Source organism: Jaculus jaculus, chromosome 7 (assembly GCF_020740685.1).
Source record: "Jaculus jaculus isolate mJacJac1 chromosome 7, mJacJac1.mat.Y.cur, whole genome shotgun sequence".
Classification (NCBI taxonomy): Eukaryota; Metazoa; Chordata; class Mammalia; order Rodentia; family Dipodidae; genus Jaculus; species Jaculus jaculus.
This window is the reverse complement of record NC_059108.1, coordinates 1405828-1545647: the sequence shown is the minus strand read 5'-3', so window position 1 is coordinate 1545647 and position 139820 is coordinate 1405828. Positions and strand designations below refer to the sequence as shown.

At 49.8% G+C, this 139820-nt stretch overlaps 7 protein-coding genes and 1 long non-coding RNA gene across 13 annotated transcripts; 1 reads left to right on the top strand and 7 right to left on the bottom strand.

Moving 5' to 3' along the window:
- Window positions 1-31296: 31296 nt before the first annotated feature.
- On the bottom strand, window positions 31297-32271 carry LOC101610041 (free fatty acid receptor 3). The gene has a single exon (XM_004659919.1). The coding sequence runs from the start codon at window positions 32269-32271 to the stop codon at window positions 31297-31299; it is 975 nt and encodes a 324-aa protein (XP_004659976.1).
- Window positions 32272-37129: 4858 nt separating this feature from the next.
- Window positions 37130-38032, bottom strand: Ffar1 (free fatty acid receptor 1). Its single transcript, XM_004659918.1, has one exon. The coding sequence runs from the start codon at window positions 38030-38032 to the stop codon at window positions 37130-37132; it is 903 nt and encodes a 300-aa protein (XP_004659975.1).
- Window positions 38033-46141: 8109 nt separating this feature from the next.
- Cd22 (CD22 molecule) lies at window positions 46142-67184 on the bottom strand. Its single transcript, XM_004659799.2, has 14 exons — window positions 67159-67184; window positions 61489-61546; window positions 60894-61271; window positions 59768-60055; window positions 58064-58330; window positions 57662-57925; window positions 54904-55161; window positions 54217-54480; window positions 53873-54136; window positions 48260-48356; window positions 48058-48133; window positions 47646-47764; window positions 47145-47229; window positions 46142-46573 (listed from the first exon to the last, which is right to left on the bottom strand). The coding sequence occupies exons 2-14, from the start codon at window positions 61523-61525 to the stop codon at window positions 46442-46444; spliced, it is 2529 nt and encodes an 842-aa protein (XP_004659856.2). The 5' UTR covers window positions 61526-61546; window positions 67159-67184; the 3' UTR covers window positions 46142-46441.
- An 11749-nt stretch (window positions 67185-78933) lies between these two features.
- On the bottom strand, window positions 78934-94705 carry Mag (myelin associated glycoprotein). Its single transcript, XM_004659916.2, has 11 exons — window positions 94680-94705; window positions 92731-92789; window positions 92280-92352; window positions 91765-92133; window positions 89825-90121; window positions 89310-89567; window positions 86400-86660; window positions 81623-81910; window positions 80695-80791; window positions 80252-80351; window positions 78934-79292 (listed from the first exon to the last, which is right to left on the bottom strand). Exons 3-11 carry the CDS (start codon window positions 92323-92325, stop codon window positions 79128-79130), a joined length of 1881 nt encoding a protein of 626 aa, XP_004659973.1. The 5' UTR covers window positions 92326-92352; window positions 92731-92789; window positions 94680-94705; the 3' UTR covers window positions 78934-79127.
- An 8592-nt stretch (window positions 94706-103297) lies between these two features.
- Window positions 103298-104898, bottom strand: LOC101617318 (hepcidin antimicrobial peptide). The gene is made up of 3 exons (XM_004659798.2): window positions 104478-104898; window positions 103534-103593; window positions 103298-103451 (listed from the first exon to the last, which is right to left on the bottom strand). Exons 1-3 carry the CDS (start codon window positions 104565-104567, stop codon window positions 103347-103349), a joined length of 255 nt encoding a protein of 84 aa, XP_004659855.1. The 5' UTR covers window positions 104568-104898; the 3' UTR covers window positions 103298-103346.
- Window positions 104899-107123: 2225 nt separating this feature from the next.
- On the bottom strand, window positions 107124-117667 carry Usf2 (upstream transcription factor 2, c-fos interacting). 3 transcript variants are annotated; one of them, XM_004659914.2, is made up of 10 exons: window positions 117598-117667; window positions 117276-117322; window positions 117048-117166; window positions 116670-116870; window positions 116170-116320; window positions 115985-116072; window positions 115663-115721; window positions 108188-108282; window positions 107891-108019; window positions 107124-107798 (listed from the first exon to the last, which is right to left on the bottom strand). In XM_004659914.2, exons 1-10 carry the CDS (start codon window positions 117660-117662, stop codon window positions 107709-107711), a joined length of 1044 nt encoding a protein of 347 aa, XP_004659971.1. In that variant the 5' UTR covers window positions 117663-117667; the 3' UTR covers window positions 107124-107708. The 3 variants fall into 3 exon arrangements, with proteins under 3 accessions (XP_004659971.1, XP_045010324.1, XP_004659972.1); XM_045154389.1 differs by having other exon boundaries at window positions 116751-116870; XM_004659915.2 differs by lacking the exon at window positions 116670-116870.
- Window positions 117668-118662: 995 nt separating this feature from the next.
- On the bottom strand, window positions 118663-135076 carry Lsr (lipolysis stimulated lipoprotein receptor). 4 transcript variants are annotated; one of them, XM_045155224.1, is made up of 10 exons: window positions 134624-135076; window positions 133283-133627; window positions 126678-126797; window positions 122659-122715; window positions 121957-122103; window positions 120076-120240; window positions 119883-119942; window positions 119658-119786; window positions 118886-119514; window positions 118663-118797 (listed from the first exon to the last, which is right to left on the bottom strand). In XM_045155224.1, the coding sequence occupies exons 1-10, from the start codon at window positions 134721-134723 to the stop codon at window positions 118762-118764; spliced, it is 1788 nt and encodes a 595-aa protein (XP_045011159.1). In that variant the 5' UTR covers window positions 134724-135076; the 3' UTR covers window positions 118663-118761. The 4 variants fall into 4 exon arrangements, with proteins under 4 accessions (XP_045011159.1, XP_045011157.1, XP_045011161.1 ...); XM_045155222.1 differs by having other exon boundaries at window positions 119658-119789; window positions 134624-135075; XM_045155226.1 differs by lacking the exon at window positions 122659-122715 and having other exon boundaries at window positions 134624-135075.
- Window positions 134443-136297, top strand: LOC123462236. The gene is made up of 3 exons (XR_006638167.1): window positions 134443-134634; window positions 134868-135017; window positions 135151-136297. It is a non-coding gene; the product is annotated as an uncharacterized LOC123462236 (long non-coding RNA).
- Window positions 136298-139820: the final 3523 nt, after the last annotated feature.

Here is a 139820-nt window from a genome sequence, read left to right as displayed (position 1 = left end):
GGACCCAGAGTTTGAGACCAGCCCGAGTTATACAAGAGGCTGCCTCTTAGATTGGATCATCCCTGAAGTTACGCAACAAATCCCAGGGCGGCCTTTGTCTTCACGGTGAGTCCAGAACGGAGCTGGAGCTGCGGCCATCCCAGCCATGCTTCAGGCCTGTTCATGCCACCCATCCACGCGTCCGCTTCCCCAGGCCGGCCTCCCTGCTGACTCTTCCTGCTTGCACGACGCCTCGGCCTTCCCCTTCCCTTTCTGGATGAGAAGAAGCCGCACAAGATTCTGAGACGGCGAGATGCAGCCTGCCTGAAACGTTGCTGCTTCTGTTTGCTGCTCCCTCCTCAGGGAGGGCCTGGCGCTGCCTTCGGGGGTCGGCCAGCCACGTCTGCTCGCGCTCGCCCCACACTTCCCTGGGGTGCCACACACCAGGTTCACGTATGGGTTCCTTATGCCTCTTGACTGGTAACACTTGCATTCTGTTTCTATTTAATTTTTATCATTTCTGTAGCTGTTCATGGCTTTCTGGATTTGAGTGTCTACCACGGAATTCCTGTCAAGAAATTATTTGGGCCAGAAATGCTTCATTCATTACCTGAGCTCCCCTTCACCCAGTTTCCCACTGTTGGCTTCACAGAAGGTGTCATGGCTCACGCATATTACCCACGAGCCTCCATTCTGTTTGTTCGTTTGGTTGGTTTTTCGAGGTGGGGTCTTGCTCTAGCCCAGGCTGACCTGGAATTCACTAGGAAGTCTCAGGGTGGCCTCGAACTCATGGCGATCCTCCCACCTCTGCCTCCCGAGTGCTGGGAGTAAAGGCGTGCGCCACCATGCCCAGCTAAGAGTCTCCATTTCTGGAACAGAGGTCAGGCCACAGCGGTTCCCATGACCTTTACACCCTCGCGGTCCCCACTTTGCACCCTGGCCACCGCTCTGGCCCGCGAGCTTGCCGCGTCCCGGGTGCCCGGTGCGGGTGGGAAGCGTGGGAAGCAGGAAGCGGGTGGGGCGGGGCTGCGGGCGGAAGAGGAGCTGAGACAGCGCTCTTCCCGCCTGGCCCCCCAGACCTCCCCTTCTTCCCCCTTTTACACAGCTTCTGTCAGGAAAGACACAGGAACACACGATTGCACGACAAGACCCTACCCCTGTCTAGCGCAAATCTCCTGCCCACAGCCCCCGAGGCACCGTTTCGAAGACAGGTTCCACACGGGTTGGAGACTCTTGGTTTTTGTTTTAGTTTTGTTTTTTTTTTTTTTTCTGGGTCTCAAACCCAGGGCCTCCTGCATGCTATGAAATCTCCAGCCTCTGAGCGATGCCCTCAGCCTGAAGACTACTAGGAAACTTTTATACAGGCCAACCTTTGTTCCAGCCCTGGCTGACTCACTCTCCGTAAGAGCAGAAGCCAGGTCTATTGCCTCCATGCGTGTAATGCTATCTGTAACAATGCTGAGGCAGGAGGATTGAAAGCTTGAGGCAGGCTAGGAAACTTAACATGTCCCTGTCTCAGAAGGGGAGGAGAACCTGGGGAGATGGTAGTAGGCAAAATGCTTGCTTCACAGATATGAGTACCTGGGTTCACATTCCTGGCACTCACATAAAAATGGAAGGCATAGTAGTGCACGCCTGAAATCCCAGCTTTGGGGTGACAGAGAAAGGAGGAGCCCCCAGGCTCTCTGCCAGCCGAGGCTAATAGTGAGATCCAGGCCAATGAGAGACCTTATCTCAAAAAGAGGTGAATGGGGCTGGTTAAGTGCTTGCCTGTGAAGCCTAAAGACCCTGGTTCGAGGCTCAATTCTCCAGGACCCACATTAGCCAGATGCACAAGGGGGCGCCCGTGTCTGGAGTTCGTTTGCAGTGGCTTGGAGGCCCTGGCATGACTATTCTCTTTCCCTCTCTCTATCTGCCTCATTCTCTCTCTGACTGTCACTCTCAAATAAATAGATAAAAATTTAAAAAAAGAGGTGGATGGTTAGCCCTCCCTCTACCTTTCCTTTACTCAATCTCTCTGCGGAGGGTCCTACACTCCACAGTCCATAGCCCTTATCCCCAGCATGAGATGCAGGAACCCATCACTCTTAAGTCATCAGCATTGTCTGGGAACTTACATCAAATGAAAGTTTCAGCTTACTGGCCTCTGCTACTGAGTTTTCTTCCAACTCACAGAGACTTAATAGGATGGTATTGTATATATGTAGGTAGAAGAACAGATTAATTGGGGTAAAAAGGCCTAAGTGAGGTCAGGGGAAGAGATTGAGTCAAAGAAAGGTGGAGGGAGGGCTAATCAAAATCTAAGAGAATATAAATAAATCATACGGACACCTACTTTTTTGGACAATGGAATACTCAGGAGCCATAGATTGTTACTAGAAAATTTTCGGTGCCAGGGATGGGATACTTCCAGTAAGTTGTTGGCCAGGGAAGTCCCTGATGCCTCCAAAACATTATAGGCCATTGACAAGGCCCTTGGTTTCCCACCAGGAATAGATGGTAAGACCCTATTGCTGAAGACTCCACATACTTGGGCTGCAAGATCACTGAGAAATCCTGCTGGAGCTGAGATGAAAACTTCCTCCATGTAGAGCAGCTGACAGAAAGCTGAAAAAACCAACAACTGCATGTAGTTCAATGGGAGAGAGAGAAAAATCACCAGTGAAGATACTCAACAGTGGCTACTGCAAGCCTTATGTTTGGCCAGTGTTGCAGTCCAGTTCGCATTGCTGGTAGAAATCACCCAACCAAGAGCAGCTTCTGGGAAAAAGAGATGTATTTTGGCTCACAGGCTCAAGGGGAAGCTCCACAATGGCAGGGGAAAACGATGGCATGAGCAGAGGGTGGACATCACCCCCTGGCCAACATAAGGTGGACCACAGCAACAGGAGGGTGTGCCAAACACTGGCAAAGGGAAACTGGCTTTAATTCCCATAAGCTGGCCCCCAACAATATACTCCCTCCAGGAGGTGTTAATTCCCAAATCTCCATCAGCTGGGAACCTAGCATTCAGAACACCTAAGTTTATGGGGGACACCTGAATCAAACCACCACATTCCGTCCCTGGCCTCCATAAACTGATAATCATACATGATGTAAAATGCAATGCATTAATCTCATTTAAAAAGTCCCCATAGTTTTTATCAATCTCAAAGATGTTCATAACATCCCCATAGTCCAAGATCTCTTAACTGAGCCATAATACCAAAAAATAACCTCAAAAAAACCATAATGGCACAGAATAAATATTCACACTGCAAAAGATGGCATTCTAACCAGCAACAAGTCTCTGGCATTCCAATTCCGCCCCTCCAGCTAGGCATCTCCACTGGGTCTCCACTGTAATCCATGGTTCATCCTCATGGCCCCATGGGGTCTCTATGCAGGCAACCAGCAAACCTGCTTCACACTGCCCATGGCCATTTCCAAAACACAAGACCGTGTTGCAAACTCAATGACCCTCTTTCCAGCATTTCTTATTCTCCATGATACCACGTAGGGTGCCAATTTGTTAATCCAGGGGGTAACAAAGCAGACTTTGAAGAATAGGACACTCCTTGAGCACTCAGGCCCCTTCAAAAGAGTCTCCATTCTTCCTGTTACCCCAGCGCAGGTCAGCTAACCCAGTCTCAATGGTTGTAATCTTTCAGTTGCAGCTGAACGGGCAACAGTTCACCCAAAGATTTTTCTTTCTGTGCCATATCCCTCTGCACACACCAGTTCACTTCTACGCAAAGCAACCCTGCACAACTTCTCAGGATATGGGTATAAGAGCAAGCTCAGTCCAGGCAAAGGTCTTTCACACCCTCATAAGCCAAACTTCACGGTCCATAGTTCTTACTGCATTCAGGTCTTGCAGCTCAGACCAGAATAGTCCATCAGGCTGTACTTACAGCACTGCAAGGCATCTCTTAGGCCAAGATTTCAAATCCTTCCACATTCCTTTTGAAAATCAGCTCCAAAAGGCCAAAGCCACACAGTCAGGTGTCTAGCAGCAATCCCACTCCTTGGTACCACTTTAGTGTTGCAGCCCAGTTTGCATTGCTGGTAGAAATCACCCAACCAAGAGCAGCTTCTGGGAAAAAGAGATGTATTTTGGCTCACAGGCTCGAGGGGAAGCTCCACAATGGCAGGGGAAAACGATGGCATGAGCAGAGGGTGGACATCACCCCCTGGCCAACATAAGGTGGACCACAGCAACAGGAGGGTATGCCAAACACTGGCAAGGGGAAACTGGTTATAATACCCATAAGCTGGCGCCCAACAATACACTCCCTCCAGGAGGTGTTAATTCCCAAATTTCCATCAGCTGGGAACCTAGCATTCAGAACACCTAAGTTTGTGGGGAACACCTGAATCAAATCACCACAGCCAGCCAGGCCAAATGATCCAACAGGTGCAGTAGTGGCACATCTGTTATGGGAGAAACCCACCTCTCTCTAATTTGACTGGAGGCTCACTCCATAGGAGGGAAGACATCCCTGATACTGAAAACCTGCAACAGGGGTAGTCATGAGCCCTAGGGGTGTAACATCTGCTGCTGTCTGGCTAAATGTATATACTATGCTCACCAAACTGCCCAGTAAGCACTTCTCTTAATGTTCATACCCTTATATTAATGCTACTCTCACTTTTCGTTAGAGAAGCTTCTCTTTTCAGATGGCAGTGACCTTGGGAAGACTCAGAAGGCACCATGGTGCTGAGAAGTGACAGAGGAGTGCTTAGCACTGCAATATCTCTATCGCAACTTCCAAGGCTCAGGGTCCATTGCAAAAGAGATGGCAGAAAGAATATAAGGAAGGGTAGGACTCCTTACAATGTGCTCCTCCCAGAAATGGCCTGGATATCCATGTCCTCACAGTGCCTAACACTGCCTACACAAGGCCATCCTAATAGGAGGAAAAGATCATGACATCAAAATAAAAGAGAGACAGACTGAGAGGGGAAGGGGATATGATGGAGAATGGAGTTTCAAAGGGGAAAGTGGGGGTGGGAGGAGGGAAGGAATTACCATGGGATATTGTTTACAATCATGGAAGTTATCAAAATAAAAAGAAAAAATAACTTTGCCCCTGGTCTCAACCTGTTATAGGGAGAGGCTAGAGACAGATCCGGAGGGTGGCTGGCCTTATGTATTGTCATGGAGGAAGCGTGGTCAGGTATCTGTGATGGGTCACTTCATGTATCAACCTGAGTGGGCCAAGAGGGCCCAGTAGCTGGTAAACTATTATTTCTGACTGTGCCTATGAGGATATGTCCAGAGGAAACCAGTATTTGAATGTGGAGACTTGTTGTAGTTCCCTTCACATTGCTGCAAAAACACCCAACCAGAAACAGCTTATGGGAGGAAAGGGTTTATTTATTTCAGGATTACAAATTCCAGGGGAAACACCATCAGTGGAACAAGAAGCTGGCTCACTTCCAACCATCCAAGCAGACAGACACCACCAACAGGCAGCACCGCGCAACTGCCAGAGCTCAGACTGCCTTGGACACACCTAGGAGGGCTGGACTGCAAGACCCGCCCCAGGGACACACCCTCTTCCCCAGCAGGGCTCCGCCCACTGCACACTCAAGCTGCCAGCTCAGTGTTAGATAAAACACCTGCGTCTATGGGGTTACTCATTCACACCACCACAAGGCTGAATGAAGACCACCTTCACCAGAGCGAGTAGATACCATAACCCATGGAGGCCCCAAATTGAACAAAAGGCTGTAGGAAGGATACACTTTCTCCCTCTGAGCCAGGACATCCATCTTCTCTTGCTCATGTATGTCAGCTTCTCAGCACATCCAACAGACCCCTGTATTGCCAGAGAAAGAATTTGTCTCCTTCTTTGTTGTTGTTGAGGTAGGGTCTCATTGTAGCCCAGAATGACCTGGAAATTACTCTGTAGTCTCAGGCTGGCATCGAACTCACAGCCAAGGAACTCATGGTCAAGGAACTCACCATTCTTATTCCTTCACCTCCCCAGTACTGAGATTACAGGCATGCATCTTAGCAGCCTGCCTGAAGTTTATTACAAAACAAAAATGTAATCCCAAAAAGAAGGCAAATGGAAAGAAGAAGATAGTATTAAAAGACAAGGAAGAGCTGGGTGTGGTAGTGCACACCTTCGTTCCTAGCACTTGGGAGGCAGAGGTAGGAGGATTGCCATGAATTTAAGGCCACCCTGAGACTACATAGAGAATATAGTGAATTCCAGGTCAATTTGGGCTACAGTGAGACCCTACCTCAAAAACCAAAGCCAAAAACAAAACAACAACAAAAACCCAAAAAGTTAGGTGTCATAGCACACACCTTTAATCCCAGCACTCGTGAGACAGAGGTTGGAAGATAGCTGTGAGTTCCAGGCCAGCCTGAGATTACAAACTAAGTTTCAGGTCAGCCTGGGCTAGAATGAGACCCTACCTTGAAAACAAACAAATGAACAAGGCAAGACAAGAAATATAAGGACTTCAGAATTATATATATGTTTTCCTTTTCTTCTTTCTTAAATGGGTGTGTACACTTGTCCACAATATTTGGCTATGAGTAGTGTGCATGTATATTTCAGTATGTGTGAATCATCAATGGAAGTCTTTGAAATGAGATGATACTAATATATCTAAATATATTTGGAATTATTACGTGAATGCAAATGAACAAAATTATATTTCAAAAGACAAACATTGCCAAACTATCATACTGGATTGAAAAAAAAATCCAACCACACCACCTAAAAATGATATATCTAAAATATAAGAATGGGCTTAGGGTGTGGTTCAGCCCCTCACTGTGGATTCTAGACAAGTGCTCTACCTCTGAGCCACGCCCCCAGCCCCTCACTGTGGATTCTAGACAAGTGCTCTACCACTGAGCCACACCCCCATCTGTGGCATACTGGGCAGGAGCTTGAGACTTAAACAGAGGGCAAGCTGTGAATATAATTAAGCAGTCCTGATCACCTCCCATCATGGGCCCATCATTGTCTCCATTGAAGTCTCTCCTGCAAAGTGGTACTATTAGACAGCACTGTGTGAAATCTCTTCCAGGGAGAAAACATCCCTCTCTTGTTGGCATCAGGCTTCAGCCTTTTCCTTTCTCCAACATGGGATTCCTGGGGTCCACTGGGGTCTATTGTTTCAATATCATCTGATAGCTAAAGGGAGGAGACCCAGTGTCTCTAGAATTTCTTCTTCCTTCCTGGGGTGTCACACCTGCTTTCCATCATGGTACTCCAGTAGTGTCTCCACATTCCTGATGGCTGACTCTCCCTAGTTCATATAGTACCTCCTTGAAATTCAGAATGTAGTTTTGGCTGCACATGGTGGAACATGCCTGTAACCCCAGCACTTGGGAGGCTGAGGCAAGAGAATTAGGAGTTTGAGTTTAGCTTAGGCTACACAGAAATCCTGTCTCTAACAAAAAAGAAGGAGAAGATGAGAGAAGAAGGAGGAGGAGGAGGAAGAGGAAAGAAGGAGGAGGAAAAAGAAAGAAGAAGAAACAGGAAGGAAAGAAGAAAGGAAGGAAGGAGAAAGGGATAAAATCTTATAGTCACATGCCAGAAGAAAGCAACACAATCACCTTTGACCTCTGCCAAGTTAATTTGTGCCATTTGATTTGGCAACAGGAACTTACTGACAAAGTGAAGACACCTGAATACTGCTGCTCTCCAAATCCTAAAATTCTGGGTGGCACACCTCCCTCCCCACTGTCCCTGTCCCCAGGCATGCAAAGATGACCCCCCCAAGGCAGGAAGAAAGATGCAGAATCCTCTCTTGTGTCAGGGCTCAGGACGCTGGGCCATTTCTACACTCGGGGAGTCTCTTGGCAGGGCTGTGTGCCCGAGGTGCTGCTCAGGGACTCAGGACAGGGTGGAAGCCAGGCTAAGCTCTTCTGGCTTCTTTGAAGTGATCCAAGGGGTGAGGAGAGAACCTCTCACTGTGCTTCACCTCTATGGGACACCCAATACCCATGGAGTATGGGAAGAATGCTAGTGTGCCCGTAGCGCTTGTCCATGCAGGTAAGCAAACAGCATATCAGAACCTGTCCTTGTTGCCTTTGTTTGTATTTCCCTATCCCAGTTGTGAGCCTTGGTGCTCAGGTCCTAGGGTGACTTATATCTGCATGTGGAATGTCCCGACAGGCTCATGTATTTGTACACTTTGTTCCCAGCTGGTGGAACTATTTGGGGAGGTGGTGGCACCTTTGAGGAATGTGGCCTAGTCAGCAGAAATGGGTCAGTGAAGATTGGTCTTGAAGTTGATACCTGCCTCTTGTCCTATCGGGGCTCTCTCGTGGAGCTGCTCCACTGTGCCTCCCCACTGCATCAGCTACTTTTATTATTGCTGTGAACAAATAGCTGACAAATGACTTAAAGGAGGGAGGGCTTATTTCAGCTCACAGTTCAAGGAGGTTCAGCCCACCACAGCCTGGGAGGCCTGGTGATATGAGGATGAAGCTGGACACGTTTAATCCTCAGGCAGGGAGCTGAGGGCATCAGAGGCTGCTGCTGCTGAGTTTGCTCTCTCCTTTGTATTCAGTCTGAGACTTCAGCCTGGGGAATGGTGCCAGCCACAGTTAGGGTGGGTCCTCCCACCTCAGTTACTAATCTAGAAACTTCCTCACAGACAAGCCCAGAGATTTGCGTTCTCTAGATAAGTTTAGATCCAATCATGTTGCCAATCGTGATTAATTATCCTATCTTCCTTGTTAGACTGAAATCCCTGCAACTGTGAGCCAAAATAAACCTCCTCCCTTAAGTTGTTTCTGTCAGTTATTTGGTTACAGTGATGAGGAAAGTCACTAATGCAGTCCCCAAGGCAGAAGGGGAAATTCCAGCTGAGGTATTCGGCAGAATCACAGGCTTATTTCTTAGACATCATGGGAGTGCAGCATCACACACCGCAGGCACTCAGTGACAGCCCAGGTGACACCACACTGTCCTGGGAAACAACTCTGCAGTGTCATACCATCATGTCAACCTGTTCCCACTCATAGGATGCACTTGGCCCTTCTGTGCAGGTGCTGTTCTGGGTGGTGGGGTGTATGTAAGCAAGACGGGCCATAAGCAAGGAACCAGGTGGCTGAATGGGGAGGAGAGTGGGAGCTCTCAGGCTGTCAGAAAGGGCAGGGCTGCAGGAGATCTGAATGGAAGAGCAGGCATCAGGCATGAGACCAGCAAGATGCAAAGTCCTACAAGCGAGATGGACTTCCTGTGTTGAGGAGCCGGAAGGAGACCAGTGGGGCTAAGCTTAAGAGGCACGGTCAGCCGCTCAACCTCACCGCTGGAGAGAGAGTGCAACGAAGTGAGCTCGAAAGTGCTGACTCCATCTGGGAGCTTCCAGTCCTTTGATGAAGGTTGATTTTATCAACATCCTTCCACCTCATCTTCCCCTCTTGGTCTTGATAAGCCTTTTCAGGTTCTGTCCCTTCCTGATGTCCTGATAACAGAAAGCCGCACTGTCCTTCCTCTGCAGCACCCAGCAGTTACAGGTGGGACAAAGGTCAGAGCTAGGGCACAGAGACAGCAATGGGAACATTGTAAGATGACTGGAGCTGGTGTGGTGACACAGGCTGCCATCCCAGCACTCAGAGATTGAGGCGGAGGATTGAGAGCTCTGGAAGGAAGAAAGATAGGAAGGAATGGAAGGAGGAAGGGAGGGAGGGAACACAGAGGTCTCTGGATAGACATAAAGCCACATGCTTCAACAGGGAAAGCAAGGAGAGAAGATCCGAGACCCAGCCGGGGAAGTGTTGTAACTGCTCCCCGTGGCCTTGAAGCTGGGCTTCTGCGCAGCTGAGCCCTCTTCAGCTCATTGCTGCCCCCATGAACACCACAGTCTAGTATTTGGAAATGCCATCTACTGGGACACCGAAATGTCCAGGTTGCTGTCTGACACATGCTTGTTCAGGTCCTGACGTCCAATAATTTGAGGTGCGGCTCCAGATGACACAGACATGAATGTCCCGTCCTTCCAGTTTCTCGGGCACAAATCCCAAAGTCTCTGTTCACTCTTCTCTCTCTGTCATTCATTGCAACAGCAAATTCTCTCTGCTAGATCTTCAAAACATACCCCACATGTAGCCACTTCTGTCCATATCCAAGGTAAAGGTTGTGTCAGCACCTTTCACCTGTGCCTGTAGGGATTTCCTATAAGGTCCCTTGCTTCATGACTTTCCTGTTCAGTCCCTTCATCCCAAAACAGAACAAAACTTTACAAACATAAGTCCGGGCTGGAGAGATGGCTTAGTGGTTAAGTGCTTGCCTGTGAAGTTTAAGGACCCCAGTTCAAGGCTCGATTCTCCAGGACCTACCTTAGCCAGATGCACAAGGGGGCTCATGTGTCTGGGGTTCGTTTGCAGTAGCTGGAGGACCTGGCGTGCCCATTCTCTCTCTCTCTCTCTTTCTCTATCTGTCGCTCTCAGGTAAATAAATAAAAATAAACAAAAAAATTAAAAAAAAAACATAAGTCCATCATGCCCCTCTGGTCAAAGTTCTACACTAGGCCCCTGTCCCTCTCATCAGAGTGGCAGTCGTACAGTGAACACTCTTGTTGGGTGGACCTGCCAAATATTACATAGTAGAACATAAGTTCCACAAGCTCAGCCTTCAACCATCAGTCCTCTCTAACTTCAAATCTCTTTTTCCAGCACTGGATATTGAACTCAGGATTTACTATATACCACGTAGGAGCACTACCTCTGAGCCACGCCCCCAGTCCCTCACCGTGGATTCTAGACAAGTGCTCTACCACTGAGCCACTTCCCCAGCCCTCACTGTGGTTTCTAGACAAGTGCTCTACCTCTGAGCCATGCTTCCAGCCCCTCACTGTGGATTCTAGACAAGTGCTCTATCATTGAGCCATGTCTCCAGCCCCTCACTGTGGATTCTAGACAAGTGCTCTACCACTGAGCCACTTCCCCAGCCCCTCACTGTGGATTCTAGACAAGTGCTCTACCTCTGAGCCATGCCCCCAGCCCCTCACTGTGGATTCTAGACAAGTGCTCTACCTCTGAGCCATGCCCCCAGCCCCTCACTGTGGATTCTAGACAAGTGCTCTACCACTGAGCCACTTCCCCAGCCCCTCACTGTGGATTCTAGACAAGTGCTCTACCTCTGAGCCATGCTCCCAGCCCCTCACTGTGGATTCTAGACAAGTGCTCTACCTCTGAGCCATGCCCCCAGCTCCTCACTGTGGATTCTAGACAAGTGCTCTACCACTGAGCCACTTCCCCAGCCCCTCACTGTGGATTCTAGACAAGTGTTCTACCACTGAGCCACGCCCCCGCCCTCACTGTGGATTCTAGACAAGTGCTCTACCTCTGAGCCACTCCCCCAGACCCTCAGGGCATACTTCATCCTAGAGGTGAAGGCAGGCTGACAGGAGCAGCTTATGGGTGATAGTAGGATTTGTGGCTTCGTGACATCATGACCCACCAAGAAGCAGAGATAGGACAGGAAGCAAAGCCAGTTCATAACCTTCAAAGTCTCACCTCCAGTGACCCACATTTGCCTGCTGTGCCACCCATCCCAAGGTTCCAGAACTTTCCATAACAGTGCCATCTGCTAGGGACTGAGTGTTCAGACACAGAAGCCTGTGGGATACATTTCATAACCAAACTGTCACAGAAGGTATAAGGTGGAGATGCCCCAGTCAGGACAAGTCTTGAGTGAACCACAGGGTGCCCAAAGAGGCCAGAGATGCTTTGAGGGGACTAAATAAGAGCCAGGTTTCAGGAATGAGGTCAGGGCAGCTGGAAGGACCCAGATCATGTAAGGCCCTGTGGCTGTCTGTGGTCAGGATGCAGAATGACATCCGGGGTATGACGGGAAGCCCCTAGAGGATAGGAGTTTGATATGATCTGTTGAGTGGAAGAGAATTGTGGGAAGAGATGCCTGTAAAACTGCTCTAAGGGGCTGTGTGTAGGAAGAGACATGGTGTGAGGGAGGTGGGAAAGCTCACCTTTCCTTGCATATCCTTTGCTGCTGTGAAAATGTTCTGGGCTGGAGCTATAGCTAAATGGTATGTGTTTGCCTAGAATGCAAGAGGCCCTGATTTCAACCCCAGTATGGCAAAAACAAAAACAGTATGATAAAAACAGGGTGTGGTGGTGCACGCCTTTAATCCCAGCACTTGGGAGGCAGAAATAGAAGGATCTCCATGAGTTCGAGGCCACCCTGAGACTACACAGTGAGTTCCAGGTCAGCCTGAGCTAGAGTGAGACCCTACCCGCCCCCCCAAAAAAAACAGAGGTGATGGAGAGATGGCTCAGTGATTAAGGCATTTGTCTGCAAAGCCTAATGACCCAGGATTGATTCCTCAGTACCCATGTAAGGCCAGATGCACAAACTGGTGCATGCATCTGAAGTTCATTTGCAGTGGCTGGTGGCCCTGGTGTGCCCATTCTCCCTGTCTGTCTCTCTTCTGTCTCTCTCTGCTTGCAAATAAATAAATAAAAATACTTGAACATAAAAATTCTGAGGATACACATGTATGTATATAATCTTTCCCCCCAAAAAAGCCAAAAGCAAGCAAAAATACCCATAGCTAACATGTTCTGTGTTCCATCAATGCTATGTTACTCAGTGCATGAACTACAGATAAGTTATAGTCTGACAAGATAGTGGGTAGCAAAAAGCCAAACGTCACATGTTCTCTCTCACATGTGGATACTAGCAACAAATGATTGGACTTTTGTGTGAGTAGGAAGAAAACTCAGTAGCAGAGGCCAGTAAGCTAGAAAGGAGATATAAAGGGAATAGAAAGGAAGGGAGGGGGACTTAAGAAGATGGTATTGTATATATGTAGGTAGAAGAACAGATTAATGGGGGTGAAAAGTCCCAAGTGAGGTCAGGGGAAGCAATTGAGTAAAGGAAAGATGGAGGGAGGGCTAATCAAAATCTAAGAGGACATAAATAAATCATATGGAAATCTACTTTTTTGGACAATGGAACACTCAGGAGCCATAGATTGTTACTAGAAAATTTTCAGTGCCAGGGATGGGATAACTTCTAGTGAGTTGTTGGCCAGGGAGGCCCCTGGTGCCCCCAAAACATTACCGGCTATTGCTGAGGGCCTTAGTTTCCCACCAGGAATAGATGGTAAGACCCTATTACTGGAGACTCCACATACCTGGGCTGAAAAGTCACTGAGAAATCCTGCTGGAATTGAACTGATAACCTCCTCCATGTAGACCAGCTGACAGAAAACTGGAGAAGGCCATGCAGCATGCAGTTCGATGGGAGAGAGAGAAATCACCAGTGAAGATACTCAACAGGGGACACTACAAGCCTTATATTTGGTCATCCAGGCCAAATGAGCCAATGGGTGCAATAGCGGCACATCTGTCATGGTAGAAACCAACTGCCCTCTAATTGGACTAGAGGTCCGCTCCATGGGAGGGAATACATCCCTGATACTGAAAATCTACAACAGGGGTAGTCATGAGCCCCAGGGGTACAACATCTGCTGTTGTCTGGCTAAATGTATATACTATGCTCATCAAACTGCCCAGTAAGCACTTCCCTTAATGTTCATACCCATATATTAAAGCTACTGTTACTTTTTTGCTAGAGAACTTTCTCTTTTCAGATGGAAGTGACCTTGGGATGACTCAAAAGTCATCATGGTTCTGAAAAGAAGTGACAGAGGAGTGTTCAGCACTGCAATATCTCTATCACACCTTCCAAGGCTCAGAGGCCATTGCAGAAGAGGTGGAGAAAGAATGTAAGAGCCAAAGGAAGGGTAGGACTCCTTACAACGTGCTCCTCCAGATACAAAATGGCTTGGATATCCATGACCTCACATTGCCTGACACTACCTACACAAGATCACCATAATAGGAAGAAAAGATCATGACATTAAAATAAAAGAGACACTGATTGAGAGGGGGAGGGGATATGATGGAGACTGGAGGTTCAAAGGGGAAAGTTTGGGGAAGGGAGGGCATTACCATGGGATGTTGTTTATAGTCATGGAAGTTGTTAATTATAAATTTTTAAAAAAAAAAAAAAAAGATAGTGGGCAGCATGCAGAACACTGTCCAGCCATGGCCTTTTCTTCCGTCATGCTGTTGAGTGGATGAAGCCCATATAGGTGCATTTGAACACTAGAGTGTAGCCTCCAGCTCTCCACAGCTGCATTCCACACACGCCTGCCACATGGATGTCTCTATGCTGTTATATTTTTATCTTGGTTTTTGATTGCTATAGGGTGTGCACCCCTCAATTGCAGGCTTTCTTAGCCCATTATAGGGATGCTGGTCTTGTATCTGTGTGCAAGCTTTTAATTGCAGCAACCGAGGCCAACTCCGGCTTATTTAGGGACTTAATGATAAAATTAGGCTGCTGGAGATTTTCCAGGAAGATGGGAGAACGTGGTTTTGAGAACAGAACAGCTGAGCATCCAGGGTCAGGCTAAAGGCTACACCATGAATTCAGTCAGTGAGAACTTCCTCACACTTCTGCACTGAACAGGAAGCCCCAGGACCATGCTGTGTTCACCACCACAGGAAGCAAATCTTCCCTCTTCTTTCTTGGTACCTTGAGCCTCAGGTTCAGAGTTTGAGTGCTTGACTGGCTAGTGAAGGTGCTAGGAATGTGTGAAAACCAGGTCCCAGCATCATGGGCTTCTCCAGTGGGAGGTGGGCTCTGCTCCCACCTGGATGCACACCTGGACAATTCTCTAAGCACAAAACTCAGATGCTAGGTAGGAGAAATGTTGGCATAATGGAGTACCCATTCAGAAGTGTTACACCTAAATGATGAAGGTAAAAAGTCAGGTATTTTGAAAACTATAAGTTTTATAGTTTTAAAAAATATTTTATTCATTTACTTGAGAGAGAGTGTGTGAAAAAGATACATTGGGGTGGGGAGAGAGAGACAGAAAGAGAGACAGAGAGAATGGGTGCGCCAGGGCCTCCAGCTGCTGAAACGAACTCCAGACGCATGTGCTACCTTAAGCATCTGGCTTACATGGATCCTGGGTAATCAAACCTAGGTCCATTGGCTTTGCAAGCAAGCACCTTAACCACTACGCCATCTCTCTAGCCCAAGGTTTATAGTTTTAAAAGCTATAAACATCTTAGAGTTTTATAAACTATAAAGGTTTGGGGCTGAGGAGATGGCTCAATGGTTAAAAACACTTGCCACTTAAACATGTAGGCCTGAGACTGCCTGAGTTTGACTTTGTAGTACCCAAGGGAACAAACTTGGCATGGCCATGAAAGACTGTAATCCCAGGCCATGAGAGATGGAGATCTGACAATTACTGGGGCTCATTACAGAAAGACATCAGCTCCACATTTAGGGAGACACTCTGTGTCAAGGACCTACTCAGATGAGCAATAGAGAAGGACACCCAAAGTTCTCTTCTGGCCTCCAAACACATATGCCCATCTGCACACATGCACATGCACATATCACACATGACTCATCACACACACACACACACACACAATAAAGAAAACTATAAAAGTTGTGCCACATGCCTGTAATTCTAGCACTCAGGAAGTAGAGTCAGGGGGGGATCAGGAATTCAAGGTCATACCCAGACATACAGTGAGTTCAAGGCCAGCTTCAGCTGCATGAGATCCTGTCTCAAAAAAAAAATCAAGAACAAAATAGAGCTGTGGGCTTTGGATGTGGCTTAGCTGGTAAAGTGTTTGCCTAGTATGCATAAAGCCCTGGGTTTAACTCCCAAGAGACTGCAGAAATTGGATATTGTGGGGCACACTTGTAATCCCAGGAATTAAGAAGTGGAGCCAGGAAGATCAGAAGTTCACAGTTATCCTATGCTACATAGTGAATTCAAGGCGAGCTTTGGTTACTTGAAACACTGTCTCACACAAACAAAAGCGAGAGGGCTGGAGTGGCTTAAGGCACTTGCTTGCAAAGCCTGATGACCTGGGTTCGATCCCCCAGCACTCTCATGAAGCCAGATGCACAAAGTGGTGCATACTTTTGGAGTTCTGGAGGTCTCCTGGCATGCCCATACTAATCCTCTTTCCTGCTGTCTCAGCAATAAATAAAAAATATTTTTAAAAGAGTTGTATGGACATCATTTGTAAGCTTGACTAGACTAGGCAATAGAGAAATGACCACTGTCCCTAACAGGGTCTCTTAGAGGTTAGAACAGTACAGACCACTTACATTTTTTCAGTTTTCAGTCTATGAAAAGATAATGAAATGGCAAAATGATATTATCAAAACCACATAATCACTAACATGTTTATGTCATGGAAAGGCTGACATCCTCAGCATGAGCAAGAGAGGCATTGCATTGCTTCTAGTGTAGTTTAAGAATTTTGCTTGCTTTGTTTTTTGACAGCATAGAGTTGGAAATGGGCCATAGGCTTCAAGCTGGGTTCTGTCTGTGATCATGTTCAGTTCATTGGGTGATTGATCACTCCAGAGAAGTGACTATTAAGACCTGGGCCAGATGCCCACAGGCCGCTGTGATGGCCTGGCATGGGCAGGGGTCCCAGTGCCAAGAGCTACACTAGATACCGAGAGATGCTGAATGCTCAGGAGGCAAATTACTGTGGGAACCTCACTTTTTTTTAGAACAGACACTTTTGCTTCCCATGCCAGAGGTTTGAGAGCAGGTTAACCACCTCTGTTCTTCTCAGCAAATAGTATTTTGTACCTCATGGAAGTTTTTTTTTTTTTTTTTTTTTTTTTTTTTTTTTTTGAGGTAGTGTCTCATTCTAGCCCAGGCTGACCTGGAATTCACTATGTAGTCTCAGGGTGGCCTTGAACTCATGGTGATCTAGAGCCTTGTGCATGCAAGTAAGCAAGCGCTCTGCTGTTCAGCTACAACCCCGGCCCTTATTATGTAATTACACAATTAAAAGGCATGATAATGAAAACAGCAGCATTCATGATCCTGATTCTGACCAAGCTAGAATAGATAACAGTGTAAAGAGATTCAAGTTGCCTGAAGAATCACAGGTTTCTGAGACACAGGGGTACTTTTTTTCTTTTTCATTTTTCTAGGTAGGGTCTCACTCTAGCCCAGGCTGACCTGGAAATCGCTCTGTAGTCTCAGGGTGGCCTCGAACTCATGGCAATCCTCCTACCTCTGCCTCCAGAGTGCTGAGATTAAAGGTGTGCTCCACAAGCCCTGCCACGGGTACATTTTTGAATATACTCAGGCCCCTCAGTGCTCAGCCTAGTAGCTCAATGGTACAACACTTGTCTAGAATCCACCAGTGAGGGGCTGGAGATGTGGCTCAGAGGTAGAGTCCTTGCCTAGAATCCACCAGAAAGGGGCTGGGAGCGTGGCTCTGAGGTAGAGCACTTGTCTAGAATCCACAGTGAGGGGCTGGGGGCGTGGCTCAGTGCTAAGAGCATTGTCTAGAATCCACAGTGAGGGGCTGGGAGTGTGGCTCATTTCTATCTCCACCCAACAAAATATAAGCTACCAAAAATGATTTATTATTTTTTATTTATTATTATTTTGGAAACAGGGTTTCATGTATCCCAAGATCACCACTGACTATGTAGTGAAATCCTGATCCTCATGCCTCCACCTCAGGTGCTGGGATTACTGGAGTGAACCACCATGCCTGGTCTCTGTGGTGACAAGCATTGAACAGAGGGCTGTAACATGTTAGGAGAGTATTCTGCCTCTCTACCAAGAAAGCTCTTGAACAAAGCAGAAAGGCCTCTATCTTTCCGCACACATAATGTTTCAACAACCTCTTGCAAGTCAAATAAGAAAGAGGCCATGATAGGAAGAAATACAAATGACTGACATACATCATGCAATCATGCAAATAGTTTCTGCCTGAGCTTATTACTTTTGGTGCTGCAGATCAAATCCAGGCCTTGTGCATGCAAGGCAAGAATTTTACCATTAAGCTAAAGCCCTGCACCTAAACCTCACCCTTTTTTTTTTTTTCCCAAGGTAGGGTTTCTCTCTCTGGAGGCTGACCTGGAATTCACTATGGAGTCTCAGGGTGGCTTCAGATGAACTCATAGCAATCCTACCTCAGCCTCCCAAGTGCTGGGATTAAAGGCATGCTCCACCATGCCCAGCTTAAACTGTCTTTGTTTTTTGGGTTTTTTTTAAGGCAAATCGAACAGACTAGCCTTTTTTATGAGAGAAAGGAGAGAGTAAGAGCAAAACAGAGAGAGAATTGGCACACCAGGGCCTCCAGCCATTGCAAACAATCTTCAGATGTGTGTGTCCCTTTGTACATCTGGCTAATGTGGGTCCTGGGGAATTGAGCCTCGAACCAGGGTCCTTATGCTTCACAGGCAAGCGCTTAACTGCTAAGCCATCTCTCCAGCCCTGTCCGTGTTTTTTGAAGCAAGTTCTCACTCTACCCAGGCTTACCTAGAACTCACTCTGTAGCTCAAGTGGTCCTTAAACTCAAGGTGATCCTCCTATCTCAGACTCCTTCTCCCAAGTGCAGAATTAAAGGTGTAGGCTCCTCTGCCTGGCTCAACTAATTTTTTATTTCTTTTTAAAAATTATTTGAGAGAGAGAGAGAAGCAGATGGAGAGAATGGGCATGCCAGGGCTTCTAGCCACTGTGAATCAACTCCAGATGCATGTGCCACCTTGTGCATCTGGCTTACATGAGTACTAGGAAATCAAACCTGTGTATTTAGGCTTTATAGGCAAGCACTTTAACTACTATGCCATCTCTCCAGCCCCTAATTTTTTTTTTTATTTCTCTCTCTCTCTCTCTCTCTTTTGAGATAGGGCCTCACTCTAGCCTAGGCTGACCTGGAATTTCCTATGTAGTCTCAGGCTGGCCTTGAACTCACAGTGATCCTCCTACCTCTGCTTCCTGAGTGCTGAAATTAAAAGCATGCACCACCATGCCCAGCTTGCCACCAATTTTTTTTTTTTTTTTTGAGACAGGATCTTACCCTAGCCTAGGCTTACCTGGAACTCCCTTTGTAGTCCAGGCTGGCCTCAAACTCATGGTGATCCTTCTAACTCAGCCTTCCAAGTGCTGGGAATGAAGGTGGGTGCCACCATGTCCCTACTTCACCTTTCGTGAGGGAGGTTATAATTAAAATAATCTGTGTGATTTTATGTGCGAGCTTGGCTTGGCCACAATTTGATCAAACGTTCTGGATGTTTCTGGAAAGGTGCTTTAGGACAAGGTTAACATTCCAGCATGTAGACTCAGAGTGAAAAAGGTGCTCTGCACAGTAAAGGGAGGCCACATCCAAACAGTTGTAGACCTAAACTTAAAAAGGGGGGCTGAATAGATGGCTTAGTGGTTAAGCACTTGACTTCAAAGCCTAAGGACCCAGGTTCTATTCCCCAGAGCCCACATAAACCAGATGTACAAGGTGGTGCATGTGTCTGGAGTTTTTTTTTTTTGCAATAGCTGGAAACCCTGGCATGCCCATTCTCTCTATATATGTACCTGCCTCTTGCGCTCTCCCTCTCTCTCTCTCTCTCTCTCTCTCTCTCTCTGTCTGTCTTTCTCAACTAAACAAATAAAAGTATTTTTTAAAAAGGGCAGGCCATCCTCCATCCACAGCAGAGCACATTCAAACTCCACAGCCCTGGCTGGGCCTCATTTGCCTGCTGACTCGTCTTTAGACTCTAACTGCAAACGTACGCCCGCATAGACTCCTGATTCAGTGTAGAGCCCTGACCAAGTTACTAAATGTTCAATATCAATTTTTTAAGAGAATACTTAGCATATAACATTTTCTCTGGATGGCAGGGTTACAGGACCTTCTGTATACTGTTGGGGGTGGGGCTGATTCAGCCACAGAAGACCAGGGCACAGCAAACGTCAGGTATGTGTGGATGGACAGCGTTGGGCTCTGCAGCGCAACTTTTGGGTGATGCAGAAGTGTACACATGACTGTCAAAGGAAGTTACTCACAGCATTACTTAGAATCATGGAAAAATCAGAGAGAGTTTTTCTTAATCCAATCATCAAACACCAGTTCTCGGGACTCATTCTCAACTCACAGATGCATAGGCAGTCTCTGCACCTGTGGGCTCCACATCATGAGCTCCACTGGCTACAGATCACAAACATTTGAAAAGAGAGGTCTGTCAGTACTGAACGTGTGCAGACATTCCTCTTGTTATTACAGCAATACACTAGAACAATTATTTACACAGATTCTGCATTATATTCAGTCCTGTAAGTGACCTAGATACAATTGCAAACATGGGGCCATTTCACATGAGGGATGGAACATCTGAGGATCTGGTATCCATGGAGTCTTGGTATCCAGGCATGCTACCAGAAAGATCAGAGCTTCAAGGCCAGGCTAGGCTACCTAGTGAGGCTTTGTCTCGAGAATGAGGCAAAACAAAGCAAGGAAGGTGCTGGCACCAAACTCCCTTGGGTACCTCATGGCCCCAGTTGTCGACTTCAGCTTCAAGTATCACATTCTTATATAGAAGCTTCTGAGCTGGAAAGGCAGGGAATAGCCCTCAAAGATCTCTCTCTTTTATAAGATGAAAGGAAATCTTTCCCAAAGACCATCCATGCACAGAATTTTTCACCACGTGTTAGAGTTGGGTCATGTGCCTTTCCCAAGGCCAGTCACCAACACCCTTAAGACTGTCATACTCAGTGTCCACCATCACTTGACCCCTGGGGCTTCAGGATCTGCAAGAAAGAATGTTTGATTTGTTTGTCACCATCCCCCCCCACCCACCACACACTTTAAAAAAAAAGCATTTCAAGCTGAAGCAGGCTCGTTCTCTGAATGTCTGTTCCCTGATGGCTGATGACACCCTGTGGAGCCTTGAAGAGGAGAGGTCTGCCTGGAGAAGGCAAGTTTCTAAGAGCGGGCCTGTGAAGGTTATGCCTGCCTCCGGTGCATAGCTGCTCTCTGCCTCCTGGTCTCCATGTGTCAACGGTCTGCCTCGCTCTTCTACCGCCACAAACAGTAGCTACACCATGCCCACCCCACGTGCTGGACATAAATCTCTGAATCCCTGAGCCAACATGAACTTTTCCTCCTTTAACCTGTGTTTTGGTCACAGCGATACAGAAGTAATTAACACAACTTGCTTAAAGGCAGAAAAAATCAGTCACTTCCCAAAATATTGCAGTAGCCTATTTCCTCTCACAGTGTTTTCTCTCCCTGGCTTCATACTTCCATGGTGCAGACTCTGTGCAGACATCACCGGCCTCCATTCCCTCCATCCCATTCTGCCTGTAGAAGGTAGCCCTAGCCTCCATCTCCCAGAGCCCATACTCTGTGGTAATGCAGTGCTCTGCCTCCTGGGGATGATTTGCAGAACTAGCCTCAAAGGAAGCCCGCAGGGTTTTCACAAGCCTCTGAAGAGACCACAGCTACCTATGGCTCCTCAGTGCTTTACATTGTTTTTAAAAACCAGAGGAGTTGCATTGTGGGAAGAAAAAAGTCAGAAGTTGAGCATTCTCTCACTATTTCCTTCTCTTTGTTCCCCAATCCCAGGACTCTTACTTTCTACTTCTTTTTCTCCTTTTTTTTTCTCAGAATCTGTGGCCTGACGTGTCTTCTAAGAAGTTTCTTGCTCTAGCCCAGGCTGACCTGGAACTCACTCTGTAGTCTCGGGCTGGCCTAGAACTCATAGCAATTCTACCTCTGCCTCCCAAGTACTAGGATTAAAGGTGTGTACCACCATGCCCTGCCATTTCTACTTTTATTGTTACTCTGCCTTCTCTGTTAAGTTTGAGACAAGGTTTCACAACATAGCCCCTGCTAGCCTTGAACTTGAGCTCTCTTGCCTCAGCCCCTTAAGAGCTGGAATTACAGTGCCACCATGCCCAGCTGGTTTCTCTGTTGGATGATTTTTACAAGCAATCTTATAGACTCCTGGTCTTCTTTACTTCCCTACCTCCCCCACCCATTCTTCACCTCTCTTCCACATCCTCTGGCCAAGACTTTGCCTGTCCTTGCCACCTTCCAGGGATCCAGTAGAAGGGACTCACCTTGTATGAGTTACTTTTTTTGTTGCTGTGACAAAATGCCTGACAAAAGCAACTTAAAGAAGAAAGGGTTTAACCAGACATGGTGGCAAATGCCCTTAGTCCTAGCACTTGGGAGGTTGAGATAAGAGCATCACTGTGAGGCCAACCTGGACTACAGAGTGAGTTCAAGGATGGCCTGGGCTAGAGTGAGACTCTGCCTTAAAAAAAGAAAAAAGTTTTTTAAAAAATGAAGGAAGAGTTTATTTTGCCTCACCATTTTAAGGGTACAGCCCACCATGATGGGGAGTTAAGACAGTAGGACTGTAAGAAGTGGTCACCTGCTGTGCAAAGTCAGGAAGCAGAGAGAGAGAGGTGAGTGTTGGCCCCAGCCCAGGAGATGGTGCTGCCTACATTCAGGGTGGATCTTCCCTCCTCAATTAAAGCTTGCTAGAAACACCTCACAGTCATGCTCAGACTCATGTGTCTCCTAGGTAACTTCAAGCTCAGTCAAGTTGACAGTGAGGACTAAGCAGGACTAACCTCCTGTTCTGTGTCACAATTGTCCTGGCCCCAGCAGGCATAGGCACAGCCTGGGAGGCTGTTTGACCAGCTCTCCAAAGGCTGGAGCTCCTCAGCCAGTAACCCAGCCCACATAGGCAAAGGCATCAAGTTGTCCTCTCCACAGGCGGTCCTATCCTGCTCCACTTCCCACAACCCACCCCTGCTCCCCTCTGAGGCAGGTGAATTGAACACTCAGAGTTTGTTGAGCATACATCTTTGGCTTCTCTCCACCCACTTTCTTCTATTGAGCCATCTTTCTAGTATCTCAGTGACCTCTTGCATAGCCAGCTTGGGTTTCTGGTCACACTTGGTGACAAACATCCAAACATCTCCTCATCCTGCTATAGCCAGAGAAAAAGATTGGTCACGTCTCTCCTTCCTCCTGTCTTTCTGAATTATACTGCCTAGGGATTGGCAAAGGAGGAAAGACCCAGTTTTAGAATCCATTCAAAATGTGTTGTGGGGGGGACTGGAGAGCTGGCTTAGTGGTTAAGGCACTTGCCTGTGAAGCCTAAGGACACAGGTTCAATTCTCCAAGTCCCACATAAGCCAGATGCACAAGGTGGTACATGTGTCTGGAGTTCGTTTACAGTGGGTAGAGGCCCTGGCATGCCATTTTCTCTTTCTCTCTCTTTCCCCCTCTCTCTGTCTCTAATAAATAAATACAAATAAAATTAAAAATATGTTTGGGGACTGGAGAGATGGTTCAGTGGTTAAGGTACTTGCCTACAAAGCTTAAGGACCCAGGCTCAAGTCCCCAGTACCTACATAAAGCCAGATGCACAAAGTGGCACATATGCCTGGAGTTCATTTGCAGTGGCTAGAGGCCCTGGCATGTCTGTTCTCCCTCTCTTTCAAATAAATAGGTAATTAAAATATATTTTAAAAGGTATGTTTGGGGGCTGGAGAGATTGCTCAGTGGTTAAAGCTATTGCCTTCAGAGCCTAATGACCCAGGTTCAATTGCCTAATACCCACCTAAAGCCAGATGCACAAAGTGGTGCATGCATCTGGAATTCATTTGCAGTGGCTAGAAGCCCTGGGGTGCTCATTCTGTCTCTGTCTTCTCTTTCTCTCTCTCCCTTGCAAATAGATAAATTAATTAACTAAGTGTGTTTGGTTGAATAACAAAGTTACTGTCCAGAAACCTTGTTCTCTCAAGTCACAGGCAGTTGTGCAAGTGGCGGTTTGCCTAATGGCCCTCTCCCTGCCTTCTGGAAATCCCAGCCTTGGACACAGGAAGTAGTGTGAGGGCAACCCCCAGAACTTGAGGTAGGGACTTTTCACACACACCGCTCTGTCTTCATTCTCGTTTTGCGTTTTTCAAACCAACAGGCCGCAGCTGGCTTCTTGGGTGGACAGGTGTTGAGCTCTTTGCTCAGATCCTTGCTCAACTTTAAGCAACCACTGCTTCATGCTGCCGCATGCTGCCCTGGCCTCCGGTTTGCCAGCGACAGGCTCTCCTTTTGTGAGGGGCCCCTTGCTTCCCTGGAGCGTGCTCTCCCTTATTGCAGGAACAGAACAAATCTGGCCAGGCATGGGAGTACATGACTACAATCCCAGCACTTGGGAGGCAGAGCATGGAAAATCAAAGTGAGTCCCAGGCCAGCACTGGCTTCATGAGACTCTATCTCTCCAAACAAACAAACTAATTAACTGAAATAATCTTTTTTAATTAAGAAAGAGGGCTGAGGAAACAGCCCAGTTGATAAAGTGATTGCCTTGTAAGATAAGAAGGTGAGTTTAATCCCTTGTATCCATGTGAAATGCCAGGTATGTTGGCATGCGCCTGTCACCCTAGTGCAGGGGAGGTGGAGACGGGAGGATCTCGGGGCTCACTGGCCAGCCAGTCTACCTGAACTGATGAGCTCCAGGCCAATGGGAGAGCCTGTCTCAAAGGAGAATGATACCTGAGTATATCACCTGAGAAGTTCCTCTGGCCTTTATATGCACACACACATTAAAATAAATAAAGAAACAAATACTTTGAACATAACAACCTGGCTTTGTTGAGCTCCAGTTGCTCAAGAAGCATTTATCACCATACTGGATGAGTCCTGCTCTCTAATGTGTGTTTCCTCCTTGGCAGGAGAAATATTAGTGAAAATTAGTTCCTAAGAAATGAAATTAAAAAAAGAAAAGAAGTGAAACGAAATCACCTGACAATGACGTGTGTCCTTTTAAAAGGCCACAACAAGTTGGATGTGGTGACAGATGCCTGAAATTCCCACACTCAGAGGTTGAGGCAGGAGGGCCATGAGAATGAGGCCAGCCTGGGCTACAGAGGGAGACCCTTTCCCATGAAGACACAGACAAAATAAAGGGCCATGACACATCAATAGGTACCCAGTATGTTCGTTGCATTAACATTTCATGATCAGAGCCTACCCCAGCACTCAGGGGGCAGAAGTAGGAAGATCGCTGTGAGTTCAAGGTCACCCTGAGACTATATAGTGAATTCCAAGTCAGCCTAGGCTAAAGTGAAACTCTACCTCAAAAACAAAACAAAACAAAACAAAAAATGTCATGATCAGGGAAGAAAAGTTTTCAAGTAGGAAAATATATATATATATATATATATATACCCAGAATGGCTCCTTGAGGGGACAATGATGGCAGAAATTGGAGACGGTCTTAGCTTTTGTGTCCACAGTGAGTCAGGTGTCTAGTTTGTTGTAGTCAGAGTGTAGGCCTTTTGGGTCTTTGGGGATGTCAATCTGCTTTGATCCCTTTCGGTACCCCCCAGAACTTCAACCCTTCTACTCCCGCACCCACAGCAGACTCAGCATTTCTTGCCCGGCAAAGATTAAATACCCAACGTTCCATTACCCACAAATCTACTCTCATCACCCCCTCTCTGCTATCCTGGCTTCCCTGCCCACCTGCCACAGGAAAGCAGCCCTAGAATCCAGCCTCCATCCCCGAGAGCCTGCACTCAGCAGCCTTATATCTCTATGACAACAGACCTGCAGAAGCATTGATTTCGGTTCATGCTTTCAGCTGGCCTGGCCCAAGCACTAGGCTCCAAGCCCCTGGGCAGAATGTCATGGCATGCTGGGGCTGTTCTTCGCCTCTTGGTGAAGAGAGAAGGGGACGAGTGCTCAGCTGGCTTTCTTCTGGCTCCTTCTCTCATTCTGTTGGGGCTCCTAACCCATAGGATGGGGTCACCCACATTCTGGGTGGGTCTTCTCTGATCTCAACCAATCATCTCTGGAAATCCCCTCATAGACTCAACCAGAGATGTGACAAAACAACGTCCTAGGGGCTTAACATTCAGTCAGGTTGACAATGACAATGAAGCATCACAGGGCCCTACCCTCTGGCATGTAGAAGGTCATGGGGAATGCTCTCCACTTGACCACACCACTCTGATGACTCCTCCCCTCCCTATCCCCTTAGTCTATAGCTTGGGTAGACTGTGGTACAGTGATGCTGGGGGATGTGTAGGGCAGCAGAGCCTGTTAACCCCTGGGGCAGAATCACATCCTCATTTTTCATGAATTCCTTTAGAATTCCTCGTCTTTGGTTTTGTGCTATAGCTTTGTGACCAACTTTGGAGTCACAAATTCCTTTTAGAACTTTCCTTTCCTTTTAGAACTGTGTAAACCCATGTTTTCATTTACCTAGCAGCCATTGTGGAGGAATGCTGTAGGTCATGGGACAGCTGAAGGCAGCTCATGTCTTCATCTCCACAATCTCTCTCTCCTTCCACCCAAACCCAAGTTCTCTACCCATAGCCCATCCTCAGTCTCCTAGGAAGAAAGCAAGCATTTCATATTGGAATTGAAATTCCAAGTTTAGCCACTTGCACATCATAGGTAATCAATGAATTCTTTGGGGCTGGGAATGTAAGCTCAGCGTGTACAGTACTTCCCTACCATGCATGGCGCCCTGACTCCTATCCCTATAGCTGTCTAAACCAGATGTGGTAGCACACATCTGTGACCTCAGCACCAGGGAGGTAGAAGCAGGAGGATCAGGAATTTAAGGTCCTCCCTGGATATATGACAAGTTTGAGGTCAGCCCAGGGTTCACGAAACCCTATCTCAAAGAAAACAAAATAAATCAACAAATGATTTTGCCACAATGCTGCCTGGGTGCACACAGATGTCAGCATTTCTCTGGTTGCCTAGCAGAGCATGGACGTCCTAGCCAGTTGTTTTCTCCTGTTGGTGGAAAATGAAAATGTCCCTGGTGATCACATTGGAGTGAAAACAGCTTCTAAGTATACCCATCTGTCTTTGGGGTGGGGTCACCTGGTCAGCTGTGCTAATGGCCTTAGTTTATTTTTTGCAAGAGACTTCCTGTCCTGGGAGGAGAATGTAGTAACCCAACTGTTCTCTTGTTCTAGACCCTTTCATGGCCTGTTTGCATCTGTCCTGGGCACACCATGTCCCCTGCCTTCAGAAGATGTGGCCTGGTCACTGCAGACAATGCAAAGAACAGCAGAGTGGGTCAGGGCCTTGCTTTTTGTGGAGATGATTTCCAGTCCTCCATCAAGCTCAGACTAGCTCTAGGGCCCTGGCCTCAGGTATCGTGGTTCACCATCTCAGTCCCCAAGAGTTGTAGCTTGGCACGACCATTGCCATTGCAGAGCAGAGGTCACTGTGGTGTCCTTGGCCCACAGACATGGCACAAAATAAGCATAACAGTGCTGCAGCGGCTGTTCCGTGTGATGGTCAGAAACTGACAGCATCTTGTCCTAGGAGCAAGAGGGAAAGGTCAGCAGAGCCTGGCCTGAGAGCCCCCCACCCACCACTCTTTCCTGCCCTTCTCCAACAACCACACAGGGTCTTGGAAGATGCTAGAGTGTGCAGGAAGTGGCATGTTGGCTGAGGGTGTCACTCTGACGATGCAGCTTTTGGGAGCTGTCACATATGCTGGGTGGTACTTTTCACATGATGTGATTGTTTTCTAATCACCTATGTTCTTATGAGCAGCCCCAATAAACGTGTTGGCACACCATGGTGAATTTGCCTAGAGTCATGGCTTTGGTCTGTTAGTTCCCTACCCAGGGTGGCTTTACATGGATCCAGGAAAAGTCATGTGAAAATACATTACTTCTTTGGGGACATCCCCCATCTGTAAATGTTATAATAACAGTCCATACCAGGATAATATTGGGATAACAGACGATAATGCTCAGATTTGTGCTGAGCACAGAGGGGCACAGCTGTCATCCCAGTGCTGGAGAGGTGGAGGCAGGAGGATTATGGGCTGGAGGCCAGCCAGAGCTATATATAGTGAGTTCCAGGATTAGCCTGGACTACATAGGAGTCTCTCTCTCTCTCTCTCTCTCTTGTGTGTGTGGGTGTGGGTGTGTGTGTGTAAAAGGAAAGGAGCCCTTTACCCCAGAGTCTGGTTGAAGTCTCTAGACAGCTGAGAGGCAAGAATTCCAGCACTGTTAATAACACTTGCTGTGAATATTGCTGACATAGAATCAATATTCTATTTATATAGTGATGTTTCAAGTAGGAATGTAAAATAGCAATGAACCATGCTTAAGGCCTAAGCATATATGGTCTTACTGTTTCCCCAGATATAAATCTGAAATTTTCTGAGAACCTCACAAACAAAACCATAAATATTTGTCCACGGGAGGTACATCTTAACTACCTGTGAAATCCTGTGGCTATAATCCTTTCCAATGTACTTTAGGAACCACCCTATAGTCTCACTTAAATTACTTAGCAATTAATTGATTTTATTTTTATTTATTTTCTTTTTGTGGGAGAAAAGGCTTTATTTCGGCTTACAGACTAGAGGGGAAGCTACCTGATAGTAGGGGAAACGATGACATGAGCAGAGGGTGGACATCACCTCCTGGCCAACATCAGGTGGACAACAGCAACAGAAGAGTGTGCCAAACACTGGCAAGGGGAAGCTGGCTATAATACCCATAAGCCCACCCCCAACAATACATCATCTCCAGGAGGATCCAATTCCCAATTGCCACCAGCTGAGGACCTAACATTCCGAACACAGAACTGTATGATGGATACCTGAATCAAGCCACCACATTCTGCGCCTGGTCCCATAAACTGATACATGATGTCCAAACATCCCCATTGTCTAAGACATTTCAATTGAGCTATAATGCACAATAAAACTAAAAGCACAAGATAAACATTTACACTGAAAAAGATGGCACTGGGCATAGCAAAGAAACACTCAACCAATTCAAGATTTAAAACAAACAGGGCAAACATCAAACTCTGTAGCTCCAAGTCCAACAACTCCAACCAGTGACATTGCTAAGTAATTCTAAGCAGTGACAAGTCTCTGGAGTTCCAATTCTACCCCTCCAGCTAGGCTACTCAGTCCAGGGGAACATTGGGTGCTGGCAGCTCTCCTTGGCAGCTGTCTAATAGTCCTGGCATCTCCACTGGGTCTCTACTGCCACCCACAGTTCATCCTCATGGCCCCATCAGCTCTCCGTGCAGGTAATCCCACATGCCTGCTTCACACTGCCCATGGCCATTTCTAAAATACAAAACCGTGTTGCAAAGTCACTGACCCTCTCTTTCCTGCAGTTGTCATACTCTATAATACCACGTGGGCTGTCAGTTTGTTAATCCAGATGGGAATAAAGCAGACGTTGAAGAACAGAACACTCCTTCAGCATTCAGGTCCCTTCAAAAGAGTCTGCATTCTTCCTGTTGCCCCAATGCAAATCAGCTGGACCAATCTCAAAGGTTGTAATCTCTCATATAATTGCAGCTGAATGGGCAGAAGTTTCAGTCCAAAGATTTCTTTCTGTGCCATATCCCTCTGCTCATACCAGTCCATTTCTATACAATGCAACCCTGCACAAATTCTCAGGACAAAGGCATAACAGCAAGCATCTCACACAATCTGCCCCTAGCCCAGTCCAGGCAAAGCTCTTTCTCATCCTCATAAGCCAAACATCATAGTCCATAGTTCTTATTACATTCAGGTCTTTCAACTCTGACCAGAATAGTCCATCAAGTTGTACTTACAGCACTGCAAGGTGTCTCTTAGACCAAGGTTTCAAATCCTTCCACATTCCTCTCAAAAAAAAAAAAAAGAAAAGAAAAGAAAAGAAAAGAAAAGAAAAGAAAAGAAAATCATCTCTAAAAGGCCACATAGTCAGGTTTCTAGCAACAATGATTCCACTCTGACACCTATTTTACTGCTGCAGTCAGGTTTGCGTTGCAGACAGAAAACACTGACCATGAGCGGCTTGTGGGGGAAAAAGGGTTATTTTGGCTTATAGACTCGAGGAGAAGCTCCATGATGGCAGGAGAAAACAGTGGCATGCGCACAGGGTGGCCATCACCTCCTGGCCAACATCAGGTGAAAAACAGCAACAGGAGAGTGTACCCTGATTTTATTTTTTAAGACAGGATCTCATGTAGCCCAGGCTAGCCTGGAACTCCACATGCAGTCAAGGTTGGCCTTGAATCCCTAATGCTCCTCCCTCAACCTCTGGCATGTACTATCATGTCCAGTTTATACTGAGAATGGAATCATGAATGCTAGGCAAGCATGCTACCAACACAGCTACCTTCTCAGCCCCTTAGCAACACTTTGAGATTTAACTGCAGAACTCACCAAAATTATATATATAGTCACACCTAAGCTCCCCCTTCTCTTGAGAAGACCGCACTACACCATGGTATGTACCAGCCTTTCCCTGAGTACTTCTCTCTTAATGCCCATGCTTAATTCTACATTCAAACCTTTTCTTCATGAACTCCAACCCTGTTTCATACTAACTCACCCTGAAATTCTTTTTTAAAATATTTTTATTTATTCGACAGAGAAAGAGAGAGAGTGAGAGAATGGGCCTGCCAAGGCCTCCAACCACTGCAAACAAACTCCAGACATATGCCCCCCCATTGTGCACCTGGATAATGTGGGTCCTGGGGAAAGCAAACCTGGGTCCTTTTGGCTTTGCAGGCAAACAATGCCTCAACTGTTAAGCCGTGCCTCTGTCCCTCACCCTGAAATTATTTTCTGTGGCAGCATGAAGACTGTGGTTCGCCTGGAGTAGAAGCCCCCAGGCTGCTGCAGGCAGCAACAAGGAGCTGTGTCTGCTGCCAGCCCTCCACGCTAGCCGGCCCACCCTCTGCCGCCCAAGTGCTGGGGTTACATGCCCGACTGTTAAATAAAAATCCTTTTAAAAGACAAAATGATTTTTATTGTTATTCCTAGATTCTCTGTCAGCACGCAGGCATCTTGTTTAGCCCTTTTCCCTCAGAGTTTCGGTACCCCTGCTTTCTCCCACCACCTACACCATTCAAAAGACCACGGAGATAAGGACACACCATTTTCTTTTGCTACTGAATTTATTTGGGTAATTTTTTTTTTTTTTTTTTTTGGTTTCATTGTTTGTAAGAGTCCCCGAAGATCAGAAACTACTGAGGAATACTTTCCGGAAAACTATGCATAATGGCAGGTAGCTCCCTCATCCCTGGAGTCCTGTCTCTCCCGTCTCTGAAGTTCCAGGAGAGATCAGCAGCTCTGAAGGGTGCTTACAAACTTCTCCCATGCCAGGCACTACAGCTCCCTCTGCCCAGGCATTGCTCTTAACTCCTTTCTCCCCATCAGCGAGGACTGTGAGCTGCTGTGGACGCTGTTTCTTCCAGAACAGTCCCTCCTCACGCATCCCAGAGCTGAGTCCAGGGCATGCAGGAGGACCAGAGAGTTGTGTCTCTGAGCACATCCTGGAAGGCTGGGAGACTGCTCTCTCCCCAGCTACATTAAACCGCAGCCTGTCACTGCCGTAGTCCTGCCTGCCTTGAGCTAGGAATCACTCTGGGGACACACACCTGCCACCCTTTCCTGCTCTAGAAAACCTCACCTAGGCCTGGAGCCACCTGCTCCACACCCCCCTTGAGTCCCCTCTGTTCTAGGATGGACAGTCCGGGGTCTGTTCTTCTCCCATGTTCCTCACCTTCAGTTCCAAGCTAACCTCCTGAGTCCAGGGCACGCAGCCCCCACTAAGCCTCCCCAGCAGCTTCTGAAACTCTGCTTGAAACTTAGACGATGAGAAGTAGAAGACAAGAGGGTCGACACATGAGTTCAAGGTGCTGAGGAGCAGCACATAGCTCCTCCACGTTGGGCTCTCTCCACGGATGTAGCCCACTAAGTGAGACACGTTGTAGGGCCCAAAGCAGATGACAAAGTTGATCAGTGTGGCTGCCAAAAGTCCCATCACCCGCCGGCGCCGGCGCCGGCTGGCTCCCTGGCCAAGGATCCACACCAGGCGGCTGTAGCAGTAACTGGTGATGAGCAAAGGCACCCCAAAAAGAGCCACACCCATCTCCAGCCGCACAGGCAGGAGGATGGCCAGCTGGTCCTCCCGAAATTCCAGGTAGCAGGTTCCATTGGTGCCCTGGCTGTAGGTGGAGTTTCCCCAGTACTCAGTGACATAGACCACGCTGCAGTTGGCAGACGCCAGGAGCCAACAGATGCCACTGGCCAGACCAGCCTGGCCCAGCCGTGGCCGGGTCTTGTACCACAGCGGGTAGGCCACGCTCAGGAAACGCTCGATGCTCACAGCTGCCAAGAAGAGGGAGGTGAGATAGATGGTGGTGAAGAAGAGGAAGCCAGACAGGGGACAGAGGATGAAGGGCAGAGGCCACCGCATGCCGCTGGCCGCCTCCACCATGCGGAATGGCAGGAAGAGGAGCAGGAGCAGGTCCGAGAGCGTCAGGTTGAGCAAGAGCACGTCCACGGCCACCGCGCGGTGTCGCAGCTTGCCCACGAAAATCACCAGAGCCATCACGTTGAGCGGGAGTCCCACGAGGAAGACCAGGAGGTACACGGAGAAGAAGAGCCAGTGACTGCCAGTGAAAACAGTTCCATCTGGGCTTGTCCCCATGGTCACGGGTGCTGGTGAGACAGAGAGAAATGGGTGTGGTTTCCCAGAACTGTGTTCTTCTGGTCTCTCACAGGGAGCATCTCCCCATCAGCCAGGCACATTGGCACCACTGCCACCCCCTGAAGTCCCCACATGCTGTCACCTGCTGGGTCACCTTGCCTGCCTTCCTGGTCTCTCCTCGTCACTCCTCCACTGCAGAGAGCACTAAGCTATTGCTCGTGCCAGCCTCGGCACCACGCTCACTACTCACCGGCTGACCGGAGAACTCAGGCGCTCCGCCACATGGCACCTCACCGGCTCTTCCAGCACCAGCGCATGAGCCAGTTACCCAGCAGAAATGATAAAGGCCTGGCAGTGTCCATGACGTCACTCTGAGGAATTACGGCACAAAAGATGCTTTGAGCTCTGCCATCAGGGTTATGTCCATATGCAAAGGAAGGGAGCAAATTCCACGACTACACGCCTCACTTCTTGTGCAGCCTCAGCTTGCTCCCCACCCCCGGCGCCAGAGTTTGTCAGCTTGTCCACAACAGTGCATGTCCAGTTCCTTTTGTACAGGAGGAGTGCACTGATGGAGGGCTGGGCTCCCGAGCGGGCTCTATTACTAACTTTGCAGTTTGAGGCAAATGACTTCAGTTCTGTGTTCTCCATGCACATCTATAAGACATACAATTTCATAGATTAGAACTTACAGGTTGGCTGGGGCTGTAGCCCAGCTGGTGGAGTCCTTGCTCAGCACGCGTGAAGTCCTGACTCGGAGTGCCAGCACTGCATAGTCCAGGCATGATGGCATATACCTGTGACCCCACTCTTTAGAAATGAAGGCAGGAGGATCAGAAGTTCAAGGTCAAAATTGCCACAGCCAGTTTGAGGTTACCCTGACCTACATGAGACCCTAAAATAAATTAATTAAAAAAAACCTGGGGCTGGAGAGTTGGCTCAGCAGTTAAGGTGCTTGCCCATAAAGCCTAATAACCAGAGTTTGATTCCCTAGTACCCACATAGTGGAGTTTGTTTGCAGTGGCTGGAGGCCCTGGTGTACCCATTCTCTCCCTCTCTCCCTCTCCCTCTCCCTCTCCGTCTCTCTCCCTCTCTCTCTCTCTCTCTCTCTTTCTTCCTTTAATCCCAGCACTCAGGAGGCTGAGGTAGGAGGATCACTGTGAGTTCAAGGCCAGCCTGAGACTACATTGTGAATTCCAGGTCAGCCTGGGCTAGAGCAAGACCCTACCTCAAACAAACAAACAAAAACCCTCCAAGAGACAAACAACAATGCTGATGGCAAAAAACAAACAAACCAACCTAAGTTCACGGTGCAAGTGTGTCTTAGGGTTGAGGAAGAGGTGGCAGTAGCAGTGATTATAGCAGTTACCTTTGAGTGGGTCCATAATCCATTCCAGGCCCCCTGCTCTGCAGGGCACCACAGTTTTATGTCCTGATGTCCTTTGCCTTGTGACAGGAAGTGACTCTGCAGGTGCTAAGACTTGCTAAGAGGCATTGCCGCCAGGATTCAAACCTGTCCCTGTCCAAGCTCTGTTCATCTTCAGAGACAACATATTTGTTCACTCAAATATTCATGAGGCAGAGTGAGATACCATCTCACATCCAGTAGAACAGCCACCAACAAAACATCAGACAATAATACCAGGAGTTGGTAAAGACGGACCACACTGAAGCTTTCATTCACAGCCAGTGAGAAAGTACCATGGTATAGCCACTTAAGAAAGTAATTTGGGGCTGGAGAGATGGCTTAGTGGTTAAGGCCCTTGCCTGCAAAGCCAAAGGACCCAGGTTCAATTCCCCAGGACCTACATAAGCCAGATGCACAAGGTGCCCACTCATCTAGAGCTCATTTGCAGTGGCTGGATGCCCTGGCATGCCCATTCTCTCTTTCTTTCTACCTGTCTCTTTCCCTCCCCCTTTCTCTCTCTAATAAATAAATAAAAAAGAAATTAATTTGGTAATTTCTTTAAAGAGTAAATTTATAATAAGATCTAACAATTCCACTAGAGATATTTACTCAAGAGACATGAAGATGTGTGTACAAAAATACCTTTCATAAACCTACATCACAGCATTAGTGACAGTCACCAAAGGGGAGGAACATCACCCCATGATCCATGAGCCACTGAGTAGATGAGCACATGTGGGGTGTCCATACCATGGGGTTCTATATGGTAATAAATAGGAATGAACTAGACATATATACAACATGGATGAACCTCAAAACAACACACTAGGTAAGGCAAGCCAGACATAACAGACTGTAACTTACATGGTTTCATTTACATAGAATGTCCAAATTAGGCAAATTTTTAGAGACAAAGTAGATTTGTGGTAGCTTGGGAGGAGGGGGAGGAAATAGAGATGAACTTTAAAATGCACATGAGGGATCTTACTGGAATATCAAGAATGTTCTAACATTAGATTGTGGCGATGGTGTATATATCTTGGTAAATTTACTAAAAATCAGGTTGGAGAGATTGCTTAGTGGTTAAGGCATATGCCTGCAAAGCCTAACAACCAGGGTTTGATTCCCCAGTACCCACATAAAGCTAGATGCACAAAGTGGCACATACACCTGGATCTTGCAGTGGCTAGAGGCCTTGACATGCCCATTCATTCTCATTCTCCCTCTCTCTCTCCTTGCAAATGAATAAATAAAATATTTTTCAAAAGAAAAAAATTACTAAAAATCATTGCCTTGTATACTTAGTATGAGTGAATTTTCTGATATGTAAATTATATCTCAATTAAGTTGTTTAAAAGTATAGCAGTAAGAGAAACAAAAAGTTCTTGTAGCACTGGGCTTACATTTAGTGGGGGGAAGGAGGTGATGTGGAGAGAGCATTGTAAAGACAATAATACTAAAGAGGTCCCCAGAAAACACAAGGCCTGGGAATCACAGTGCCAAGCTTTACCTCCCAGGGGAACTGGAAGATTGTGAGGGGCTCCAGCAAGAGAAGAAGCTGGAATGGATCCCACAGGGCTTCGTGAGCCCCAGAAAGGAAGTGGATTAGCCTATAAGTGGGAGGAAGCACAGGGAAGCAGTGGGTCTGCCCCCAGCGAGTTCCAGGCACTGGGGGAAGAGGGTTGTGTTGCCTGCCTAACCTATGGGAGTTCTCTGATCTCACCTCTGCACACAGCCAAGCTGATCTCTGGCTTAATGGGAAGTTACTTTACCTCTCTGGCCTTTCTCCTTCCCTATTTGCAAAATAATGACCACAGAACTTTCTTTGGAGGGCAATCCAAAGTATCAGTTATTGAGCTCTGCCCTGTAACAGGCTTCTAAGCACTAGGGGACCCATTACTGAGCAAAACAGCCCTTGTCCTCGAACACAACCAAGGCACAGAGATGAGCCAACTTGTGCATGGCAGCATGGAGCATCCATGTGGTGACATTCCTGTCACTAGGAAAATAAGTGTGATTCCCACAACTGGCTGCGTCGGAGCAGATGTCCAGGTGTTAGTCCTTTCACTGCCCTCACTCTCACAGGCTGGGGTCTCTCCCTTCTCCTTCATAAAGTGGACCACAAAATACAGTTCCCTAACCCTGTGCCTCCTGCTTGAGAACCACCTCCCACTCCAGTCCAGCCTTGCCGTACAGCCTTGGGAGAGCTTTTCGACACCCCAAAATAAAGATCACTGCCGAAGCATCCTCATGCAGTACTCCTGGGCAACGAGGATAAGGACCTCTTGTCTGGGAGCCACACGTGCACAGCTCTGCTGGAGGAACACGCTGTCTTTGTTCAAGTCAGAACAGGACTCCCTTCGTGGCGGGGGAAGCAAAGCGTGCATGAATCTACCCAGTACCAGCTCCCTCTGCCTGCCCCCACATGTGGCGTACAGCCTAATCGCCTGTGCAGCGGCACTTAGCCGAATTGAAGGCATCGGCTGGACATGGTGGCTTGCACCTGCCCTCTCAGCTACTTGGTAGACAGGAGAATCTCTTGAGCTCACGAATTTGAGAGCAGCCTGGCACTTGCTTGCAGAGCCTAGGTTTGATTCCTCAGTAGCCATGTAAAAACGACGCATGTGTGTCTGGAGTTTGCTTGCTGCAGCAAGAAGCCTTGGTGTGAACATCGCTGTTCTTGAAAATAGGTAAGTAAAAATATTTAAGACCATCCAGGGGAGTATAGGGAGACCCTCTCTCAAAAGGAAGGGAGGGAGGGGAGGGAGGGAGGAAGAGAGGGAGAGAAGAAGGGAGTGTCTTGCCTGGATTTCATTCCCAATACTGAAAAAAAAAAGGTGGGACTGTTATGGCGTATGAGGATGAGATGAGACAATTGTCATCACGAAGCACTCGCACGGTGACTGTCACCTGCCAGAGACGCTCTAGTTTGCAACTGCATCTGGCAACCCTCACCAGCATCTTTTCTACTGGCTTCCGATCACAGGTTCAATGCTGCCCCCTTGTGGTGGAAGAGTGGTATGAGAGGGCCGTGGTCTTGCCTCCTCTCTCTGCTTCAGAAACTCAAATGTTCTTTCCTTGGAAATGACTTCAGAGAAACATTCCAAGAATATATCGCCCAGATGGCATTCCTCCCCGTTAGAAAGTGGGCTTCTTTCCTAGCTCCCACAAGTACAAGGCTGCCACAGCTCACATGCAGGCAGGCGGTAAGTACCTGTGGCAGGTGACAGAGGTGGGAGGCCAGCTGGAGTGTGAGAGGCTGGCGTGCTTTCCCTTGCATCCCAGTACTTGGCCTCTTCAGTTCAGGTTCAGATCTTCTCATGCATGAGTAGCTTCTGGAACGGCTCTGAGCCAGGCCTCTCCAGGGTTCCGGTGGGGCTGTCTCCTCCACAGACCAGGAGGACACACCCAGCTCTTCTGTGCCAAGTCCCTTGCCTCCAGCAGTATCTGCTATTTCTGGGTAGTTCCCCCTTGTGTCCTTGCCACACACACTGTCCCCCGGCCAGGACCTGCTCCCAGGTATCCTGTCACCAGTGGGTTGAGCACCACACTCCAGGCTCCCGTGATGAGCCCCAGCTTTCTCCAGGGTCCTTCCAGGTCAGGGTCCAGGAAGCTGGCCACGTTGGAAGCATTGTAGGGTCCCAAACAGAGCAGCAATGTGAGGAGAGCCCCACCTGCCGCCCATGCCGCCCTGAGCTTCCGCCTGTGGCTCAGGCCTGAGTGGGCCAGGGCCCGGAGGCAGCCCACGTAGCAGAAGGCTGTGATGACCAAGGGTAGAAAGAAGAGCAGAATGGAGAAACTGAGGCGGGCAGGGCGGGCCGAGGTGGGGTCCCAGGCCTCCAGACACACTGGGGAGCCATTCACTGGTGTGCTGATTCCCAGAGAACTGGTAGTGTTATCTAGCCAGCCACCAGGAGCCTCCAATCCAAGGACCAGCCCAAGATGGCAGAGGACAAGTGCCCATATGGCCACACACACTCCCCAGGAATAGCGTGGCCTCCGGATGGCTTGATACCCGAAGGGGAAGGCAGCCCCCAGGTAGCGGCCAGCACTGAGAGCAGCCAGGAACCCACCCCCTGCATAGAGAGGGGCAAAGTGAGCCAAGGCAAAGAAAGGGCAGAAGGCAGGTGGCAGCGGCCAGGCCCCCAAGGCCAGGGCCTCTACAGCCTTTAAGGGCAGAGTGACCGCCAGCAAGAGGTCAGAGCAGCCCAGGTGGAGAGCATAGACCACGCTTGGAGTGAGGCGCAGCCGGGCATGGGTCACTGCACCTCGGACAGCCAGCACGTTGAGCGGGAAGCCCAGTGCAAAGGCGGCCACATAGAGGGCAAAGGACAGCTGTGGGGGCAAGTCCATGGGGCTGGGGGCTGGCCTCACTTCTGTGCTCAGACCACAGCTAGAGGCAAGAAGCTGCTGGAAACCACACTTGCTTCTGCACTGCCGAGAGGAGCTGGGGAGACAAGGAGGTGGTGGCCAGGTAGTAATGGAGCTGCCTCAAAAGCAATGAATTTCTGGCTCTCAGCCCCAGACTCTCTCTTACAATAATGACAGCAATGCAGTGTAACAGGAGAAGATAGAAGGCTGGCTGGCTTGCAGCTCCTGAGAGGCATCACCTCTGATCCCCGAGGCTGTGAGGAGAGAGGGGCAAAGAGAGTTCAGACCACCATGCTCACTTCCTGTCCCCCAATCCACAGCCACAAGGGACCCACCCTACCCACAGGCTTGGAGGGTTGGAAAGGACTCCTGGCCAAGAGAAGTCAGGGTTTGGCTACAAGCTACATTACGCAGAGAGAAGCAGGCAAAGCGGCTGGGAGGGAGCCAAAGATGAGCCACGGCCTGTCAGTGCTATCAGGCCTCAGGGAGTGTCCTGGGCAGAGGGACCCTTGGGTCTGGGGAACACGGGATCCGCGGAAAGCGGGACTCACCTCTTGCCACTGTGGGGTGTCTCTGAGGTACAATAGTTCCCTTGAAGGACTGCCACCCGATGCCTGGGATGGGCAATGAGCCGGAAGGGAGGAAGGGTGGGGTGGCAGGGCCATTAGCCTGAGGCACTAGCTGCCTGGATGAGCAGCTGACGGTGACCAGGCTGGACTGCAGGAGGTGAGCGTGCACCAGAGCACGTGCAGGGATGGGGGCTGTGACTAGGGTGGGTAAGGTGTGTACAGTCACGCCCTTGAAGGGGCAAGGAGCTCTGGAGGCGGCCAGAGCATAGCTCTGTGACCTCTCCACGTACCCACTGCCAGACCTGCCCAGGCGAATAAATCTTCCAAACTGCTGGAGGAACCCTTGAGCAGTCCTCATGTTTTATGGACTCGCTCCTAGATAACAAAAAGCATTTCAGCAACTTCAGTGTCCCAAAGTGTCTGCATGGGTCAGTGAAAGAGTCAACCAGGCCTACTGGTTCAGGCCAATAATCCTAGTTATTCTGGAGGCTGAAGCAGGATAATCACAAATTCAAGGCTGACCTGGGCTACCGAGTAAGTTTAGGTCCAGCTTGAGCAACTTAATGAGATGCCTCAACTAAAACAAGTGCTGGAGATATAGCTCAACAGTAGAGCTTGCCTAGAATCCCCTAATGAGGGGCTAGAAGCATGGCTCAGTTGTAGAGCACTTGCCTAGAATCCCCTAATGAGGGGCTGGAAGCATGGCTCAGTTGTAGAGCACTTGTCTAGAATCCACAGTGAGGGCTGGGAGCGTGGCTCAGAGGTACAGCACTTGTCTAGAATCCACAGTGAGGGGCCGGGGAGTGGCTCAGTGGTAGAGCACTTGTCTAGAATCCACAGTGAGGGCCTGGGGGCGTGGCTCAGAGGTAGAGCACTTGTCTAGAACCCACAGTGAGGGGCTGGGGAAGTGGCTCAGAGGTAGAGCACTTGTCTAGGATCCACAGTGAGGGGTTGAGGGCATGCCTCAATGGTAGAGCACTTATCTAAAATCCACAGTGAGGGGCTGGGGGTGTGGCTCAGTGGTACAGCACTTGTCTAGAATCCACAGTGAGGGGCTGGGGGTGTGGCTCAGAGGTAGAGCACTTGTCTAGAATCCACAGTGAGGGGCTGGGGGTGTGGCTCAGAGGTAGAGCACTTGTCTAGAATCCACAGTGAGGGGCTGGGGAAGTGGCTCAGTGGTAGAGCACTTGTCTAGGATCCACAGTGAAGGGCTGGGGGCGTGGCTCAGAGGTAGAGCACTTGTCTAGGATCCACAGTGAGGGGCTGGGGGTGTGGCTCAGAGGTAGAGCACTTGTCTAGGATCCACAGTGAGGGGTTGAGGGCATGCCTCAATGGTAGAGCACTTATCTAAAATCCACAGTAAGGGGCTGGGGGTGTGGCTCAGAGGTAGAGCACTTGTCTAGGATCCACAGTGAGGGGTTGAGGGCATGCCTCAATGGTAGAGCACTTATCTAAAATCCACAGTGAGGGGCTGGGGGTGTGGCTCAGAGGTAGAGCACTTGTCTAGAATCCACAGTGAGGGGCTGGGCGTGGCTCAGTGGTAGAGCTCTTGTCTAGGATCCACAGTGAGGGGCTGGGGCATGGCTTAGTGGTAGAGCACTTACTTCCCATACACATATACCCTGGTTTCCATCCCCAATGCCACAGAGCATTTTGTTTTACCTATCCATCTGGCAGCTCTGGCACTTGGCCAGTGTGCCACCTCCACAGTCATCATTGATTCCTCTATGTGAACCAGGCCTTAGCCACGGTGTGTGCATCTCTCATGGTGGTAATTCAGAGTAGCCCTGATTGCACAATGCCACATCATGAGTGTCAAGATTTAGGTCTGCTTGGCTCATCGCATGGTCCTCGTAGGTGCTGTGGTCCCTGGGAGGATGTTGGGAGGAAAGCTGCTTGCCTTCTGGAGACCTGGGCTGGCCCTTGGATTCCCTGGCCACCTGTTCTTCACGCCTCAGCAATGCTGTTAACATCCACATCTCATGGCCAATGGGTCATGAAGTAGACTTATGTCAACATCTAGGCTTGGGGACAGGTTGGGAAGGTACCCAGTGGTTGTCAGGCAGCCTGAGCCAGACCTCATCAGTTTTGAAGCTCCCTTGTGCACTGAAGCCGAAAGGTCAGGAAGGCCCAGAAACCTTTGGGGATCCTAGACAGACTGAGATCCCGCAAGATTGGCACTGTGTTAACATTTTTGTACCTCAGCAACTGGCTCTTTCCTGGATGGATTAATGGATTCACAGTAAATGTTTTCCCACATGAATGGATGGATGGGTGGGTGGGTGGGTGGGTGGGTGAGTGGATGGTGCTGGACCACATTTGGGGTATAGAAACCCCAAGCTTTCCCTTCTTTCATTTCAATAGTATTCAAAGTTCCACTGCTCTCCAAAGCTGTGGACTGGATGCTCACAAGAAATCAAACTGGGGATAAAGCAGGCTGGTAGGGAAGGGAAAGGCTCGTTTTCCTCATGCCAAGGTTGACTCCATGAGTGCTGAGCACAGATGGGAAGGAAGGGGAGGGAGGACAGAAGCACTCTCAGTGATACTACTAAATGTCAGGGATTGCGCGTCCCTCACCTTAGTGGTTAGTGAGGCACATACTCTTGCTCTTGGGGCTGAGCAGGTGAGTGGGTGGAGCCAGGACCCCTGGCTGGTATGTCTGAATTAGCATAAGGACTGGCTGCAGGGGGCGGGGGTAACCATGAGGATGGCAACTGTGATGTTTCTCTGGGCAGCTGACTTCCCAGGAGTTCCTCAGCAGCTGTGGGTGGTGAGAGAGCTTGGGAGGTAGACCCTTACTGAAAGTAACAAATCAACTGCTTCCTTCTTTCTTCTCTGATTTTGTTTTGATTTTTCAAAGTAGTATCTCACTCTGGCCCAGGCTGACCTGGAATTCACGATGGAGTCTCAGTGGTGATCCTCCTACCTCTGCCTCCCAAGTGCTGGCATTAAAGGCATGCACGTGCACCACCGTGCCTGGTTCATCTCTAGGTTTTTTGTTTGTTTGCTCGCTTGTTTGTTTGTTTTTTGAGACTGGTTCTCATCATGTAGCCCAGACTGGCCTTGAGCTTCTGGTCCTCCTGCCTCAGCCTCCTGGCTGCTGTGATAGCAGTGGACACTACCACACCTGACTTTCTTCTTCTTCATCTTTCACGCAATATAAATAAAAGATGGGAATTTGGGGTTGAACTTTTAGAGAGATTTGACTGCTATGCTTGCCTCTTTAAAAAAAAATAAATCTGGGCTGGAGAGATGGCTTAGTGGTTAAGGCACTTTCCCGAAAAGCCTAATGACATAAGTTTGATTCCTTGGAATCCACATAAAGCCAGATGCACAAATTAGTTCATGAATCTGGAGTTCATTTGCAGCAGCTGGAGGCCATGGTGTTCCCATTCTCTTTCCTTCCTCCCTCCCTCCCTCTCTCTCTCTCTGCCTCTTTTCTCTCTTCTTGGAAATAAATAAGTAAAAATATAAAAATAAATAAAAAATAAATAATAAATTGATTTGTTTGCAAGCAGAGAGAGTAGAAGAGATACACAGGGGCTGGAAAGATGGCTTAGCAGTTAAGGTGTTTGCCTACAAAGCCAAAGGACCCCTATTTGATTCCCCAGGACCCATGTAAGCCAGATGCATAAGGGGGCACATGTATTTGGAGTTTGTTTGCAGTGACTGGAAGCCCTGACATTTCCATTCTCTCTCCCAAATAAATATATAATACATATTTTTATAAAGAAAAGAAAGAGAGAGAGAGAGAGAGATACAGAGAAACTTGGTGTACCAGGGCCTCCAACCACTTCAGACCGACTCCAAGACACATGTGCCACTTTGGGCATCTGGCTTTATGTGAATACTAGGGAATCAAATTTGGGTCATTAGGCTCTGCAGACAAGCACCTTAACCACTGAGCAATCTGTCCAGCCCTATGCTTACCTCTTAATGTGACTCCAGTATATATAAGTCAGATCTCACTTCCTGTCTTTTTTTTTCACTTCCTATAGTGAGCCATCTACATGGCAGACTGGCATCTCCATGGATGCAGAAACTGAAGCTTAATGAAATAAACTCTGCTCAAGATCACTTACCTGGGAATGCTGAAGAACCAGGATGCAAACTCACGGTACCTGGCTGCAGGGCCCATATATCTTTCCAACAACACAGCCAGGGGCCTGGTGGCCCAGGCCAGTAGTCCCAGCTACTTGGGAAGCTGAGGTAAGAGAATGACAATTTCAAGGCCTGCCAGGCCCACAGAGTAAATTCAAGTCCAGCCTGGGCAACTCAATGATAAGCTGTCTCAAAATGTTTTTTTTTAAACTTTTTAAAAAATTTATTTATTTATTTATTTGAGAGCGACAGACACAGAGAGAAAGACAGTTAGAGGGAGGGAGAGAGAATGGGCGTGCCAGGGCTTCCAGCCTCTGCAAACGAACTCCAGACGCGTGCGCCCCCTTGTGCATCTGGCTAACGTGGGACCTGGGGAATCGAGCCTCGAACCGGGGTCCTTAGGCTTCACAGGCAAGCGCTTAACCGCTCAGCCATCTCTCCAGCCCTCAAAATGTTTTACAAGTTAAAAAAAGAAAGAAAGAAAGAAAGAAAGAAAGAAAGAAAGAAAGAGAAAAAGAGAGGCTCTCTGGAGCTGTGGCAGCATCACTTTTGAGTCTTCGCACCTGTAAGACTTCCTTTCTCAGTCAGGAGCCATGCAAGGGTGGAAGTGACACTGTTGTCTTTTTCTTTTCTTTTTTTTTTTACTGTCTTTACTTTTAATCTTTTTGAAAATGCACATATTTTTTAAAATACCTTTTCATGATTTTTTTTTTAAATCTAAGATCCATGTTCATCTACATGGGCTCCTGGGCTCCACATGGTGAATCTCCCATCTCCTCACGTTATCTTCCTTTCCTTCATCAGCCCTCAGTCCTTTCCCTTTCCCACATCTTTGTGATATCTGAATAAAATATGGTGTTTTAGAAATAATTTTCTCTTTTGGACAATGGAACACTCAGGAGCCATAGATTGTTGCTAGAAAAATTTTAGTGCTAGGGATGGGATACCTTCCAGTGAGTTGTTGGCCAGGGAGGTCCCTGATGCCCCCAAAACATTATAGGCCATGGCCGAGGACCTTGGTTTCCCACCAGGAATAGATGGTAAGACCCTATTGCTGAAGGCTCCACATATTTGGGCTGCAAGGCCACTGAGAAATCCTGCTGGAGCTGAACTGATAACCTCCTCCGTGTAGACCAGCTGACAGAAAGCTAGAAGAAGCCATTCTGCATGCAGTTCAATGGGAGAAAGAGAAATCATCAGTGAAGATACTCAACAGTGGACACTGTAAGTCTTATACTTGGCCAGCCAGGCCAAATGAGCCAATGGGTGCAATAGTGGCACATCTGTCATGGTGGAAACCAACTGCCCTCTAATTGCACTGGAGGCTCACTCCATGGGAGGGAATACATCCCTGATATTGAAAACTTAAAACAGGGGTAGTCATGAGCCCTGGGGGTGTAATGTCTGCTGCTGTCTGGCTAAATGTATATACTATGCTTATCAAACTGCCCAGTAAGCACTTCTCTTAATATTCATAACCTTATATTAATGCTACCCTCACTTTTGGTAGAGAATATTCTTTTTTCAGGTGGCAGTGACCTTGGGACAACTCAGAAGGCATCATGGTGCTGGAAATAAGTGACTAGAGTGCTCAAGGTCTATTGTGGAAGACGTGGCAGAAAGGATGTAAGAGCCAAAAGAAGTGTAGGACTCCTTACCACATGCTCCCCCCTGACACAAAATGGCCTGGATATCCATGACCTCACTGTGCCTGGCACTACCTACACAAGACCATCATAAGAGGAAGAAAGGATCATGACATCAAAATAAAAGAGAGACTGATTGAGATGAGGAGGGGATATGATGGAGAATGGAGTTTCAAAGGGGAAAGTGGTGGGGGGAGGGAGGGTATTACCATGGGATATTTTTTATAATCATGGAAGTTGTTAATAAAAATTTGAAAAAAAAAAAACAACTCGTAAAAAGAAAAAAAAAGAAAAAATTTTCTCACCCAGCTTCTTGGTCCAGATGGGAGCAGGACCTGAGGAGATAAACGACCTAGCGCACTTCACCCTGGCCCCAGCTGAAACCACAGAGGAATTGGAGAAATGAGCAAGAGCGCTGCTCTCTCAGTGATCCTGATAATCAGCGACAGGGTGAAGGAGACAGACGCTGAGGACACTCGACACCTACCAAAGTGGAGATCTAGAGGCTCCTAAGAGCCCATCACTGAAGTAGACTTAAAATGCACCCAACATGGCTCAGGGAGTGTTGCAGAAAAGGAGGCAGAAAGATTATTAGAGCAACAAGTTGGGGCATGATGCCCAGAGGCATTGCTTCTCCCCCAAAACTGACTGTTGCCCCCACAATGCATGACTCACAACCCCTATGGGGTTGACCTGCATCCCCAGTGAGGAGGGCCTCTTCAGAAAAGGGGCAGGGATGAGGGAAACAATGGTACCAATATGTCTTGTTTACATACTAAATATGTCCATATCTAATAAAAATAAGTTTAAGAAAAAAATAATTTTCTCAGCTGGGCATGGTGGCACATGCCTTTAATCCCAGAACTTGGGAGGCCAAGGTAGGAGGATCACCATGAGTTCACAGCCAGCCTGGGACTACATAGTGAATTTCAGGTCAGCTTGGGCTAGAGCAAAACCCTACCTTGAACCCCCCCCCCCAAAAAAAAAAAACTTAAAAAAGAAGTGGGCTGGGAACTTGGCTCTCTAGAATCCACCAGTGAGGGGTGGGGGCATGGCTCAGTGGAAGAGCACTTGCTTAGCATGCACAAGACCCTCCTATTTGGAGGCTTTAGTAGGGGAGCACAGCTACTCGTATTTCCTTGACCAAAGACTGGTCCTCCTCTATTCTGGGAAGGTCATCCTCTTGGACTGCACAGCTTGGGGAAGGGCGCACATGTAGTGGTGAGGGAGGAAGGGGACACCCGCCTAGCCAGCCAGATCAGCTGAATCAACTGTGGAGATCAATGGGGTGGCAGATGTCACAGCCAGACTGCCCTCACATGTAAGACCCTAACTGTGATGTTCACCACCACAAAACAATAGGACCCTTCTATGTACTGACTGGATCACAAGATTTCCTGAGTGACTTTCCTTCTCCCCAAATCTGTCAAAGCCCCTCCCATTCACAGGTCCCTACTAGGTCTCTTCAAGCCACCAACAGGAACAAGCTGGTTTGCTCTGGGACTTGGTATCTGTGTCATCTTTATTGCATCATGTCTGGTACATTACATTCATTCACATGAGCAGGTCTGCTCAGCACCAGATGAGACTAGGGGCCACCATCATGTGTCATCTCCATGGAAGGCCCGGCTTACATGCTTCTAAGGGAGGAGCCAGCTGGGGACATGCCTCTTGCCACCCCATTTCTGCCTTTCCTGAAGATATTCCCAGAGGGTAGAAATTAGGTATAAGATTAGAAAGTGGGGGTGACAGTCAAAGGGACATGTAAGAAAAAATGTTGGTGACAGGCGAATCCCAGCAGGGACACGCTCAGCTGATGCAAAGCTCAGGAGGGGTTGCCGATGGCAGATGGCCGGGGCTGGGGACGCTGCACAGCATGGGACTGGTGTTCCCATGCTGAGAAGGAAGGCTGGCTCTGGGCCAGACACAAGGTTCTCAACATGAATTGAGTGTGTATGTGTAAGGAAGACAAGAGAGAGAGACCAACCCTGTGACTTAGCAGCCAAACAGCAGCCATGGAGACACTGTAGGACTTCCTTCATCCCCAGCCCCTTCCACCGCCGCCACTTCCAACATCATTGCTTGAGAGTCACATATTCCACCTCCTCCTTCCCTTGAGGCCGCTCCCCAGACCCAAACTGAACCAACTCCGAGTAATGAATGCCGTCATCCTCTGAGCAGTCTGCGGTCGTGTTCTCGTAGTCACCCTGAGAAAGCCACAACATGGTAAGTAGACTTCATGGTGACCAGTCTCCCTTCATTCACTTACCCTAGATTCTACCTCAGTCAGGGCCGGAACATGCAGAAACAGCTGTTCTCAGCCCCCAGACACCGAGGTTCCTGCCCTGGCTCCAACCCTAGCTCTGCCTGACAGCTGCTATGGAATGAATGTGTCCTTCAAGTTTCACGTGCTGGATACTTATGGGCCTTTAGGAGGTGGTTACATTATCAAGGAAGTGGCTTTGTTAGAACTTCAGTTCCATCACTCTCCCTGGCTTTGTGTCACCTCAGGTGTCTGCAGGGTCCCCACCATCAGATACAGCCCCTTAATTTTCGACTTCTAGAACTGACCATAAACCAAAACAAATCTATTCCCCTTATAAACCAGATCTTAGGTATTCAGTTAAAGCAACAGAAAATGGACTTCGGACAGCCACCGTCCCAACTGATGCACAGCCTTACCCGCCACAGGTGTTTACCAAGTCTGTCCTGAAAGGGCTCCCAATTAAGACCAGGCCCCAGATCCCTAAGCCTTCCATAGCTTCTTTGTCCTCTTACCATGTGACGCTTCTGCAGCACCGAATAAGTGACCACATCGTTGCTGTTTGGAAGAGGCTCCTGTGTTTCTGAGGTCCCCGCATCTCTGAGTGAGGACAGAGGGGTGGCTACACGTGAAACTTTTTTTCCCATGAATTCTCAACTCCTTCAGTCCTCCAGCAACCTCAGCCCCTTCAGAAACATAGCTCACTGTCTCTTACATGCCCAGTGAGACAGCTGATAAACAGCTAATAAAAATGAATACCAAATGAGTGAATGTGGGTACCTGCATATCATGGCATGCTACCCTGTGATGAAGCCTGACTCTGGGCGCGCACACTCCTGGATTAAAGACACAGGTCCTGCTCTGGGCCCTGTTGCCTATATTGGTATAGCTTGGGGATGGGATAAGGTGGTGAGGCCTGGCATAGGCTTGGGGCAAAGAGGGCAGGTGAGGACATTAGCTTTTCTTCCCACATTCCTCCTGGGCTGCAGGTGCCAACTTCCCAGTACCCTCTTTACCTGCTGCTCGGCCTGTCTGTCTCTGGAAAGCGCAAGACTGCATAGTTAACGCTGTCGTCCATCACCGGGTTGTAGCATCCCATGGAGTTGGGGCCTTCAGAGAGAGGGGTCCTTGTGGCCTGGAAAAGGCAAAGTTGCAGCTGTGACCCTCCTCCCATCTCCCATTCCCTTCTGTCAGCCCCTGACCCTCACGTACTCCCAAAGGATGTTCTTTAAGGGGAGCAGAATCTTGCAGTGTAGCCCAGGCTGGTCTTGAACCTGAGATCCTCCTGCCTCAGCCTCCCAAGTGCAAGTGCTTTGATTCCAGATGTGCAGCACCATGCCGACCCCAGAATGCTAATCACCCTTCTTTGCCTGTGTTCTTCACTTGTGTCCAATGACGATTCTGCATTTCACCATCCTCCCATCCTACCTTCTTATTCCTCACAAAGAAGCTCTGACCACTGTAATTCTCCTGAAGCCCCTGCTGGCTCTGAGTCCTCTTCCATCTAGGCAACAAAGGTTCTGTGAGGGTCAAACACATGATCCTGCAGGCAGGAGGCTGCAATGTGCAGTGGTAACACAACAGGTGAGGACCAACAGGTGAGGGGAGGGGAGCAGTGGGAAGTGCTTACCTCTTCAGTAGTTTCAGCCCCCAGATGGCCAGGATGAAGATGACCAAGCAGAACCCAAATCCCAGGGCTACTCGCTTACCAAGGGTCTCTGGGCTATCTGGTGGGGAAAGGAGATAACATGATTGCTCTGTCCCATGGGCATGGCAGTGGTGTAGTGTCCTTCCTCTACTTTTCTCTGCATGAAAGCTCAGTCTCTGTTGCCTGCACATCTCCTCCATGCATGAGAGTGTGATATAGGGAAAATGGGAAGCAGTTCCTCTGCCTCCCCATCCTCTGGTAGGAGCAAGGGCCAAGTCTATGTCCCCAGGGGAGCCTTGCCCCTCACCCTCATTGATGTGTGACAGACTATCAGTAGCAGCCACTCACTCATTGTAGGCACATAGGGCAGTCCTTAAAAAAGAGGCAGGGGGCAAAGTAGGCACAATAGTACATGATTCCAGCACTCAAGAGGCTGAAGCAGGAGCATTGCCACGAGTTCAAAGCCAGCATGGGTTACAGAGTGAGATCCTATCTCCAAGGGAAACAAAAAGCAGGACTGGGGCTGGAGCAATGGCTTAACAGTTAAGGCCTTTGCCTGCAAAGGCAAAGGACCCAGGTTCAATTCCCCAGGACCCACGTTAGCCAGATGCACAAGGGGGCACACGTGTCTGAAGTTCATTTGCAGTGGCTGGAGGCCCTGGCATGCCCATTCTCTCTCTGTGTTACATGTGTGTGTGTGTGTATTGAAAGCAGGACTGAGGAGGTCACCTGCTGCACAAGCATTCCCAGCACTCACGTGTGATGCCAGGTTTGGTGGTGCATATCTATAGGAAGGGAAGGAGGAGATCACAGACATGAGTGGGACTTTGCATCCAGCTTTATGCAAGTGCTAGGGAACTGAACTTAGGTAAGCAGGCTTGCAGAGAGAGTGCCTTTAACCACTGAGCATCGATGATTTCCTTGATTTATATGACCTAAGTTAAATCAAGATGAGATTAATCACTTAAATAGACCTATAACAAGCATGGAGATCCAAGCAACTATCAAAAATCTCCAAACTAAAAAAAGTCCAGGCCCAGATGGATTCACTGGTGAATTTTACCAGACCTTCAGGGAAGAAGTAACACAATTGCTTCTTAAGCTTTTCCATAAAATAGAAAAAGAAGGAATCCTACCAAACTTCTCCTATGGAGCCAGCATTACCCTGATACCAAAACCAGGCAAAGATAGAACAAAAAAGAAAATTACAGACCAATCTGCATCATAAACATAGATGAAAACGTTCTCAACAGAATATTGGCAAACCGAATACAAGAATATATCAGAAAGATCATTCACCCCGACCAAGTAGGCTTTATCCAGAGATGCAGGGATGGTTCAACATATGCAAATCGATAAATGTAATACATTACATAAATGGATTGAAGGACAAAAATAACATGATCATCCAAAATCCAACATCCTTTCATGATAAAAGTCCTACAGAGACTGGGAATAGAAGGAACATATCTCAATATAATAAAGGCCATTTATGACAAGCCTACAGCCAACATATTACTAAATGGGGAAAAACTGGAAGCTTTACCACTAAAATCAGGAGCAAGCCAAGGGCGTCCACTGTCCCCACTTTTATTCAATATAGTACTGGAAGTTTAGCCATAGCAATAAAGCAAGAGACACACATAAAAGGGATACAAATTGGAAAGGAAGAGATCAAGTTATCATTATTTTCAAATGACATGATTCTATATATAAAGGTCCCTAAAGACTCTACCAGCAAAGGGTTAGAGCTGATAATCACCTATAGCCATGTAGCAGCATACAAAATAAATACACAGATATCAGTAGCCTTCCTATATGCTAACAACAAACACAGGATGAAATCAGAGAATCACTCCCATTCACAATTGCATTATAAAAAAAAGTACCTTTGAATAAACCTAACCAAGGAAGTGAAGGATCTCTACAATGAAAACTTTAAAACACTCAAGCAAGAAATTGCAGAAGACACTAGGAAATGGAAAAACATCCCTTGTTCCTGGATCAGAAGAATCAATATTGTGAAAATGGCAATCTTTACCAAAAGCAATCTACACATTTAATGCAATTCCCATCAAAATTCCAAAGGTATTCTTCATGGAAATAGAAAAAAACAATCCAAAAATTCATTTGGAATCACAAAAAATCTCAAATATCTAAAACAATACTGAGTAACAAAAATAAGGCTGGTGGTATCACCATACCTGATGTTAACCTGTACTACAGAGCCATAGAAACAAAAATAGCATGGTACTGGCACAAAAGCAGACATGTAGATCAATGGAACAGAACAGAGATACCCAGATGTTAGTCCGGGTGGCTATAGCCACCTGATATTTGATAAAAATGCCAAAAGTACTCATTGGAGAAAAGACAGCCTCCTCAGCAAATGGTGCTGGGAAAACTGGGTATGTATCTGTAGAAGGATAAAAATAGATTCTTCTCTCTCTCCATGCATAAGAATTAGGTCCAAATGGATTAAAGACTTAACATCAGACTTGAAACTCTGAAACTGCTACAGGAAAAAGTAGGGAAAATCCTTCAACATATTGGTCCTGGCAAAAAACTTTCTGAATATAACCCCAAATGCTCAGGCAATAAAACTACAGATTAACTGCTGGGACCTCATGAAATTACAAAGATTTTGTATAGCAAAGGACATTGTGAATAGAACAAAGAGACAACCTCCAAAATGGGAAAAAATCTTTGCCGGCTATACATCTGATAGAGGATTAATATCTAGGATATACAAAGAACTCAAAAAGTTAAATAATGAGAAATCAAACAAGCCAATTAAAAAATGGGCTATGGTAAGCCGGGCGTGGTGGCGCATGCCTTTAATCCCAGCACTTGGGAGGCAGAGGTAGGAGGATCGCCGAGAGTTCGAGGCCACCCTGAGACTACATAGTGAATTCCAGGTCAGCCTGAGCCAGAGTGAGACCCTACCTCGAAAAACCAAAAAAAAAAAAAGTCATGGTGGAAACCAACTGCCCTCTAACTGGACTGGAGGCCCACTCCATGGGAAGGAATACATCCCTGATACTGAAAACCTAAAACAGGGGTAGTCATGAGCCCTGGGGGTGTAATGTCTGCTACTGTCTGGCTAAATGTATACACTATGCTTATCAAACTGCCCAGTAAGCACTTCTCTTAACGTTCATACCCTTATATTAAACCTACTCTCACTTTTGGTAGAGAATCTTCTGTTTTCAGATAGCAGTGACCTTGAGATGACTTAGAAGGCATCATGGTCCTAGGAAGAAGTGACAGGAGTGCTTAGTACTCCAGTATCTCTATCTACCTTCTAAGGCTCAAGGTCTATTGTGGAAGAGGAAGCGGAAAGAACGTAAGACCCAAAGGAAAGGTAGGACTCCTTACCACGTGCTCCCTCCAGACACAACATGGCCTGGATATCCATGACCTCACAGTGCCTGACACTACCTACACGAGATCATCATAATAGGAGGAAAAGATCATGACATCAAAATAAAAGGGAGACTGAGATGGGGAGGGGATATGAAGGAGAGTAGAGTTTCAAAGGGGAAAGTGGAGGGAGGGAGGGTATTACCATAGGATATTTTTATAATCATAGAAGTGGTTAATAAAAATTTTTGAAAAAAACAAAACAAAACACCATGTAAGCATCATTATGACATGGCCAAAGAAAACTCCAGAGCAAAGTATTAGCTGTGCTCCCTGTGTGGACACAGAAGAGATGGAAGACCTTTAGCTGTCTGTGGCAACTGTGTACAGCATGCCCTTGTGGAGAGAAGTGACAGACTACTCACCCTGGGGTCTTTTTTTTTTTTTTTTGGTTTTTCGAGGTAGGGTCTCACTCAGGGCCAGGCTGACCTGGAATTAACTCTGTCATCTCAGGGTGGCCTTGAACTCAAGGCAATCCTCCTACCTCTGCCTCCCGAGTGCTGGGATTAAAGGTGTGCGCCACCACGCCCGGCTCCTGGGGTCTTTTAATGAGGGACTAGACTTCGCAGAGGTCAAGAGTGAGAATGATGACCAGGCATGGAGGTACATGCCTGTAATCCCAATACTCAGGAGGCTGAGGCCGGAGGACTGCTTTGATTTGAAGACCAGCCTGCGCAAGACCTAGCTCACAAAGAAAGACAGAGCTGGACAGATGGCTTAGCAGTTAAGGTGCTTGTCTGTGAAGCCTAAGAATGCATGTTCGAATATCCAGTTCCCATGTAGCCAGACTCACAGTGATGCAAGCATGCAATGTCACACATGCACAAGGAGACACATGCATCTGGAGTTCGTTCACAGTGGCTGAAAGGCCCTGATGTGCCCATTTTCACTCTTTCTCTCTCTCTGCCTCTTTCTCTGTGTCTCTCACTCAAAATTTTTTTTAAAAAAGAAGAAAAATAATAAATTCTCTACTTTTGTTTTTATTGCTGTTGTCTTTATTTTTTTTATCCCAGCTTTTTTTTTTTAAAGAGAAAGAGAGAGAGAGGATTGGTGTGCCAGAGCCTCAATCAAACTGCAATCAAACTCCAGATGCTTGTGTCACCTAGTGGACATGTGCAACTGTCTGCTTGCATCACCTTTGTGTGTCTGGTTTACATGGGATCTGAAGAGAAATTGAACATGGGTCCTTAGGCTTCACAGACAAGCACCTTAACTGCTACCCATCTTTCCAGGCCCACTGCTGTTTTGTTTTTAAGGAAACTTTGTTATGTAGCCCAGGCTGGCCTCCAACTTGATGTAATCCTCCTGCCTCCGCCTTCAGAGGGATGCCTGGTCAGGTATGTACAGCAGGATCAGCTTCTATTTTGTGCTTTCTTTTTTAAACTATGCCCTTGGATTATCCTGTTTAAGAACACTAAGACCTAAAGGTTCAAAGGATTTTTACAAAAGGGGCTTACTTAACAAGGAGGAGAGAGAGAAAGAGAACAAGAGGGGAGAGAGAGGAAATAGGATCTGAGGGCCTGGATAAATGGCCTAGTAGTTATGGCATTTGCCTGTGAAGCCACAGGACCCAGGTTCAATTTCCTAGGCTCTACATAAGGTGACACATGAGTCTGGAGTTCCTTTGCAGCAGCGCAAGGTCCTGGTGTGCCCATTCTCTCTCTCTCTCAAATAAATTAAACAAATAAATAAATTTTTAAAAATTAGGGCTTGGGAGATGGCTTAGCAGTTAAGGTGCTTGCCTGCAAAGCCTAAGGACCCATGTTTGACTCTCCAGATCCCACGTAATCCAGATGCATAAAGGTGAGGCAAGTGCAAGGTCGCACATGCCCACTAGGTGGCACAGGCATCTGGAGTTTGATGGCAGTGGCTGAGGCTCTGGTGCACCAATTCCCTCTCTCTCCCTCTAAAATAAAAATAATTATTTTTAATTTAAAAAAAAGAAATAGGAGCTGAAGATATCTGCAAGGCTGTACAGCCTAAGAGGGTAAGATTGAGGGAAAGAGACAGATGGAGGTCTAGGGCACCCTCCAAGGCACCTGTGAGCTGTGGAGCAGCAATGGTCCAGGAATGCAGAAGAGAAAGTGGGGCAGGAGGGGCCATGACCTTAGGGATAAGGTATAGGCACAGTGAGGCCAGAGAAGAGCCTGAGAAAAGAGGGGCGGGCCTTACAGTAGACAGTGAGGGTGGTAGGCTGTGACTCGCCCACACCCAGCTGATTGGCACCCTGGCAACGGTAGGAGCCGGAATGCTGGACCTTCACAGGCTCCAAATGCAGCGTCTGGCCAGCAAAGGTAAGGTCTCGGTTGTTCCCGTCAAACCAGGCATACTGTGAGATGGGAGGGTTGGCTTCACTCTCACAGGTCAGAACTGCTTTCTTCCCCTCCATCACACTGTTCTCCGGGTGAATGGACACATGCAGCCTCCGAGGAGCATCTGCAAGAGGAAACCAAGTCAGACCTGCCTGCCGGTCACCTGCCCTTCTCAATAACCAGCCTCCAGTTCTAGCTACTCACACAGCACTTGGAGCCACCAGGCCTTTGATGAGGTCTGTCCAATGGAGTTGTTGACCATGCAGCTGTAATGTCCAGCATCTTCTGGGGAGATGGAGTCGAAGTTCAAGTCTCTTCCTTCCACCAGAAAACCTCCATTTTTCTTCCAGAAGAAGTTAACTCCTGCAGGGCGGCTCCCAGAGAAGAGGCATCGGAGCTGGACATGGTGACCAGCATGAATCTCTGTCTGGGGGCTGAGTTTCAGGACCTTCACATCCCTGGGGGCATCTGTAGGGACAGGGCCTTGGGTGACATTTCGGCTCTTCCCTTTATCCTCAGGACTTCCTGCCCCTTACCCAGGACTTCTTGTCTCATTAACCAGTACTGCCTGCCCTTTAACGAGCACTTTCTGCCTCCTTAACCAGGACTTCTGTCTCCTTAACCAGGACTTCCTGCCCTCTTAACCAGCACTTTTTGCCTCCTTAACCAAGACTTCCTGCCTCCCTAACCAGGACCTCCTGTCTCTTTACCAAAGACTTCCTGTCTCCTTAACCAGGACTTCCTGACTCCTTACCCAGGACTTCCTGCCACCTTAACCAGCATTTCCTGTGTCCTTAACCAGGACTGCCTGGCTCTACTTTGAATGCTCTCTTGCCCAGGCTAACATCTCCGGCCTTTCAGTTCCCAGATGTCCCTGTCCCTGTCACACACATTGGACGTCCAGGCTGACGGGGGAAGCCCAGGTGCACCACGCGTTGCAGGCTGCACAGGCGATAGGTGTGGCATCCCAGGCAGCTCTTGGAATCCGCAGCACCCCAGGCGTGGGCTCTGTCCAGGAGCCTTCAGGGCTCCACTGGTAGTGGGTAACTGCTGGGTTGCTAGAGTTGTAGCTACAGGACAGGGTCACCATGTCTCCTTCTCGGATGGGTGTTGAGCTCTGGATCACCGCAGTTACCTCCTTGGGGGCATCTGAGTGTAGAGCAGAGGGGTTAGTGGAGCAAAGGCAATTTTCTTTTCTTTTGGAGTATTACAAATCAAATATGTGATCTCTCACGTGCTAGGCACACACTCTACCATACTGAGTCACATCCCAGCCACATTTTTATTTTTAAATTTTTTAAAAATATTTCAATTATTTATTTAAGAGAGAGAAAGAGGCAGGTAGAGAGAGAGAAAGAATAGGCACACCAGGGCCTCTAGCCACTGCAAACAAACTTCAGACACATGCACCACATGTGCATCTGGCTTATGTGGGTATTGAGGAATCGAACCTGGGTCCTTAGGCTTCTCAGGCGAGTTCATTAACTGCTAAGCTCTCTCTCCAGGCCCCCCCCCCTTGATATGTAATTTTTATATTTATTTATTTGAGAGAGAGAGAAAGAAAGAGGCAAAAGTGAGAGAGAACTTTTTACTTTTTGAGTTAAAGTCTTGCTAAGTGGCCCAGGCACTTGTGATCTTCCAACCTTATCCTTCTGAGGAGCTGGGATTGCAGGCCTGCACCATCAGAGGCAGCTGCAAGGCTGGTTCTCATAAAACCTTTTCCTTACTGTTTCCTCTCCACCCCACTTGGACCCTGCATTCCCACAGCTGTTGCATGAGTTCAGGGAAGCCTCCTGCTTCCCTCTGGCATCTGTGGCTATTTTGCCTGGCTGAGGCTTGAGTGGGGAAGGTGCACCCCAGCTGGAGCACAGCTCTGGAGACACTGCTGGACATCTGCTCTTAAAGCGGTGTGACAGTAGGCTGCAGTTTACTCATCTGTGAAATGGGGCAACAGGAACATGGAACCTTGTAGAATTCTCCCAGATGATGCCCTTTGAACAGCATGAGGCACGCGACAGACACTCAACATTGCTGCTGGTGCTGCTGCAGCCCCGTATTGGCTGTTCAGACGCTCACCCAGCACCCAGTGGATCCTCGGCCCTGGAATCAATCTGATAAGAAGGTTGAATGTTGAGGAGGGTCTAGTCATGAGGAAATAATGAGATATTTGCAGTTCTCAAAACTTTCAGGATTTCTTCGGGGACATAGCTTCAGCCCATGAATGTCACACTGTGGTGTCCTCAGTGAAGCCAAGTTATTGACATTCCTGTTTACTTATTTATTTTTTTGAGGCAGGGTCTCACTCTAGCCCAGGCTGACCTGGAATTCACTATGTAGTCTCAGGGTGGCCTCAAACTCATGGTGATCCTCCTACCTGCCTCTCAAGTACTGGGATTAAAGGTTTGCTCCACCACGCCCGTCTTTTTAAAAATATTTTTGAAGTAGGAGCCTGAAATTCACCACATAGTTTCAGAGTGGCCTCCTACCTCTGCCTCCTGTCTATTTATTTTTTTATACAGGACCTCATCTCATGTGATCCAGGTTGGCTTCAAGCTTGCTGTGTAGCCAAGGATGACCTTGAACTTCTGATCCTCTTGCCTTCTATCTCCCAAGTGCTGTGATTTCAGGCGCCCTCCACCACACTGAGTCATTTATATGGTGCAAGGGGTTGAACCCAAGGCACTCTGCCAGCTGAGCTACACCCTTAGATCCTTTCATCCTCTTTTCACAGCGTTGGGGATGGTACCTAGGACCTCCCACACGCTAGGCAAGCACTCTCACCAAGTCATGTCCCCAGCCCCACACCGGTAGAGTTTTAGAAAAGCACTTTATCACATCTCCAGCCTTCTCTTGACATTTTTGTTTAAAAAGTGCTGGGTTTTTTATTTCTATTTGTTTATTTGAGAGAGAGAGGAGGGAGGGAGGGAGGGAGGGAGGGAGAGAGGGGAGAGAGAGAGAGAGAGAGAGAGAGAGAGAGAGAGAGAGAGAATGGGTGCACCAGGGCCTTCAGCCACTGCAAACAAACTCCAGATGCATGCACCATTTTGTTTATCTGGTTTACATGGGTCCTAGGGAATCTAATCTGGGTCCTTTGGCTTTGTAGCCATGTGCCTTAATTACTAAGTCATCTCTTTAACCCTTCTTTTGACTTTTTTTTTTTTTTTTATTGGAGAGAGAGAGAAAAAATGGGCATGCTAGGACCTCCAGAAACTGCAGATGAACTCCAGACACATGTGCCACCTTGTGCATCTGGCTTACATGGGTACTGAGGAATCGAACCTGGGTCCTTAGGCTTCACAGGCAAATTCCATAATCATTAAGCCATCTCTCCAGCCCTCTTTGACACTAAATTGCCCAGGCTGAACTTGAACTCATTCTATAGCCCAGGCAAGCCTTGAACTTGTGACCTCCTGCTTCAGCTTCCTGGGCAGGTAGCTAGAATGGCAAGCTTGGACCACCAGAGTCTGTAGACACACAAAGATCTGCAGAGCATCTGCCACAGATGAGGTTTGGTCTGGACATCTGGAGGACAGATGCCAAGCTTATGCATCTGGACACCCTGCTTGGTCAGCCCTCTCACACCCTGGCATGCCCTGTGCCCCATCTGCTTTCTTTCCCTTCTAAGAACAGAGCTCATGCGGCCACTCACATTGGACATCCAGCTGGGATTCCTGACCAATCTGTCCAGGCCCCAGCTGGTTTTCTGCCAAACAGGAGTAATTCCCAGCATGCCAGAGGAAGACCTTGGGAATCTGAAACTTCTCTTGTGTCTTTCCAGGCATTATTTTCCTGTTGTGATACCAAATATAATTTTTTGGACGTGGACTGGCCGGTGACACACAAATCATCTCTACTGGTTTTTCTTCCTTAGTAGGTGACTGGTGGATCTGAACCACGGAAGGTTCTGGAGCATCTGGAAAGAGGTACAGAAACAAGCAAGGAAGTGAGCAGACCCCTCCCATTTGTGCAAGCGGTTTTGAGAGCCAGCACTGTCACCTCTTGAGGACTCTGCTAACTTCCAGCCTCCCCTGTCTGCTTTGAGGATGCTCACACCACACTGTGACGGTCACTTCTTCCGACTTCCCTGAGCCCATGTTGTTGGAGGCCTCACAGCGGTACTTCCCACTCATGTCCTTGGTCACTGAGGACAGATTTAGCGTAGGTGTCTTCTCGCCCCTCAAGAGGTTTCCATCCTTGAACCAGGACAGAGTCGTGTACTCTGGGTTGCTGCTGATAACCTGGCACGTCATGGTCACAGAGCCTTCCTCCATGACAGCAGCCTCTCTGGGAATGACCTCGATAGTCAACTTTGGGACATCTGGAAGAGCAGAAGCGCCATCAGGAGACAAGGCAGGGTTCTCAGTGGCAGCATCTGTATTCTGACAAGCAGGGCCTCGCCCACACGTGGTTCTCTGGTCTTCCCAGGTGAATGTGACCGTCCCCTCGCTTGTCTCGCTGCTCCCCACTTCTCATGTCTCCTCTGGCTTTGTCTCCACCAGGAGCCAGTTGGCTTCCTAGTGCTGTCAATCAGAGTTTGTCACAGGGTCCTGCAGCTCAGGAGACTCAATGTCCTGCCCCTCCTACTTCCTCTCTTACAGAGGGCTCATAAACTTGGCCCATGAACTCTGACCTCTCTTACCTTTGGCTCTATCATGGACATACCATGCTTCCTCTTTGAGGCCTCCTCACTGGCTCTCCTTGGAAGATTTTTTGCTTGCCCAAGTCTCTCCCTCCATTCATATCCACCAGAATTTGCCTTCTGCAAGGAAGTTTCCCTCCATCCCCCTCACCCCCACCTATCCCTGTTTTCTTTATTTTTCTTCTTAAAAATATTATGTATTTATTTATAAGCAGAGAGACAGTGTGTGTGGGGGGGAACAGATGCACCAGAGCCCCCTGCCACAACAAAACTGTAAACAAACTCCAGATGCATGCACCACTTTGTGCATCTGGCTTTACATGGGTACTGGGGAGTTGAACTCAGAGCTGGCGGACTTCACAAGCAAGAACCTTTAGCCACTGAGCCTTGTCTTCGGTCCATTCTTTATTTTTCTTAATACATACATCCTACTAGCAGTTCCGCTCTGTATTTCTTGGTTAATCTATTTCTTTGGCATCTATCCTAATATAGTAAATGTTCCACCCAGGCAAAATCTCACCTAATGTGGCATCCAAGTTAAGGCCCAATTGGTTCACAATAAATATTTATTGAGTGAATGAGTTTAAAATAATAATATGAAGCAATTTCTCCTCAAGGGAGAACAAAGAAACCGAGCCAGATGATCCTCAAAGCATGCTAAGGCTTGAGGGAGGATGGATAGATGGATGGATGGACTGATTGACTCACTGCCTGTCTGACTGATTCATTGACCATTTGATTGAATTAATGGTGCTGGAGGTTGACCCACATCCTCATATATATGAGGCAAACAAGTACCACTGAGCTACATTTCCAGCCTATGTAGCTCAGGCTGGCCTTGAACTTGAGATTTCTCCCACTTCAGACTTCTGAGTGCCAAGACTATAAGTGTGCACTACCATTCCCAGCTTAGAGTGTCTTTCTTAGACCAGAGCAGAGGCTGGAATGAACCTGCCTCCTGACCAGGACCAATAAGGGTAGCATGAGAGGCTGAGCCATCCCCAGCAGCAGGTGACCATTGGCCTTCTATGAAGACTCCCTATTACCCTTTCTAGGATTCAATAAGGGCTGAAGAGAATGTGACAAGGACAGTGTCTTTCCCATAAAGAGACTCACGCTTGACATCTAGCCGCACTGTAGCCTTGGAGAGCACTTGGGTAGCATTCCTGACCTGGCACGTCACATTCTTCCCATGGTCTGTCCACTGTGGTTGGAAGGTAACCTTGCTCTCAGTGTAGACCTTGTTGGTAGAAAGGACAGTAGAGGTCACTGCAGGCTCCTTCAGGGACCACTGTAGTTGGATGTTGTACTGATAGCAGGCGAAATTCAACAAGCAGGTCAGAGCTACTGTCGTGCTTTCCCGGATTTCTGGAGGGAGCTGGATGGAAGGCGGGAAGGGTGTTTCTGAAAGAGAGCAAGGACAATGCTGGAGGGCCTGGCGAGCAGGGGTCCTAGGCAGGCCTAGCTTTCCACTCCTGGCTTCAAACATCTTGTCCCAAATGGCCCCAGGGAATCCCTTGCCAGACTATCCCACCTTGCTTCTTGGTTAAAATACCCTCTGGGAGGTCTTGGGGATGCAAAGCCTCCTGGGAATTGGATTTTACCATCCATTCATTTCCATTCCTCATTTTCCTTCGCCTTCTAAATGGCCTCAGGGTCATCCGTCCTACCACCCTTGAGAGAATTTCATCAGTTTAGTTCAACACGTATTCCTTAGTCTTGGTGACCTGATGGTCATGTGTGTTTCATGGCCTCGCTCTTGGAGGCAGCCGAACACAGCATTGCTTTCAGAGGAAGAGCTGAGGACTGTGTGCCTCAGGTCTTCCCCAGGCTAGACTATCCTACAAGCATAGTATCAGGTAAATTAGTAGTGGTCACTGACAAAAACAGGCCATGGGTAGATTGACCATGATCTTTAGGACCCTGGCCATGACTACTGGGCCATACCTGCCCCACCCCATGTGTCGTCTAGCTTTGAAGGGGTCACTAACATTGTGAAATTTCACTTGACAATCTAAATTTCCAATCTTCTCTTGAAAGATTAGAATATTAAACAATGTAGACCCCAGAATCCAGAATGGACAGGAGCTGAGGGCCAGGGTGAGGTGGGACAAGCTCTCATGCTGCAAATTAGTCACAGAACCATCTTGTCCTGCCCCAGCTTGATGTCATAGGCAACTCAATACTTCCACCTCCCTTCTTGCCCCTCTGAGGTGGGCCACTCCTTCCCCCATAGCCTTACTGGAGACGTTGAGTTGGATTTCCTTCATCCACTTGTCCCCTTCTGACGTCATCCTCAGCCCCAGCCTGCCGCTGTCATTGACGTGCACAGGATGGATGCTCAGGGTACAGTTGTTGGTTTTGTCTCCCAGGAACCGTACCCTTCCCTGCTGAGGAGGAAACTGCCCGATCTGGGTATTACTATAGATGATAGTCCCATTGAAGTCTTTGATGCCTTCCTCAAACCAATAGTTGTGGTACAGGGAGAACCTGTCCAGAACCGCAGACGACTTCGGGATTTGGTAGAGGCAAGGAATCCAGATGCAGGAGTCTTCCCAGGCTCGGAAGGTGGAGGGAATACTAACCAGCCATTGGAGTCTCTGATGAGAAGCCAAGCATTCTGAAACCCACAGCGGGACGAGAAAGCATGACTGAGGGGCCTGAGGCACACAGACTTCCATCTGAACTGAGATTCAGGGAGACCCAGTGAAACAAGGCACAGGAGCAGATCTTTCTCTCTGCACCTGCCTGCCCCACCCCACCCCACATTTCCATCCTCTCTGCACTGCCCACTGCAGTCCCCACACCCAGGTGCTGGCCCAGGCCACAGCCCTTACCGGGAATGAGGAGGAGCCACAGGCAGAGGCCACGCATGGTGTCTTGTCTGGGCAGGACCTAAGCCAAGAAGGGTTTGTCTTTAAGCCACACCTGGTAGTGCATGTCTCAAATCTCAGCACTAGGGAAATGATGGCAGTACTGTGGTCACAAGTTTCAGGCCAGTCTGGATGACTTAATGAGACTATCTCAATTGCATCCCTCCACCAAAAAAAAGTTTATGGAAGCTGGCCATGGTGGCACACGCCTTTAATCCTGGCACTCAGGGGGCAGAGGTGGGAGGACTGCCATGAGTTCAAGGCCACCCTGAGACTGCATAGTGAATTCCAGGTCAGCCTGGGCTAGAGTAAAACCCTACCTTGAAAAACCAAAAAAAAAAAAATAATAAACTAAAAATAAAAATAAAAAATTATGGTTGAAACATCTGGCTGCTTCTCTCCCACCCACCAAGTTCTGTGCCCTTCCTCTGATCCCAGGGAACGTCATGGGGATGTGGCATTCATGAGGCTCATGGAGCCTTTTCTGGGCACACTGTGCTTTTCCTTCAACATCTTCCCTTCTTTCTTCCTCCCTCCCTCTCTTCCTTTTATCAATATATCCATTTGTGGGCTGGAGGCCCTGACGTGGCCTTTCTCGCTCTCTCTCTCTCCCTCTTTCTTTGACTCTAATAAATAAAACTGGAATCTTTTTAAAAAACATCCATTTGTATTTTTTTTAAGAAATTTTTTTTAAATTTGTGAGCAGAGAGAGGATAGCACACCAAGGACTCTTCCCACTACAGACATATGTGTCACTTTGTGCATCTGGCTTTATATGATTACTGGGGAATTGAACCCTGCCCTTCCCAGGCAGCCTTTGCTAGCAGGCCCTTTTAACCACAGAGCAATTTCCCCAAACCCATTTGTAATTTTTTTAAACTTCTTGTTCTGCTTTCAGGCTCTGGGGAGCAAGATCATTGTGTACATCAAATGCCAGATCCTATAGGGATATCCCTCAGCTACTGGTGAAGGACTTTACATTGGGGAAAGATAAGGTGACTTGAAAGATAGGAAAAGTTTATTCTAGCCGAGTGTTGTAGACTTGTGAGGCAGCGGTAAGAGGATTGCTGTGAGTTTGAGGTCAGCCTGAGATTACAGAGTGAGTTCTAGATCAGCCTGGGCTAGACTGAGACCCTACCTTGAACCCCCCCCCCCCCACCACCAAAAGTTGTTCTGGGCACCATTGTGCTGAGAAGTGACAGAGGAGTGCTGAGCACTGCAATATCTCTATCACGCTTTCCAAGGCTCAGGGTCCATTGCAGAAGTGGTGGTGGAAAGAATGTAAGAGCCAAAGGAAGGGCAGGACTCCTTACAACGTGCTCTTCCATACACAAAATGGCCTGGATATCCATGACCTCACAGCACCTGATACTACCTACATAAGACCATCATTATAGGAAGAAAAGATCATGACATCAAAATAAAAGAGAGACTCATTGAGAGGGGAAGGGGATATGATGGAGAGTGGAGTTTCAAAGGAGAAAGTGCAGGGGGGAGGGAGGGCATACCATGGGATATTGTTTATAAATATGGAAGTTGTCAATAAATAAATGTTACTCTAAACCAATCATGACTCAGGCCTAGTGGTACAAGTCTATAATACCAAACTGTTTGAGAGGTGAAAGATTTGAAGCTCAAGGATGGCCTGGCTACAGAAAGAGTTCAATTCAGCCTACTCAATTTTGCAAAACACTATTTCAAAATAAAAAGTGAAGAAAAAGAGTGCTGGGGATGTGGCTTAGGGATAGAGCACTGGTCTAGAATCCACCAGTGAGGGGCTGAGGGCGTGGCTCAGAGATAGAGCACTTGTCTAGAATCCACAGTGAGGTGCTGGGGGCATGGCTCAGTGGTAAAACACTTGTCTAGAATCCACCAGGGAGGGGCTGGTGGTGTGGCTCAGAGGTAGAGCACTTGTCTAGAATCCACAGTGAGGGGCTGGGGTTGTGGCTCAGTGGTAGAGCACTTGTCTAGAATCCACAGTGAGGTGCTGGGGGTATGGCTCAGTGGTAAAACACTTGTCTAGAATCCACAGTGAGGGGCTGGTGGTGTGGCTCAGAGGTAGAGCACTTGTCTAGAATCCCCAGTGAGGGGCTGGGAGCATGGTTCAGTGGTAGAGCACTTATCTAGAATCCACCAATGACAGGCTAGGGATGTGGCTCAGTGGTACAGTGTAGCTCAGTGCTACAGTGTTGTTCAGTGGTTAGAGTTTTGGCCTAGTATGTGCAGAAGGTCCCAGGTTCAATACCTGGGACTAAGCAAAAATGTAAAAATTAAAATATACCAATAGTGAGGTGTGACAGAGGGGGCTGGAAGATTTCAGAGAGGAATGTGGTACAAAGGACCTACTCATGTGCCCCAGGTGCTGGTAGAGAACATGGATTCACACAGGGAACAAAAAGCATGTTTGGTCTAACAGTGGTGGTGGTGGGGCCAGTCTCACCCAAGTGTTGCAGGTGGGTGAGGGGCTCAGACTGTCCAATACTCCTTATATTCCTTCCTAACTGTACAGGAAGGAAAGGGATAGCTTTGCATATGAATTTTTTTGCTTTAAAAACCTTTTAATTTAATCCTCACACTCAGGAGGCAGAGGTAAGAGGATCACCATGAGTTCAAGGCCACCCTGAAACTACATAGTAAATTCCAGGTCATCCTGGGTTAGAGTGAGACTCTACCACAAAAAAAAATTAAAAATTAAAATAAAAACAAAAAATACATAGGGCATTGGACTGGAGAGATGGCTCAGTGGTTAAGGCACTTGCCTGTAAAGCTAATTACTTGGGTTCTATTCCTCAGCCCCATGTAAAGCTGAATGCACAAAGTGACACGTTCATCTAGCATTCATTTGTAGTGGCTAGAGGGCCTGGAATGCCCATTTATTCTCTATCTCCTTGCCAACAAATAAATAAGTAAAAGCATTTTTAAAAATACATAGAGGCTGGAGAGATGACTAAGCAGTTTAAAGTGCTTGCTTGCAAAGCCTGATGTCCTGGGTTCAATTTCCAGTTTCCACATAAAGCCAGATGTACAAAGTAGCACATGTGTCTGAAGTTCGTTCGCAGAGTGAGGAAGCCCTGGAGTGCCCGTTCTTTCTCTCTCTTAAGCAAACAAATAGTAAGTAAATAAATACCTAAGGAGGACTAGGTATATAGCTCAGTGGTAGAGTGCTGCTCTAGCATGGACAAAGTCCTTCGTTTAGTTCCCTGTACCACAAAAACACACTTTCTTTTTCAAGGTAGGGTATCACTCTAGCCCAGGCTGACCTGTAATTCACTCTGTAGTCTCAGGCTGGCCTTGAACTCACGGTGATCCTCCTATCTCTGCCTCCCGAGTGCTGGGATTAAAGGCGTGCGCCACCACACCTGGCAAAAACACACTTTCGACTGGACACTCCATCTTGACTGCTCGAGTGCTGCAAGCGTCCAGGAGGGTCAGCCTCTGGCAGCACATCCACTGGGGGTGGTGGCACACCCCTATAATCTCAGCACCTGAGAAGGTATAAGCAGGAGGGTCAGAAGTACAAGGTCGTCCTCAAATACACATAGAGTTCAAAGCCAGCCTGCAATACTTGAGACTCTGTCTCAAAAACAAATAAAGAAAATAAAAACAAAAACAAATGCAGGACTGGACATGGTGGTGCATGGCTAAAAATCCCAGCACTTGGGTTCCTGAGTAGGAGGATCATAAGTTCAAGGCCAGGCTGGGATACCAAGTGAGACTCCATCTCAAGCAACAATAAGAAAATACAGTGTTGGTCAAACAGAACCTATCTGTGTGTTCAGAAGCCACCAAGTGGCAACTGATTCCTCGCCCCTGCCCCCATGAGCTTGCCCTCCATCACCCTTCATTTTACACAGAGTTAAATTTAACTCTATTTACATAATTGTGAACTCTGAGCTGGCCCCCTGGGGACCGTGCAGGATGTGCCCACAGAGTGTGTCTCCGGTGTCAGTGCAGATGAGTTCCTTCCACCCATCCTGCCAATATTTCCCACACCTTGCACTACATCAGCATCTCCCTTTTTTCTCCCATTTATCTCCCAGGTAGTAGGGTTCAATGGAAGGGCTGCTGGATGACCATTACTAGGTGTGGGGAAAGATAGGCCTCTTGCTGAAAGCAGGATTGGCTTATGTCCATCATGGTCGGGCTGGCCTGGCCTGGGCATGTATTGGCAGTGAGCCAGCTGAAGCTAGGCCACATCTTCCCAGGCAGAGCTGACCTCAGTTTTGCAGAAGCAAGTAACGTTTTGCAAAAGTGTCTTCAAGGTCATGGCCACTTGCAAAAAGTTAAGTTAAAAAGTTCAGCAGGGGCCAGGTGTGGTGGCGCAAGCCTTTAATCCCAGCACTCAGGAGGAAGAAGTAGGAGCATCTTCATGAGTTTGAGACCACCCTGAGACTACATAGTAAATTCCAGGTCAGCCTGGACCAGAGAGAAACCCTACCTCGAAAACAAAAACAAACAAACAAACAAAAAGTTCAGCAGGGGCTAGAGAAATAGCTCTGTTAAAATGCTGAGGACAATCAGAACCCACGTAAAGCATGCCAGGCAAAGTGACACGCAGTTGTAATGGCAGTGCTGAGGAGGAGATGGCAGATCCCCGGTGATTTCTGGTCAGACAGTCTAGTCTAATTAAAGAGAGACAGCATTCCTGAGGAATGACACCCGAGGTTGTCCTCTGACCTCCACACACATGCACACATGAGTTAAATAGGTTTCTTGGCTAAGTACAGGACTTTTTGATCTCTTTCGAAAACCCTGAGTACACTGTACATCATCAGGCAGGAGAGTAGACATACTTTGGTATAGAATGGGTTTTATCTTTTCCACCCAGAGTTTGGCAGAATTGGGACTGGAGAGATGGCACAGTGGTTAAACGCTTGCCTGTGAAGCCTAAGGACCCTGGTTCGAGACTCAACTCCCCAGAACCCATGTAAGCCAGATGCACAAGGTGGAGCATGTATCTGGAGTTCGTTTGCAGTGGCTGGAGGCCCTGGTGCACCCATTCTTTCTCTCTCTCATTCTCAAATAAATAAATAAATATAAAATAAAAAGTTTGGCAGACTTGCAAAGTCAGTTTCCTGAGGAAATCAAGGCTATGGCAAAGATTGGCTTCCAGACAGTGGGGCCCCTTTGGCAACAACCCCTGAGCTACATCAGCAGAGCCCAGCCAGAGAACCCCAGCATGTGCCAGAAGGGGACTCTCACTGAACAGAGCTACACATCTACTCAAAGAGCTCCCGGGTGTCTCCAGAGCATAAGAAGCAGAAACCTGGGCCTGGGCACTGGAAGGGTGAGGTGGCAAGGCGCAGGGTGGAGGCGACAGTCAAGAGGCACAAAGAAAGATTCAGGACACCGGCACACCGAAGTTTGGCCTCTTCACTGCAGACCTAGGGCCTTGCAGGAGCTAACACTGCTTCCTGGAGCCATTATTCCCTCCTGGGCATCCAATGACCCCTCCCATCTCAGAGGACTCAGGAGGCCTGGCCAGGGGAGATGCGCTAAGACAGCTACATCTATCTTAACTGACACAAGAAAGAAAGGAAGGTCGCCATGTGCTCCCTGTGCTGGGTGCGAGCCCAGAAGATAATGAGGGTCTATAACTACTTGTTGAAAAGAGAAGATCAAAATGACTTTTACCTCTTTCCTGTGTCTTCCTGCTTCAAGGTCCCTAGCTGTGTTTAAGGGTGAAACAGGAAGTAGAGTGAAGTCTTCAGTAACAGAGCGTCACTGCTTAACCACACCCCCTGCCTCTCCATTGGCCCCAAGAGTGACCCCAAGAGACACCAAGGTCAGGGATGTGAGGAAAAGAGGCAATGGAGGGGACACAGGCTTGGAGTCAGTTTGGAAGGGACTTGCGTACATCTACGTCAGGCCTCAGAGTGTATGGGTTTTCCATGCCTGATCAGTTTCCAAGCTAGCTTGCCCACATGGCCCCTCTAGTCAAGCCAACATCAGAAAGGCCAATCCCACTGTTTTCCATCTAGACAGAACGGGAAGAACCTGAGCGTGGGCATGAATGTCTCGGCAGCAGTAAGGGCTGGGCAAAGAACCAGGGCTGTGGGGAAGGAAGAGACCGCCTTGTGCAAAGTCTTACTGTAGAGCAAGAAAGTCTTGAGACAGAACCCTCCTCACCTGTTTCAGCTTCTAGTCAGTGTGTTGGGAGTGGAACCAGTCAGAGAGTTCCATGCAAATGACATGCAAATACCACAGATGACAAAGGAGCTTCTGGGAATCTGTCCTCTGGCAGCAGGCCACGGAGACAGAATCAGAAAGAGCAAAGCACAGCTTCAAAAGCTAATGATGGGGGCTGGAGAGATGACTTGGCTGTTAAGTGCTTGCCTGTGAGGCCTAAGGACCCTAGTTCGAGGCTCGATTCCCCAGGACCCACGTTAGCCAGAGGCACAAGGGGGCGCACGCGTCTGGAGTTCGTTTGCAGTGGCTGGAGGGCTTGGCTTGCCCATTTCCTCCCACCCCCCTCCCCTGCGCGCCTCTTTCTCTCTCGTTTGTGGCTCTCAAATTAAAAAATAAATAAATAATAAAAACTAATGATGGAGCCAAGCATGGTGGTGTGCACCTTTAATCCCAGCACTTGGGAGGCAGAGGTAGGAGGATCATGGAGAGTTTGAGGCCACCCTGAGAGACTACATAGTGAATTCCAGGACAGCCTGGGCTAGAGTGAAACCCCTACCTAAGGGAAAAAAATAACTAATGATGGGCTGGAGAGAAGGCCTAGTGGTTAAGGCACTTGCCTGAGAAGCCTAAGAACTCATGTTGAATCTCCAGGTCCCACACAGCCAGATGCACAGTGATTCAAGTGTGCAATGTTGCACATGTGCACAAGGGGGTGCACACACATCTGGAGTTTGTTTGCAGGGGCTAAAGGTGGTCCTCTCTCCCTCCTTCTCTCTCTCAAAAAAAAAAAAGAATTTAAAGCCTGTTGTGGTGACTCATGCTTTTAATCCCAGCACTTGGAAGGCAGAGGTAGGAGGATCACCAGGAGTTCAAGGCCATCTTGAGACTATCTAGTAAATTCCAGGTCAGCCTGGGCTAGAGTGAGACTCTACCTTGAAATACCAAAAATAAAATTAAAAAAAAATGAATATGGGGCTGGAAAGATGGCTTAGCAATTAAGCACTTGTCTATCAAGCCTAAGGATCCCGGTTCAAGGCTCGATTCCCCAGGACTCATGTAAGCCAGATGCACAAGGTGGCACACGCATCTGGAGTTTGTTTACAGTGGCTGGCTCTGGTGTGCCCATTCTCTCTTTCTCTCTCTCTCCTTCTTTCTCTGTCTGTTTGTCTCTCTCGAATAAATATAAACAATAAGTAAATAAATAATTTTTAAAACAATTTTAAAAAACTAATGGTGGGGGATGGAGAGATGGTTTAGTGGTTAAGGCACTTGCCTGCAAAGCCAAAGGACCCAGGTTCAGTTCCCCAGGACCCACATAAGCCAGATGCACAAGGTGGCACATGCATCTAGAGTTTATTTACAGCAGCCAGAGGCCCTGGCATGCCAATTTTTTCTCTCTCTCTGCCTTACTGGCTCTCAAATAAATAAATAAAAATAAAATATTTTTTAAAAACTAATGATGGGCCAGAGAGATAGTTTAGCAGTAAAGGCACTTGCCTGTGAAATCAAAGGACCCAGGTTCCATTCCCAGGACACAAGGTAAGCATAAGGTGGTACATGCATCTGGAGTTTGTTTGCGGAGGCTGGAGGCCCTGGCATGCCCATTCTTTCTCTCTATTTGCCTTTCTCTCTCTCTCTCTCTCTCAAATAAATAAATAAATAAAAATTTAAAAAGAAGAAAAAAGTAATTATGTTAAAAAATTAAAAAATAATAAATAATTGAATAAATAAAAAGAAATGATATAATGATATACATAAATGAAAATACCATAATGAAACCCATTGCTTTGTATGCTAACTAAATTAAATTAACAATTTTTTGTGGTTTTTTTGAGATAGGGCCTCACTCTAGCTCAGGCTAACCAGGAATTCACCATGTAGTCTCAGGGTGGCCTTGAACTCACCATGATCCTCCTACCTCTGCAGCCCAAGTGCTGGGATTAAAGGCGTGCGCCACCACACCCGGCTCTTCCTTAAAATAATTTATACCTGGGCATGATAGCATACATCTTTAATCTAAGAACCTGGGAGGCAGAGGTAGGAGGATCACCATGAGTTCGAGGACACCCTGAGACTACATGGTGAATTTCCGGTCAGCCTGAGCTAGAGTGAGACTCTATCTTAGAAAACAAACAAACAAATATATATATATATATATATATATGGAGAGAGAGAGAGAGCTGTTGGTGGGTATGGCGGCAGCAGGCTTGTCATCCCAGCTATTCAGGAAGCTGAAGCAAAAGGATCAAAAGTGCAAGGCTTGTCTGGACAATTTAGTGAGAACCTGACTCAAGACAAAAAAGTAGAGGACTAGGGGGCTGGAGAGATGGCTTAGCAGTTAAGAAGCTTGCCTGAGAAGCCCAAGGACTCAGTTTCAATTCCTCAGAACCCACATACGCCAGCTGTATGCGTTTGGAGTTTACTTGCAGTGGCTAAAGGATCTGGTGCGTCCATCCTCCCTCTCCCTCTCTCTCTCATACACATATACACATAAATAAATATTAAATATTTTTTAAAGTAGATGACTTGGGATATAGCTCAGTGGTAGAGCCCTTGTCTAGAATCCACAGTGAGGGGCTGGGGTGTGGCTCAGAGGTAGAGCACTTGTCTAGAATCCACAGTGAGGGGCTGGGGACGTGGCTCAGTGATAGAGCACTTGTCTAGAATCCACAGTGGGGGGCTGGGGTGTGGCTCAGAGGTAGAGCACTTGTCTAGAATCCACAGTGAGGGGCTGGGAGTGTGGCTCAGTGGTAGAGCCCTTGTCTAGAATCCACAGTGAGGGGCTGGGAGTGTGGCTCAGTGGTAGAGCACTTGTCTAGAATCCACAGTGAGGGGCTGGGGTGTGGCTCAGAGGTAGAGCACTTGTCTAGAATCCACAGTGAGGGCTGAGGGTGTGGCTCAGAGGTAAAGCATTTTCCTAGGATGCAGGAGACCTTTGGTTCAGAACCTGAACCTTCTCATCCTCTAGAAGCATGTCTGAGCTCTCTGCTGGTCACAGTGCTAAGCATGGCTCATGGCCTTGTAACAGTAGGAAGTTGGACAACAGGCTTATAAGCATGGAGAAGGTCAGGATTGAGGCAGGACTCTTGGGAATAGCAGCTTTAACCTTTTTCCTCTTCCTTCCAGTTCTCCTTCCAGGGAGGTAGATGGTCACTTTGGGTGACTTGACCGTCCATCACCTCCTCACCAGGGAAGTAGTGGAGGCAGGTAAGTAAGGGAGGACTGGGTGGGTGTTCTACACCTGGCTGTGTGAGCCTCAAGCCCCTGCCCAGGACTGGGAGGCAGGAGTGCTACCAGTGCCTTCTCCCCAGGGTTCACCACGTCACATGTGTGACATACTACACACTGTGTCACAGGAGCATGTAAACAGATTTCTCATCTCTGTTTGTCAGCTGTGACCTCCCTGTTTCCCTTTGAAAGATGATGATGATGGTGTATCACTCTAGCTCAGGCTAACCGGGAATTCACTATGCAGTCTCAGGGTGGCCTTGAACTCACCGCAATCCTCCTACCTCTGCAGCCCAAGTGCTGGGATTAAAGGCATGCACCCCCATGCCCGGCTCTACCTTAAAATAATTTATAGCTGCAGAGCCAGGCGTGGTGGTGCACACCTTTAATCCCAGCACTCGGGAGGCAGAGGTAGGAGGATCGCAGTGAGTTCAAGGCCACCCTGAGACTACATAGTTAATTCCAGGTCAGCCTGGGCTAGAGTGAGACCCTACCTCGAAAATAAAAAAAATAATAATTTATAGCGGGGATATAAGTTCCATTTTGCACTTTGACAGTGTCTAGTACTTTGCAGGGGTGCTTTGTAAAAAGAAATTGTTCTTACAGACATTGTCACTTACTCTGCTGACTGTCACACCTGGAGACTGTCAGGGTGTGAATCTGAACTGTCCCCTGGAGGCTGGTGTTTGGAACACATGGTCCTGAGTGCTATTTTGGGAGGCTGTGGAACCTTTAAAATGTAGAACCTGGCTGGCAGAAATAGGATACTAGGGAGGGAACTTTGAAGATTATAGCTCAGCCCTGGTCCCTGGTCCCCAGTGATGTGAACAGACCATGACACTGTGCCCATAGCCACGGACTGAGCCATCTACTGCCTGATCTCTCTGAAGCCATGAGCCAAAATAAGCCTTTTCTCCCCTATAGTTGGTGATGTTGTTGGGCATCTGGTCACAATAGCACTGATTTCCATACTCTTCAGTCCTAGCCTGAGTGGAACAGAAAGGCATCTGAGAAGAGTGTTCTTTCTTGCTCAGGCCTCAGGGAAGATGGGCCAGGCAGACTGAGTTTGGGGATGAGGAGACATCTCTGCATGGCTGCTGTCCTGTGAGCAGAGATGGTCTCCACTTGTCCAGAGGGCAGATGTGGCTAGAGTGAAGAGTGAGGGGAATTGGGGACAAGGCTAGTTCCAGCTCCCACCCTGCCAACCCCCATGGCCAAAGCCCAGTTATGTTCCAACCAGCTCAGCCTGGAATAGGCTTTGATGTAGGCATGGGTGGCCTGGAGCCATTTCATCAGTAAGAATAATGGAGCTGTCTGTCCCAGGAAGAATGTTGGGGTGGGGGGCAGAGGGTCAGGGATGGATGCATCATCTCAGCCAGGAGGCTGGCAGTGTTATAACCATTGCCTGGTGCCTCCGCCCTGCATGTGACAGCCCAGCCACCCCAGCCTCTAAGATCAGGAGACCTGACTACCTCTCTTCTAGTCAGCCAGACCTCTGCCCTGGCTCTTTCACTCGTGCTTGTGGGTCACCGTGCCTGGGTTCTTACTCCTGCTCAGTGTAGAATTTCTCAAGAGAGGGGAGCCCTCAGCCTTTCTTGACCTGGGAACCCCTACTCAGGCCGGATAAGGCCAGAAGAAACCACTTTTGCATGTTATTCCCTCCCCCTACTTTTTTTTGTGTGTCTTTTTTGGCATCCAAGGAGCTGTGGGAGCTATCTTTGACTCTTCTCTTCTCTCTGGCATTCTCTACTTTCCTTCAAGTGTCCTAACCCAGTTTTTCCTTCTTCATCTCATGGACAACAGTCATGGTCTCAAAAACCCTCTCTCTACTTCTATGGGTCACCTTTGCTCACTGCCCAAGGCTTCCAGTAGGTCTTTAGAACCCTCCAGAAGATTCCTCCAAACATAGCATGCCAACAGCCACCCATTTTGCTCAGCTGAATCCAGCCCATGACTTTCGAGGACCTCTGGGATCAGGCTTCCTTGAGCAGCCATGGCAGCTCCATGGCTCTGCCCAGATACTGACTTCCTTCCTGTTCCTCAGATATAACATGTATGCTCTGCCCATGGGGATTGGCTCTGCGCCTTGGCCTTTCTTGAACCCACCTTTCTTAGAAAGGTTTCGTTGTGTGAGAGGTTTTCCCTGGGGAGATGTAAGTACCTGTCTGTTCATCCCAAATGGGGCACAGGCCACAGACCAAAGCATGGTTCCTCCGAAGTCCAGCTTGGTGAACCAGTGAGTTTACTGGCGTGACTTTCAGGACAGGGTGAGCATGGATGCTTGAAAGGCAGCTGCACCACCTAAAAGGCTCCTCCCCCCAGCACAGGTGACAACTCAGGAAAGTGGCACCTACTGCCCAACTTCCAGGCAGCTCAAGGTGGAAGAGCTGCCTCTCCAGCAGTGGTTTCCTGCTTCTGGAACCTTGGGGAGGGATCATGTGACCTTTTAAGTTTTAGCTTTCCCATCTTGTTTACCTCCTGAGTCTCTCTCCTCCCTACAGAAGGGACTGTCTTTTTTTCTTGGTTTTTCAAATTGGGGTCTCACTGTAGCCCAGGCTGTCCCGGAATTCACTCTGTAGTCTCAGGGTGGCCTCAAACTCATGGCAATCCTCCTACCTCTGCCTCCCAAGTGCTGAGATTAAAGGCGTGCGCCACTACGTGCAGTAGAAGGGAATGTTTTGATTCAGTGGATGGCAGCCTTGTCCACATACTGTAACCTCACATCCTGCTGAGGTGCCATGTTAGCTGCTTACTACTTGGGGTACAGCAATGGGGGTCACTGTTCATTTGATGGTTCCAACTCTCCCCCACAATGTCTGCTCTAGGAGATCATGAGTGGCTATTTTGAGGCTCAGCTCTGGTGCTCATAAAGCACGTGCAAGACTCTTCTGGAGTCCAAGGGATGTGAGGAGAAAGTCCCAGATCCTCAACCTGATGTCACCCTACCTGAATGTCATCACAGAACACTGCCTGAGGACTGGGGACAGCGCTGCAATTGGAATGTGAAATGTCCTGCAACGGCTCCTGTGTTTGAACACTTGACCCTCAGCTGGTGACACTATTTCTGGAAGATTGTGGAGCCTTTGGGACTGACCTAGCTAACTGAAGTGTACTGCTGGTGGTGGGGGAGCTTGATGGTGGTCTCTGCCCTTGATTCAGGCCTGAGCTCTCTGCTTCCAGATCTTCCAGGATGTGAGGAATGTCCACTACACACTCCCACCACCATAGACTTGGCTGTGACTTCCCTACCCTGATGGACTGAAAATGTGAAGCAAAATAAACCCTTCCTCTCTGAAATTGCTTCTGTTTGGTATTTTGTCCTGGTACAAGAGAAAAGTAACTGGTAGGAATGCTGGATGCTCTTTGCTTCACATCATATCATTTCCTCAATTTAAGAGTTCCGCCCAGGGATTGGAGAGATTGCTCAGTGATTAAAGGCACTTGCTTGCAAAACCTGACCACCCAGGGTTTGATTCCCCATTACCCATATAAAGCCAGTTACACAAGTGGCACATGTATCTGGAATTAGTTTGCAGTGGCAAGAGGCTCTGGTGTGCCCATTCCCTCTCTTTTTCATTCTCTCTCTCTCTCTCTCTTTCTGCTTGGAAATAAATAAATATTTTAAAAAAAGAGTTCATCCCAAAACCTTTAGCCTGTGAACCACTGGAAATATTTGTATCTAATATGTTTCTTTAAATCAATACATTTAATTTGGGCTTTTGTATTGTTTTGTTTTGTTCTTGTTTTTCTTTTGAGACATTCCCATGTCTTAACTATGTAGCCCAGGCTGACCTTGACCTCAAGATCCTCCTAAGTGGGCTGGAGAGATGGCTTAGCAGTTAAGCGCTCGCCTATGAAGCCTAAGGACCCAGGTTCAAGGCTCGATTCCCCAGGTCCCACGTTAGCCAGATGCACAAGGGGGCGCACACGTCTGGAGTTCGTTTGCAGTGGCTGGAGGCCCTGGCGCACCCATTCTCCCTCTCTCTGTCTGCCTCTTTCTCTGCCTGTCACTTTCAAGTAAATAAAAAAATAAACAAACAACAACAACAAAAAAAAAAAAGATCCTCCTAAGTGCTCGCTTGCATGACAGAACTACAGCACCACACTCAATTTCTCTGATTGCTTTCTTCCCCCTGCCTTTTTGTGTTTAACTTGTCCTCCTCCTCGGCTTTGCTGCTGGCTTGTTCTGATGCACACTAAATGAAGTGTAAACAAAAGTGTCAAAGTCACCCCTTCCGGATCATCTCCCCTACCAGCATGGGCAGCTGGGGGGTAACCCCACCAACCCTGCTTATTGACTCTTCTCTTCTCCCAGGGCAAAGTCCTCAGCTTGAGCTTCTTTCGGGCAGACCCACTGGAGCCTGGGTCTGTTGGCAGGGTGTGTCGGGGTGTGCCCACCAGAGTGTGTACTGGGAAACTGGACCAAACTTCCATCCCAGCTGTCAAGAGACCCATACTTATTTTCAGCCACACCAGCCTTGCTTTACTCTTGGAATATGGGGGAGGCTTGAAACAGGGTCTCATCCTGTAGCCCAGCTGGCTTCAACCTTACTATGTAGTCCAGGCTGGTCTCAAGCTCATGATGATCCTGCTGTCATCAGAGTGCTGGGACTGTGGTCATATGCTGCCATGCCCAACTTAGCTCCTAGAGTTTTACCAACTACACTCCTGCTTAGGGCTTCACACGGTTGTGACTCTGAGGGGAAGTCTCCTCTGACCCTAAGCTCCCTTTCCAACCAATGCTCTGAATGCCCCACCCTTCTCCTTGTAAGACTGTGTGGCAAGTTGCAACTTGGTTACATGTAGGAGAGATCCAGTTGATTTTATGTCCTTGTCCCTGCAAGACCAGCAGACTAGGGTTCCTGAAGTTGAAGGTGATTCTTATCACAATGACAGGCTAGCACAGTAGTAAGAATGACCTTCAGCCAGGAATGGTGGTGCACACCTTTTATCCCAGCACTCTGGAGGCTGAGGTTGGAGGATCGCTGTGAGTTTGAGGCCAGTCTGAGACTACATAGTAAATTCCAGGTCAGCCTGGGCTAGAGCACGAGACCCTACCTCAGGGGGGAAACAAAACAAACAATGACCTCAGAGCCAGAGATTAGGGCTCAAATCTAGGTTCTACAGGTACCAGATGGGGAACCTTGGGAAGTGACTTAACCTGTCTAGGCCCCATAACTACAGCTTCTTATATATTAGCGGCCATCATAACACTGTCCAGTGTTCATTAGCACACAGATAGCTACGCCCCCTCCCTGGATTATTTGAATCCCATAGTCAAGGGTCCCATAGCCAGGATATGGTATGGCTAGTAGATAACCTCAGTGGATAAATGTGCTGTTTTCTTTCTTAATTTTTATTTGTTTATTTGCATGTGTTCCTGTATACATGTGTGCATGTGTCTGCATGCATGAGTCACTTCCTGCCACTAATAAATTCTGTCCAACTCTATGTGGGTGGCTGAGGAATTAAACTCAGGCCATCAAGCTTTGCAAGCAAGCACTTTTATACACTAAGCCATAATGTGTCTTTTTAACAAGGTCCCAAGAGATCCAGGTGCCGTGGACTACGTTGGACTTTGGGTCCCATTGTCAGGGATATTAGGAAAAGTAAATGGAGATGAATCGATGCAAATTGTGTGGAATCCTGCAAAACACAGTCATTGCCCAATATGACTTAACGACTTAATGAGAGAGTCTGGCCTTTTGCATTTTAAAACAGAAGTGAGGGGTGGAGAGAAGACTAAGCGGTTAAGGTGTTTGCCTACAAAGCCTAAGGACCCGGGTTTGACTCTAGATCCCATGTAAGTCAGACACACAAAGGTGAGGCAAGCTCAGGGTTGCACATTCTCACTAGCTGGTGCAGACATCTGGAGTTTGATTTCAATGGCTGAGGCTCTGGCATGACAATTCTCTCTCTCTCTCTCCTTCCCTTTGTCTCTCAAAAAATTGAAATAAAAAAAAACTGAGCTCAGGAGCTGAGGAAACGGCCAGGTGGGTAAGAGCACTTCGTGTTAGCTTGGGGGGAGGCTTGAGAGGAACTGAGATAGCCTGAGTTTCATCCCACCACCCACATAAAAAGCTGGTTGTGGCCACACATACCTGTAACCCCAGCCTTGGGTGGGAGGAGAGACCAGAGAATCACTGGGGCTGCTAGTCAGCCAGTGACTGAAAATGGCAGATCTGGGTTCAATAAGAGTATCTGTCTCAAGGAATCAAAGCAGAAGAGAGATGGAGGAGGTCACCTGACCTCCTCTGGGCTCCATGCATGTGCACACACTATGCATACACACACCATGCATACAGAGTGCACGCACATGAAAGCGTGCATGCATGTATACACACACACACACCAGAGGAAAGAGAAGGAGGAGAAAAAGGAAAAGGAGAAAGAAGAGAAAAACAGGAAAGAATGAACAACCAAGGTCATCTAATAGCTATACCTCTTCCCAGCTATGGGCCCTGGAAAATTAACCTGACCTTTCAGAGTTACCTTCAAAGCCTGTTCTTACAGTGGATAGTCCATGTTCAGGGAACCTTCACCACACAGCTGCTGCTTAATGTTTGGGAGACTGAGAATGCAAAGTGCGGTAAGGAGATAAGGGGGGCATTATGGAGTAAGGGAGGCAGTGCAGAGGAAAGGGAGGTGGTGTGGAGGAAAGGGGCGCAGTATGTTTAAGATGGTCTTTCTGCAGCCATCACTGAAGGTTCTTTATTTCCCACTCTGTCTACGTTTGCCACAATATAAATTGAAGAAATGACGTCAGAGACTAGAGATGTCTCACCAGTTGGGGTCTTGTCTTCAAAGCCTGAAGGCCCAGAATTCAATTCCCCAGTACCCATTAAAGCCAGCCGCACATAGAGTTGCATGCATCTGGAGTTTGGTTGCAGTGGCAAGTGTCCCTGGTGCACCCATATTCTCTCTCTCTCTTTCTCCACACACTCTCTCCCAATTTAACAATAATAAATAAAATATTTTTTAATTTTTTTATGAAAATTATAAAAAGTGAGGTCAATCAGGTTTTGGAGACAGGGAATGGGAGGGATTGAGTCACAGGGGATCTTGTACCTCTAGAAGGACAGACATCCTCCTTTTCAGCAAGTCTGGACAAATGCTGTCAGATGACCTGACTTTTGCTGAGGCAGAAATGAGAACTGTTAGATGAAATCACCCAGACGTCAGGCCAGTATAAACTGGTAGCTTTCAGAGCATACACGTTACAAGCAGTTGCCTTGGGGGCTCATGTCCTGACACAAAGCCCAGCAAAGGCGATCATTTGCAATAATTCTAGAAACAGTAAGATGGCCGAGTTCCTGTGATGGTCAATCTTCATTGACAACTTGACTGTATTTAGAATCAACTAGGAGACCACCTCTGGGTGTGTCTATACAATTGTTTCCTGACAGATTTACTGAGGTGGGAAAATCCATCCTGAATGTGGGTGGTACCATGCCATGGGCTGGGGTCCTAGACTGAACCAAAAGAAGAAAGGGCTTGGCACGACCATGGTGCACGCCTCTAATTCCAGCACTTGGGAGGCTGACGCAGGAAGGTCGCCATGTGTTCAAAGCCAGCCTGAGCTACAGAGTGAGTTCTAGGTCAGCCTGGGCTAGAGTGAGACCCAACCTCAGGTGAGGAAAATGGCGAGAGAGAGAGAAAAAACTAAGCGCCAATTTTTATCTCTGTACTTCCTGGCTGTGGCTGTGACGTGACCAGCTGCCTCCCATTCCTGCCACCATCCTTCCCTGCTGTGATGGGCTGTGCCGTCAAAACTGTGAGTGAAAATAGACCCTTCCTTCCTTAAGTTGCTTTTGTTTGGTATTTAGTCACAGAAATGAGAAAGTAATTAATATATACCCAAAGACAGGTAAGAAATCACCAGGCTCTAGACTGGTATTTGGCAATGAGGCATTTATTTTATTCATGTCCCTTTGTACAGGTCCCAGGGCCAGGTATGGGGATAGGGAACTAGGCAAAGGATAGCAATAAATAACATGGATAGACAAAACACCCCTCCAGACAGTTGAGGTTAAAGGAGGATAGAGGGGAGCCATAATGTGGGATGGGATGTTGGCAGGGTGGGGCAGTTGGGAAGGAGGGACTGGGTCCCCCAGGACCTCACTGCCACCTGCTCTGCCCCTTCCTGCCTCAGTTGCTACCACTTTCAGGAGGAAGGGAGCCCACAGCCAGTGGGGGCCACAAGGGTCCTGAGCAGGGGATGGCCATGCAGGCTGCCCCCAGCTTCCTCACTTGACCCGGATTTCAGCATACTCAGCTAGCTCCTCCGTCAGGGTGTAGCTGTCCTTGGTGGGTCGTTTTCCCAGGTCTGAGTGGGAATAACTCAGGTCCAGCTCTGGGGGTTCCCCCCGAAGGCCCAGCAGCCTCCTCTCAGATCCTAGGCGCCTCTCGCTCTATTGGGAGGGGAGAAGAACTCATGAGCAGGAACCACCTCCATCTTTTCCCCATCAAAGGATTGGGGTATTGGCATTTCTATTACCCTCTAGTTCAGCCCTAAAGCCCTGGACTTTAGGACGACAAACTTGGGAAGCCCCACAGTCACCATATCCAACTGTAGGGCCTTTGTTCATACTGGAGCCCTTACCACCACACCCCTCCTCATTGTTAACACTGATATATGCCTACAGATTCCTGTCTACAGGAAGTCTTCTTCAGCAGAGGGGTGTTAAAGGCACAAAACATCCCAGAACACCTTACTAAGTTAATCTACTTGAAGACACTACCCAGTCTCATAAAGTTTGCCAATGCCTGACCAGGTAAGCCTTCCCTCTGCGGATTTGGCAGGAAATCCCTCCTGGAGATAGGACTTTGGCTTTGGTTTCCCCAGCATGCAGTCCACCCCTATGTCCCACCCCACAGGCATTTTTGGGCACACACACAGGACAGTGGCTTCAGACAGAAGGGAACAGAGTTGGGACAGAACAGACACAGCCCGAGTTAACAAGACCAGGCTTCACTAGAGAGCACCATAGACACCTGACTCGACGCACGCACATGCACACCAACCCCAAGGCCCGGCAAGGGCCCCGAGGCTGGAACACTGAGGCCCCTGGAACCTACCTCCTGGGGCTCTCAGTGAGATTCCAAGGCAGAGACCTCTCTGGACTATTGGAGAAGGAAATGCAGTCACAGTACAGACATCGAGGGCACGGGCTGCTGGGGCCCTCCCTCCTTCCCTCCTCCATAGCCTCAGCCTGGTACCTCCCCCAGCCTCCAGAGCCAGCCCAGCCCTCCACAACTCCTCCCTCTGCCCCTTGGCCTCAGAGGCCTCACTGTTGTCTGCGCTATCCCCCAAATCTTGATATTCCCAGGCTAACTTGGAGCCTTGGAGCCACAGGGCTGTGGCCCTCACCTCGTACTTGTCCGGTGCCCCAGAAATTCGGAAGTCGCTGCTATACAGGACATGGGGGTTGTCCCCCGCTGAGAAGCTGGGGCTCTCTGTCACGTTCTTTCTGCAGGGCACGACATGTCAGCCCTGGTGAGGCTCCTGGGTCTCCTTCTCCCCACCCAAGGGTCCCCAGAGTGGCTCCCATCCCACCCTCTCTCCAGGCTCCTGTCCTGGCTGTGTGGCAGGGAGCTTCCTGCAGGCTGGGAGGTTGGGTCATGGAAGGTGGACAGGAAGGAAGGAAGGCATAAAGTATCTGGGCCAGACCCTGGCATGACCCCTGGGGAACATTCTAGGAATCTGTCCTTCCCCCCACATCCAGGACTATCCACCTTCCTTTCACTTTCCCCCACCCCACAGCCGCCCACCCTTAGAAAATGCCATCCTACGTCGGCCTGGAGGACACTCACTTTCTACGTGTCTGGGTGATGTAGCAGACAATGGCAATCAGGATGGCAAAGGCGACCACGGCACCCACTGGCCCAATCTTGGCCCACATCAGTCGGTCTGGGAAGAAAGAAGGCCCAGGAGCGCTCAGATGTGCTCGTGGGGGCGAGGCCGCCTGGGTTCTCAGGGGACTAATCAAAACATTGATATAGGTGCAGCACCCTTGCACCAACTGACTGACATGGCGGCCCCAAGCTCTACCACCGTCTCTCTACTTGCTGGAGGAACAGGTAAGGAAAAGCAGGAACCCTCAGGTCAGCAGAAGCCACTCCCCCAAGGCCCCCACTGGTGGAGTCTACGTTAGTGTTCCACCCACCTCCCAATCCTCTTAAATATATATGTATATATGGGGGTTTTTTAACTTTAAAAATTTTTTAGAGAGCAAGTGAGCAAGCAAGAGAAAGAGAGAATTGGTGTGCCAGGGCCTCAGCCACTGCAATTGAACTCCAGACACTTGCCCCACCTAGTTGGCATGTGTGACCTTGCGCTAGCCTCACCTTTGTGCATCTGGCTTACATGGGATCTGGAGAGTGGAACATGAGTCCTTAGGCTTCACAGGCAAGTGCCTTAACCTCTAAGCCATCTCTCTAGCCCCAAATGTGTACACATACACACACACACGTGTGTGTGTATATACATATATATATATTTTTAATTATGTCTCTCCAAGTTGCCCAAGCAGGCCTTGAACTCACTCTATAGTCCAGAAAGACCTAGGATTTACAGTCCTGCCTCAGCCTCATGCCCATAACTAGGACACCCCACCCAGCTAGGATCTTGCAACTTGATAAGCCCATGCTCAGTGGCTGATCATCAGCTCAAGAGCAGGGAGAAGATCAGAGGGGCTTCCTCCTGCCTGTGGCTCCCATCCCCCCAGACCATGCCACTCACGGGCTCCCTGAAAGGGCAGCTCCAGGCTTTTGGTGCCATAGAGGTTCCTGGTGGTGCAGATGACGCGGGGTGGGGCCTGGGCTTGGCCCCGCAGGGTGAGAATGCTGGTGAGCAAGAGACCACTGCGCTCAGAGTACACGAACTCGCGCTCCGTCTCGTTCACCGTCACATTCCGAGATGGCAGTTCAAAGGCCACAGAGGGCTCGGGGTTGGATTTCACCACACACAGGCACTGCACTGTGTCCCGGGCTGCAGCACAGTGCGACTCCAAGAGGATCATGGGGGCAACTGCAAGTTAAAAATATAAATAAGTATGACCAATAACGGGCTAGGGCCATCTCCAGGCAGGGCCTCCTGGGTCTCCTTGGCAGAGGGCAAGGCCAGTGTCTGAGGAGGAAGGTGGTATGTGTAGGATCCCTAGCTCCTCTAATACTTTTCTATCCTGACCTGGAAACCACTTTTTGGCCACTCTGACCAGGCTCCTGCAAATTTTTCAGGCAAACTGAACACAGGCCTGAGCCTTGGGCCTTCACAGGAACTGATACATGTGGTTAGATGGTTATCCCAATTGCTGCAACACACCAGAACAGGCCTAACACAAGTTTCTTACACTCTTATAAATGCTACACTTGACCCCACATGACACACATGCCTAGGAAGGACACCTCTTGGTCTCACTGTCCATGATGAGGACGCCACAGGTCTCTCTGGACATCTCTTCCCCTAACGAATTCTTTGTACTGACCACCTTGACCACAGGGCTTCTTTTGTGAAACCCCAATGGGTCTCAGTCCAAGGGGACTTGGGGTGTTCCCTGTAGGAAAATCCCTTGCCTCCACTTCATTATGGGCCAGGACAGAAACAAGCTGTGTTTCTCTCCCCATGCCATCTCTAGTTTGGACCTTGGTCTTTGGTGTCTGGGGGGGGGGGGTGCTGTTTTCCAGAAGGGTCCCATAGGCTCTGACCATTTAGCCTGCTCAGGTTACAGCCTCTCTCTTCCACTTCCTGCTTCCAGCACCACTCTACCTTGCAGATGTCCCCCACTTGCTTCCTTGTCTAGAGACCCCCCTTACATCCTGGCCTTCATGAGACTCCCTGCTCCCTGTTATCACCAGCACCAAACACTGCTCCTCACCCAAGGTCACTTTATGGAGCCTTGCTTCAATGGCATTTGATAACAAATACAGTTCAGGGGAGTGTTTTTCTTTTATTTTCCAAAATACAAAACCACATTGGAACATTGAATTATGCTTTGTGTTTGAATGGTTAATTGGTTTTCTTAAGACAGCACTAGATATGTCCTGAAAGTCTGCAATTCTCCTGCCTCAGCCTCTCAAGTGCCGGGATGACAGGTGTGAGCCACCATGTCCGCCCAGCTGAATGATCTTTTCACACTATGCTTCTGTCTTGGACAATCTGATGCCTCTCTGCTTGCTCTGGACCCAGGCACTGGTTCTCAGTTGATTCTGACCTGAATCCATTTCCAAAACAAACAAAAAGCCCTTGGTCCACCAGCTCCAATTATTTCCAATTTACAGCCCAAAAGAATGTGCCACTTCCAGTGATGGGCAAGAAGTCACACAGGCAAATAAGTCTGTGCAAGGGATGGATAAGCCCACTTGGAGCCTCCAATGCATGTGTCTCCAAGCTTGATAAATAAAACAGAAATGACAGGCCTCGTGTGTTATGAGACAAACAAACCCTCTGCTGGCTGTAGTGTGAAACCACCCACACACCCCAGAGGAAACTAGTAATAGTAAGAGCCAAACGGGAAGCGGGTAAAGGTTCTCAAAAGGTTCCTACCCAGGAGAGCACAGCCAGCGATGTGCCCACCCTGATGCTCGGGCCGTGTGGACTCCCACCTGTGGGCATGCTCAGCATCCTCATGGCCTCCTGGGCAGCCTGGGAGAACCATGCAGCCCTCTGACAAGACTCAAGAATGGGGGCTGGAGAGATGGCTTAGCGGTTAAGCGCTCGCCTGTGAAGCCTAAGGACCCCGGTTCGAGGCTCGGTTCCCCAGGTCCCACGTTAGCCAGATGCACAAGGGGGCGCACGCGTCTGGAGTTCGTTTGCAGAGGCTGGAAGCCCTGGCGCGCCCATTCTCTCTCTCCCTCTATCTGTCTTTCTCTCTGTGTCTGTCGCTCTCAAATAAATAAATAAATAAATTTTAAAAATATTAAAAAAAATAAAAATAAAAAAGAAAAGACTCAAGAATGGGGAGTTTGGGAGTGGCATGGCTCAGGCATCCCAAGTCTGCCATCTACTGGCTGAGTTGGTCACTCAGCCTCCAAGATGGATAGGCAGAAGAGGGTACTTAACTCTTCAGGGCTACAGGACTCTGCAGCATTTCCAATCCCAAGTGTTACCACGAGCCTGTCGGAAACCCCCAACACTTGTCAGGTGCTTGCAGCTGCATACGCCGAGCAGAGGAAGCATATAAACAGTGCCTTGGACGGCCAATGGAACAAGACGATGTTACCCCACATTTACGTAAAGCATAGAACACCTCTTCTTAGTCCGCACAGTCAGCCTGGTGGCGAGGTGCTGCTGTCCCCTCCTTTTGCAGAGGGGATCTGGAAGCTCAGAAAAGGGACACTGGCTCACCTGCCATCATACTGCAAGAGGGTGGAATAGGGAACAAGGCCACTGCTGCCCTTGAGTGTAGCTGAAGACCTCATGCTCTAAGTATGTTTGTTCCTCCTTCCATTTACTTATCCCATCCCCCCCACTCTTTCTTTTTTCCCATCCTAGGGATGGAACCAAGAGCATTGCACATTCTACCCGGGGAAGTGCTCTACCACTGAGCCACACCCCAGCCCCTCACTGTGGATTCTAGACAAGTGCTCTACCTCTGAGCCACGCCCCCAGCCCCTCACTGTGGATTCTAGACAAGTGTTCTACTGCCAAGCCACGCCCCAGCCCCTCACTGTGGATTCTAGACAAGTGCTCTACCTCTGAGCCACACCCCCAGCCCCTCACTGTGGATTCTAGACAAGTGCTCTACGGCTGAGCCACACCCCCAGCCCCTCACTGTGGATTCTAGACAAGTGCTCTACCTCTGAGCCGCGCCCCCAGCCCCTCACTGTGGATTCTAGACAAGTGTTCTACCGCCGAGCCACGCCCCAGCCCCTCACTGTGGATTCTAGACAAGGACTCTACCGCTGACCTATGCCCCCAAGAATTTCCACCAGATTCTTAGGGCTTCTCTGACTATTAAACTTAAGAGCCATTGGCTTGGGTTGTAACAGATGGAGGTTAAAGCACAGGTTTGTCGTTGAACCCAGGATAGAGAAGTCATAGCACCATACTACAGCCTTCCACCACGATCACATAGAAGCTTCCAGAGAGCAGGCAGAGATGGAGGGTGCCCAAATTATGGGTCAGCAGAAAAGTAGGGGACTGTGGCTCAACAGTTCAAGATGGCACCATAGGGACACAACACAGAGTGGGGACAGTGTATGGAGACTGCCTCGAATGCTGTGCATGATGAGTCTCAGTGAACCTTCTAGCAAACATGTGGTGGGACCATTGTAACTGAGGCCCTAGAAGTAAAGTTCAGATGGGCTGGGCATGGCTCAGCGGCAGAGGGTTTGCCTAGAACCCACCAATGAGGGGCTGGAGGTGTGGTTTAGCAGCAGAATGCTTGCCCAGGGCATGGCTCCATTGTAGAGGCTTGCCTGGTATACATGCCCGAGGTCCCACCCGCAGCACCACAAGAGGTGAAGCGGAGAGATTAGTACTACAGGGCCAGGTAAGCTTAGGGAGATACCGGAGGAAAGGAAAACAGGGGAGTGACTTTCCATGGGAAGTTGCTTAAGGAAGAGGAGGTGGAACTGTAACTTGGCTGCTAAAACCTGGAGCAATGGCCAGGAGTCAGCCAAGAAGGTGGGATGAAGGATTCTGTCCACAGAAAGGAGGCCAGGCTGCGTGCTTACAGCAGAATGATGAATCTCACTTCCGAGACAGTAGCTTTTTACCTAGGCCCTTAGCATCCCCGTGGCTGAGCTGCATCTGTCAATAAGCTGGACATCTCCTTGGACCTGTCCTCCACCTCAGTGCACACCACAACTGCTCTGTCAGTGTGTGAGCCTGGGACACCGTCTACTCTGAGCAGGGCACAGGAGTGGAACCAGATCACCTGTGCTTGCTTCTCAACACCTGCCATTTCTTAGCTGGGAGTTGAGCAAGGGGCCTAAGCTCTCTGGACCTCCGTTTCTTACTTTGTAAACTAGGTAATAAAACAATCTCCCTCATGAGGATGTCATGACGGTGAAATGAGGTCACTGCACCCAGCACACCCAACAGTGCCTGGTCCCTAGCAATGCTCCACGAGGGAAAGACAGCAGCACCCCTGTTTCGTTCACGTAGGGGCAGTAAGCAGTAATCAAAAGCGGGCTCCCAGGAAGACAGTGCTGTCACGTGAGGGTTTGCTTCTCTGGTGGCGGAATGGGCTTCCCTATCATTTCGTCAAGTAGTGGGGACAGGCAAAGCTCCCCCTGCCTGGGAAACAAGGACTTCTCCTAGTCACTCAAAATTGTTACACTGAGCCAGGTGTGGTGGCATACGCCTTTAATCCCAGCACTCGGCAGGCAGAAGTAGGAGGATCACCACTGTGAGTTCGAGGCCACCCTGAGTACATAGCGAATTCTAAGTCAGCCTGAGCTAGAGTGGGACCGTACATTGAAAAACCAAAAAAAAAAAAAAAAAACAAAAACAAAAAATAAGATAAAGAATTGTCACACTGAATTGTCTGGTGGAAAGGGGGGGGGGTACTTACACTCCACAGACAGGTTGAAGGCAGTGGCCTTCTGGCCATACTGGTTTTCAGCCACACACCAGTACTCCCCATCATCCTCAGGGGTCACTGCGGGCAGTTCCAGCTGCAGCTGGCTCTCGTAGATGACGGTGGCCAGTATCTGTTTCTCCTTGAAGATAGTGAGAATGGGGTCCGGGTTGCTCTGTGTAGAGCACAAGATGGAGACTGTCTCCCCCTCCACGGCCACCACAGTCCCATTCACTGTCGGCTTCCAAGGTGCATCTGGGAGAAGAGGCAGGACAGGGGCTGCTGGTCAGAAATCAGACACTGTCGCTGCCACCTCCTATCTCCAGATGTGACCCTCGACACCCCAAATCTAGCACACACTCATTCAGGATGGCTCAGGAAACCCCAGTCCTGGCTGGTAATTCTGTAGGTAGAAAGCTTGAGAGGGAGAGAGAGAGAGAGAGAGAGAGAGAGAGAGAGAGAGAGAGAGAGTGTGTGTGTGTGTGTCTGTGTGTAGACCAACCTTTCATGTTGTTTCTCAGGGATATCTACTGACAGGGTGCAGTGACAAGGTCTCTCCATATCCAGGAGCTCACCAAGACTAAACGCTTGGCCATCGAGCCCTGGGGATGTGCTTAGCTCTGCCTCCTCAGCATTAGGAACTACAAGTATATGTCACCATGCCTGGCATTTTCTCAAAGCATGGGTTCTAGGGATCAAACTGAGGTTCTCATGCTTGCTAAACAGTCACTTAATCAACTGAGTTATCTTCCTCAGGATCCAGGTTCGATTCCCCAGTACCCACATAAGCCAGATGCACAAGGTGGCACATGCATCTGGAGTTCATTTGCAGTGGATAGAGGTCCTAGCATGCCCATTTTCTCTCTCTCCAATAAATAAATTAAATATTTAAAAACACAACTGTAGGGCTGTCTTTGTATATGTATATTTTTATTGATGTTGCTGTCGTTTATTTTTGAGACAGAGTCTTACTGTATAGAACAGGCTGGCCCTTGAACTCATAGCCATTCTCATGACTCAGCCTCCCAAGTACTGGCAATGGGAAGTGTGGGACACCATGCTTGACTAGGAATTTGACTTTGGATGCTGGTACTACCTACCCCTTGCTAGCTGTGTATGGACCCAAGGCCTATGTGGGGAGATGCAATATGAGGAAATAAAACACATTTACAACATGAAGATATGTGCTGTGGAGAAGAAAAAAGATCAGGGAAGGTCTAAATGGTTTTAAGAAGGATAGTGAGGGAAGGCTTCTTGGAACTGAGAGGGAGGTGGGTAAGGAATCCCCAGGCAAAAGGCATGTGTGCGAAGCACTCAGGAAGTGCTGACTAAACATTGGCTGTGGCTATCCTTATTATCCCCAGCCCTGGGCACTCTGCCTCAACACATACTTATGAATGAATGAATGAATGAATGAATACATGAATGGCATCTCTTTGGATCCCAGCTGAATACTCTCTGACAGCATATGCCCCACCCAAAAAATGTCCACATGCGCTCAATAAGGTCTCTGGTCCAGTCAGCCCTACCATTAAAAGTACAATTGTCAAGCCGGGCGTGGTGGTGCACGCCTTTAATCCCAGCACTCAGGAGGCAGAGGTGGGAGGATCGCCGTGAGTTCGAGGCCACCCTGAGACTACATAGTGAATTCCAGGTCAGCCTGAGCCAGAGTGAGGAGTGAGACCCTGCTTCGAAAAAACCAAAAAAAAAAAAAAAAAGTACAATTGTCGAAAAAAAGAGGGAAGAAAGGAAGGAAGGAGGGAAGGAAGGAAAGAAAAAAATACAACAGTAGGGTTGGAGAGATGGATTAGAGGTTAAGGCACTTGCCTGCAAAACCAAAGGACCCAGGTTCAATTCCCTAGGACCCATGTAAGCTAGCTGCACAAGGGGGCACGTGCATCTGGAGTTCGTTTGCAGTGGCTGAAGGCCTTGCCGTACCCATTCTCTCTCTATCTCCCCCTCTCTCTCTGCTTTTTCCTCTCAGTCTCAAATAAATAAATAAATAAATTATTTTTTAAAAATACAACTGTAGAGCTGGAGAAATGGCTTAGTGCTGAAGGTGCTTGTGCTCAAAGCCTAAGGACCCAGGTTCAATTCCCAGTATCCACGTAAGCCAGATGCACAAAGTGGCACATCCATCTGGAGTTCATTTGCAGTGACTAGAGGCCCTGGTATTCTCTCTCTCTCTCTCAAATAAATTAAATATTAAAAGAATACAACTATGGGCTGGGGAAATAGCTCCGTTAAAGGCCCTTGTTTGCAAAGTGTGCCCGCCTGGGTTTAATTAGCACCCATGTAAAACCAGACACAAAAAGTGGCACTTACTGGGCTGGAGAGATGGCTCAGTGGTTAAAGCACTTGCTCATAAAGCCTAACAACCCAAGGTGCCAGGCGTGGTGGCGCAGCCTTTAATCCCAGCACTCTGGAGGCTGAGGCAGGAGGCTCACTGTGAGTTAGAGGCCAGCCTGAGACTATGTAGTGAATTCCAGGTCAGCTTGGACTAGAGGGAGACCCTACCTCAAAAAACCTAATAATAATAATAATAAAAGTGGTGTTTGCATCTGGTATCCTTTTGCAGTAGGCAGAGACCCTTGTAATAGGAGGAAAAGATGATATCAAAATAAAAGAGAGGAGGAGGGGATATGATGGAGGGTGGATTCATGAGGGGGAAGTTGGGGGAGGCAATTATGGTTTATTATCTTATAATTATGGAAGCTGTCAATAGAAAGTTTAAAGGAGTGGGGCAGAGCAAGTGTCCACCAGACAAGGAGTGAAGGGACACTTGTACCTGCGACTTTCCACTCCGCCCTGACCTCGGAAGTGTAGATAGATGGTGGATCCCTCTAAGTGAGTCCCTCCCGCACATCTGTTCTCTGCAGAGGTGTGCCCGCGGCGAGGACTCACACATGACGCTTAGCTCCACGGTGCGGTTGTCCTGGCCGTAGGCGTTCTCTGCCAGACAGGCGTAGACGCCGTCCTCCGCGGGGGTCACCTCCTCCAGCTCCAGGTACAGGCTCTCAGCCACCGCCTCCTGGAGCACCTCCCCGTCCCGCATCCAGGTCAACAGCGGCGGCGGGTTGCTGTCAGCCCCACAGAGCAGGCTAACGTGGGAGCCCTCGGTGGCTTCCACGGAGGAGTTCATCTCCACGATCACCGGGGGGTCTGAGGCCCGCAACAGGGCAGTGGGTCAGCGGACAGGTGGGTATGGGAGGTCCGCCCCGCTCAAACAGGCCCCGCCCTGCCCACGCCCCTCCACCCGCCCACGCCCCGCCCACGCCCCGCCCACAGGCAGGTCCCACTTCTGCCCCGCCCCGCCCCTGACCCTCTCAGGCCCCGCCCACATGCCCCTCCATCCACCCAGGTCCCAGCCACACCAGGCCCCGCCCCTGTCCCCGCTCAGGCCCCTCCCTCAGGCTCACACTTGATGTCCAGACTGGCGTAGCCCTCAAACTGCAGGGTGGTGTTGGGGAAAGCGGCCTGGCAGCCCAGCCGGTGGCCGTTGGCCTCCCTAGTGGGCATGAAGTGCAGCAATGATACTTGCACCCAGGTGCCCTCGTCCTCTCTCAACCGGCCCAGCACAGTGGGCTCTCCCAGGCCCTCGTGGCCCAGCCAACTCAGCTCTGGCCGCAGGTCTGGGCAGTTGTCAGGCACCATGCAGCTGACCTCCACCTCTGTTCCTGCCACCACCTCTGGGGGCACCACGATGTTGGGGGTGTCTACAGGAGATGGAGAAAAGGAGGGTTCAGGAGGCAGTCTCAAGCTACCATCACACCCAACTTCTCCAGCCCCACTCCTGGTACCTCTTCTCTGTGGTCCCCAATGCTCAGCTTTCTCTGGGGCTAGTCACCCTGAACTCAAGCATCCACAGAGCCCGGTGGCACACTGTAATAATGCAGTAGGATTGTAGTGGTCTTACCAGTAGCTCCAGAAGTGGGTGCTATTATTTTGCTCATTTTGCAAATGAGGAAACTCAAGCCAAAGTTGACACAGGGTAAAATTGAGCTTCAGTTGCTGTCACACTGGCTTCTGTAGCACCTGTACTGTTAACACTGCATTCTATTCCCCTGTGTTTTCCCCACACCCGTGTATATCATCTACCTGTGTGAGGTGTGTGTGTGTGTGTTTATTAGGTGTGGGTAGGGTATTATTATGTGCATAGATGTGCTTTGTGTGTGTAGCATATGTGTACTGTGGTGGGTGTGGGGGGGCATCTTTTTCTACACCAAGACTGTAATCTTGGCTTCTCATGCAGACCCAGCACCACTGGGAAACTTACTCTAATTTAAACTTTCCAAGAAGTGAGGGGTCTCTGAGAAGTTATTAGGAATGCCTGAAATCACACAGTGTATTCTATTCTGGTTATCAAACCTGGTCATAGTTGCCTACAGGATTTATTTTATTTTATTTGCAGTAGTGGGGATTTAACCTAGGACCTCATGCATGCTAGGCAAACACTTTCATTGAGCTATAGCTCTTCCAGTCATTCTTTCACTTTTTATTTTGAGACAGGGTCTCACTAAGCTGCCCAATGTGGTTTTGAACTCACTGTGTAGCCCAACTTGATCCTCCTGCCTCAGCCTCCCAAGTAACTGGGATTCATTCTAGGCCCAGCTCTTTTTCCTTCCTTCCTTCCTTCCTTCCTTCCTTCCTTCCTTCCTTCCTTCCTTCCTTCCTTCCTTCCTTCCTTCCTTCCTTCCTTTCAGCTAAGGATGGAACTCGGCCTTGCACAAGTTTAGGCAAATGCTGTATCTCTGAGATACACCCCCAGGCCAGGTTATTTTTTTTCTAGCTACATCAGCAGCCAAAACTTAGGAATTAGGATCTCACCCTGAAACACTCACACTTTTGTCATCTAAGGAAAGCACAGCATGCTGACAGCAAGCATCCCACACGCTGCTAGTCAGAGCCCGGCCTCTCGCCAGGCATAGCACACAGCCTTGAGGCCGTTCCCTCACTGGCTGTGTGCTGTTCTTATCTCCGCTTTACACTAGGAAACTAAGGCCCAGGGAAGTGAAGCAAGTTGCCCAAGGTCACCTAGCCTACAGTAGGAATGCAGAAGCCCTGCCCTTGACCCCAGATCTCCCCTGCCTTTAGCTCCAGATGTTTCTAGAAGAATAGCAATCTGTTCCTTTGAGAGCAACAGGGCTATTTAGTTTAGGGCCCTGCTTGGCTCGTTTCTGTCATCCTCATAGAGTAAGCAGTACTGAGGTTTGTGCCCCAGCTGAATCCATCCCTCCTGACCTCCCATCCTGAGCCTCATCCTGGGACAGATGCAGAGGAGGGCCACCTTCTGCTCCCCTGCTCACCCAGCACCGGTCCAGCCCCTCAGAGCCCACGTGACCCCTGGGGAGGAACTCACTGATGATGTCCAGGACGCTGTGCTCCGAGAAGGTATACTGGTTGTAGCCACCCAGGTCCCCGCGGAAGTAGTACTTGCCACCCAACTCAGGGCTGAGTGTGCTGAGCAGCAGGGTGCAGTTGCGCAGGCCCAGATCCCCCAACAGGCGGCTACGGCCCTGGAAGCTCTCATGGACCACTTGTGTGCGGGACTTGAAGACCACCGGGGGATAGTTCTTGGGGTAGGGGCTATTAAAATACCAGACGCCGTGCACCACAGCTGGCCGCAGCTCATCAGGGAAGTCAAAGCGGCAAGGGATGGAGACGCATGTGCCGTCAAAGGCTGAGATGGATGAGGGCATCCAGGCACCCCAGTGGCCCCCTCGAGAGGCTGCAGGTGGACAAGAAGAGTAGAGAGGCTGAGGAACCTGTGCCACCTGTTTACTGCCCCCAGATCCCACCACCTGCCACTGGCCTTGTGGTCCTGGGATGAAGGCTCAGGACCCGCTTCCAGCACCTCTTCACCCCAGACATTACCTGAAATCATTATCCAAAACAAGGGTAGTGCCGTGAGGAATATCATTTTGTGCAGCAAGTGAGTGAGCCAAAGCTGGAGAGAGACAAGTTCAGATTAGAGGCAGGGCAATGAAAGACAGAGCTTCGTGAAAAGTCACGGGAAGGGGGACTGGGGCCAGGCTCAACTGCTGCTGAAGCTGCCATTAATAATTTCATATGACATTGGCTGTGTGTCAGACCTCAGTGCCTTCCTGTGCTTTGTTAATAAGTCTGATCTCTCTGAGGTGTGTGTGGTCACTGTCTACACTTCCTAGCTGAAGTCAGCAAGGGCGCGTGGCTTGCTCAAGGCCACACAGCGGGCCCACAGTGGTGGTGGTTAGGACGACCTGTCCCTGTGCCCTGGAGATTGTGCAGCGCCAAAGACAGAGCCCAGGAGCCAGGATGAAGGGAACATTGGTATCCTGCCCCTTACCTCGCTCTCCCCGAGGTGGAACTATCTTCTGTTCCACTTGAAACTGTCTGCCAGTCAGCCTGAAACAAGAGTCACGTAGGGGCCACAGGGTGGGGGCCTGAGCACCCACTTCCCCACTCTTGCAGTGTTTACTACAGCTTGTGGTTCTGTTGTAAGGATGCGGGTGTAGGGTGTCTCCACTGCTCCTGGGATGCCCCCACATAGTCTGGAAGCCACTCTATTGGGGTGTGGGAGAACTGAGAGGAGGGAATGGGGAGTGGCAGCTATGGGATGGGGAGCAGGGTTTTGTGAGTGGGGTGAAGGAGCAGATGCCCCACGGCTGAGGCCTGGGGGTGGCAGGCAGGGACCCAACCCCATCAATGACTGGGTTTCACAACATCAGCATTCCCAGCATGCCGTGTGAATTCCTGCCGCCCTCTCCCACCCGCAGCCGGTCCCTGGTGTCCCCCACCCTCACCAGAGGCAAGGGCCCAGTACAAAAGAGCCCTGTTCCCTTGGGATGAGGGTGCCTCATCCTGGGGGCTCCGGGAGGTAGATGGGGGAGTGAGCGAGGAGCTGGGGGCTCCAGACTGGGTCCTGAGCAGGGCCAGGAAGAGCCAGAGGTGAGAGGCCCTTGGTTTCCCCCGCTCTGTGGGTCGTCTTGGGGATGGAGCCAGGATTTTGAACTGGCTGCTTTTCCGGGTCTCAGCTGCCCTCTTCCCACGGATGCATGCTCAGAAAGTGTGACCACCAGCAGGAGCAAACTCCCAGGACAGAGATGCGTGGGGAGACGTTCTGACCCTGAGCCCCTGTGTCTACGAGAGAAATGCCAGTGCATGTGTGGTGTGGGGGACTACTGACTGCCCTCTCCGCTGGGGGAGCAAAGCCTGGCAGACACTGCCCTGTGGCCGTGCACACAGACCACAAGGACCTGTACACACGGGATGTGACTAGGACCCACTCTGCCCAGTGCCTGCCAACAGACAGGGCAGTGGTGGCCGGGCACCTGTGATGGAAAGGCAAGGTGCACAAAGGTAAGGACCACCAGCCACCAGAGCAGATGGGTGAATGGGTTTCAGACTTTGCACTATCTATGGGACAAAACACTAGCCTTAGGGTGGGGGCTTGATCAGCCATAGCTGCAGAAACAGAAACATGGTTTGTGACTGTCTAAAGGCCCTCAGTGCTAATGCTTGCAGAGCAACAAGAGCACCTATCTGCAGTGTTAAATTTCCAAGGAAGAAAGTAGTAATGGTGGCGTATGCATGTCATCCCAACACTTGGGAGATGAGGGCAGGAAGATCAGGGGTTCAGGGTCAGAATCAACTATATATGGGGTTCAAGGCCAGACTGTCTCAAAAAAAAAAAAAGCCAAAGGAGTGATGAAATTAGGAAAAACGCATCTACAATATCTCTTCAGTAGAGTGTATTATAAAACATTGGAAAACACTGATATAGATGGACACACAAGGGTGGTGGACACAAACACAAACACACACACACACACACACACACACACACACACACTTGCTGTGCACTCAGGTGCTAGAATGTGCTTGTTCACAGCCCCCTGGCCTCAGCCTCCTCCCAGACAAAGAGATATAGGGGTTTGCTAACCCTGGCATTCCCTTCTTCCCCAGCCCCTAACTACTGCCCCAAACGTGGTAGCCCCAGGATAATTGTCATTGCAGAACCTCTAGTCCCAAGCAGTGTCAATGAGGTCCCCATGTCCTTTCTCCCTATGACTTCTCCTCCAAGACCTATAGCTGTCCCCACCATCATTCCAGCCCATTCCCAAAACAGTCCCAAGCAACACGCTGTGTCATGCGGAATGAGTTACCCTCTGCATCCCAGTGATCCTCCACCACCCAGAGCCCCTTGCCTGGCACATGCTCTGGCCGCTGCTCTCATGCTCCGAACCGCCTGCTCTGCCCTCCCCACACCCGGGCCTTCTCTGCCACAGCACTCACTCGGATGGTGTCTGGCTCCTGCACCCTCTGCTCCACTGGCCCAGCTCGCAGTCCCCTGGCCTCCCAGGGTCTAGGCCCCCTCTTCCAGCCCCTCCTCTCCCCCTGGGTGCCAGGGGCCGCCTGCCTCCAGGGCCCAGCTCCTCCCTGCCCCTGAGGGAGGGGGCACAAAGGGGCCCTTGTCACCACCGGGCTGCAACTGGGCAGCCTGATGCCTGGGTCCTATAGTTTCCTTCCTGCTAAAAAATGGGGGTCTTCCCCTCCTTCATCACCACATACCCCAATTTGGGGTCCAGGTGCTGTATTCAGCTCTCTGGAAGACCCACGCTGTAGGATAAAACCTACTTTCCTCAGGGAATTGGTGGCGACATTAGATGCAACAATCTTGGCCCAGAGAAGCCAGCAAAGGCTGGTGTGGCAGGAGGAGACATACCCACCCCACCCTCAACTCCAGTGCCACCTCCACCAAGTGGAAAGCCAGCTCCCCTCACTCCTTCTGGTCTATTTTCTCCTTGGCTTCTCTTGCCCTCTGAAAGGACCGTAGGCATTGGCTGGTCCCTCTCATGAGACCACATATCTCCAGGAGGACAAGGGCTCTGTCTCTATTGTTCAGAATCTGTCCCTGTTTGTGAGTCAATGGGGTGGGTAGCTGAATGTTGCCCTCCACTGCCCTGTGACACTTTGGGACTCAAGGTTGACACCCTTGCTCTTCTTTCCTAGAAAGCTGTCCTTGTCCCATTCCACCAGGCCCCTAGCCCCAGCCTGCTCCCAGCTCATACTGGATGCCACATCCCTGAGGCTTTCCAGTTTTACAAACTTATTTATTTATTCATTTATGAGACAAGGTCTCTGTGTGTCATGCAGGCTGGTCCCTGATATCACTAGACCAGCCTTGAACTGGAGATCCTCCTGCCTCAACCTCCGCAGTGGTGAGAGCACAGGTATGTGCCACCATGCCCAGCCCCTGCCCCTCTTCTGAAATACTACCTTTTCCTCCCACAGGGCTCAGCAAGTTCATGGTTTGTACTGTCTCGTCTCCACCTTCCCTCCTAGCCCAGCGATCTCAGAGTACAGAGTCCACAGAAACCTGGCTGCCTGCTCGCCTGTCTGCCTTGAACAGGTCTTGGTGGACACAGAACTGTACTGGCTCCTTGAGCTGCATGGAGATTCCATAGTGGTCCTGCACCGTGCAAGGTGGCAAGGGTGCTGGAGATAGCATGGCTCACGAGTAGTTCCACTGCTCAATGGAGGCCAGAGCAGAGAGGTGGTGGGGGAAGGAGGGTCCTCTCTTCCAAGGGAGCCCCTGGGGTGAGGGGTGGGGAAATCCCTCAGACCACAGAACTAGACTGGGATTCAGGAAGGGCTGGAGGGGGAGGGAGAGTGCCACCCCCACCTTGGACTTCATGATGTCAGCCTCTGCCCGTGCCTTTCCCAGTCTGGGACAATGGTCCATTGACAGTGAGGTGGGGCCTAACCGCCTGGATCCCAGAGAAGAGAGAGACCTGGTGCCTGGGCTTTGGGGGAGAACACAGAGATTCTGGGGTGCTCTGTGTCTCAGCCTTCCATGCACACCATCCTCACTGAGGTTGGAGGGGGACTATGTGTTACTAGGATGTGAGCTGGAAGGAAGCAGGGGCAGGTGCATCCCATTGAAGTCTGTGACTGAGCTCTGCACCTGGGTGGGCAGCCCATAGGGTGACACAGGTGGGACGACAGTGAGGGAGGAGCTGGGTGAGGGGCTGCAGATCCCAAAGGTGGACGAGGCTTGTACAGACCCAGCTGACACTTTTCAGGAGAACAGGCACTGGGTCTTCCAAGGCTGCGGTCACAAAACTCCACAAACTACAATGTCTCACATCACAGTTCTGGAGGCTTGAACTCCAGATGAAAGGCACTGGGAGTTGGGGTGACTCATTTTGAAGGCTATGAAGATCCATGCCAGGCCTCTCCTTGACTTTTAAAAATATATTTTATTTTTATTTATTTGATAGAAGAGGTAGAGAGCAAGAGAAAGAATGGGCACGCTAGAGTCTCCTGCCACTGCAAACACACTCCAGCCACGTGTGCCACCTTGTGCATCTGGCTTACGTGTGTCCTAGGGAATCGAACCTGGGTCTGTTGGCTTTGCAGGCAAGTGCTTTAACCACTGAGCCATCTCTCCAGCCCCTCTCCTTGTCTTGATGGTGGCCATTTTCATGTTCACTTGGCATTCCATCTGGATGTGTCTTTGTCCAAATTTTCCACTTTTACAAATACAACAAACATTTTTATTGGATTAGGACCCACCACAGTGATTTTATTTTAACTTGATTGCCTTGATAGTGACCCTACTTGTAAAGATGGGTATGGTGGTACATCTCATCTCAGCACAGGGGGGTAGAGGCAGGAAGACCAGGAGTCTAATCCACTGCATCTTCTGCTACTGTCTCAACACACCTCACCCTCTGCCCCTAGCAAAAGACCCTGCCTCCAACTATAGTCACATTATGAGGGCCTAGGATTTAAGACCTCAACATATGAATGAAAGGCAAGGAAGGGCAGGAGACATTGGCATATTTGTACAATGTCCTGAGTTTTAGTCATTAGCCTAATTTTATCTAAAATAGTATGCAGGGCTGGAGAGATGGCTTAGCAGTTAAGGCACATGTCTGCGAAGCCTAAGAACCCAGGTTCAATTCTCCAGGACCAGTGTTAGCCAGATGCACAAGGGGGCGCATGCATCTGGAGTTCGTTTGTAGAGGTCCTGGTGTGCCCATTCTCACTCTCTCTCTCTGTCTCTAATAAATGAATAAATAAAAATAAAATCTTACAAAATAAAAAACAGTATGTAACCTAAAGAAAACATGTCCAGACAGCGTGAAGCTCTGGTTTCTCAATGGTGTCTTGAGGTGGGGCTGTGGCTTGGCCAGCTTGGAGCACAAGATGCTCGGTCAGGGCTGGCAGCATCACGTGAAGGGTCTTTGCAGAGGTCATGGCGGAAGTAGACCAGAATTGCTCAGCTCACAGTGGCTGGGAAGCAGAAAGAGAAGCAGGAGGAGCCCAGGACAAGGTGCATCCTTCAAAGACAACCCCCAGCTGACCTACTTTGCACCATTTAGTGCTCATGACTTCACAGTAGTGCCACCAGATGAGCCCATGATGAAGTCACTGCCCTCATGGCTCTGTCACCTATCATTAGTGCCACCAGTTGTGGAGCAAACCTTCAACCCATGAGCCTTTTATTTATTTATTTATTTATTTATTTATTTATTTATTTATTTTTCATTTTTGGTTTTCCAAGGTAGAGTCTCACTCTAGCTCTGGCTGACCTGGAATTCACTATGTAGTCTCTGGGTGGCCTCAAACTCATGGTGATCCTCCTACCTCTGCCTCCTGAGTGCTGGGATTAAAGGCGTGTGCCACCACGCCTGGCTCCATGAACCTTTTAGAGGGACACTTTCTACCCAAACCACCATAGTCAGGTTTACATTTCACAGATATAACAAGGTGGTGGGAAAGATGGCTATTCTTCCCTGCCAGTGCTAATTGTTCACGTTTAGGAGGCATTTGACAATTTCTAAAAACAATTCCACACCCCTCTGAGCAGTCCAAGGCCAGAAGAAAAAGATACCATGGGTAGCTTCACCCTCTTACAGAAGATGACTCCAGATGGGCAAAGGTGCAGGCAAAGGGCTGCAGCCAACAGGTGGGCAAGCTCTTCTGGGCAGGGTCCTCTCGCCGCCCCCTTAGTCTCCATTGAAGAAACCCTCCATGGCCCAAGCACTTCTGGTCTTTGTCTCCAGCCTCTCCCAGGCAGCAGTTTGAGTCAGACAGAAAGGACCTTGCATTATGTTGAGCAAATAGGGACCTCGGGCAATAAGGTGACCCAAGTCCCCAAGGACAAAGGATTATTGATTTATATGGGGCCCTGAACTACTGATGAGAGGGAGCATTCTTCCTCTTTGGGGGGGGGGGCTTTGAGACAGGGTCTCACTCTCACTCTGGTCCAGGCTGACCTGGAATTCACTATGTAGTCTCCAGGTGGCCTCAAACTCATGGCAACCCTCCTACCTCTGCCTCCCAAGTGCTGGGAGGAAAGGCATGTCCCACCACATCTGTCAAGGGGACATTCTTTACCACTTTCCCCTTTTTTCTGGGATGCTCATGTCATAGCTCTGATCTGTGCGACAGGCAACACCTGAAGGAGGCCAAAAGGACAGGCCAGGGGCAGAGTTTATTGCATGTTCAGATTTTCTGGGACATCTGGCCTTTCTTGCTAGGAGGTGTGGCTTAGCCACATAATCAAGGGGGGTGAGACATGTGATCAGTGGGGGAGGGTGCTGCTCTCCGCTCTACATGTATTCTCTCAGCCCTGGACTCAGCTGGATTGGAGGTTGTGGCCTGCAATTGTTGGGTTGAGCAGATGGCCCACCGAGGGGAGCTAGGGAAATAGAGATGACAAGGTTACAAGAAACACATGTGATGACCTTAGACTCTTGTGGATCCTCCCTCCTCCCATCTCTCCCACATGACCAGCCGCTCGGGATTTCTGCTGCTACAGGCATCTGGTGGTTGTATGCAGGCTGATTCTGGCCCATGCTGTGGTTAAGTTTAGCACATAGGTTGTTGCTTTTTTTGTTTTTGTTTTGTTCTAGCCCAGGCTGACTTGGAATTCACTGTGTATTCTCAAGGAAGCCTCAAACTCACAGCAATCCTTCTACCCCTGCCTCTCAGGTGCTGGGACTAAAGGTGTGCACCACCACACCTGGCATTGGTTTCGGTTTTTTGAGGCAGGTTTTCACTCTAAACTGGGTTAAACTAGAATTCACTTTATAGCCCAGGCTGGCCTCATGCTCAGTGAGCCTCTTAACTCAGCCTTTCAAGGGCTGGGATTATAAGCAAGAGCTAATAGGCCATCTTAGGTTGTTGACTTTCAAGAATGCTCTAGGGGGCTGAGGAGATGGCTCAATGGGTAAAATCGCTTGCTACACAAGCATAAGGACCTGATTTTAAACTCCAGCAACCATGTAAAATGTCGGGCATGGCCATGCATGCCTGTAACATCAGCTTTGAAGGGGGTAGAGACAGGAGGATTGCTAGAGCTCCCTAGCCAGCCAATCTAACTGAAAAATGGTAAACTCTGGGTTCAATGAGAGGTTAGATGAGAGACTGTGTCTCAGGGAAATAAGGCAGAAGAGGAATAGAGAAGGACACCGGACACCATCATCTGGCCTTTGCACAGGGTGCTCACATCTGCACATACACACACACATTAACACAAAGTTCAGGGCTAGAGAAATGTCTAGCTGGCTAAGAGTGCTTCCTATGCAAGCCTGAGGCCTACCTGAGGGGGCCTGAGAGACCCCTGACTTTCATCTCTAGCACACATGTCAACAGGCGCCCCCTGTCCTGTGGGGGGCAGAGTCTGAAGAATCCCTGAGGTTGGAGTGAATGGCAAGCTCCAGAATCAGTGAAGAGACTCCATTCCAAGGAAACAAGGGCATGAGCAATGGAGGGGGACACCCCACATTCTCTTCAGTCCTCTAGGGTTCCAGGGGCAACACATCTGTGCAAATGTACATATGCCATACCCATACATGTACATGCCTCATCACACTACTACATACACTCACATTCTCAAAAGAAAAAATCTTTTTGAAGTTCTAGAAGCTGAGCGTGGTGGTGCATGGCTTTAATCCAGGCACTCGAGAAGCAGAGGTAGGAGAATCATTGTTAGTTCCAGGTCAGCCTGAGCTAGAGTAAGACCCTACCTCAAAAATACAAAAATAAACAAACAAACAAAAAAAAAGGTTTTAGGGCTGGAGAGATGGTTTAGTGGTTAAGGGCCTTGCCTGCAAAGTCTAAGAAACCATGTTTGACTCTCCAGGTCCCACATAAGCCAGATGCATAAGGTCATGCAAACACACAAGGTTGCACATGCGCCCAAGGTAGTACATGCATCTGGGGTTCCACTGCAGTGGCTGGAGGCCCAGTGGGCCAGTTCTCTCTCTCTCAAAAAAAAAAAATTACAAAAAATGTTCTAGCCACAAGAAGTACAACTTTATGTAATAGTGACACACAGCCTTTGCAGGTAACCAACTTCAGGTAACCAAGTGGTCTCTGATGAGTAATGAAGCCAGCTCAGTGGAAGATAACTCATATCTGGTACTGGGAACCAAATTAGAATCCTATGAACAGGAAACTCAAGAGACTCCAGAGAGAAGCGCCCTCACCCTCGCTCTCTGGATAAGAAAAATGGGCTTACACACCAAAAACTGTGCCTATTCCCTTTAGCCTGCTGTTCTCACTCTTGGTTGGAGAACCTGTTTTATTTTACAGATGGCAGAGAAAACAGAAGAGACCGAAGATCCTTCAATACAACAAGAAAAGATGGCCAATGGCTCTCAATGAGATATACCACCTCTACCACAAGGGGGAATTGCAGAAGGAGCAGCGACATGAATACTACTCTCACTACTAGCCTGACAACCAGCTCCAGGAAGATAATGACAGACACTGGGCTCAATCAAATCCCATCAAAGCAGACATCCAGAGGCTAAAGAGAACTCAACACTAAATCACACTGCTAATAGATCTTCCATGGTTCAGGGAACATTGTGGAAGAGGGGATGGAAAGATTGTAAGAGCCACAGAGTGGGCAGGAATACCCTGAGGCACAGTCCCCAGCTACCCCACAGGGACTGACTGAGGCCTTCATGATTCCACAGTGAACACCATAACCTCACTGAGGAGGTCCCCCAAGGGAGATGGGAGAGGGGTAAGGGGATAAAAGAATATAACCTTTTATCAAATCAACTCAAAAATTCTAGGGCTGGAAAGATGACTCAGAGGTTAAGGCACCTGCTTACAAAACCTGATGGCCCAGGTTCAATTCCCCAGTACCTGTGTATAGCTAGATGCAGAGTGGCATGTGCATCTGGAGTTCGTTTGCAGTGGCCCTGGCACACCCCTTCTTTCTCTTTCTCTCTCAGCTTGCAAATAAATAATTTTTTTTTTAAAGTTCTAGCCAGAAGTGACGGCATACACCTTTAATCCCGGCATTTGGGAGGGCAAGATAGGAGGATTGTCATGAGTTCAAGGCCAGCCTGGGACTATAGAGTGAGGGACTAGAGTGAGCCCCTGCTTCAAAAACAAAACAAAAAAAGTTCTAGAAGGGCATGGTACCTCAGCAACAAAAAGAACCATAAATTTAGAAGCTGAGTGCCAGGCGCACGCCTTTAATCCCAGCACTCGGGAGGCAGAGGTAGGAAGATCGCTGTGAGTTCAAGGCCACCCTGAGACGACAGAGTGAATTCCAGGTCAGCCTGGACTAGTGTGAGACCCTACTACAAAAAACAACAACAACAACAACAAAAACGAAGCTGAGGAGATGGCTCCATGGTCAAAGGTGCTTGCTTGCAAAGCCTGTTGGCGTGCGTTCCACCCACATAAAGCTTGATGGGATGCACGTGTGTGCACACACATACACAGCTAAATAATTTAAAAGTAGGCCAACAGCTGGAGAGATGGCTTAGAGTCTAAGGTGCTTGCCTATGAAGCCTAAGGACCCAGGTTCAATTCCCCAGTACCTATGTAAGCCAGATGCACAAGGTGGCATGATTCTAGAGCTCATTTTCAGTGGCCCACCCATTCTGTCTCTGTCTCTTTCTTTCTCTTTCTTAAATAAATAAGTAAAATGAAATATTTTTTAAAAAATAAAATAGTGGTGTATGCCTTTAATCCCAGCACTTGGGAAGCAGAGGTGGGAGGGTTGCCATGAGTTCAAGGCCACCCTGAGACTACATAGTGAATTCCAGGTCAGCCTGAGCTAGAGTGAGACCATACCTCACAAAACCAAAATAAAATAAAATAAAAGTAAGTCAACCTACATAATTTGGTAGCACATGCTTATATTGGCAACAATGGGAGGCTGAGGCAGGAAAACAGAGCTTTAGGCCAGCCTGGACTCCACAGTGAGGTACTGTCTCAAAAACAAAACAAGACAAAAACAGGGCAATCAAAATGAGAAGGATGCAGTCTTCACGCAGAACGGACTTTCTTCCCTGTGGTGAGCATAGCCCTGTTTTGCCGTGTGTTCTTAGGAGAGACGGCAACTTCAGGCACTCCTATGAAACAAACCCAAGGACACTGGGCCTGTGCAGGACAGCCAAGCACACAAACTGTGAGTCATGTAAGTCCACAACTTCATGAAGACTTCACTGAGCACTCAAGAGTGAAAATGCATAGATAGCATCTTAAAAGATTCCACTTTTCTGCAACCCTGGAAGGAGTCCCAGGATCTTACTCTGAGACCCTTTGTTAAGCATTAGTTTGTGATCCCTGCTTTAAGAGGACTCTGGGGAGAGGTGCCTTTGTTATACTTTCAGCCCCTTCCTTACATTTGTCTCTGGCCCTCTGAGGTGAGGTGAGAAAAAAAAGGGAAAGCTGAATAAGTTTGTTTCACCAACCTTTCTGATAACTTCCAATGCATACCACCTTGGAATATACCAGGCCTTGCAAGGCAAAGGTCACAAGCCCATGACCATAAGCCCTTAGCGAGAAGAAAGAACCGAACACTGCAGTTTGAAAAATAAGAGAATCCCACAATTTTATTTCAAGATCACAGTTGAACAGAGGGCAACAGGAATAAATAAGGGAGGGAGCTGAGGCCCGGGGGTCAGGGTGGAGGCTCTATGTCTTGCAGCAGAACCCACAGTTTTCATTATGGCAGCACTTGCAGCAGAAAGTGCATATGGAGAGGTGGGTGTCTCGCCTTTTCAGCCTCTGGAACAAGGGCTGTGGGAAGGAAAGCAGAGTGAGGCCAGGCTTAGGCCGGGAAGGGCTGGGGGAGGGAAGGCAGGCGTCCCGTGGCTCTTACCGTCAAGCTAGCCTCAGCTTCAGATGTGCGCCGGGGCTGGAGCTCTGCAGGCTGCCCCATCTGTGGAAGCAGAAGGGGTATGAGGAGCGTAGAGCACCCAGCAGAGCTCTTGGCTTCCCCCCCCACCCCATCACCTTGTTCTTCCCCAAGGGGTTGGCAACCTCAGAATCCCCACTCCTGCCTTGCTTTTCCAGTCATTCCCTGAGCCTGTCACCTTCTCACTTTGTCACTGATACTCTCCTTTGGGACATCACCCTTGTTACTGGATGCCCATGCCACTCTGACAATCTGGTCAGCACATAGCAGTGACTTTTAGCATTACCCACTAGTGGTTTGGCCCACTTTGAAAGCCACAGAGCTTTCTCGGCACTTGTCGATGATCCCGCCCCCTCCCCTTGCTTCATGTTGCAGCACCAACTCCGCCAGCACTTCAGAAACCTGAGAGCCCCAGCTTGTCCCCTCACCTGGGTGATTGCTTGCTCTCCCAACTTCAAGACAGAAGTTCAGCTCTATTTTTTAGAAGACAGGGTCTCATGAAGCCCAGGCTGGCCTCACACTTGCTATATAGCCAAGGAGGATGAGCTTGAACTTCTGATATTCCTGCCTCCACCTCCCAAGTGCTGGGATTACAAATGTCAGCACACCCACCTGGGTACAGGATCAGTTTTCTTACAAAACACTCTTGCCTGACTGATATTCCCTAAACCTCATCTCTGCCCCTTCTCTTGTTATTCATAAAAAGCATTTAACAAATGCTGGAAACCTGTCACCACTCAGTGACACCAGAGCAGCCTAGAACATAGTCTTTGGTCTCCTCTCAGGACCATCCTTGTTCATTCAGTAGCTACCACTCTCATGAGCTCTTTAAGCTTGAGGGTCCCTTCCTGCCCTCAACAACCCCTTCCCAGGGCACAGGCTCTGCCCTGGCTGACCTGGGTTCTCACCTGTGGCTGGAGGCTGGCACCACTGGTCAGGCTGGCAATGAGCAGCAGTAGCAGGAGGCAAGTCGCCTGGATCTGAGAAGTTAGCGCCATTGTGCTACCTGTCTAGAGCTGCGGAGTCTAGAACTTGCTTTGGTGCCTGGGGACCAATTTCAGTGGCTTTTATGGGCCCTGCTGGAGGAGGCGGTGGTCTGAGCCCCCACCCATTTGCCCTGACTCATTTCCAAGAAGGTAACGGCGCCGAAAAGGCGGGATAGATAAGCGGGAACAGAGTTGTGTCACCCTCGGTGAGGGTGAGCAGAGGTGTGTCCAGGGGGTGGGGCAGACAGGGCCTGAGACACAGGCCTCTCACCAGCCACCAGGGGAGTCCTTTCCTTGAGTGTGATGTCACCCTGTTGACCTCAGAAAAATTCCCTTTGTTTCAGAGACTTCCATCCAGATCAGTTATTGGAAGCAGCTTTCATCACCCATGAGTGTTCCACACTGGGTTAGTCCCCTTGCTTTAGATCCACGTGCACAGGCATGGGGCACTGCAGCCAGATACCTGAAGTTCCCGTATGCAGTGGCTCTGATGTATGAATACTGTCTCATTACGGTCACTTTTTTGGGGTTTTCAAGGTAGGGTCTCATTCTAGATCAGGCTGACCTGGAGTTCACTATGTAGTCTCAGGGGAGCCGTGAACTCAAGAGATCCTCCTACCTCTGCCTCCCAAGTGCTGGGATTAAAGACACACGCCACCATGCCCAGCAAGGTCACTTTTTTTTTTAGTTTTTCCTTGTAGGGTCTTGCTGTGACCCAGGCTGACCTGGAATTCACTATGTAGTCTCAGAATGGCAATCCTACATCTACCTTCCAAGTGCTGGGATTGAGTGTGCCATCACACCCAGCCTATTTTAATAGTTTTTTATATTTATTTATTTGAGACAGAGACAGAATGGGCACACCAGGGTTTCTAGCCACTGCAAACGAACTCCAAGGATGCATGCACCACCTTGTTATCTGGCATATGTGGGACCTGGAGAATCGAACCTGGATCCTTAGGCTTCTCAGGCAAACTACTTAACTGCTGAGCCATCTCTCCAGCCCTATTTATGATAATTTTGTGAGACAAGATCTCACTCTAACCCAGGCTGACCTGCAACTCAATCTGTAGCCCCAGGGTGTGTAGCCAAACCAATACATTTTGTTTTCTGAGGGTTTCATTGTAGCCTAGGCTGACCTGGAATTCACTACATAGTCTCAGGGTGGCCTCAAACTCATGGCAGTCCTACCTCTGCCTTCCCAGTGCTGGGATTAAAGGTGTGTACCACCATGCCCAGCTTGGAGTCACTTTTTGACCACAAGGATGGCAGCACTTGAATGTATTTTATAGCTCAGCACACACATTGATTCACTCATTTTGTTTGCCAGCATATGTATTAACTCACTTTTATGTTAATGGGTTGGTGCCACATGGCCAGTTGCCTGCCCTGTCCTGGGCTCTGCTGTGTTTAGTCTAAGATGCCTTCTAGTCACTGACCTGAGAGGCCTGGCCCCACGATCTTCATCACCAAGTTTCCTGTCTCTCCACCACACCACTCCATGTTCAGCAATATCTTACCTTCACAACTGCCACAGTGGGAGTTTACACAGCAGACTAGTGCACACTACACATGCACACTTCCTCATGGTCGCCTGGGACACTGCTGATGGATAAACCAAGGCTGGTGCCTCCCTTCATTTCCACCTATTACTTGGATCATCTCTTGGTGCCCATGGCCCAGGATAGCCACAAACCTCCAGAGGCCCCTACACACTGTACCTGTTCTATGCCAGAGCCCTCCAGTGTTAACCCTGTCACTGAGCCTGGGGAATAATGCTGACAAGCAAAGAACATTTCCTTCTGCCCTTGTACTGTTGCCAAAAGCAACTTGAAGCCAGAGCAACAGCCAGTGCTGGCGTGACAAGAACTGCTCCCTCCAGACCCCTCATTTGCTATGTAGGACAGTTCTTCAATCAATGCATGTTCTCTCCAAGATGACTTTTAAGTGATGGGCGGGGTGGGGGGAGCTCTCAGAGGGCAGCAGTGGGGATGGAGGTTCAGCAACTGAACCAATGGGCAAGCCGAGATCCTAGGTGCGGGTGAGCGGTCTCCCTGGGGACACAGGTGAATCCCCCAGCCCTGCAGGGCATCTCTGTATCTCGGCTCAGGCCTGGTTTCATCATCAGCCAAGGGCAGGGGTCAGGCACAGGCGCCAGCGCAACGGTGTGCGGCGACAGGCTGCCGGGCCAAGCCCGGTTTCCTGGCCATCTGCCCTCCCTGGGGGTGGGGGGCTCAAGGCCAGCGCATTATTGGCTGGTGTAGAGGGAGGGTTTGAGCCTGAACATGGGGCTGACTAGGTGCCAGCCCTGTTCTTAAGAAACACTGACACTGGAGACCCCGGCCTCTCTAACAACACAGTGTATTCTTGACCCCAGCTCCTTACCTCATCTCCTGCCACCTGCACCCCAGAGCCTCAGCAGCGATACTTAGTCCTTCATCCATCCATCCATCTGGTACAGGATGGTAGGGACTGACAGCTAGCTATAGCGCAATAACTGAAGGGACCACAAAGAGTCCCCTGTGGTCCACATCCCTTCTATGTACCCAAGACAGACAGACACACAGACAAGGCGGGGGCCACATAGGGCCAGTTTATTGCAGTTAAATACCTCTCTCTCTATTTTTTTTTTGTCGTCCATTTTTCCATAAAGAAAATTAAAACACACACACACACACTCGCCCACGCGCGCACACACACATACCCAGAGGGGAGCAGGGATCCAGAAACGAGAGGGGTGGGGGATGTGGCCTCCCTGCATAGGTCCAGGCCCTGGGGAAGGCCCCCCAAAGTGCCCTCCTTCCCATAAGCACCCTGTCTCAGTACCTCTAGAGACCAAGGAGGCAGTGGGCAGTGGGGCCTCTGTCCTCCTCCCTCGTGCCTCCCAGTGAGCCCACAAGAAGAGCCAGGCCTGGTGAGGGCCGAGAAGGGAGACTGATGGACAGACGGGCAGGTGAGGAATCATTTCCGCACAGAGGAGGGCGGTGGGCAATGTTTCCACAGAAATGCATTATGTCTCCTCATTTTTGTTAAAAATCTACTATAAAAAAACGCAGCTGGGGGAGGGGCATCTGTCCCTCTCTGTGCTAAGGGCTGGGGGAAGGGCAGCAGGACCAGCGGCAGCTGCACTGTGGAGGCAGGGCTAGGCGGGCATCACTGCCGGGTGCTCTCGCCCACCATCTCCAGGTTGTGCTGCTGTAGCTGGGCTCGAAGCAGGGCATTCTCATTCTTCAGCTCCTCAATCTGCAGATGCAACAGGGGACAGGTGACCAGGGGCTGGCCCTTGACGTCTTGGGGTTCCTGGGGTCCCCACTGGGCCACAGGCTGGCACCCACCTGCTGCCTTAGGAGCTCATTGTCCATCTGCAGCCGCTCAGCCTCCTTGAAGGTTTCCTGCATGCGCTGGTTGGTCTGGCGTAGCTCCCGGATGTAATCACAGGCCTTCGACAGGATGCCCCCTTTACTCTGGGACAGAGGTGAGGCAAGAGTCAGGGGCACTGCCTACCAGCTGGTCCCAGGACAGCTCCTATGCCTAGTGTCAGCCAGACTTTCTGGAAGGGGTCAGGAGCCTGGGCCTGGGCAGAAGTATAAGGTAAGGTGCCCTAACCCCACAGGGGGACAGGGAACACTCACCGCTCCCGTTTTACTGTTGTCTGCATTACAATCTGGAATGATTTTTGAAAGCTGGACGATCCAGTTGTTGATCTTATCCCTCCGCCTCCGCTCCACTGTGGGAGAAGCGACGGTTACATGGACAGGCTCACTTGCATGACTAGCAAGGGTCCCAACTGACCACAAGCAGTCACCAACCTGTGGGCTATATTGCTTCACAACCAAGTCCTAAGCCTCCAGCACCATGCTGTCAGAGTAGACACCAAAAGTGACTGGCTGCAGGCTCATCTCACAGCCTAGCCTAGGACACTTTTTCTGCACAGGTCCCCATGGGTTCTGGCTCCATAGTCTTGCTCTTCTCTTCAACAACATCTAACCATGTCTCACCCCTGCTTAAAATCTTCCAGAGTCCTGGCAAATCTAAGCCCTCCAGACTCTCCAGCAGCCTCTTAGAGGCCTGTGCTCTATAGATGTCACCTCATTTAAAAGGTGAACCCTGCACTTGGAAGGCCAAATAGTACAGATTACTGAAGAATTCACTTGCAAAATCCAGACTTGTGATTTCATTTTGTAAAACTCTACAATCTCAATCAGTGGAGCTGAGTGACAACTGTCCCTGTAGATGGGGCATGTGTTGTCCCTCTGAGGCCGCCTGCCTGTTTCAGGGCCTTGTTAAAGCAAGGCTGCCCAAACCTTCACTAGCTCCCAAGCCCAGAAGCACTTTGGGTTGGGGGGGAGAGCACAGAAGATCTGGGCACTCTATCCTCCTGCCAAAAGGGCCTAAGGTCTGTGGGGAGATGGGGCCTATAGTTTGACAAGATGGAGAGAGGGTACAGGAGCATCTTTAAACATTTATCTGCGTGTGCACCATGTGTGTGTGTGTGCATGGTATGCACATACACTCGTGTATATGTACCCATGTGTGTGTATGCATGTGCACCTGTGTGTGTATATGCATGTGCACCCATGTGTTTATATACCCGTGCGTATGTGTGTGTGCGTATGCATGTGCACCCATGTGTTTATATACACGTGTGTATGTGTGTATGCGTATGCATGTGCACCCACGTGTTTATGTATCCGTGTGTGTGTGTGCGTATGCATGTGCACCCATGTGTGTATATGTATGAGTGTGCCAGGGTCTCTTGCTGCAAACAAATGCCAGATGCATGTGCCAATTTTGGTGTCCAGCTTTACAAGGGTACTGGGGAATTTAACCCAGGCTGGTAGGCTTTGAAGCAAGCACCTTTAAATGCCTGGCCAAAAGGAGCATTTCTTAAAGGCGGAGCAGTGGGGACAAGAAACAGAGAGGCTCTGGGAGAGGGAGGAAGGAGATGGGCAAGGGAGCACACCTTTCTTCTCACTCTAGCTTAGTACCTCCCCAGCCCTGCCAGTCCTTCAAGGAAGCTGACGGTTCAGCAGAGCCCATAGCCATCTCTCAGTGTGTCTACCCCAGGCTCTTCCCACTCTGGCCAAAGTGGTTTCTCTCTCTAAGGATTATTCCCTCCCACTCCTCAGCCTTCACAGCTCTTTGACCTCTTGCTCTCCAGACCTCCCAACACCTTGGCTGAGAACCATGGCCAATCCAGGACCATGCTGGCTTCTGCAAGGAATAAGATACATCTCCATCAAGCTCAGGGACAACTCAGTACCCTGTCACTATCATGGTGAGTGGATCCTGCCATCAAAGATGGGAACTTGGTAGCTAAAACCAGGAATAAAGCCAAGTCTATCCTGGGCCCACAGCACTGGCCACTATGTCTTACAGAGTGCTCAAGCCCAGAGGCTTTACAGTGGCTCCACCACTCTGTCCACCTTCTTAGGTCTGGACATTGACATCTAAAACCACATCTCATAGGTGTGCCTTATTTCAAGCTATTAGGGGCAGAAGTCAGGTACATGGCATAGTTCCTCCACTCTGCAAAATACAGTGTGTGGAGGACGTTCTACATGGCTGGAGCCCTCTCAAGCCGGCTCTGTCCTAATGGCATCCACTGCATTTGCTACATGACCTTTGTATGAAGTATCCAGGGAACGTGGATGAAGGAAAATGTGACGCTTTCTGCAGGGGCTAGGGATGGAATGAACCTTAAGATAGACATAGGAAGAATTTGGATCTCTAAAAGGGAATGCAGGCGATGGATGTCAAGAACCCACTGAGAGATGGGACGAGGCTGCACAAATAGACTGTGCACAAGCATGGCCAGGCCTGTGGTATGGAAGATCATCAGGGCACATCTGAGTGGCACAAGGCCAAAGCTAGTGACTCCACAGAGCTTCAGTTATACCACCCCAGACCTAAACACATCCCACAGCACAGCCTGCCAGGAGCAAAGTGAAAGACAGACATACATATCAATAACCTGGAGACATCAGCATGCCTCTCACCGAGGGAACAAATAAACTAGAGCAGCAAGTCCCAACACTCCTATCCAAGTTAGTTTTCCCGATTAGAGGGGACCACCTACAGTGGCAGACACTGCCTGGGTCCAGCACACCTTCACTGAGCTAGACCAAATGCACAGCCTGAGGTGAGGCTCACACTTCCCACACCCACATGCAAGAACAGAAACTAGCTGGGCGTGGTGGCACATGCCTTTAATCCCAGCACTTAGGAGGCAGAGGTAGGAGGATTGCCGTGAGTTCGAGGCCACCCTGAGACTACATAGTGAATTCTGGGTCAGCCTGGGCCAGAGTGAGACCCTACCTTGAACCCCACCCCCAAAAAAAAGCTGGGTATGATAGCACACGCCTTTAATCCCAGCACTTGGGAGGCAGAAGAAGGGCGATATCCATGAGTTCAGGGCCACCCTCAGACTATATCAGCCTGGACTACAGCAAGTCCTACCTCCAGGAAAAAAAAAGAAAGGAAAGGCTGGACACAGAGCTCAGTGGCAGAACACTTGCTTAGCATGCTCTAGCCTAGGTTCAATGCCCAGAAGTGCAAAAGATGGAAACAAAACAGCACCCAGAGCAAATGAACTCACAGAAAGTGAAAGGATTCAAAGTAACAATGGCAGTGAAAATCAGAAAAAGCAATTCAACCTGGCGCTGCTCAGTCAGGTTATAAAGATCTGGACTTCTGGCACCAGTGGTCTAAAACTACCATGGCAAAAACCAGATGACCCACACACGGCAGTTCACTGGCACTCTGACCCCTTGTGACACAAGTGCTTCGACGCCCCCCCCCAGGCCCTGCAGAGTAAGAGCCAAGGTGACAGAAAGAGAAACTGAAGGACGTGCACTTAGCACATACTCCTGAGGCAAGTCAAAGGCTGAAGAAAGTGGCTCTGCCTCGGTCCTGGAAGCCAGGGACTGACGGCCTCTGCTACCCAGGAAAGAAGTGTGCACTACGCCCAAGACGGCAAGAGGCAACTCACCTTTCTCTAAGTCACAGACCCTTCTCAAAGAAAGAAATGATGGACAGCTATAGCAGGGGGTGAGTTCTGGGACTATGACCAACTAGAGTTCCTGAGGGCCTCCGAGGGTGTACTTTTCAGGAAGATGGAAAGGAATCTAGACCTTAAGAAACACCCACAATGAAAGCTGTTTCCCAAGCATGCCTCACGGGAGGCACTGTGGGAAAGGGAATCCTGGGCCTCCCCTCTGATCCAATCAATTGTTCAGGAAAAACCCTGAAGATCTTGATTGTTAAGAAACCTCATAGAGGGCTGGAGAGATGGCTTAGTGGTTAAGTGCTTGCCTGTGAAGCCTAAGGACCCCAGTTCGAGGCTCAATTCCCCAGGACCCACATTAGCCAGATGCACAAGGGGGCACACGCGTCTGGAGTTCATTTGCAGTGACTGGAGGCCCTGGCGCACCCATTCTCTCTCTCTCCCTCTTTCTGTCTGTCTGCCAAGCTCAAATAAATAAAATGATTAAAATATTTAAAAAAAAAACCTCGTAGAAAAAGTTGGGAGGTTTTGCTCTGCGGAACAGGAGGGGATGCAGAAACAAAGACGGCAGAAGAATCACAGTAGAATAAGAAGGGACATTCCCAAAAGGGCAGCAAGAGGCAGGTTAAATGCTTGCCACTCACACAGGAAAGGAAGCCAGTGGATTTGGCAATGAGGGCGTCATTGGTGACCTTCAATGGAACAGATCTGGTATGGCCAGATTGCCAAAGGACCAGGAGGGCAGACAGATGGTGGATCAAATCTTCTGCAAGTTAAGAGCTGGCTAACCAGTTATAGCTGGAGGGCAAGAATGTGAAAAACATTCAAGATGGCTTTAAGAAGGATGAGTCCAGGAGAGACAGAGTGAGTAGGTGGGAGGTAGCTAGACATCACCATGGCCAGCTCAAGGGCAGTGTTCTTAGCACAGTGTGCGCTGTCCGTAGCCTTGCATGCCTCTATTCACACATGGTCACTGGGATCCTTGGGGGGTGGGGGGAGGACTAACACATCACCACTAACACCTGCTAGCTGAGATCCTTGGGGAGAATAGCACACCTCCACTCATGAATGCTCACAGAGAACCCGGAGGGGGGGGGGGTAGCACATCACCACTCACACGTGCTCACTGGGATCCTTTGGGGGGAGGTCACGAATGCTCACAGGGAATCTGGTGGAGTGGGTAGCACATCACCTCTCACACATGCTCACTGGAAACCTGGGGGTTTGTGTTACTGTCATTTTACATTCTATGACACAGGTACAGAGACTAAAAACCAGCATGGGGCAGGTGGAGGAACTGTGACAGCGTAGTAGCTCACTGGAGGCTCCTCCACTTCCACATTGCCCTCAAGCTGACCTCAGTATTAGCCCTGATCCTGCAGCTCTGGAGTATTCTCTGCATGCTCTCCCTTCACAACCTGCCTATTCTGGCTGGCTTCTCCCTGCTGTTGCCTGTGACTTCTAAGCCACAGGTTTCCCACCATCTTCCCATTCAACCTCCACATAAAGACCCTAAGCTGGCCTCCCATCACAGCAGACTACACTTACAGGGCCAGGCCAAGCACCCTCGGAGGACCTTTTCAGAGACCCAATGTGAGCTGGCCTGGCAGACCTCAGCTCAACTTTTTGGCTTTCCTCTTTCCCTTTCCAAGGGCAGCTCGGGCCGGGGCATGTGCCGTGTTCCTCCCATATCCACATCTACACAGCTCGGGCCAGGGCATGTGCCATGTTCCTCCCAGATCCACGTCTATGCTGCTCGGGCCGGGGCATGTGCCGTGTTCCTCCCAGATCCACGTCTATGCTGCTCGGGCCTGGGCATGTGCCGTGTTCCTCCCAGATCCACGTCTATGCTGCTCGGGCCAGGGCATGTGCCGTGTTCCTCCCAGATCCACGTCTATGCTGCTCGGGCCTGGGCATGTGCCATGTTCCTCCCAGATCCACGTCTATGCTGCTCGGGCCGGGGCATGTGCCGTGTTCCTCCCAGATCCACGTCTATGCTGCTCGGGCCTGGGCATGTGCCGTGTTCCTCCCAGATCCACGTCTATGCTGCTCGGGCCTGGGCATGTGCCGTGTTCCTCCCAGATCCACGTCTATGCTGCTCGGGCCAGGGCATGTGCCGTGTTCCTCCCAGATCCACGTCTATGCTGCTCGGGCCAGGGCATGTGCCGTGTTCCTCCAGATCCAGGTCTATGCTGCTCGGGCCTGGGCATGTGCCGTGTTCCTCCCAGATCCATGTCTATGCTGCTCGGGCCAGGGCATGTGCCGTGTTCCTCCCAGATCCACGTCTATGCTGCTCGGGCCAGGGCATGTGCCGTGTTCCTCCAGATCCAGGTCTATGCTGCTCGGGCCTGGGCATGTGCCGTGTTCCTCCCAGATCCACGTCTACGCTGCTCGGGCCTGGGCATGTGCCGTGTTCCTCCCAGATCCACGTCTACGCTGCTCGGGCCTGGGCATGTGCCGTGTTCCTCCAGATCCACGTCTACACAGCTTGGGCCTGGGCATGTGCCGTGTTCCTCCAGATCCACGTCTACGCTGCTCAGGCCTGGGCATGTGCCGTGTTCCTCCCAGATCCACGTCTACGCTGCTCGGGCCTGGGCATGTGCCGTGTTTCTCCCAGCTCCACGTCTATGCTGCTCGGGCCTGGGCATGTGCCGTGTTCCTCCCAGATCCACGTCTACGCTGCTCGGGCCTGGGCATGTGCCGTGTTCCTCCAGATCCAGGTCTATGCTGCTCGGGCCTGGGCATGTGCCGTGTTCCTCCCAGATGCATGCACAAGAAGTCAGTTCCCTAAGGTCCTTTTAGGTCTCCGCTCAAACTGTGCCACTTGAGAGGCTTTCTGAGCATAGGGCCACCATTCCTGGTTCTATCTCACTTTCTCTCCTGGTGTCCTAGCATGCTCCCTAAGGGCACATGGCAGCTGTGTGTCAACTGGCTACCAGCACCGTGAAGGCAATAGGAGCCCAGGCAGAATTTCTTGTTATACTCTGTATCTAAGGCCTAGAAAGGGGCTGGCATGGATATTTACATATTGGACAAAGCGTGAGCTGCTTAAAACAGCAGGCGAGGGATGGAGAGATGGCTTAGCAGTTAAGGTGCTTGCCTGTGTGAAGCCTGAGGACCTGTGTTTGACTCTCCAGGCCGCATGTAAGCCAGACACAAGCACACAAGGTGACACATGCGCACAAGGTGGCACGTGTGTCTGGAGTTTGAGTACAATTGTTGAAGGTCCTGGCACACCGATTCTCCCCCCCCCCTGCCCACTTTAACTCACTCTCAAAAACAAAAAAAACAAAAACAAAAACAAAAAACAGCAGACCAGAACCCCCATCCTACATCCAAATACCTTCAGGTGTTCCCAAAGTAACCACATACAACCTGCCTTAAGCAAACAGCACCCCAGAAGCAACCTGACTCCTTCTAGCCTGTGCCCCTCTTTACCTGATAGGCTCCCAGGGCAAGCTTCCGGAGATAACATCACCTCAGCCCTTGTGCACTGCCTCAGCCACAAGCCCTCCCTCCTCAGGACAGACTGCAGACCTGGCACAGGGCCTGCGATCCCAGGGTCAGTAAATATTGGTCAAATGGTGGCTGTTTGGGTGTCAGTGGTGCCTTGCCTGGCAGGCTACTATGTACACTGCAATAGTGACCGATAAGACAGGAAAACTAGTGAGCAGTGTTGAGGATGCTATGACCTCAGCTGGCCAGAAGTACCACTTTCTGCAACTTCCTCCTCACATGCACTGCCCAGGCGACCGTGGGACGGACAGTTTTTTGTGACCTGGTCTGCCACACAGCAAAGCAGTTCAGAAAAGCCAGAACAAGTCAGTTTCTAACAGGAGCGTTAGACTGACCTGTGAATGTCAAGTCTACCCTATCAGATGTTGGCCATTAATTCAAGTCATGAGCAGGGCATGGCAAAGCATATGGCCAGTCCTTCCTGATCTCTACCATCCCTCACCATTAGCGCTGACTTTCTAGCATTCAACAGACACGTCCGCAAGCACCCAGGACACCAAGCAAAGGGCTCAAGCTGCCCGTATGCCTGTGACTCTCCAGGCAGCACTGAAGGGTTCTGGCCCAGGAGCTCCACCCTGTCCTCACCTTCATTGTGCTGAGCTCTCCTTCTCTCATCCCGGGGTGTTCTGGTTCCATCGATTTTTCTAGAACAGGAAGGGAAACAATGTACCCACATCATCTCAGATCTCTTTGTCCAAACACAGACTAAACAATCAGACTTGACAGTTATCTTTTACAAGGTAAATCCATGTGCAGAAAGAGACAAAATGTTCACTAGCACTTCAGAAACAAAACCCACACCTGCTATATAGTACCTGTGCACCTACTCAGCCAGACAACCCTCTCCTCCCATAACCAGGCCCTCCCAGTCTCCCCCTGCTCCTGGGATGAGGACCCCAGAACATACGGAGAATAGGGGTGTGTCCGGGGTGCAATCGTCCTCTGTGTCCCTGTCTGGAGCACATCCTGGGGTGTCATCATGACATAGAACTGTCCTATAGGGAACACAGGTTAGTACCAATATAGGGTGCATCAGAGAACTCTTAGGGGGCTTCTCTCACTGCCTACTCTGCCCCCCTTTCTTCCTGTTACCTCCGGCCTGCAAACTCTGGTCTGTGGTCTGTACGGACACAGCTGTGGTATCTCCCACACTGGATGCTGGGAAATAGGCAAACCGTGCCTCTCCGCTGACAGCCTCAGCTGCTGGGCTGCCACCATTGCTGAAGGGATTTTGGATTACAGCCTGGGGAGGACACACAGAGGACATCCTTAGCCAGCCCTCGTGTCCCACTCTTGTTCCTGGGCTTGATATTTACTGCATCATCTGAGGGGAGGAGCAGCCTGTTGTCTGTGTGTACCATGCGGTCCCATGTGTCTGACACTCGCCATGTCACTCCATCTTTTTAACCTAAGACTTTTCTCTGGGACATCTCCCCATAAAAAGACCTGCTTAAGGATTCACTGAGCAAAACATGAATCTGACCTCACACCACAGCCAAGAGGGCAGCATCTATGTGTGCCACCTGTCCCCCAGACCCCTGGTGGGGGGGACTCCCATCTCCATCCCCCTTCAGAAGTTGCTGGACACCTACCAGCGGGAAGGGTGCTGCGGGACCCGAGGGCACAGAGGCAGCGGTGGGGCCAGGGCGCTGGGCTGCCCCGTCCACACCCACCTGGGTCACAGCCTGCTGCCCCCCCGCGAAGGCAGCGGTGGACACGACGCTGACGGCGCCAGCCGCGTCGCCCTGGCCGTCCAGCTGACCATCAGTCACCTGGACTACGCGGTATGTCACCTGCAGGGGGCGGCAGAGCGACGAGACCAGCGCTGGCGCCAGGGCCGGGGCCAGGAGGTCCCAGCCACTTTCTCTCCCAGCCCGGCCGCCGCCGTACATATCTGCCCTACCTCCCGGCCTCCCTCCCCGGTTCAGTCCGGTCGGTCCCGCTGGGCTCCCAGCCCGCGGCCGACTCACCTGTCCTCCATTATTCTCTGTGCGGAACTGGTACTGGATGTTGTGGTCGCCGAACGCCGCCTGCTGGACGCTGGCGATGGCCACCGCCGTCTGCTCCTCTGCCCCGGGGCCGTCCCCGCCTGCGGTGGGAGCAGGGCGCGCTCAGCGGGCGGGCATGCACGCGGGATCCCAGCCGTCGTCCCCCACGCCCCGGCCCCGGCCCCGGCGTGGCCCGCAAGCAGCACTCACCTTCCTGCAGCTCGACGCCCTCCTCGGCCTCGGGTCCCTTGTCGTGGCTGCGGGGAGGGTAGAGGACGGGGGTTCAGGGCGGCCGGGCCCCTAGCCTGGGCGCAGGCCCCGCGTGCCGCCACGCGCAGGCCGGGCGAGCGATCCGCAGCCGCCGCCACCCGGGTCCCCTCCTCCCTCTCTCTCTCCCCCCGTCCGTCCCTCCGGCCTCCATTTTGAGCCGGGCCGGCGGCCGCTGGCGGAATCATGGCGGCCCCGGCGCGCAGGCCGAGAACCCGGGACGCTGGCGGGGGAAGGGAGGTCGTCCGGCCCGCGCTCGTCTTACCTGGCGGCGGCGGCGGCGGCGGTGGCCGAGGCAGCGGGATCCAGACCCGGGTCCAGCATGTCCATGGGGGGGTGGGGGCGGGGGGGGCGCGGGGCCCGGGGGAGGGAGGGGAGGGGAGGGAGGGAGGGAGGGAGGGGAGGGGGCGGGCGGGCGGCCGGGGGGGCCCGAGCCCGGCGCTCACGCCGCGCGGCAGGAGGGGACGGAGGAGACACGGGAGCCGCTCGCGCTGATCACGGGGACAAACAGTGGGGTCATGTGAGGAGGAGATGCCGCCGCCGCCGCTCCTGCAGCCGCCGCTCCTGTCGCCGCCGCCTCCGCCCGCCCGTCCTCCCGCCTGCCCGGGCTCCCGGCGGCGCGAGGCTCCGGGACGCCCCCCGCCCGCTGCACGCGGCCCTGGAGCCTCCTTCTCCGGGCAGCGGCCGCCGGCGCCGCGACTTTTTTTTTTTTAACACGGCCCTCCCCCCGGGGGGCGGCCGCCTCCCTCCTGGCTCTCCGGCTCGCGCGCCCGCCTGCCTCCCGCCCCGGGCCCCGTCCGGCGGCGGATCGTGGCTGCAGCCGCCGCCGCCGCTTTCTATTTTTTCCCCCTTTTTTTTTTTTTCCTCCTTCACTGGAGCAGCGCGCGCGCGGCGGCGGCGCGAGCCCGGGACGGACGGGCGGGCGGGCGCGCGCGGGGGGTGGGGGAGGGGAGCGCCGGGAGCGCGGCTGTCCGTCGCCGAGGGCCGGCGGGCGCGCGCCGCCTCGTGGAACGCGAGCCCGGCTGGAACGCTCGGGCCCCGGAGGTGGGACTCTTGAGTGGCCGGGGAAACTACGGAAGGGTGTCGGGGCTTGAAGACCGCGAAGTAGGTCCGGGGCGCGGGGGAGGGGCGATCGAGGAGGACTGCGAGAGCGCGCCCCCCCCCCCCGACGCCAGTGGCAGCACGCATGCGCACGCCGGGCGGGGCGGGGCCGGGCGCGCACGCCGGGCGGAGGCGGTGGGAGGCACGTAGTCGTCCAGGCCCGAGCCAAGCGAGCCGGCTGGGCTGGGCAGGATCTCAGACCCCGTGTTGCAAACCAGACACTTAGACATTGTGATTATAAGTTTTATTATTAAGACCTAGTGAAAAGTATCATTAGTGTTCCAATTTTTTTTTAAGTACATACAAAAGCTGCATAAAAAACGTGGGGTCAGACGACTAAACTTTCCCGACTCAGGGCCAAATTCTGCAAGAGAAGAAAGGGAAGGACGTGAACTGGGGCTGCAGGAAGAGGGTCTGGGATGGGTGGACATCGGGAGGGGGTGCTGGCTCACCTTCTTAAGCCTCCGCTCCCGGGAGGCCTGGGAGTCGGTCTCCGAGTATGGGGGAGGCGCTGGCGGATAGTAAGCCTCTTCTTGCGCTTCCTCCCTGTAAGGTCTCCTCCTCTCCCCTGACCCTTTCTTCTTCAAGGCCTCTTCTAGCAGCCGTCCATCGTATTGGGGGTCCCCGGACCTGGAGCTAACATCCCGAGGGTCCCGGGATCGCTGGTAGCGGGCTCTGGTGTCAGCAGGAGGGCGGTCCCTGGACCTCAAGTCATCATAGTAGTGGGGATCTCGAATGGGCGGCACGTCCCTGGAGTCTGGGTTGTAGAGATCATCGCGGCTGCGGCTTCTGAGGGGTGTGCAGACCCGGCCTCTCCTCCCATTACCCGGGGGAGATGACCTTCCTGATTCAGCAGAGCCGGGGCGTGTGAAGTCATCCAGAGCGTCCACGGAATGAGCTCGGGGCCTGCCTGCCCCCCAGCCGCCCCTTGGACGCTCTGGGAAGGGGTCCTGCTCCCATCTTCTTGGACTCCGGGGAGAGTGGCGATCCCAATCCTCGTCCCGGATAGGAGTGAGGACAGGACCCCTGGAAGGCCGGGATCGCCAGTCGTCCTCATGGAGCGAGGTGACTTCACTCATGGCTGTAAGGAAAGGGGAAGGGGGAGGCCAGCCTACTCACCCATTGGCATGCACAGTAGGGAGCAAGGGTCTATGTGCACGATTTAAGCAAGTATTAAGGACACACTTTCCCCTACCCCCTCAAGGCCCTGGGTCTTCCTCTCACCACGTTCCACACGGCCATTGGGAGGGCCAGGTCGAGAAGGGTCAAAATTGGCTAGCTCCTTCTCCATGTAGTACAGGACTCGCATAGAGTCATCTTGCTGGCTAGCCTGGATCCTGTAACCACTGCGGACTTCTAGGGACAAGAGTGAAGTGATTGATTTGGAAAGTCCCAAACCTCCCCTCTGTACAGGCACAGTCAACCCTGTAGTCATCCATAGGTTCTCACCCGAGTTCCCACTGCTGTCCACGTCACGAAGCAGAGGTACTTGAGAGCTGTGGCCACCAACTAGGGGAGACTGGCTGTTAGCACCTGCCTTCGTGAAGCCAAGCCAAGCACTCCAAGCTCCCATCCATGTTCCCTGGCAGCCCTGGCCCACCCTTGCCCTAGCTGCCCAGCCCTCCCAGAATCCAGGCCTCACCTGAGCTATTCCTGTCAAAGTCTCCAGGGTATCCGTTGTAGGTAGGGCCCATGGGAATCATGGCTGGTGGTGGGGGTGGGGTCTTGGCAGGGGAGAGGTGGGTGTAGATGCTGGGGGCATAGATACTGGGGACACCGGAGGTGGCTGCTTTGCCGGCAGCATACACTAGGAGGGCAAATTGTTAAGAGTCACTTTGGAGCCGGGCGTGGTGGCGCACGCCTTTAATCCCAACACTCGCCTTTAATCCCAACACTAGGAGGCAGAGGTAGGAGGATCTCCGAGAGTTCGAGGCCACCCTGAGACTACATAGTGAATTGCAGGTCAGCCTGAGCCAGAGTGAGACCCTACCTCGGAAAAAAAAAAAAAAAAGAGTCACTTTGTTTGTTTGGAGATAAGGTCTCTGTGCAGCTCAGGATGGCCTTGAACTTTCTATCCTCTTGCCCTCACTAGTGCTGGCATGTTACAGGCATGCCACCACACCCAGTGTTGTTCTGGTCATTGAACACACAGCAGTGGCTAGCCTGTTTTCTCAAAGTACTGCTCTCCTAAAAAAAAAAAAAAAAAACTTATTTTTAACTGAGAGCTTTGCCTCAGTTAGCAGTAATTAGTTTACAGAAATGGAAAGAAACCCCAAAGGATGCAACCTGGTTTGTAGTAACCCACTAAAATGGGCTGGGGTCCAACAATGCATGTGCCTGTCCTAAGGCCACCCTTAAGAGACATGCCACAAACCCATGATCCTTCCAGTTATGTCTGCCTTGGCCTCCTTTGTCCCCCAGGAAGTAGCAGCTCTAGTCACTGATTATAACATGACAAGTCACCTGAGCTAATGAAGGGATTCCTTGTAGGCAGAGCTGAGCACTTGAGAACCAAATCAGGGGTGCAAGAAGCCTCTAAGCCCAAAGAGGCCCAAGGATGAAGTGACTTGCTGAGGGCCTCAAGTACTCTGGGCAAGTAATCTGTGACTGACCTACATTGCCTGCCCTGTTTCTGCTTTTTATCTTGAGACACTTGTGTCACTAGACTGACTAGGCTGGCCTTGAACCTGAGTATTGCTCCCTCAGCCCTGAGCAGCTGGGATTGTACCACCACCACACCTTACTGGGCCCAGTGACTTAGAGGCAGGAACAGCCAGCCACCAGGATCCAGCCTCTAGCTTTAGGGAGGGAGGAAGAAAGGATTTGTCCTTGAGCTGTCAAGCCTGGAATATGTTGGGACTGGGCAGAGTGGGAGTGGACATGCCCAGGAGTTGGAAATACTAGATACTCTGCTACTTGGCAGCAGGCACATTAACTCTTGGGAGCCCCACTACGCCTGCCTCAGAGAGGGTCCACTTGTTGCATGTGTGAGAGAGAGAACCAGAGCCTCCACACAAAGTGTACACTTGTTTACGTGGAGGTGTGTGTCTTAAAATCTGTTCAAATAATGTGGTACTATAAACCTTGATTGATTTCCCACTTGAGGTTTTTGTTTTGTTTTGCTTTGAGACAGGGTCTTATGTAGCCTAGGCTGGCTTTGAACTTGCAACCCTCCTGCTTCTGCCTTCACAGGGCTAGGATTACTGGGGTGTACCGCCATACCTAATTGCAGAGATTTTGTTTTTAAAGAAGTTTTGCTTTCCTGTGAACACTGTCTTAGAATGTTGAGCTCTAGGTTTTGTTTTGCTTTACTTTACCATGGGCGTAAATCGTACACTCAAAAACTCCAGGGCTGGGGGTGTGGCCCAAAGGCAGAATGTTTACCTAGCAAGGCCTCGGGTTCAATTCCCAATACCATAAAAGAAAGAAAAAAACCTCAAAATAAATGAAAAAATGCTGAAGTGGGTGATGACAATGAAAACCAGCAGGGAGGTCGAGAGGCGGTGACAGGTGAGGCACTTACAGGCTTCTGGGCAGCAGCACTTCTCTGGGCAGCAGGGGCACCTGACGTAGCAGCAGCAGGTGTGTGGACAGCACTGACACCAGCAGATGCCCAGGAGGAGGAAGACCAGGAGTCCAGCCAGGCCCACCACAACCACGAAGACCCAGTCTACAGAGAAGGGAGACAGGCCCTGAGCTGGAGGCCTACAGGGGACGGGGATGGGGATGGACAGGGCACCCAGGCTTGCAGGGTCAGTGCAGAACCAGCGCTGGGGCAGAGAGACTATTTGCAAAGCTCTTCGGAGAACTGGCAGCTCTCACTCCATTCTCTAGGCCCGAGGCTGGGGCACCCACACCCGCCCTACGACAATGCAGGCCAGTCATTTTAGTCTGTTCAAGTAGACAAGGCAGTAGGCAAGACCTCAGCTGGCCAGAGTAACAAAGACCACAGCCTCCGGGGGCGGGGGGGGGGGGGAGAGACAGCTGCAGCACAGATGCCCACCCTCAAGAACATAGCAGGTACCAGTCACTCGAGTCTTTGGCCTGTACCCCAGGAACCTCCTCAGCCACTTTAGGCCACCCCCCAAGCCCACAGCCAGGCTACTAGATACAAGATGAGGCGGGGTTAGTGAGGGTCTACAGTGAGCAGTGAGCAGGAGGTCAGGAGGATACCACAGTCCAAGGATCCCAAGAGAAGCCCCACCAGAGACTCCACCCCCCATACCTTCCAAGGGACCCGCCTGAAAACCAGGTAAGAGCTCAGCCACCCCTGAGGTCCTGCCTGGAGGGACAAAAGAGAAATAGAGATTATAGGGGCAATGGCTGGTCCATACTTCCTACTCCTGAACATGCCCAGGTCTAGATCGTCGGTGGCAGGCTTGCCTTGCAGCAGGAGGGGCACTGGTGACCTGGGCCAGTGTCAACAAGCTGCTGCTTCGCTACCCCTGCCCACACACCTACATTCTCTGGCCCCTCCAGGCTTTGGCACCTATGCTGTGGGTTCTGAAAGTTTAACCTCAGCCCAGGCACACTCCATCTTCCCCACCTACACAGATCCTATAACGGGGTTCCAACCCAGGTGACAGGGTCAGTCTTGTCAGGCATAGAAGGCATAGTACCTTAAAGCCCACCAACATTTTTGTTTGAGCTAGATTTCACACTGCAGCCCAGGCAGGTCTTGAACTTACAGCAATCTTCCTGCTTTAGCCTCCCGAATGCTGGGATTACAGCCATGAGCCACCTCTCTGTCTCTCTCTCAAATAAACAAAAAAAATAAAATTAAAGGGCTGGAGAGATGGCTTAAGTGGTTAAGCGCTTGCCTGTTAAGGTCCTTAGGCCTGTGAAGCCTAAGGACCCCGTTTGAGGCTCAATTCCCCAGTACCCATGTAAGCCAGATACACAAGGTGGCGCATACATCTGAAGTTCATTTGCAGTGGCTGGAGGCCCTAGTGGGCCATTCTCCCCACCCCCAGCGCCTCTTTATCTGTCTGTTGCTCTCAAATAAATAAATACATAATTTTTAATTAAATTAAAAAGGGGCTGGAGAGACAGCTTAGTGGTTAAGGCATTTGCCTGCAAAGCCTAAGTACCCAGGTTCCATTCCCCAGTACTCATGTAAGCCAGAGGCATATGGTGGCGCATGCATCTGGAGTTTGTTTGCAGTGGCTAGAGCCCCTGGAGCACCCATTCTCTATCTGCCTCTCTCTCTTGAATAAACAAATTAAAATTTTTTAAAAATATGAGGAAAGCAATTGTAAGGCTGGGGAGATGGCTCAGCAATGAAAGGTGCTTGTTTGCAAAGCCTGCTGGCCTGATACCCACATAAAGACAGACTTATAATAAAGTGGTGCATGGTGTGGATTTCATTTGTAGCAGCAGGAGGCCAAGGTATGCTCATACTCTTTCTCTTAATTAAATAAAAACCATAACGTCGGGACTGGAGATGATTTAGTGGTTAAGCACTTGCCTGTGAAGCCTAAGGACCCCAGTTCTAGGCTCGATTCCCCAGGACCCATGTAAGCCAGATGCACAAGGGGGCACATGCATTTGGAGTTCGTTTGCATTGGCTGGAAGCCCTCGTACGCCCATTCTCTCCTTCCCTCTCTCTCTCTCTCACTCGAAAAACCAAAAAATAAAAATAAATAATATATAAATAAATGTAAACAAGCTGGGAGTGGTGGTGCACACCTTTAATCCCAGCACTCGGGAGGCACAGGTAGGAGTATTGCAGTGAGTTCAAGGCCACTCTGAGACCACATAGTGAATTCCAGGTCAGCCTAGACTAGAGTGAGCCGTTACTTAAAAAAAAAAAGTCATAACCTTGACTTTATAAGAATGAGTTATCTTCATATCATAATTATAAACTATAATTATATTTTTTTAAAAAATTATTTTTATTTATTTGAGAGAGAATTGGTGTACCAGGGCCTGCAGCCACTGCAAACAAACTATAGATGCATGTGCTACCTTGTGCATCTGGCTTACGTGGGTCCTGGAGAATTAAATCTTGGTCCTTTGGCTTTGCAGGCAAGCGCCTTAACCACTAAGCCATCTCTCCAGCCCCAATTATATGTTTTTATGGTGCTGGGAATTGAACAAACCTAAAGCCTCATAAATGCTAAGCATATGTTCTACCACTGAGACACAGCTGAGCCCACAATATGATTTTAATGGACAAAGGTGCCCATGAAGTCAAACGTGCCCATGCCCATTAAAATTATATGTAGTGAGCTGGAGGGATGGCTTAGCGGTTAAGGCATTTGCCTGCAAAGCCAAAGGACCCAGATTCAATTCCCCAGGACCCATGTTAGCCAGATGCACAAGGGGGCACAAGTGTCTGGAGTTCCTTTACAGTGGCTGGAAGCCCTGGCGGCACCTATTCTCTCTCTCTCTCTCCTTCTTTCTCTGTCAAATAAATACAGGACTCCTTACAACATGCTCCCTCCAGACATAAAATGGCCTGGATATCCATGACCTCACAGTACCTGACACTACCTACACAAGACCATCGTAAGAGGAGAAGATCATGACATCAAAATAAAAGAGACTGATTGAGATGGGGAGGGGATATGATGGAGAATGGAATTTCAAAGGGGAAAGTGGGGGGAGGGAGGGTATTACCATGGGATTTTTTTATAATCATAAAAAATGTTAATAAAAATTGAGAAAAAGATATATATATATATATATATAAAGATGTTTAGAAGGTGGCTTTTGTTATAGTGAAACTTTTAAGACGTTTCATCTGTGTCATGATGCATGCTTGTCATCTTAACATTAGGGAGAGAACAAAAGGCGGGTGGCAGAAGACTCACTTCAGGGCCAGCCTGGCTCTTAAAAAACTGCCGAGATCCTCAGTGAGGATTCACAAGTCCTGGGAAGAAATTCTGACCGCCACAGATGGCGAATACATTTCGCTAGGTGGTGCGAGCCCCCCGGAACACACAGGTGAGCTCATTTACACACGAGGCTGGTGAGTGCGGCTGCGTGTTCTCTCACCTTTGGCACCTGTCATACTATGGGATGGCTCATGGCAGCAACAGGCCCACAGCGGTCCCTCCACAGGGCGCAGAGGCCACCCAGGAAGACAGACTGCTGCCACCACACCCTGTCACTCAAAACTTCTATACTCTGTGTAAGCCACACACAGAGCATCACCCTAACAGAAGACAAGATTCCTGTGTTTGGGCTAGGGACTTGGGGTGAACTGTAGCCCTGGGGATGTGGCAGAAGGTGGATCCCATCTCCATTATATAGTTAGTCCTCCATATCCAGAACAGATAGAAAATACTTTTTTAAAAGATGCATTTTTGGAGGCTGGAGAGATGGCTCAGCGGTTAAGAGCACCTGCTTTCAAGGCCTGATAGCCTGGGTTCAATTCCCAAGTACCTATGTAAAGCCACAGGCACAGAGTGGTGCATGCATCTGGAGTTTGGCTGTGGTGGAAAGAGGCCTGGAGCGTCCATTTTCCTCTCTCTCTTTTGCAAATTAAAAAAAAAAAAAATTAAATGTATTCGTTTGGTGTTTTTTTTTTGTTTGTTTTTTGTTTTTTTAGCAAGAATCTGCATAGCCCTAGCTAGTATAGAAGTCTCCATCTTCCTGCCTTAGCCTGCTAGTACTGACTGCTGGGGTTGCAGGTATACACTACCAAACTGTAGGGGAAATGCTTGCCTATCAAACACTTTTTCCCTTGCTGAACAGCTACTTACACTGTAAACTACATTACATGCTATCAGATATTATGAGTAAGCCAGAGAGGCAAAAGGATAGACGTTCTGTGTGAATATGCCACCACTTCATTATATAAGGGACTTGAGCATCCTGCTAGCTTAACACACAAGCGGGTGCCTGGAGCCTTGTCCCATAAATACTGAGACATGACTGCATGTGCTCACTGCCAATCAACTCTGATCATGTCTATTAAAAAAAAAAAAGACCATCTAGAAGTAGAACCCCCAATTCTGTCCACTGATTCTGGATGAGCTGAAATGCCATAGGGGGAGAGGCCCCACCTGGGGTACAGGGCATAGAAAAGCCCAAGTGACTGGCAGTGCCATAGGGGGAGAGGCCCCAGCTGGGGTACAGGGCATAGAGAAACCAAGTGACTGGCAGTGTTGCATGCACAAAGCAGGTGACAGAGCCTGGCGGTGAGCTGAGGACATAGGGTGGGTACACAGGGGTGAAAAGAAGAAGGGCTGTTCTTGCTACCTGCTGCCAGAGCTCTTGAGACCCAGCCCCACTTACCAAGGACGATGAGCTCGGCATAGGCTTCATTGTTCCCTTGGAGGTCCTGGGCGGAGACCACAGAGCAGTAGTACACTCCACTGTCCCCCCATGCCGTCTGCTCAAAGGTTAGGTCAGCATCTGAGGGTAGAGGTCACAGCCGTTTTCTTTTTCCCAGTTTGATTTAATTTTTATTTTATTTTTTTTAATTTTGGGGGGTGAAATTGGCACACACCAGGGCTTCAGCCATTGCAGTCAAACGCCAGACGCTTGCGCCACCTAGTGGGCATGTGCAACCTTGCGCTTGCCTCACCCTTCCGCAGCTGGCTTACACGGGAGCTACAGTTGATTGAACATGGGTCCTTAGGCTTCGCAGGCAAGTGCCTTAATTGCAAAGCCATCTCTCCAGCCCTCAAGTTGAATTTTTTTTAACACTGCCTTGCTATGTAGCCAGGCTGGCCTCAAACTCTTGGCAATACCCCTGGCTCTGACTCCTGAGTACTGGGATCACAGGCATGCACCACAGTGAAATCATCCTTCCAAGTACTCTACACGCACTGCTGTGAACAACGAACATGGGTTATTTTAAAAAGTCCTGAGCGCCAGTCATAGTAGCCTAGGCCTGTAATACTAGTACTCACTCAGGAGGCTAGAGCAGGAGGGTCAAGTTGAAGGCCAGCCTGAACCACATAGTAAAACCCCATCTCAAAAAAACAAAAAACCCAAGAGCCAGGCGTGGTGGTGCACGCCTTTAATCTCAGCACTCGGGAGGCAGAGGTAGGAGGATCGCCATGAGTTCGAGGCCACCGTGAGACTACATAGTGAATTCCAGGTCAGCCTGGGCCAGAGTGAGAAAAGAAAAAAAACAAAAAAACAGGCACAGGATACATACGAGGCCCTGGGTACACTGCTGAAACATGGGGGTATGCTGGAAGGTAGGCTACATGATCTTTGTGGTTTTCTAGGTAAGACATCCCATAGAGACATGACCTAATTTCACCAAAGGTGGGGACAGCCTAACTCCAGGACAGCACTTTCAACCTAGAAGCATCCTGCCTATGGCCTGTCACAGCCAAGACCTGATCTCCCCAGTCGAGTGTGTGTGTGTGTGTGTGTGTGTGTGTGTGTCAGAACTAACTAGGCCAGATCCCAGATAAGAGATGCTGCAATGGGTGTGTCAGATGTGTGGGAGAGCCTGACTCTCCCAGTTCCAAGCCCACCTCCTCCCTGTCAGTCCCCACATTCCAGGTCAGTCCCAGGGCTTCAGGACGCTCCGGTCAGAAGCAGCCCCAGGCAAGGAGTCTGCCTATTAGGCCACTAATGAAAGTCTTTTAGCACATCCGGTTTCCTCTTTACTCTTCAGGCTCTAATTAGTTACTTCCCTTCAGCAGTCCATCAGGGTGGGACAGGGCAGCCCTTGCTTGGTGACTCTGTCTTAGAGGTAGTTATCCATCCCAACCAGGAAAGCCCCACAGCATCATGGCTACTTCTCAGCCAATAGGGTCCCCAATGACCAGCCTGCCACTAGTCCCCACAGACTGGGACAGATTGTCCTCCCACATGACAACAGCCACTAAGGACTGAGGCAAGGGGAAGGATGTGAAAGCTCTTGCTCAGAAGCCAGGCCTCCTAAACACAGGACCCTTCCCCTTACAATGTCTGTCTGTGTCATGCTAACCACCTCCCCACAGGGCTGTGAGGCCCTTGACAAGTGCTCACCCCCAACAGGCCCCCTTCCCTCACTGGGCTCCTGCCAGGCTGGCACCCATGCCTGTCCCAAGCACTCTGTGCTGCACTGGGATGTGCCTTCCCCTGGCTCCTGCAATCCTTCCTCCACACCACTCTGTCCAAACTGGTTCCTTCCCCATACTGGAGCCCTGGCCTGGAAGTGTTCCCTGGCCATGCGAATTCACATGGCTCTCTTCCCCACTGCTAAGGTTTTGCTCAGGTGCTGATGCCCACCTGTGCCTCCGTGACAGAATGGCAGAAAAATGCGACTCTCCAATCGGCCAGGTGTGGTGACGCACACCTCTGATCCCAATGCTTAGGTGGCAGAAGTAGGAGGATCACAGTGAATCTGAGGCCAGCCTGAGACTACATAGTGAATCCCAGGTCCGCCTGGGTTAGAGCAAGATCCTACCTAAAAAAACCATTCAAAGGGCTAGAGAGATGGCTTAGCAGTCATGGTGCTTGCCTGAAAAGCCAAAGGACCCAGGTTCTATCCCCCAGGACCCACATAAGGCAAATGTACAAGGTGATGCATACATCTGAAGTTTGTGGTGTACCCATTCTCTGTCTCTCTCTCAAGTAAATAAAGTAAAAAAGAGCAAAACAGCTGAGTGCTGCACTAATGCAGTTATAAGGCCCAAAGATGAAACCATCTGAGAACCTCTGCTGTGGTAAATTTGCCTTCTAGAGTTTGGGGAGACAAAAACCTCCACCATATTGTGTATCAGATGGTGATAAGCAGTGTGGAGCAAATGAACTGGGGAAGGGTGACAGAAAGTACCAGGCGTGGTGCAAGTTGTGGCTGTGCAGCTCTGGGAAGGCCTCTGAAGGTGACCTTCAGAATAGATGACCTTCAGAATAGACAGAACTGCCTCCCCTCCCTGGTCACTGAGCCATTATAACTTAACTCTTACTACACGCTGGGCCCTCTGAAGAATTCTAGAAACTCTTAGACTTAATCCTGCTGGGATCCATCCTCAATGCTCAGCTTTGCTGCAAAGCCTTCTGTCTGGGGATACATCTGCGGGTGCTATGAATTGGAGCACCCATGGTTACTGCTCTTGGAGCTACCACGCAGGGTTCTTTCATCCATGGGACCAGGAGCACGACGCGGGTCAAAGGGAGACCACTGGCTGCGATGTTCAAGTCTCACCTGGTCTCACTGCCCATGGACCTAAGACCTAAGGCTACTACTGGGCTGTAAATGACTCTTACCACACCACACCCTCCCCTAACTCCAGCCTTTAAGAGCAGTTCTCTCTCAAAGTCGGCGTGAGCAGGAACCTCTTGCTATGGGAAACAATTATATAGGCCAGATGCTGGAACCTGGGGTCTCCAAGGCCATATCTGAACATTGATGTTTTATTTGGCTTGAATGATGTTTTCAGAACCCACAAAAAATAAGGCTTTCCGGCTTCTTTTGATCAATCCTGAGGCCTGGGCCCACCTTCTTCCTGCAGGGGCACACCCTGTTCCTGATCCCTGCTGGCCCTAAGATCATAGGGACTGGGTACTTTTTAAAAATATATTATTTATTTATTTATTTGACAGAAAAAGGCAGACAGAGAGGAGAATGGGCACACCAGCGGCTCTAGCCAACTGCAAACAAACTCCAGACACATGTGCCACTTTGTGCATGGGGCTTTACATGGTGGGTATTGGGGAATCGAACCTGGATCCTTACGCATTAAAGGCAAGCACCTTAACCACTGAGCAATCTCTCCAGCCCAGAATACTAATTTAATTGTGTTAGGTGTGAGGACAAGCTGAGCTTCTGAGGACTGTGCCCCATTCCTTACACATGGCAGAGGAGACCCCCATGATTTCAGAAGTAATCAAGACTGTTTAGTGCTGTTTAGAATAGGGGGGACATGGCCCCAAGCAGTCTGAGGTAAAAATAAGACCTCCATTATAGCACCCCACATCCCTCAAGGCAAGGATCCAATGGAGGCAGGGGCCACCCTGAGTGGAGACACTCGGTTTCCCCAGGTCACTTCATTCACTCTGAGGAAAGAAAGCACTCTACACTAAGCCACACACCCCGCAGTCTTCTTAACTTTGCTTTTTTTTTTTCTTTTCATTTTTTCTAGGTAGGGTCTGTCTCACTTTAGCCCAGGCTGATCTGAATCTCACTCTGTAGTCCCAGGCTGGCCTCAGACTCACAGTGTTCTTCCTAACTCTTCCTCCTAAGTCCGTGATTCAAGGTATGTGCACCACACCTGGCTCTTCTTTTACTTTTTTGAGACAGTGTCTCAGTAAGTGGCTCAGGCTGGCCTTGAACTTGCCATCCTCTGACGTCATCCTGATTAGCTGGGGTGGAGGGCTGCAGTACTTTCACTCTTAAGACCAGCCTCTTGGTGACCTTGGGCATACCCAAACTGAAGCTGATGGGGAAGGAAGCTCCCATGGTTCCCAGGAATCCTGAAAGGACAGGCCCAAGGGACGTATCAAATGCAGCTCGGATCAAAGGAGACCCAGTCATCAAGGAATCTGGGCCACAAAGCTCCTCCTCTGAGGGCTGGAGAAATGGCTTAGCAGTTAAGGTCCTTGCCTACAAAGCCAAAGGATCCCTGTTCCATTCCCCAGGACCCATGTAAGCCAGATGTGCAAGGTGTGCATGCATCTGGAGTTCATTTGTACTGGCTGGAAGCCCTGGCACACCCATTCTCTCTCTTTCTGCCTCTTTCCCTCTCTCAAATAAATAAGTAAAAATAAAATACATGAGTTGGGCATGGAGGCACACGCCTTTAATCCCAGCACTCTGGAGATAGGAGGACTGCCGTGAGTTCGAGGCCACCCTGAGACTATATAGTGAATTCCAGCCTGAGCTACAAGACCTTCTCAAAAACAAACAAAAAATAAAATAAAATATGTGGAAAAAAGCCCCCCCCTTCTGATTTGCACATAATTGAACTTGGATCCAGCCACCTGGATTTATATTTGGGGTGTTCTGACCTCAGTGTGATCCCTTAAGAAGTCCTCTCCCCACCCAAACTCAAAGTTAACAGGGAGTGTGTTCTATGACCCTATCTTGGGGTCTGCAAAGGGGAATCCCCATCCATCCTTAGCAATGCCCAGAATTAAAACTAATCGTTTGGATTGGAGGGCTGGTTAAGCAGTTAAAGCACTTACCTGCAAAGCCTAAGGACCCAGGTTCAATTCCCCAGGACCCACATATACCAGATACACAAAGTGGCTCATGCATCTGGAGTTTGTTTGCAGTGGCTGAAGGCCCAGTTGCGCCCATTCTCTCCATCTGCCTCTTTTTCTCTCCAATAAATAAGTAAATAAACAAAACCAATCCTGTAAGCTAGCCTTCGCCCCGCCCCACTGTTGTCCCTGCCGTCCCTCCTCTCTGGCCCCTGAATTCTGTTTTGTTTTGTTTTCACTTGTGCCCATGTGGTACCCCATGCAGCAGCTGGAGTGGAATGTCAGGGGTCCTGCTCTATTATTTTTACTTGAGCTGGAGTCTCTTACTGATCTCTTACAGAGAACTCTGGCAATGCTCCACCCAGGACTAGAGCGTGGCCACACCCAGTTGTTTATGTGGATGAGGAGGGGGTTTTGAGTAGGTTTCCTCAGGCCCTCATGTTTGCACAAGAAGTGCTCTTAATGGCTGAGCCATCTCTTCAGCCTGCACCTGGAGCTTTGAGGGCCCCGGCACCACCCTCAAGTCACACTGGTGGTAAGAAAACAGGTCCAAGCAATTCCATACAGAACACCACCCAGTGCTATTTTCTCTGTAGCTTGTAGGTAGTACTAGCTGAACTCTAACTTTGGGGAGGTCATTTTTGGGGAAAGGGGGAATAGGACACTCTATTCCCAGTGCCTACAACGGTACCTGGGATGTAGAAGATGCCCGAAAAACATCAAGGGAATGGCTGGGCATGTAACTCTATGGTAGCGCTCTTGCTTGGCATGTGCTAGGCCCTTGGTTCCATCCCCAGAACATATCCACCACAGCACCGAAGAATGAGTGAAAGGCCTCCCATAGTCCTGTGCTTAATCCTGATAGACATCAGCTATCGGGAGGCAGCAATATGATTAGGAACAGGTCTGTGCTAGGTTTGAATCCTTACCACCTGTGAGTCTTAAACAAGTGACTTACCTAACCACTTTACCCCTTAGTTTGGTGTTAAGTTCTTGGAGACCACTCAGTGTGATAATGTGGGCATTCCTATAAATCATAGACTTCCATTTGCCCCTTGGATTTGGGCATGCCACCTCCTCTATGGGCCCTCTGCTAACCCCCCTAGGCAAACAAGGGGCCAGACCAAAAGGACTAAGTTGGAAACCAACTATGTGAGCCTCTGCAGGACTCTGAGAAATACAGCAGAATAAACTGACTCAATCACTCAACAATTTATGTAAGTTTAGTAAGCCCAGATCAGAGCAGGGCTGACAGGAGGTCTTTCATAAAAGTGTTACATCTTTAAATCTGTTTTGGAGACAAGTGTTTCCATTTGTAGCCCAGACTGGCCTTGAACTTGAGTTCCTCCTGCTTTGGCCTCCTGAGTACTGGGATTACAGAATGTCTACCACCACACCAGCCTTAAATTTCATATATTGCTGCTATTATTAGTGTTACGGAAGGAACCAATCCTCTTTAAGCCCGTCTCCACTCTATTCTCAGCAACACCAAAATCCAGGGGCAGTGATTTGATGGTATTGTTTATGGTTGTGTTCCTGGGGCCTAGAACAAAACTGGAGTGGGGCAGGTGCTCAATAAATCCGTGTTGTAAGCTAAAACAACAACATAAAAAAATATGTCTGCATGTATGTATATCATACAGACTGATGGAAGATTCCCTCCTCAGTCAATTCAGACACCTATGCTCAAGAGCTCTCAGCCCAGCCCCCAGGCAGACCAGCCTCCTCCACCACCGCACCCCACCTACTTCCTGTGATGGTGATCCTCCGGCCCTGGTAGTGGTCTCCCAGGGTCACGGCATTGCCCTGCTTGGTGGCAACCACCCTGACAGTGCGCACACTGTCCTGGCACTCCACATAGGGATTGTAGCCAGGGTTGCCAGCCGCAAGCTGGGCATTGATCTGGTTGTCCATGCTATTTGGGGAGAAGGCATCGGCGATGCGGTCCCGGCAGAAAGATTTGTACTTCCAGATCACGATGGGCGCTGTAAGGGTGTTGGTCATCTGATAGGAGCAGGGCAACGTCACCGGCTGGAATAGGATCACTACGTGGTAGGGGTCAGACACAGTCACCTGGATGGCGCTGGCAGGAACTGAGGACAAGAGAAGAGTCAGCAAGGACCGCTGTGAGCACGGGGAAGTGCTTCAACGGGATGAGCGCGTCCCCGGCTTGACACAGTGCTTGTAGAGAACCCGGTACCGGCCATTGTTCTTTAATCCCCAAGACGGGTGAGGTCGATTGGATAATCGTACCCATTTTATACGCCCATGGGGCTGAAAAGTGGCAGCCACGAGGTTACAGGGGCAAGATTCCTGGAATGCTTTGTCCGGCTCAACTCCCCTCTTCCTTTTGCAGTTCGTTCCCTGAGAGCAAGCCCGCTTCCTCACAGAATGCCTGGGAGCCCCACGACTCCATCTCAACCTCCCGCGTCCTGCTACCCAGGGCCCACTCAGATGCACAGCCACATGTGCGTGCTGAAAAACAGAGCCCCCAGGCCCCGACGGCAGCCCGGGTGGACGTCGGCCAGTGGAAGACTGTTTGCAGTCCAAAAGTCCACCCTATGATCTCTTACACAGACACTTCGGAGCCCGTGTGGGGTGGGTGGGGTGGTGAACCCCAATCCCACACCTACTCCGAGCCTGGGCACTGTTTCTTGGTCTTTTCCCCTTGGAAACTTCTGATCCGCCCTCGAATACCCTCTCCCCGTCACCCCCAATATTCAGAGATCTCTAGGTTTGCCTAAGACCCCGCAGTGCCAGCCTTTCCCGCGGTCGGGCAATCCTCTCTCCTGCCCCACAAAGGGTCCCTCTTTCTTCGGGCCACTCCTAGGATCGGGATCCCGCGGAGTTTCACTTCCTGTTATCTCCCAACCAGGGCAGAGGGAAGGGTTGGGCGAGACGGAAGAGTGATTCCCCTCACTCTGGATCGTTATGGGGGAGGTCTCCCTTCGAGCTCCGCCGATCTGAAAGCCTTTCGGGTCTGCGCCTCAGCACCAACCACCCCCTAGAACCTCCGCTTTTGGAGCTTTCTGGGCTGCGGAGGGCCGCATCCATCCACCTCCCGCTGATCCGGGGCTCCCACTCCGTACCTGGACAGCAGGTGATGAGGAAAAGCCCCAGGAAGACGAGCGCCGCCGGGCGCGGGTGGGAGCCGGGCCCCGGGGAAGGCACGAGGGCCCCCCGCGACATTGCCGCCGCCTGGGCGCCTCGGGGCTCGCGCGTCCCGGCCGAGCGCCTGGAGAGCTGGGGGCACGGCTAGCACTGGGGCGCAGGGGTGCGCGCCCTTCCCCCTCGCCGCTTCCTCTCTGGGCCCCTAATCCAGGTCCATTTTAGCGCACTCCAGGAGCGCTCACCGACCGAAAGAACTTGGGCGAGGCCAGGCGCGAACTTTCGTCTTTTCCGCGGACAATTTGCTTGGCCCAGTGTGGCTCTGCCCGGTCACTCCAGCACCCCCTGCGCGCTCCTGGGAATGGATCGACCCAGGTACACAAGGGTGGGAGCCTCAGAGACGGGCTTGGGGGTTGGGGAGGTGGGCGGTGGGGGAGGGGCTTCTCGGCTTCCCTCCCCGGAAGTGGGCTGACTCAGGTGCGTTCCTGCCCCCGGGGCCTGAACCAAGTGACCAGACGGCCGGGAGGAGCGCCCGGGGCACCGGGCCAGTCCAGCAGCCTCCAGCTCCGGCCAAGCCGTTGGGAACCGAGATCCGCAAGAGCAGAGACCCGCCGAGGGTGATTCACCTGCCGAGGATGGGCGGGCCCTGCGCGCACCTGTTGGCTCCAGGTCCACACCCCTGTCCCGGGCCGCGATGGACCCGCCTAGGTGCATCCTGCTGGGAGGGGCAAGTCTCCGCCTGGTCCCGGCTGGCAAAGGGCGAGTGGTGACGCCTGTCCTACCCCTTCTCTGCTTCTCCATCCTTGGTGGAGGAAGTCGCTGTGAGCATCCCGCGCCCCCGCCACCCCCAGCGAGATGAAGAATCAATGAAGTCCCCCCGCATCCCCCAGAAGGGACCTTCTGACCTCTCCTCCCAGGGACAACCGTGAGACCTCAGTTCCTGAACAAGTTGCAATTCTCCTTGAGAAGTTTTTGCATCCTCCCCCTTGCCCTGAACCCGTGATTCAGCCCCCCTTCCCCCGGGAATCCTTCGCCCCAGGCCAGACCTCCGGAAGTGCTGATGGTTAAAGGGTCTGGGGAAGACGTGAGGCTGGAGACCGTCGCCAGGCAGTGGCCTAAGGTCACCTGTCCCTCAGACCCGGGCACCGCGCGGCTCTCTGCGGGACGCTGCTGCCCCCCGGTGGCGTCGCAGGGTAGAGCACACCGGAGAGTCCTCCAGCCACATTGTGATCAGGTCCCGGATTCTGCTGACATCACCTTGGACTCAGGCTCCTTCAACTTCAGCTGTAACACTCCTAGGCTAGCCCCAAGAACACTAACCCAAATTGTCACCAATCATTTAGAACACATCAGTTTATGGGGGCCCTCTGATTCAAACCACCACAGGCCTAAGTGGTGATGGTTACAGTGTGTCTGGGGAGATGGCTCAGTGGATGGTTACAGGACAGACAGCTCTACTCCGGCCAGAGATCTCTGCTTCCCACATGATGTCCCAACCCCCTCTGCCATGCCTTTCTCACTGTGGTGATTGTATCCCCTTTTTTATTTTTTGGGCTTAAAAAATATTTTTATTTGGCTACAGCCAGTTTCCCCATGCCAGTGTTTGACACACACTCTTGTTCCTGTTGTCCACTTATGTGGGCCAGGGGGGTGATGCCCACCCTCTGCTCATGCCATCGTTTTCCCTGCCATCGTGGAACTTCCCCTCGAGCCTGTAAGCCAAAATAAACTTCTTTTTCCCACAAGCTTTTAAAGTTATTTCCTGTAATTTATTTTCAGTACATAATTAAAATTTTCTTGTATATATAAATTCAAAAAATATTTTATTTATTTATTACAGAGGGAGGAGAGAGAATGGGTGCATCAGAACCTCTAGCCACTACAGACAAACTCCAGACACATGTGCCACCGTGTGCATCTGGCTTACCGTGGGTACTAGGGAGTCAAATCTGGGTCCTTAGGCTTCGCAGGCAAGCACCTTAACCACTAAGCCATCTCTCCAGCTCCTTCACTCTTTCTTTTTTTCTTTTTGATATTTATTTGCAAGCTGAGAGGGATACAGAAAAGAGAGATACAAAAAAGAGAAACAGGGCTGGAGAGATGGCTTAGCGGTTAAGTGCTTGCCTGTGAAGCCTAAGGACCCTGGTTCAAGGCTCGATTCCCCAGGACCCACGTTAGCCAGATGCATAAGGGGCGCACGCATCTGGAGTTCCTTTACAGTGGCTGGAGGCCCTGGCGCGCCCATTCTCTCTCTCTCTCTCCACCTCTTTCTCTGTCTGTCGCTTTCAAATAAATAAATAAAAATAAACCAAAAAAATTTTTAAAAAAAAAAAAAAAAGAGAAACAATGGGCATGCCAGGACCTCCATCCACTGCAAAGGAACTCCAGATGTATGCACCACTTGGTGCATCTGGCTTTCCATGGATAGGGAATCGACCCCCGGTTGTTAGACTTTGCAGGCAAGCATCTTAACCACTAAGCCATCTCTCCAGCCCTGTATCCCATTTTAAAAAATATTTATTTGAGAGACAGAGAGAGACTGAGATAATATTGGTACACTAGAGTCTTTTGCCACTGCAAACTGCAGACACGTGCACCACTTTGTGCATCTGACTTTACATGGGTACTGGGTAATTGAACTCAGGCCTGCAGGCTTTGCAAGCAAGCACATTTAACCACTGAGCCATCTCCCCAGACACACTGTATCCTTTTAAACTGTGGGCTAAGATCACTCTTTCCCCCTTGTTTCTGTCAGGCATTTGATTACAGTAATGAGAAGAATCATTTAAAATAGAGATGGACCAAGACAAAACCAAGACCCTTCTACCAGCATGTCAGAACACTGACCAGGCCAAAACACTGTCCAAAACAACCAACACCCGCTCTGCCAGAATAGGATTCGCCCCCCCCCTTTTTTTAACCAATTGCAGACTTGGCTCTATTCTCAGCATTTGTCACGCTTTCAGATAGTACCCAGTCCAGAGCCACTCTCCACTTCCTTGAACCGCTCTGCAAACCTACTAACAAAGGCCAGATTTTTTTGTTTTGTTTTTGTTTGTTCGAGGTAGGGTGTCACTGTAGACCAGGCTGACCTGGAATGGCAGGATAGAAATTTGGACTCAGGACTTTATATTTATTTTATTTTAGAGAGAGTAAAAGAAGGAGAGAGAATTGGTACACCAGGGCCTCAGCCACTGCAATCGAACTCCGGATGCTTGTGCCACCTAGTGGGCATGTGCAACCTTGTGCTTGCCTCACCTTTGTGCATCTGTCCTACATGGGATCTGAAGAGTAGAACATGGGTCCTTAGGCCTTAACTGGTAAGCCATCTCTCCAGCCCTGAATTCAGGACTTTTGGGTTTGAGAATCTAAGCAGAAACATCTACATGCATAAATGTAAGAGGACACCTACATGCATGGTGCACATGTTTATACCCTCAAAACTTACCAGATGCATGGAACATACACAAGAAGACGTGTTTGCATATGGAGTAGTCATTAGCTGATCATGACTACAAGCACAGCCAGCACGCAGGGTGGTGCGGACACATATGTAACGCGTCATCACAGGGGGAAAGCAGTCCCAGTTCTTGTCTCTGTGCCTCAATTTCCCTGTGTGTAAATGGAACAAGGAGTTACAGTGACAGTGAATTAGAGCTACATGCGAAAGGGTTAGATATAGTAAGGTAATTGATTAGATGTTGTTATGATCTTAGGTAGGTAGGTGACTTTTCAGCTTTGAATTTTTGTTATTTATTTATTTACTCTTTGAGACAGGATGGTCTTATACTGTAGCCCAGACTGGCCTTAATCATTACAGCAATCCTCCTGCCTCAACCTCCTGAGTGCTGGGATTACAGGTATGAGCCACGATGCCTGGCTGAATATGCTTATTCCCTGGGAATAATCTGGTAGGTTGGTGATCTGAGCATTTAGTAAGAAGTGTTGTTCCTGAGGAGTTTGCACAGTATCTGGAGGGTCTTGATAAGTCTTGGCCATATTTGTTATTTAGTCAGCATGTATTAACTGCCAGGTCTTTATCCAGCATTTCATTCAGGCTTGTCTGGTGGTGCTGGGGATCAATCCAGGACCACACTTGTGCCAAGCAAGTGCTTTATTACTGAGGTGTATCCTCAGCCAGCCCTCTTGTTTAGGATTAAAAAATTTTTGAGGGGGCTGAAGAGATGGCGTAGAAGTTAAGGTGCATGCCTGCAAAGCCCAAGGACCCAGGCTTGATTCTCCAGGTCCCACGTAAATCAGATGGCACATGCATCTGGAGTTCGTTTGCAGTGGCTAGAAGCCCTGGTGTAACCATTCTCTCTCTCGCTTTCTCCCTGTCTCTAATAAATAAATAAATAATTTTTGTCTGAAGTTCAAGTGTAACAGAAGACCATTTTTTTTTTTTTGTTTGTTTAGTTTCTGAGATAGGGTCCCATGAAGCCTAGGCTGGCCTCAAATTTACTACATAGCTAAAGATGACCTGGAACTCATGAACCTTCCACCTCAGCCTCCCATGTTGGGATTATCCATGAGACTCTGTTTCAATCAACCAAAAAAATTTTTTAATATAGACAAAGCAACAAATAAAATTATATCCTAAGAGCCAGGTGTGGTGGCACACACCTTTAATCCCAGCACTCAGGAGGTAGAGGTAGGAGCATCGCCATGAGCTCAAAGCTACCCTGAGACTACATAGTGAATTGCAGGGCAGCCTGGGCTAGAGTGAGACCTTACTTCAAAAAACAAAAAATTACATCCCAGGTGACATGACCAAGGTACTGAATGGGAACTGCCAAGTTAACGCAGATTCTCAAATCTGCCATATTGTCACATGCCCAGTACATATAGTGCACACATCTAGACGTGTCGTTTCTTTCTCTCTCTTCCTCTCTCTCTCCCTCTTTCTCTTATTTATTTATTTATTTATTTATTTTATTTGTGAAGAGAGAGAAAAAGAAATATAGGCACAGCAGAATAAATTCCAGACATATGTGCCACTTTGTGTATCTAGCTTTACGTGGGCACTGGGGAATCAAGCTTGGGCTATCAGGCTTTGTAAGAAAGCTCTTTTAGCTGCGTGTGGTGGTGCATGCCTTTAATCTCAGCATTTGGGAGGCAGAGATAGGAGGATCGCTGAGAGTTCGAGGCCACCCTGAGACTAATTAATTAGTTAATTAG

What these genes read in the sequence shown, in the direction of transcription:
- LOC101610041 (XM_004659919.1), bottom strand. Translation starts at nt 32,271, where the DNA reads ATGGGGACAAGCCCAGATGGAACTGTTTTCACTGGCAGTCACTGGCTC.
- Ffar1 (XM_004659918.1), bottom strand. Translation starts at nt 38,032, where the DNA reads ATGGACTTGCCCCCACAGCTGTCCTTTGCCCTCTATGTGGCCGCCTTT.
- Cd22 (XM_004659799.2), bottom strand. Translation starts at nt 61,525, where the DNA reads ATGCGTGGCCTCTGCCTGTGGCTCCTCCTCATTCCCG. An exon ending in GTGGCTCCTCCTCATTCCCG is followed by an intron (nt 61,272 to 61,488) that starts GTAAGGGCTGTG and finishes TGTGGGTTTCAG; the next exon opens with AATGCTTGGCTTCTCATCAG. An exon ending in CTGGTGGCTCCAAGTGCTGT is followed by an intron (nt 54,137 to 54,216) that starts GTGAGTAGCTAG and finishes TTCCTCTTGCAG; the next exon opens with ATGCTCCTCGGAGGCTGCAT.
- Mag (XM_004659916.2), bottom strand. Translation starts at nt 92,325, where the DNA reads ATGATATTCCTCACGGCACTACCCTTGTTTTGGATAATGATTTCAG. An exon ending in GTTTTGGATAATGATTTCAG is followed by an intron (nt 92,134 to 92,279) that starts GTAATGTCTGGG and finishes GTCCACCTGCAG; the next exon opens with CCTCTCGAGGGGGCCACTGG. An exon ending in GCTGCCCTTTCAGGGAGCCC is followed by an intron (nt 80,792 to 81,622) that starts GTGAGTGGCATG and finishes CTTTCTTCCCAG; the next exon opens with ACCGACTGATGTGGGCCAAG.
- LOC101617318 (XM_004659798.2), bottom strand. Translation starts at nt 104,567, where the DNA reads ATGGCGCTAACTTCTCAGATCCAGGCGACTTGCCTCCTGCTACTGCTG. An exon ending in GTGCCAGCCTCCAGCCACAG is followed by an intron (nt 103,594 to 104,477) that starts GTGAGAACCCAG and finishes CTGCTTCCACAG; the next exon opens with ATGGGGCAGCCTGCAGAGCT. An exon ending in AAGCTGAGGCTAGCTTGACG is followed by an intron (nt 103,452 to 103,533) that starts GTAAGAGCCACG and finishes TCCTTCCCACAG; the next exon opens with CCCTTGTTCCAGAGGCTGAA.
- Usf2 (XM_004659914.2), bottom strand. Translation starts at nt 117,662, where the DNA reads ATGGACATGCTGGACCCGGGTCTGGATCCCGCTGCCTCGGCCACCGCC. An exon ending in GCCGCCGCCGCCGCCGCCAG is followed by an intron (nt 117,323 to 117,597) that starts GTAAGACGAGCG and finishes CCCTCCCCGCAG; the next exon opens with CCACGACAAGGGACCCGAGG. An exon ending in ACAACAGTAAAACGGGAGCG is followed by an intron (nt 108,020 to 108,187) that starts GTGAGTGTTCCC and finishes CCTCTGTCCCAG; the next exon opens with AGTAAAGGGGGCATCCTGTC.
- Lsr (XM_045155222.1), bottom strand. Translation starts at nt 134,723, where the DNA reads ATGTCGCGGGGGGCCCTCGTGCCTTCCCCGGGGCCCGGCTCCCACCCG. An exon ending in GTGCTGCTGCCCAGAAGCCT is followed by an intron (nt 120,241 to 121,956) that starts GTAAGTGCCTCA and finishes TTGCCCTCCTAG; the next exon opens with TGTATGCTGCCGGCAAAGCA. An exon ending in CTTTGACAGGAATAGCTCAG is followed by an intron (nt 119,943 to 120,075) that starts GTGAGGCCTGGA and finishes AGTCTCCCCTAG; the next exon opens with TTGGTGGCCACAGCTCTCAA.